We start from the raw sequence: 142621 nt of genomic DNA, 5'->3' as shown, positions 1-142621 counted from the left end.
CTGGGAATCACAATAAGTGTTTATGATTCATTCGCAGACTATCCTGGGAATCACAATGTTTATATATGTTCCCAGACCATCCTGGGAATCACAATGTTTACATTACACCTTTCCAGACCATCCTGGGAATAACAATGCTTACATTACACCTTCCCAGACCATCCTGGGAATAACAATGCTTACATTACACCTTCCCAGACCATCCTGGGAATAACAATGTTTTCATTACACCTTCTCAGACCATCTTGGGAATAACAATGTTTATACTACACCTTCCCAGACCATCCTGGGAATCACAATGTTTACATTACACCTTCCCAGACCATCCTGGGAATCGTGGGGGACGCGGCGGCAGCAAACGTTGCCAGCGGCGCCACAGATCTGGTGCGACCAGTCTCCAGCGGACAACAAAGCTTCGACCAGAACACTGACGTCTGGCCGCTGGCGCAGCCTGTGATGAAGCTTGAGGCTCCTATACAGTGTACCGGTGAGTGTATGACGGTGTATGAGGGTGTAGATGGAGTGTAAAGTCCCACAAACACGGGGAGTAATGGTGAATTAATCCACCAGGAGAGGCGGAGTTTGTGGAGTTCATGGCGCCGGTCGCTAAGGAGCATCATGGATACTTCGTCACCTCCACTATGGCTAGAGCTGCTATTGTGGCGGTGGATCCCTCCCCTGCCCTGGTGAGTGTGTGGATGTGGGGGGGTTGTGAGTGTATGGGGGAGTGAGTGTATGGGGGGGGGGGTGAGTGTGTGTGTGTGTGTGTGACCCCACTAACCCCCCACCTCCCCCCACACAGGCCATCCCTGGGGTCATAACCTTCGTGGGGTCAGAGGACATCCCTGGGGTCAACAACATCCACGTCTACTCCGACCCCAACGCCACCCAACCAGTGAGTACTATCCTCCAGTCCCTGACGAAACATTTACATCTTGGCTAGTGATGTTTCACAGCTCATAAACAAACAAAAGCGCTACGATTGGCAAAACATGTAAACATTTCATAAAAGATTGTGTTTACACACTTTCTGAATCCTCCTCTTGCTTGGCCTGTGGAAAAACTACATTGCCGCAGGTTCGATCCTACTGCATAGCCCCGCAATATTATTTTCTCCCTTCCGTGATTGTCTTAAGCGTTTAGGCTATATCTGATGGTTCGTCTATATTCCAGGTGTTCGCTGAGGGTCAGGTGTCGTACTATGGCCAGCCTATAGGCCTAGTGGTGGCCAGCACGCTGGAGGTGGCCAAGATGGCCGCCGGCAAGGTGGTGGTGACCTATGGCGCCGCCCAGACCCCTGTGCTCACTATTGACCAGGCGCTAGAGAACCCTTTGCCGCCCGGTCAATATGACCCCTTTGTGGAGGGCAGCGTGGAGGGTGAGTGGCCCCTTTGTGGAGGGCAGCGTGGAGGGTGAGTGGCCCCTTTGTGGAGGGTGAGTGGCCCCTTTGTGGAGGGTGAGTGGCCCCTTTGTGGAGGGTGAGTGGCCCCTTTGTGGAGGGTGAGTGGCCCCTTTGTGGAGGGTGAGTGGCCCCTTTGTGGAGGGTGAGTGGCCCCTTTCTGGAGGGTGAGTGGCCCCTTTGTGGAGGGTGAGTGACCCCTTTGTGGAGGATGAGTGGCCCCTTTCTGGAGGGTGTGTATGGAAGGCAGATGGTTGTACTGAGAAGGCCAATAACTAGTCAAAGGAGTTCCTAAAATAGTGGAAATAGGTAGGCCTCGGCCCCCAGGGAAGAATACTCCCAGCAATGAATACTTCTTTGGCTAGAATAAAAGTCTGCCGTCTAAGGTAGTCACCTACTCCACTCTAAACAGGATGGAAAGATACTCCTAGCTTTATCCTTATTTATTAAACCTTCTAATAACCCTCCATATACATAAATACAATAAATCACTTTACCACTCTACCTTACATTAAACACCTTGGTCCACATAAGCAGGATACAAGGTTTACACTTCCAACTAGGGTAAACGCTACTTTCCTGAAGAGACACTAGTATCATAGGTATCACAGACTTAAGCACATGCGGTCTCCCTAGTCCCTTGAGTACACTTAGGGATACGCAAAACACTAGCTTAAGTTACACAAGAACTAATTACACACCTAGCCAGTAACACGGCAATACACAGTCAGATACTTATCTTGTATAACAAACCCAGAATAAGGTAAGGGAAGAGAGAAGGAGGAGGAGAACAGAGCCCACAAGGAAGGTGTAGACGCCACAGCAGTCAGAGCCAGAAGATCTCTAGAACAGCCTCAGAGCTCTCTCAGAGGATGCTGCCGGGAAGATACCTAACTGATCGTACAGCCACAATCATTTCACGTCTTCACCGACATTCATTACTAGTTACTTTAACAATTCTAAGAATAGCTGATAACTAGTCCAATATTATATTTAATAATCAACAAGCACAGAGTCTGAATGCTCTGTGAGTAACAAGATTCATCTTACGTCTGGCAAGGGAGACTGAAACAAAGACGCATCAGAGGTATGAGAAGCCCTGAGTATAAATGTTATTGTTAAGTAACAATCCCTCTTACATAATCCAATCCTATGAATTAATGTATATAATTATTTAGAACTCAAATAATTGAGTTCTAAATAAGGGTGTGGAGGGTGAGGGGTGAGGAGAGTCCCAGGGGTAGGTGAGGGGTGAGGATAGAGCAGCTGAAGGCTCACACTCTGCTCTTCACCCCTACAGAAGGCTTCGCTGCGTCAACGCACATCCTGGAGGGGCGTCTGAGGCACGGTGGTCAATATCACTTCCACATGGAGAACCAGGTGAGTGGTCAACACTCTCTCTCTCTCTCTCTCTGTGTGGGGGAGAGAGACAGAGAGAGAGACAGAGGGAGATGGAGAGAGACAGAGACAGACGAGAACACAACTAGGTAACCACATCCCGTTCTCTTACAAATTATGTCTGAATTTAGCCGTTTACCCGTATGGCCGAAATTGGACGTAATTTTAAAATTATTAAAAAAAATAAAATAAATTTTGGATATTTGTTTCCAAAACAGTAAGTTAATGAACAAATCCGCAAGGGCCGTGACGAGGATTCGAACCTACGTCCGAGAGCATCCAAGACGTTGCCATAATCGACTGAACTACGACATGGTCAAAAGAATTGAAACCAGAAGTTCTACTGAACTTACTTGGATCCTGCAGCCTCTCCGAGACACAAACCAGGGTTTGAGTAATGTGTAATGAAGTAAGGGCGAAGAGGGAGAACGGCCTATTGACATAGCTCGGGTGCAGGGGGGAGTTGTGTAAAACTCTGGTTTGTGTCTCGGAGAGGCTGCAGGATCCAGTAAGTTCAGTAGAACTTCTGGTTTCAATTCTTTTGACCGTGTCGTAGCTCAGTCAATTAAGGCAGCGTCTGGGATGCTCTCGGACGTAATTTCGAATCCTCGTCCTGGCCCTTATGGATTTGTTCATTTGATGCATCAAGCTATTGTGATTTATGTGTGTAGTGTAGTAAGTTAATGGTCCTCTGGTAGGTTAGGATGACAGAAAATTCTCCTAAAGTTTCAAAACGTCATGAAAAACTTTAATTGAAAGTTTCCTCTCCTAACTGAGTAAACCGGAGTGTAACAGTCTGCTGTACAAGACCTAGCATCTCTCCCCCTCCCCCTCCTTCCCCCTCCTTCCCCTTCCCACTATTCCCATCCCTTATTTCCTTCCCCTTCCCTTTGTCGCGCCCGGCCTTCACCTGGTATAAACTGTGGAGTCAAGGGTCCTTAGGCAAGTGAGACAGTCTCAGGCCAAGCCTCCCCTTTCTTCCCCAAGCCTCCGCCTTCAGCCCTGTGTCCCCCCAACCATCCTTCACATTTTCCCCTCTCTCTCTCTCCTGTCTCCTCTATAGCCATTGACAAATTAGGGCCAATAAACTCAGCCGGTACATGCCCTGCTCCGGTGTCCTTTGATGTAAGCCAGTTAGAAATCTGCTGGAGAGAAACAGACCCCTTCAGGGCAGGCCTATAGCCTATCCTGGAGCTCGATAGCCAGGGAGGCCTAGTGGGCGGTTCTAGGACCTGTCACTGACTGGCTGGACCAAGGCCTAGAGCCGGACTTTTGACATCATTGGCTCTAGACTTGGAGAGTCGGGGTTTATTGGGCCGAGCAAAATAGTTGAGAGAGAAGCTATTCCTCACTGGTCAGCTTGTGAGGAACTCTTAGTTAGTGTGTACTGGGTCGCGGTTGGGACAGGTCCAAGGGACCTGGGGGCAGCCATTCAACATCTATGACCGGTAATTGTAGAGAGAAGGTAATGTGTTGCTCAGTTTGCACGTCTAGTTAATTTGCACTACTTTGCCTCATAGGATGTATTAAGAGTCACGATATCATTTATTTTGTGTCATTGATTGAATAAAGTTTCATTATTTCGAGTTTTTGGCTACTTCCCCCTCTCTATTTATTATTGTTCTTAGTTTTATCCTCATGCTATTTTGATGTTCCTTTTGTTCTCCTACATTTAATGGTAGTTATAGTTGCAGTTGAATAAAAAATAGTAAAGATTTTCCATAATTCCCAAGGCTCCTATGCCCTTCGAGTTCATAATTATTGATGTCTGTCCTTCCTGGGAGACAAGTAATGCAGACACACTCAGGCTTCAGGAAGTTGGTGTCAGGGTAAACTTTATTATTATTAATATTAGAATCTTAACCCTTTATTTCTAGCTTCCCCCATTTAATATTTCAGTTTATCATTTAGCTAAGAGTTCAGTGAGGGTCACAGTGAACTTTCAAGAAGAGTTATGTTGGGGTTTTAAGTGAGGAAAAGGAGTTACAATCAGTTGCTACAAGATGACCCACACAGAAAACGGGACAGTAGATTCATGGGCCGATTTCATTTCCAATTATGTCAATTTTTGGCCATAGCGCGTACGAGGGAGAAGCGACGGGTTAAGAGGACAGGTTGGAGCACTAACCTCTGTATACCATGTGCCCGCAGGTGGCCCTGGTGGTGCCCACGGACGATGGCTTGGAGGTCTACCCTTCCTCACAGTGGGCATCTGAGACCCAGAGGTCCATAGGCCAGGTCCTTGGTCTTCCTGACAACTGGTGAGTCTATACTGCCCTCACACTCTCCCTCACACTCTCCCTCACACTCTCCCTCACACTCTCCCTCACACTCTCCCTCACACCCTCCCTCACACTCTCCCTCACACTCTCCCTCACACCCTCCCTCACACTCTCCCTCACACCCTCCCTCACACCCTCCCTCACACTCTCCCTCACACTCTCCCTCACAGCATCAGCGTCACCGTGAAGCGGCTGGGAGGAGCTTTCGGGGCCAAGATCGAGCAGGGTAACCTGGTGGCTACCGCGGCAGCCGTCGCCGCCACCAAGGTTCGACTCCCAGTGCGGGTCTCCATGGACCTGGCCACCAACATGGCCATCTTCGGCGGCCGTGACCCGTTTATGTCCACTTATAAGGTGGGTTCCTCCCCCCCTCCTGGTGTGTGTCCCTCCCCCCTGGCGTGTGTCCCTCCCCCTGGTGTGTGTCCCTCCCCCTGGTGTGTGTCCCGCCCCTGGTGTGTGTCCCTCCCCCTGGTGTGTGTCCCTCCCCCCTGGTGTGTGTCCCTCCCCCCTGGTGTGTGTCCCTCCCTCTGGTGTGTGTCCCTCCCCCCTGGTGTGTGTCCCGCCCCTGGTGTGTGTCCCTCCCCCTGGTGTGTGTCCCTCCCCCTGGTGTGTGTCCCTCCCCCCTGGTGTGTGTCCCTCCCCCTGGTGTGTGTCCCGCCCCTGGTGTGTGTCCCTCCCCCTAGTGTGTGTCCCTCCCCCCTGGTGTGTGTCCCTCCCCCCTGGTGTGTGTCCCTCCCCCCTGGTGTGTGTCCCTCCCCCTGGTGTGTGTCCCGCCCCTGGTGTGTGTCCCTCCCCCTGGTGTGTGTCCCTCCCCCCTGGTGTGTGTCCCTCCCCCCTGGTGTGTGTCCCTCCCCCCTGGTGTGTGTCCCTCCCCCTGGTGTGTGTCCCTCCCCCCTGGTGTGTGTCCCTCCCCCTAGTGTGTCCCTCCTCCCTGGTGTGTGTCCCTCCCCCCTGGTGTGTGTCCCTCCCCCTGGTGTGTGTCCCTCCCCCTGGTGTGTGTCCCTCCCCCCTGGTGTGTGTCCCTTCCCCCTGGTGTGTGTCCCTCCCCCCTGGTGTGTGTCCCTCCCCCTGGTGTGTGTCCCTCCCCCCTGGTGTGTGTCCCTCCCCCCTGGTGTGTGTCCCTCCCCCCTGGTGTGTGTCCCTCCCCCCTGGTGTGTGCCCTCCCCCTGGTGTGTGTCCCTCCCCCCTGGTGTGTGTCCCTCTCCCCTGGTGTATGTCCCTCCCCCTGGTGTGTGTCCCTCCCCCCTGGTGTGTGTCCCTCCCCCCTGGTGTGTGTCCCTCCCCCCTGGTGTGTGTCCCTCCCCCCTGGTGTGTGTCCCTCCCCCCTGGTGTGTGTCCCTCCCCCCTGGTGTGTGTCCCTCCCCCCCTGGTGTGTGTCCCTCCCCCTAGTGTGTCCCTCCCCCCTGGTGTGTGTCCCTCCCCCCTGGTGTGTGTCCCTCCCCCCTGGTGTGTGTCCCTCCCCCTGGTGTGTGTCCCTCCCCCCTGGTGTGTGTCCCTCCCCCCCCTGGTGTGTGTCCCTCCCCCCCCTGGTGTGTGTCCCTCCCCCTAGTGTGTCCCTCCCCCCCTGGTGTGTGTCCCTCCCCCTAGTGTGTCCCTCCCCCCTGGTGTGTGTCCCTCCCCCTGGTGTGTGTCCCTCCCCCCCCTGGTGTGTGTCCCTCCCCCCCTGGTGTGTGTCCCTTCCCCCTAGTGTGTGTCCCTCCCCCCTGGTGTGTGTCCCTCCCCCCTAGTGTGTGTCCCTCCCCCCTGGTGTGTGTCCCTCCCCCCTGGTGTGTGTCCCTCCCCCCTGGTGTGTGTCCCTCCCCCCTAGTGTGTGTCCCTCCCCCCTGGTGTGTGTCCCTCCCCCCTAGTGTGTGTCCCTCCCCCCTGGTGTGTGTCCCTCCCCCCTGGTGTGTGTCCCTCCCCCCTGGTGTGTGACCCCCCCACCACTGACCCCACCACCTCCCCCCTAGTGTGTGTCCCTCCCCCCTGGTGTGTGTCCCTCCCCCCTGGTGTGTGACCCGGCACCACTGACCCCCACCACCTCCCCCCACAGGTCGGGGTGGACGAGGAGGGCCGCCTGCTGGCAGTACAAGCCACCATCACCAGCGACGCCGGCTACCTGCCCGTCGACCCCAATAGTTCACTGTCCGCCGAGTGTGTCCCCTCCTGCTACTCCTGCCCCAACTGGCTGGTCACACCCCAGTTTGTCCTCACCAACACCCCGTGTAACACCTGGTGTAGGACCCCTGGTGAGTGGCGGGAGGGAGGGAGGGAGGGAGGGAGGGAGAGAGAGAGAGAGACAGAGACAGAGAGACAGAGAGAGAGAGAGAGAGAGAGAGAGAGAGAGAGAGAGAGAGAGAGAGAGAGAGAGAGAGAGAGAGAGAGAGAGAGAGAATATTTGATCTAGATATTGTATGTGTCATCATATATAATTCTACATCCCGTGTTGTATATACTTGCATTGCATCACACTGTATCATACTGTATCCAGTGTATATATATTGTATCATACAGTAACAAGCCACACGTATCTTGAATAAATTTACCTGAATAACAATTTGAATTTTTTTAATTTTGAATTTTTTCAATTTTGAATGTTTTGAATTTTGAATTTTTTGAATTTTGAATTTTTTGAATTTTGAATTTTTTCAATTTTGAATTTTTTCAATTTTGAATGTTTTGAATTTTGAATTTTTTTGAAATTTGATTTTTTTTAATTTTGAATTTCCTCTAACTACCACTAACCCCCCCCCCTCCCCTACAGGCACACTAGAGGGGGTAACCCTCATGGAGGAGATACTGGAGCACGTGGCCCAGGAGCTAAACATCGACCCCGTGGAACTAAGGAAAAGGAACCTAATGCCGGACGGAGCCACCAGGAGGGTCAACCACAGGCTCCTAGCCCTCCGGTCCCGGATAGCAGGAAGAGGTGGGATGGTGTTGGGATAGAGGGGGCGGGGCCGGGATATTCGTGCCCGTGCCACCTCAAGGGTGGTCTGTAATCCCTTATCAATCAATTAAATCGAGCCAGGAGTAAGCAGGGATAGGTTCAAGGGGATTTAGGATAGTCTGAGGGGCCAGGGAATGATGAGTTATATGAATACGAAGCAAATGGGTAGGATGGTGAATATTCTGATTCTAACGGTTTTTAACGGTTTTAACGGTTTTTAACGGTTTTAACGGTTTTTAACGGTTTTAACGGTTTTTAACGGTTTTAACGGTTTTTAACGGTTTTAACGGTTTTTAACGGTTCTCAGTGGGTCCTAACGATTCTTTATGGTTATTGACGATCCTTAACAGTTTTTAACGGTTGCTAATGGGTGTTAACGATTCAAACTGTTTTGACTAGATGCTATTATTTTACGATTTTCAACGGTTGTTAACGATTCTCAACGATCGTTAAAGTGTCTTAACAATTGTTAACGATTATTAAACAGTTATTAACGATTCATAACTGTTGGCAATGATTTTTAAAAGTTATGAACAATTGCTAATGATTCCTAACGGTCTTTAACGGTTTTTAACGATTTTAACTGTTTTTAAAGTTTTTTAACGGTTTCAACGGTCTTTAACGGTTTTTAACGGTTTTAACGGTTATAACTGTTTTAAGGGTTTTTAACGGTTTTAACGGTTTTGACAGAGGTGACGCGGTGTCCTCGAGAGATGACGGTTCCCAAAAATCTTATTTCGGACATGATCGACGAGCTTATGGTGTCCGCAGAGGTGCAGCGGCGCACACAGGCTATAACGCAGTTCAACCAGGTGAGGTCAAGTCTTCAGGGAGGTCACATTTTCACTATGAGATCCTTGGTCTCGTATCCCAGCTCCTTGTCCTCATATCCCAGCTCCTTGTCCTCATATCCCAGCTCCTTGCCCTCATATCCCAGCTCCTTGTCCTCATATCCCAGCTCCTTGTCCTCATATCCCAGCTCCTTGGTCTCGTATCCCAGCTCCTTGTCCTCATATCCCAGCTCCTTGGTCTCGTATCCCAGCTCCTTGTTCTCGTATCCCAGCTCCTTGTCCTCATATCCCTGCTCCTTGTCCTCATATCCCAGCTCCTTGTCCTCATATCCCAGCTCCTTGTCCTCATATCCCAGCTCCTTGTTCTCGTATCCCAGCTCCTTGTCCTCATATCCCAGCTCCTTGTCCTCATATCCCAGCTCCTTGCCCTCATATCCCAGCTCCTTGTTCTCATATTCCAGCTCCTTGTTCTCATATCCCAGCTCCTTGTCCTCATATCCCAGCTCCTTGTCCTCATATCCCAGCTCCTTGTCCTCATATCCCAGCTCCTTGTCCTCATATCCCAGCTCCTTGTCCTCATATCCCAGCTCCTTGTCCTCGTATCCCAGCTCCTTGTCCTCATATCCCAGCTCCTACTGGCCCATAGGAGACAGCTCCTATTCATATCCACCCTTCCTCCTGTCTAACCTACGCTTGAAACAAACCATTCCTCCTATCTATCCCTTCTCCCTCCCACAGGAGAACCGCTGGAAGAAGAGAGGGCTGGGATTCATGAGCCTATCCTGGCCCTATTCCGTCCCTCTGGTCTATCCCTTCAGCGCCCTGGTGTCCATCAATGCCAGGGACGGGTCCGTCCTAGTGTCCCACGGTGGGACGGAAATGGGGCAGGGGATTAACACTAAGGTAGGAGACCACTCTTGTTCGGGGGGTAAGGAAGGGGGAGGGGCCATGGTTGTGGGGCGAGATATATACACACAGGCTCCCTGTCCCTGATATTACGTGCTACATGGACACTTCGTTCTGAGTAGCTAAATCTGAAACAACTTACATGTCCGTGATAATCAGCATTTAAAGAATTAGGTCAATAAAGCAGTGATTTTTTTCAAATATTTATGACCGTTGGTGACCTTTGACCTCTCAGGTGGCGCAGGTGGCGGCCTATCAGCTTAGGACTACGCTTGACGTCGTCAGTATCAGGCCTACCAACACCCACGCCAATGCTAACTCGTCATCCACCAGTGGTTCCCTCGGCTCCGACGTCGCTAGTTATGTGCGTAACTACCTGCCTCTAACGACCTATCTCTACCTGCCACTAACTACTTACCTCTAACTACCTACCTCTAACGACATACCACTAACTACTCACCTATAACTACCACTAACTACTTGCCACTAATTAACACTAACCGTGACTGTTAGGTTGTTAGGCCTCTTTATAATTTACCTTCAGCTATTTGATTATTAATTGTAAACCTGTTGAGACCTGATCCTGTTTAGAACATGTTTCTGGCGTGTCTTAAACCTGTTCTAACATGTCTTAAACCAGCTCTAACATGTCTTAAACCAGTTCTAACATGTCTTAAACCTGTTCTAACATGTCTTAAATCAGTTCTGACATGTCTTAAACCAGCTCTAACATGTCTTAAACCAGTTCTAACATGTCTTAAACCAGTTCTAACATGTCTTAAACCAGTTCTAACATGTCTTAAACCAGTTCTGACATGTCTTAAACCAGTTCTGACGTGTCTTAAACCAGTTCTGACATGTCTTAAACCTATTCTAACATGTCTTAAACCAGTCCTGACTTGTCTTAAACCAGTTCTGACATGTCTTAAACCTATTCTAACATGTCTTAAACCAGCCCTGATTTGTCTTAAACCAGTTCTGACATGTCTTAAACCTTCATGTATGCTTGCTAACATCGATGATATCTTCCAAACATCATCTAATTAAGCCTCAGCCCATGTATCTGCCTCTTAATGGCTTCTAACAGCCAATTAGTCTCTGATAATCCAGCACTAAACATCATTTGTGGAACCTGTACATCTTTTCAGAGTCGTGGCGGTTTTAGTGGGTGTCGGCTTACAAGCTCGTAAACTGGTTAAAAATTGTAAACAAAGCCGACATGATTGTTGAAAGATGTAAAGGTTTCGTGGGTGTTTGCGAACATGGTTCCTGGCCTCGTAACGCCACCCACTAACAGACACTGCCCTCCTGCAGAGCGTGAGCGAGGCGTGCAAGATACTCCGCGCGCGCCTTGATGTCGTGGAGCAGGAAATTGGCGGGAAGCCGACATGGGCGGAGCTCATACAGGCGGCGTTTGCCATGGGCGTCCCTCTCTCCCAGCAGTATGAGTAAGGTCTCCTCTCTGTAGTTACCTAAGTGTAGTTACTTAAGTGTACTTACAGGATGAGAGCCTCGCTCGTGGTGTCCCGTCTTCCCAGCACTCTTTGTCGTAACTTTGAAACTACTGACGGTTTTGGCCTCCACCAGCTTCTCACTAGTTCCAACCGTCTACCACTCTGCACAAGGGAACTTTCTAATATCTCCTTTGTTTATTTAGCTTGAATCTATGGCATCTTGTTTTTAAGTTCCTCCTTGTCTAGTGTGTCAATTCTAGTTACTATTTTGTATGTAGTGATCATGTCTCCTTTTTTTATCTTCTAGACTGGTATATGTAACGCCTCTATATTCTCGTAACTCTTATTGTTCCAGAAGCCAGTTAGTTGCATGTCTGTCCACCTTTTCCAATTGTTTATGTTTCTTGTGGACAAGGGTTCTGGTTCGATCCCCTGCGATGGCGGAAACAAATGGGCAGAGTTTTTTTCACCCTGATGTACCTGTTCACCTAGCAGTAAATAGGTACCTGGGAGTTAGACAGCTGCTATGGGCTGCTTCCTGGGGATGTGTATGTGGAAGAAAATTAGGAGTAAGGACCTGCCTGCAACGCTATGCGTGCTAGCGGCTGTACAAGAATGTAAGAACTCTTGAATATATATATAAAACCAAACTAGGCCGCCTGGCTGAGCCACGACTGATCTGGACACCTGTTCCTTCCTTCTCTCCCCAACCACCAGGAACGGACCGGATGAGGTCAAGAGCTACGCCGTGTTTGGTGTTGGGTGCACTGAGGTGGAGCTGGACGTCCTCACAGGCCAGTACCTGGTTAGTATGGCTGTAAACATATATTCAATTTATTTGTATATAAATATAATATTAGGGTAGTATGTAAACACTCGCTTGGGTCTTTAAATTTTAATTTTTCCTTAACTTTTCTCAATTGCGATTTTATTTATGCTATTTTTGTTATTATTATTATTATCATTATGAGAAAATCTTTTGAGAAGAGTGGTGGAATCGAACCAGAGTCCTGTGCAACATCTGCCCCCTTCCCCCCCCCCTTAATGGCCAACGAAATAGTACAAACAAGAGTCTGGACGGCCTTACTAAGAGTCTGGAGACACCGAACTGCCATACAGCCAGGTCCAAGTTTTAGATATAACCCGGACTGCCCCTCTGGTGTAGGAATAGACGCTTCCAGTAAATAAACAATATTATTGTAGTAACGTGATGAATCTACAAAGAACACTTGGATTTGGCTGCGAGCTTAGAGATGCCAGACTCTTCTAATTTGGTTCAGACAGATTTCAGGCACGCTGAAATGTGCCTGAAATCGTCGTCTGTGGGTATGAAGCGCGTGTATGGTGTTATCCAGGACGATGGTTCGATCCACCACTGTTTTGTTCCAATGATTACACCATAGATATATCACGTTGATGGGATTCCATTATGCATCATAATTCAGTTAAGGTTTCTCAACGTCAAGAAATTCTCGTACTAAACTGCCTTTATCCTAACCAGAGAACCCAAAACAGAAAACAGGACAGTATATGACAACGTTGACCAGACCACACACTAGAAGTTGAAGGGACGACGACGTTTCGGTCCGTCCTGGACCATTCTCATAGTCGATTCTATCACAATCGACTTGAGAATGGTCCAGGACGGACCGAAACGTCGTCGTCCCTTCAACTTCTAGTGTGTGGTCTGGTCAACATACTTCAGCCACGTTATTGTGACTCATCGCCTGCATATGAGTATATGACAATTTCACGAGCCGCTTTCATTTTCTAGCACGACGATTTTTGGCCTTAGGGAGAGTATACGTCAAAATACGACGTTCTATTAGGAGGACGGGTTGATTATGACTGAGACTTCATGGTTCACTGACAGGTGTTGCGGACGGACATCTTGGAGGACGCAGGAAGGAGCTTGAGTCCGCTGATAGATATTGGCCAGATAGAGGGCGGCTTTGTCATGGGTCAGGGGCTCTTTACCACTGAGAAACCCATCTTCGACCCCGTCACTGGACAGAAGCTCAGTGCTGGTACATGGGTGAGTGTACGTGGGGGGAATATGGAATCAACCGCATACCGTTTTCCTCTATTCAGCTTACAGCTGAACCCATTTTTTATATATCAAAATACATGGATAACTTTAACAAATTTTCAATTTTAACATAAAACATCTGCCAAATTCTTATTGTCTAATTATTGATACGTAAGTTGCTTAGTTCATTTTGAAAGGCTAGTGAAGTCTACTACATTATGTAAGCCTATTTGAAAGCCCTCACATAAAGCATATTTTATTTACGAAAATAGTCGGAAAGCCTAAATAAAATTTAGCTTCCATAATACCTGAGAAACTAGAACCCATTTGTTTTCACAATACAACATAACCATGCCCCGTTTTCTGTCACATTTGAAATTAATACAGCCTATTTTCTTTATCAGAGCCACCTAATGTAGACACCACGTTTTCCTTTACAACAATTTAGTAACTACAACTTGTCTGTATTTTGTCATTAATTAATTATTATACCTGTCGCGTTTTTCCAACAAGAATCTTTATTCCAACTATTAAATAACTTTTGGGACTATTTTCTCAATCATCAAAGTAACTTTATCCCGTTTTCTCTTTCTGAACCATCCCATTTTCTGGTAACTTCATCCCATTTTCTCTTTCACAACTGTCGAATAATGTTATTGCAATTTATTTATTTATTTTTTTGCAGCATTAAGTATAACAACACATAATTTTCTTTTCGCAATTGTCGAATATCTTTTCCATTTTCTTTCACAATGGTCGAATATCTTTTCCATTTTCTTTCACAATTGTCGAATATCTTCTCATTTTCTTTTCACAATCATCACGTAGCTGGAATCTGTTCATTATTTCAGTGTTAAATAAACCCCAAACTATTTTATATTGCAGAATTACTACATCCCAACATCCCATGACATTCCGGTGGACTTCCGGGTCAGTATGTTGTCCAACGCTCCCAACCCCATCGGCGTCCTCTCCTCCAAGAGTGAGTAGTGACCCCTGTGACCTCTTGTGACGTGTGGTTGATGTTGGGGCGTTGTTGTGACGTGTGGTTGATGTTTGGGGCGTTGTTGTGACGTGTGGTTGATGTTTGGGGCGTTGTTGTGACGTGTGGTTGATGTTCGGGGCGTTGTTGTGACGTGTGGTTGATGTTTGAGGCGTTGTTGTGACGTGTGGTTGATGTTTGGGGCGTTGTTGTGACGTGTGGTTGATGTTTGGGGCGTTGTTGTGACGTGTGGTTGATGTTTGGGGCGTTGTTGTGACGTGTGGTTGATGTTTGGGGCGTTGGTGTGACGTGTGGTTGATGTTTGGGGCGTTGTTGTGACGTGTGGTTGATGTTGTATCTGTATGTTTGTGTTTGGTATTTTGTGTGATCAGATGTGGAGGTGTTGTGGAGTGATCTGTGGTCTGGTGGAGCCTTCGGTGTCCAGTTAGGTTCTGGTGTAGGTTATAGAGTGTCCGGTTGTAACCTGATAAAGTTTAGTGTCCGATTGTGATCTGTATCCTGCTGTATCCGGCTGTGATGTGTACCCTGCTGTAATCAGCTGTGGTCTGTATCCTGCTGTATCCGGCTGTGGTCTGCTGTTTACAGATATAGCCAGCTGTGCCAGGTTGTGGCGTGAGGTTGCATTCAGTGTAATTTTCTTTAGTATCCCTAAAAAAGTTATTTTCAGTTTTCTTTTCGCCAGCCCTGAACTAATGTTCTCCGTCCACTACAGGTTTTTCAATTTAGATCCGCCATTATCACTGTCATCACTAACTCGCCACTATTCTCTCCCTCACAGTAACTGCAGAACCACCCGTCTGCTTGTCCTATACAGTGCCAATGGCACTTCGCCACGCGGTCAACAGCGCCAGGACTGATGCTGGTTCGCCAGGCTGGGTCCAGATGGGTGAGTCTAAAAGTCCCGTAAAGGTCAAGGAAAGTTTAAATTTACTTCAGTTTGTGATCAAAATAGGAATAAATAGGTTATGGGGCTTTAGAACCTTTTAGAACTTTTAGGTTGGTTCTATATTACTAGAGGTCGCTTTAATAAATAATTAAGCTGAGTTTTTAGGACAGGTTTGGTCCGATTCAATAATCTAGCTTTGTTTTATAGTGCTAAACATCTATTTGGGGTAATTCAGATTATTTTTTGCATTTTTTGGTGGGCTTAAATCTTCAGGTCTCGTTCAAAAATAAGGAAGATGTGATTACCACATAGAAAATACTCCAGACAAAGACAGACTATTTGGCTAGGGGTAGTAGACGATTAAGGTGACATAGATTGAAACTAAATACTAAACTAAACTTAAACTAAACTTAAACTAAACTAATACTAAATACTAACTCTTCTTGGACAGATGTAATAGAACACATTATCACCACACCAGAATAAATATCTCTTTGATATCCCCGGTCAAACTTAATCTGTGTAAATACTCTATGCAAATAAAGGGACCTAGTCTATGGAACTCACTCCCTAGTGAATTGAAAAGCTGTCCAACTTTTGCCTTGTTCAAAAATAAAACCAAAACGTACCTAAATTTGTCTCCATAGTTTCCTAACTAGTGCTTGAAACACACACTGTATCTAGTGCTACCCAATCCCCCAATATATGTACCTATGCCATACAACTTTACCATTGTAATCATTGCTGTTATCTTATATCAAGTTATACACATAGTTTGCTACATTATATCTTGCAATAATCCTCAAATTATGCTACAATGTACCTGTGGATAACCATTAAATTTACTTTAATGTCCCTACTTTTTTCTCTCAAATTTCTTATACAATGTATGTATTTTTTTAGTCTTTCTTACAATGTACCAGTAAACATTTTGTTAATTTTGCTGGAAATTACCTTCTTAAAATATGTTAGATTAAGGATCTGCCCGAAACGCTGTGCGTGCTAGTGGCTTTACAAGACTGTAAAACTTCAAGTCTCATAAACCCAATGTACCTTCTGGTATATAGATAAATAAATAAATAATAATACCCTAATGAACCACAGAGACATTAGAAATAATTTTGTTCAGGGTCAGAGTAGTTTACACAGAATTTCGCTCAGCTTTACACACAAGACTGGTATAGGGTGTCAGACTTGGGTTACACTTCCAGAAACCATTTTTTACAAGTTTATGGTAATCGTTAGGCTATTTAAAAGCAATTAAGGGTAATTTTGGACCACATACATGCTCTTGCATACTATTTTCTCCAGGTACTGTATATATCAAACCTTATTCCCGCAGATTCACCGTTCACCGTGGAGAACCTACAGTTACTGTGTCTTGTGTCGCCTGCCGCCCTCACCATCCACTAACGCATACTAAAAATTGTCCAAATGTACTCTTAACTCTTACTAGAGAATGTTCAGTCATTCTATCATGGGAAACTGCTGTTGTTAGTATGAATGGCAGCGACGTGACTGCCCTTCATACCAACAGCAACACGAATACCTTTTTTAATGATAGAAAATGACAACAGAAAAACAGTACATTTGATTATAACCGCTCTATGAAGGCTTCAGTACCATAGAAAACGATTATTTGCTCTGTTTACAATGTGGGACATTTCTATAAATTATAATTATTTAATAATGGTATAAACTCGAATATTGATTTACAATTGTTTGTGCTTCTGTACATGCTCACTTAATATAATATTATATATATTATTAGGAAATTAAGGAAATACTCCTAATTCTGGATAAAAGAAATTCTGAATATATTAGAATCCGTCAAAATTCACTTGAAAATCAAACATGTGCAAGAGTAGTAGCTCTGCACATGGCTATTATAATATATTGTCATTACACAGAGAAATACCATTATCGTCATATATCAATGAACAAAGCCACATGAGCCGTGACGAGGGTTCGAACCTATGCACTGCGTGTTCCCAATGCATAGCTTTGAACCCTCTTCACAGTTCCAGTAGATTTGTTTAATTTGGATATTGTTAATTCTTAGATTAATTTGATCTCAGGATTTATTACCAAACAAAATATAGAAAGTTTTGTCAATGTTAAGGGTGAGTTTGTTAGCAGTTAGCCAAGGATGAACTTTATTTAGTTCAGTATTCATTGTGTCATTCAGAATAAGAGGGCCAGGACTGGAGAAAATTATCATTGGTATAAAAATTATCATTATTATTATTATTGGTATTATAAGTAATGCAGGAAGGTGACTGACATATATTATAGTTTAACCAAAGTTGAGGAACCAAAGAAAACGGTGTTGACACAGGAACGCAAGCGACCGACACCATCACAATAACAACAACAGTTTCCGATCCCACGATCGTCGTCGCCCCTAAATCAACACAACAACAACAACAGTTATTACCGGCATCCGGTCCCACAATCGTCGTCGCCCCTAAATTAACAACAGCCATTACCAGCACCAAACATGGCAGACAACACTACTTAAGACTCCTGGTTCATGCTTGACGACAAGCGCACACATGCTTCCCCTGGGCAACACCTCACCACATTTTGACCATTGGGTCTCGATGCTGCCTTCAGCCATTCCTCTTCAATGGCCCAGTTTGATACCAGGCTCCCTTGAAGGTCACTGGAAGACGTGTTTGCCCAACTGGGCTTGAGTTTAGGAGGAGTCATCGTGCGTGATTGTGCCGTTAAGCGGCGACATTGTTCCACTACCAGAGTCACAGGACGCCTGACGCCTTATGGTCTGGGGGTCACTGGGGGTCCATAGTCTTCCAGCTGGTTCTCTGTGTGGGGTGTCCCTCGCCTCCCTCTCTGGGGTCACTGGGCGTCCATAGTCTCCCAACTGGTTCTCTGTGGGGGGGGGGTGTCCCTCGCCTCCCTCTCTGGGGGACGCCTCGGGTCGCCAAGCATCTGCCTCGCAGCCTCTTTATCTCCCGTAAGGCACAGTAGTCTTCCACCCACACGCCACCATTACCCGCAAGACTTCCTGTTATTCCCATCACGGGAACGCTTGGGCACATCCGGCACTAGTGCGCTCCTGGGCCCTAGATCAACAACAACTATGCCCGGCAACTCTGCTTAATTATCCTACCCAGCGGCAGTGTTGTGTCTCCAGGAAACGCCCCAAGTCACAAGACAACTCCAGCAGTCATCAGGAGGAGATAACCTTCATGCAAAATCTGTGAATCATAAATACAATGATGAAACCTCATGAATATCCAGAGTGTGGGAAAATATTCAGATGTCATGCAGAGGTAAAGCAGCACATGTTCGTGCATACGGAGGATAAGCCTTACGAGTGTACAGAGTGTGGAAAAAGATTCAGGCGTCAGAGAGGGGTGAATCGGCACAGGGTTGTACATACAGGAGATAAACCTCATGCGTGTCCAGAATGTGGGAAAAGTTTCAGACGTCATGCAGACGTGAAGCAGCACATATTCGTTCATACGGAAGATAAGCCTTACGAGTGTACAGTGTGTGGGAAAAGATTCAGGCGTCGTGGAGAGGTGAAGCGGCACATGGTTGTGCATACAGGAGATAAACCTCATGAGTGTCCAGAATGTGGGAAAAGATTCAGTCGTCAAGAAATGGTGAAACTGCACATGGTTGTGCATACAGGGCATAAACCTTATGAGTGTCCAGAGTGCGGAAAAAGTTTCAGTCAACATGCAGCTATGAAGACTCACAGGATGGTGCATACGAATCAGAAACCCTATGAATGTGCTGAGTGTGGGAGAAGATTCAGAGAACGTCACCATATAATTAGACACATGTTAGTGCATTCAGATGATAAGCCTCATGAGTGTCCAATATGTGAAAAAAGATTTAAGCTACGGACAAGTATGAAGCGTCACATCATATTATTGCATCAAGGCGATAAACCTGACGGCTTAGTGCCCTTTCTTGTGAAAAAAAAATGTCTTGGTAACTAAATTATTTTGGAAAGGCATGAGATGATGTGTGTATGTTGGATAAGTCTTGTGAGTGGCATTCATTTAAGCATTTCAGTATTATATCAGATACATATCAAGACGTTAACTTTCCACTTATCCAAAATATTGTACTGAGATTAATCTTAAAAGTACTGTGCTATCTCAGTTGGACGTTCTACAATGGTATTTTTGTTTTCATTATTTGTGTGAGAAATATTCTTGTCCAAGGAACTTTGACATTTTGTCTATAGGCCTTGATCTTGAGGTTATCTTGAGATGATTTCGGGGCTTTTTAGTGTCCCCGCGGCCCGGTCCTCGACCAGGCCTCCACCCCCAGGAAGCAGCCCGTGACAGCTGACTAACTCCCAGGTACCTATTTACTGCTAGGTAACAGGGGCATTCAGGGTGAAAGAAACTTTGCCCATTTGTTTCTGCCTCGTGCGGGAATCGAACCCGCGCCACAGAATTACGAGTCCTACGCGCTATCCACCAGGCTACGAGGCCCCCTACGAGGCCTGTTTGCCTGACTTAGATATTTATATTAACCTAACTTCAGAAGTTTATTAATCTAATGCATTTATATCAGTTCGAATCTGGGAATTATAATTGCCCAAGTCTGGCATTTCTTTCTGCCAGGCATTAGCTTTCACATAACCCAATTCCAAAATTTGTATTATCCCAGGTACATTATATTCATGGTGGTTAACTTAGGCTAGGCCTAATTGCCACTATTAATTATGTCAATATTTATAAATATAAAATACAAGGATATCTACTTTCTATTAAAAGTTATAATTATTTTAGAGTATAGGTATACCATAATTGTAAATGTTGCTAATGTACTAGGCTGATAATTATAGCCTATGGGCCAGATATAGAAGTAACGAATATTGATTTCATTGGTAGTCAAATTTGTTGGTGTTCTGATGTTTGTAATTAATGTGGCTATTGTTTATTATTAATTTATAATATTGACAATATTGTAATAGTTGGGCCTTACTTATTGTCCATTAATTATTATATAGAACTTTACAGTTCTCTTTATATACAAGGTCACTATAGTGTTCATTTGATTAATAAACAAATATGATTCATGTGATGTTTATTTATCTTTGAAGAATTATTCAGTATGTCATAATTCCAGTGACTGCTTTCATTTGTAAAGTGGCTCCCTCGCTTCTTGCTGGATCGACGTTCAATCCCCGATGATCCAAATGTTTTGGGACAATTCCTTCATCCCTTCCTCATATCCCAGTTTCTATCCTCATATCCCATCTCCTTTCCTCATATCCCAGCTCCTCTCATATCCCAGCTCCTATCATCATATTCCAGCTCTTCCTCATATCCCAGCTCATCTTAGATCCTCTCATATACCAGCTCCTATCATCATATCCCAGCTCTTCCTCATATCCCAGCTCTTCCTCATATCCCAGCTCCTCTCATATCCCAGCTCCTATCATCATATCCCAGCTCATCCTCATATCCCAGCTCCTCTCATATCCCAGCTCCTATCATCATATCCCAGCTCATCCTCATATCTCAGCTCCTCTCATATCCCAGCTCCTCATCTTAGCTCCTCTCATATCCCAGCTCCTCATCTTAGCTCCTCTCATATCCCAGCTCCTATCATCATATCCCAGCTCTTCCTCATATCCCAGCTCCTCATCTTAGCTCCTCTCATATCCCAGCTCCTATCATCATATCCCAGCTCTTCCTCATATCCCAGCTCCTCATCTTAGCTCCTCTCATATCCCAGCTCGTCTCCTCATATCCCAGCTTCTGTCCTCATATCCCAGCTCGTCTCCTCATATCCCTTTCAGAGCACACATGAGGCAACAGCATTTTCTAACAATTAGCTAACATGTGAAGGTATATGATCGCTGGGACCCAGCAAGCAGGGGAGAAGCTCGCCTCATGTGACCACAGTACACTAAGGTGAAGTATAAGTACACAAACCCATATATAAAGGCCCAGGACGATGGCTCTCTAGGGAGGGTGCAGCTGCACCTCCACAGATCTCCAGTATCAGCTCTTGATACTGGTAATGGCTCAAAAGGGCCACCACTTTCGGGCTATTCATGCCCGTGCCACCTTTTGGATGGCTTAATCTTCATCTTGGACACATTCATGGGAGACATCTCCCATCACGCAGGGTGCAGTTGCACCTCCACAGATCTCCAGTATCATCTATTGATACTGGTGATGGCTCAAAAGGGCCACCACTTACGGGCTATTCATGCCCGTGCCACCTTTTGGGTGGCTTAATCTTCATCATCATGGCTCTCTAGACTACCTTACCTGGTTGATGGGGTTCTGGGAGTTCTTCTACTCCTCAAGCCCGGCCCGAGGCCAGGCTTGACTTGTGAGAGTTTGGTCCACCAGGCTGTTTCTTGGAGCGGCCCGCAGGTTTACATATACCTGGGTGATGGGGTTCTGGAAGTTCTTCTACTCCCCAAGCCCGGCCCGAGGCCAGGCTCGACTTGTGAGAGTTTGGTCTACCAGGCTGTTGCTTGGAGCGGCCCGCAGGCCCATATACCCACCACAGCCCGGTTGGTCAGGAACTTCTCTTAGAAAAGTCCAGTTTTCTCTTGAAGATGTCCACGGTTGTTGAAGGAGGCTTATCATAGAACAATGTTAGTAAGCTTTGAACAAAACAGTACAGGCAAGTTGTGAATAAGAGAACAATGCAGGTAATCTACAGGCAAGATGTCAACAGAAGAACCATTTCTGGCGAGGGTTCCGAGAGTTCTCGTTGGTCCAGCACTAATTGCAAGATATGATCTAAATGTCATGCAAGCAAGTTGTAAACAAAAGAACATTGCAGGCAAGTTGTAAACAAAAGAACATTGCAGGCAAGTTGTAAACAAAAGAACATTGCAGGCAAGTTGTAAACAAAAGAACATTGCAGGCAAGTTGTAAACAAAAGAACATTGCAGGCAAGTTGTAAACAAAAGAACATTGCAGGCAAGTTGTAAACAAAAGAACATTGCAGGCAAGTTGTAAAATATGAAGCTCCAACAAGCAAGATTTTCCACCTTATTGAGTCTCATCCTCGCCCTTGCCCCCCCCCCCCCCTCTGCATCGAACCGTCTGTGGCCACTGTCGGGCGAGCAGCTCCCTTCCTCGGACACTCGTCCTCCACCAGATAATGTTATAGTTTATCATAGCTGGTGCCAATGGCCTCATTTTTCCTTGGACACGGCAAAGTTTTTATTTGGTATTGTGAGTAATGCAGGAAGGTGACACAATCGACTTGAGAATGGTCCAGGACGGACCGAATCGTCGTCGTCCCTTCACCTTCTAGTGTGTGGTCTGGTCAACAAGGTGACTGACATGTATTATAGTTTAGCCAACTTCCCCTGGCCCGCACTGTGGCATTGACCTCATTAGTTCCTTTGACAGGTTGGTGAATTCTAACTCTAGTACTCTTTCGGACCTGTCTGCCTTCAGTGGGGCCCTTATCCCCGTTCTTGACAGCTTGTTTTCTAAAAATCACCACCTTCCTCGTCGCTTCCAGCTTGCCCTTGCCTCCATAAAATCTAACAACTCTATTCTTATCTTTCCTTCCGACAAAGGCAATTCGGTTTCCACTGAGGAACCCAGGGTCGTAACATAAACACTCTATGCAAATAAAGGGACCCAGTCTATGGAACTCACTCCCTATTGAATTGAAAAGCTGTCCAACTTTTGCGTCATTCAAAAACATTTCATCTTCATAGTTTTTACCTTTTGCTTTAAAATTGTACTGTATTTATTGCTTCCCAATCTCCCAATCTTTATGTACCCAATCCGAACATCTTTACCATTGTGATCATTACTGTCTTCTTATATGTGCTGTCAATCTGCTGTATGTGTCTATTAATCTTGTTTAAATTACCAATCAATGTAATCAATCAGAGCTTTAATATACCAATGTGCTTTAATATACTTACTAATCTCTCTCATCTTATTTTTTCTTGCAATGAATTTGTTATCATTTTATTAATTCTGCTAGAATTTACCTACTTAAAATTATCTGTTAGATTAAGGACCTGCCCGAAACGCTGGGCGTACTAGTGGCTTTACAAGATTGTAAATACTATGCTATGTATTCTCTCTAACCCAATGTACCTTTTTGTATATAAATAAATAAATGAATAAATAAATAAATAAATAAATAAATAAATAAATAAATAAATAAATAAATAAATTGACTTGAGAATGGTCCAGGACGTACCGAAACGTCGTCGTCCCTTCACTTTCTAGTGTGTAGCTTGGGCAACATATTTCAGCCACGTTATTGTGACTCCTCAAGTTCAAGTTCAAGTATGTTTATTGAGACAAGAAAAAATACATCTCAAAGGGATAGAGTAGCTTAGGCTATTTCTACCCCCCATTGTGACTCCTCGTCTGCACAGTGTAGCGAGTAGATTATCCCAATAATATACTCGCTCCAAATATAGTGTTAATGTTCCTGTCAACCTTTGGAGATGAATGAGGTGAGGCGTTGCCCGGGCAACACGGTGAGATGCCCGAGCAATATAAGCAGCGGTGTAGCGAACATTAACTAGTCTACTTTCAAGTGTGGTCTAGAGCAGACACTTGCGAGATACTGTACCGACGCTCAGTGCGCTCAACTCACACCAAAGTATCACCTGTGTACTTCTGTATATTCGACCAAATATATATATAGTGTCTTAGTGTCTGTGTTTATTTGTCACCATACTTTACGTAACAATAGAACTGTTACATTGGTGACCCAGTGAGTGAAAAAGAACACCTAGTCACAAACTAGATCTTCGTCATGGATTTATCTACCAGGTTTCCAGCATACAACGCAGATGAGCCAGAATTTTGGTTCATGCAGATGGAGGCTATTTTCGACCTTCACGAAGTTTCGACGATACCCAGCCACGATGGACTACAACATGGACTCTCACTGGACCTCTACTGCTGCTGCTTGCTGTGGACCGCTGCCACCTGTCACGGAACGCTACCAACACGCGCGCCACAGCTATGATTTTCACCGCGATCGTCTCTGCCTTTTCATCTACTACGGCTTGCTGCTCCACGATCACTACTCACTCATCTGGCAGCTTCATCAGTAACTACATAATGTGGGATCTACAGCCTGTCCTGCCGACTCTCCGTCGCTGCCAGGGCACTGCTTGTTCTACAGGGGCGCCCACGAAAGCTGCTCTTTCGTCAGATTCATCTACACGATTCACTGCATTTTGATACTCGGCCGACTCAAGCCCTTTGCGCAGTACAGGACTTACAGCTTGCGTTTCCGACACTTCGGCGCCTTCAGGACAATTCAGCTCTAGATGTGATTACCTCGTTGTCCTAACTACGTGCCTACATTACCTCCTAATGTCCTGGTGCCCGAGCCCATCCGCCCCGGATCTAAATGCTCCACCAGCGACCCAAGGACGCAACAATTATGCACATTCTTCTCTCCTGCTACACCGAGCTTGTCCACACACTGCCTACATCTTTTGGTACCAGACTACAATTTCCACAGTCAACAATGTAGTACTCGGCGTGTACAGTCCTAATCAACCCAAGACGCTACAGCTTCGACACAGAGCAGACAGCAGACTACGACCGCATCGAGCCGCCACGCTCTCGCTCCCCGAGTTTAGACACTCACACTCCCCGAGTTTAGACACTCACAAATCTCAATCGAGCCGCCACGCTCTCCCACATAGAGCTCCACGACTCCGGCCTCACTCAGCTCTCTGCTCTGCTCCAGGCTTCGTCTCAACGTCTGCGACACTGCTAAATCCAGAGACACATCCGCCGACTACGCAGTTCACTTTTCGACCCCAGTTACCAGCCGCACCACAACCTGATCCTACGACAACGGACGATCCTGTACGACCTCCCATGTTACAACCCCAGTACCAGCTGCACCACAACCTGATCCTACGACGACGGACGATCCTGTGCGACCTCCCACCCTACGACCCCAGTTAGATGACATCAGCGAAGAGGAGGAAGTTAACTTTGATGGTTATGTAACGCGAGCAGGGCGTACAATTCGCCGACCAGCTAAGTTCCTTGATCAAGTATTTTTCCTTTCATCCCCTGGGAGGGGGAGTTCTGTAGCGAGTAGATTATCCCAATAATATACTCGCTCCAAATATAGTGTTAATGTTCCTGTCAACCTTTGGAGATGAATGAGGTGAGGCGTTGCCCGGGCAACACGGTGAGATGCCCGAGCAATATAAGCAGCGGTGTAGCGAACATTAACTAGTCTACTTTCAAGTGTGGTCTAGAGCAGACACTTGCGAGATACTGTACCGACGCTCAGTGCGCTCAACTCACACCAAAGTATCACCTGTGTACTTCTGTATATTCGACCAAATATATATATAGTGTCTTAGTGTCTGTGTTTATTTGTCACCATACTTTACGTAACAATAGAACTGTTACAACAGTTTAGCCAAAGTTGAAGAACCAAAGAAAACGATGTTGACACCGGACCCCAAGTGATCGACACCATAACAACAACAACATTATCAGCGACAAACATGGTGGACAACACTGCTTAGTGCAGTCATCGGGAGGACAAATCCTTCATGCAAACTGCACTTACTATCAAGAAAACTGCTTAATAATCCTACCCAGCGGCAGTGTTGTGTCTCCAGGAGACGCCCCAAGTCATAAGACAATCTAGGTCTCCGTGGCACAGTGGTAAAGCTTCGCGAGAGCTTTGTCCAGGGTTAGTATCCTGGCCGGGGCGGATTGACTGGGCACCAATCCTTAACTGTAGCCTCTGTTCACCCAGCGTAACCCAGGGTTGTATTACGGGGAAAAATTAGGATTAAGGACAAAATAAAAATGTCATCAGGAGGGGATAACCCTCAAACAGTTTTGACAAATCATAAGATGCCCAAGCAACATGAGTGTCCATTGTGTAGGAAAATATTCGGTCGTCGTTGCCACCTGAAGCAGCACTTGCTTGTGCATACGGAAGGTAAACCTCACGAGTGTCCACAGTGTGGGAAAAGATTCAGTCAACTTCAGCATTTGAAGAATCACATGGTTGTGCATACAGGGGTTAAACCTCATGAGTGTCCTGAGTGTGGGAAAAGATTCATTCGGCGTGCAGAGGTGAAACAGCACATGCTTGTGCATACAAGGGATAAACAACATGAGTGTCCAGTGTGTGGGAGAAGGTTCAGTCGTCCTGGAGATGCTAAGAAGCACATGGTTGTACATACAGGAGATAAACCTCACGAGTGTCCTGAGTGTGGAAAAAAATTCAGTCACCTTGGAAGTATGAAAATTCACATGTTTTTGCATACAGGGAATAAACCACTTGAGTGCAATGAGTGTGGGAAAAGATTCAGTCATCTTGGTGGTATTAAGCAGCACATGAAAGTGCATACAGGGAATAAATATCACGAGTGTCCTGAGTGCGAGAAAAAATTCTGTCGACTTGGAGCTTTTAAGAAGCACATGCTTCTCCATACAGGGGATAAACCCCACGAGTGTCCCGAATGTGGGAAAAGATTCAGAATGGTTCAATATGTGAAGAATCACATGGTTGTCCATATGGGGGATAAACCTCATGAGTGTCCCGAGTGTGGGAAAAGATTCATTCGTCGTGGGGAGGTGAAGCAGCACATGGCTGTCCATACAGGGGATAAACCTCACGAGTGTCCAGAATGTGGAAAAAGATTCAGCCTACTTCGATATGTAAAGCTACACATGGCTGTTCATACAGGGGATAAACCTCATGAATGTCCTGAGTGTGGGAAAAGATTTATTCGTGTTGGAGAGGTGAAGCAGCACATGGTTGTGCATACAGGAGAGAAACCTCATGAGTGTCCAGAGTGTGGGAAAAGATTCACACAAGTTCGATGTTTGAAAATACACATGAAGGTGCATACAGGCCAAAAACCTTTTGAATGTGCCGATTGTGGGAGAAGGTTCAAAGACCGTAGCAGTATAATTTCACATGTTTTGGTGCATACAGATAAGCCTCACAAGTGCCCAGATTGTGGAAAAAGGTTCAGCCTACTTCGATATGTAAAGCTACACATGGCTGTTCATACAGGGGATAAACCTCATGAATGTCCTGAGTGTGGGAAAAGATTTATTCATGTTGGAGAGGTGAAGCAGCACATGGTTGTGCATACAGGGGAGAAACCTCATGAGTGTCCAGAGTGTGGGAAAAGATTCACACAAGTTCGAAGTTTGAAAATACACATGAAGGTGCATACAGGCCAGAAACCTTTATATGTGCCGAATGTGGGAGAAGATTCAAAGACCGTGGCAGTATAATTTCACATGTTTTGGAGCCTCATGAGTGCCCAGATTGTGGAAAAAGATTTGCCTACCGCAGTAATATGAGAGAATACACGCTATTGCATCCAGGTGACAAAACTGATTTGACCTAGAGTCCTGTCTTGTGAACAAACAATCTTGGTTGAGCAATTTAGTTTTAAAAGAAGCCATATAGTGTGTTTAATTTGGATATTGAATAAATCAATCACATAAGTATTTCAGTACAGTATTGTATCCGAATAATCCAATATACTGTACTGTTTGGAAACTGTATCATCATAGAGTACCATATTACATCAGCTGGATATTCTACAAAGGTTGGTATTGTGTTCATTATTTGTGTTTGAAAAATATGCTTGACTACATAAGGTAAAGCTCAGCAACATTGGGTATTGAAGTAATATTTTAATCATCTGTTCTATAATAAAAATTAGATGTTCCTTAAAGACCATGCAGGCACCTTGGAAATGGTGGTAATAGAGACACATCTTTATGTGTTTTTCGAAGATAAAATAAAGTTTATAAGTTTATTTAAAACTTTGTATTTAGGTCCTTTTAGAAAATGTATTTGCAGTGTAATAAAGTCTTTCGCTGCTAAGATAAAAGCTATTTTATTTTTATTAATAACTAGCTGTACCCGGCCAAGGCTCTGTTGTTGCTCAGCAACCTTTCCCTGTCTCCCAGTCCTCCCCACCATTCCCACCCCCCTCCCCATCACCTCGTCCTCCTAACCATTTCCCACTCCCCCGTCCCCTCGTCCTCCCTAATCATTCCCTCCTCCACTGTCACCTCGTCCTCCCCACCATTCCTTCCTCCCCCATGACCTCATCCTCCCTCCCATTTCCTCCTCCACTGTCACCTCGTCCTCCCCACCATTCCCTCATCCTCCCTACCATTTCCCTGTCCCCTTGTCCTCCCCCACCATTCTCCATTCCCCTGCCCTCTCGTCCTCGCCATCCCCCAACTCCACCGTCTCCTCGTCCTCCCAACCATCCCCCAATCCCGTCCCATCGTCCTCCTCACCATTCCCCACTCCCTCGTCTGATGTATTCCCAAATGATCTGATGTTCCCATAAAAAAATATGCAAATGATCTGATGTTCCCATCACTGAAACATCAAATGATCTGATGTTCCCATCACTGAAATATAAGAAAAAGTTAAAAACGAAATGAAAAAATAAAAAAAAACTATACTCCCGAAATGAATGGTATGGTAAACAACACAATGCAATGTCACACAAAATAATTAAATCAAAATGAAAATAAATCGAAATCTATGAAAATTTAATTTGTCAGTGCAATCGGAAACACTGAAATGGAATCGTAACATATTTAGTATAGTATGTGTTGCTCTTACGTGCAACAGATGGCGCTGTTTCCTACAAAAATAATATTTTTACCTGACACAGGTGTGGCATCTATACTTATCCTTACAAAATGAAAGGTATGGTAAACAACACAGCTCAATTTCAATGTGATGTCACACAAAATAGTTAAAAATCAAAATGTAAATAAATCAAAATCTATGAAAATTAAATTTATCCATGCAATCGGAAACATTGAAATGGAATAGTAACATATTTAATACAGTGTGTGTTGTTATTACGTGCATCAGATGGCTCTTGTTTTTCAAAATAGGCATATTTTTGCCTGTCACAGGTGTGGTATCTATTAAGAAGGCATACAAAAACACGCACGTATTCAAATGGAATGTTGTGTCAAAATTTCAAAGCAATCGGTGAAGAATTTTCGTAGATTACGTGTGTTGTGCTTACGTCCAACAGATGGCGCTGTTAAAAAAAAAAAAAAAGCATGTTTTTTCCTGTCTCGGGTGAGGCATTTATATAGTAGGTATATAAAAACATGCGCTTATTTGAATGCAACATTGTGTCAAAATTTCAAAGCAATTGGTAAAGAGGTTTTGAAGATTTCCCTCACATGAAAAACACAGTTTTATAAAAAAGCATGTTTTTTCCATCACAGACGTGACATCTGTATAGCATGCATATAGATAACACGCGTGGATGCGAATGGAAGGTCGTGTGAAAGTTTCAAAGCAATCGGTGAAGAACTTTCGGAGATTAGCGATTTTAAAGAAACTAACATTTACATTTTTATTTATATAGATCTAGGGGAGAAGAAAAACAGTTTGAGATGTACTCAATATTGTACTTTTATTTTTATGTTCATTGTACATAAGGAATCATTCAGAACCTTATACACCACTTATGTCAGACCAATCCTTGAGTATGTAGCTCCAGCCTGGAGTCCATACCTATTTAAACAAGACAAAGTTAGAGAAGATCCAGAGGTATGCTACCAAACTAGTCCCAGAACTGAGAGGTATGAGTTACGAAGAAAGGCTACAGGAGTAAAGGGAAACATGATTACCACCTACAAAATTCTCAGAGGAGGACAAAGACAAATTATTTAACACGGGTGGAACACGAACAAGGGGGTGACACAGGTTGTTAACACGTAATTAGGGGGGCCTGATAGCCGAGTAATTACCTAAGTATAATTACCTAAGTGTAGTTACAGGATGAGAGCTGCACTCGTGGTGTCCTGTTTTCCCAGCACTCTTTATCATATAACTGCAAAGTGGACAGCACTATGGACTCGTAATTCTAGGGTCCGGGTTCGATCCCCAGTGATGGCAGAAACGAAATGGGCAGCGTTTCTTTCTCCCTGATGCACCTGTTACCTAGCAGTAAATAGGTACCTGGGATTTAGACAGCTGTTTCAAGTTGCTTCCTGTGTGTGTGTGTGTGTGTGTGTGTACTCACCTAGTTGTGTTTGCGGGGGTTGAGCTCTGGCTCTTTGGTCCCGCCTCTCAACCGTCAATCAACTGATGTACAGATTCCTGAGCCTACTGGGCTCTGTCATATCTACATTTGAAACTGTGTATGGAGTCAGCCTCCACCACATCACTTCCTAGTGCATTCCATTTACTAACTACTCTGACCCTGAAAAAGTTCTTTCTAATGTCTCTGTGGCTCATTTGGGTACTCAACTTCCACCTGTGTCCCCTTGTTCGCGTCCCTCCAGTGTTGAATAGTTCATCCTTGTTTACCCGGTCGATGAACTATTGACTGGGTAAACCGAGTAGTAGACCGGGTATTGTCGATGTGTGTGTGTACGCTCTTTCTCCTGCTCTCTCTCTTTCAAAATGCTATGCCTCCTGTGGCTCACAAAAGTGTGTTCCCTGGAGGAATTCGAACTGTGCTTGGGCTGTACGCTGTAAGCATGCAGCCTGGACATAGGAGCCAGCAGGCTCCTGGGGCTAGATTCACGAAGCAGTTACGTATGTTGGACCAGGCTGCGAGCAGCCGCGTCCAACAGCCTGGTTGATCAGTCCAGCAACCAGGAGGCCTGGTCGACGACCGGGCCGCGGGGATGCTAAGCCCCGGAAGCACCTCAAGGTAACCTCAAGGTAAGGCAAGGTACTTACGAACATTTTTCTTCTCGGCATCTTCCTAGCGGCTACGTCGTTATTCAGGTAGGCATTTAAGAAGGAAAATCTTCGTACGTCTGCTCCGTCGCGCTAAGGTTGCTCTCGAGCACTCGTAGCTTTACATAAACTGGATACTGTATAACTTAATTTTTCTCTACTACACAACACGGAGGATCGATTTTATTATAAACAAAACATTTTAGTTGGCGAGTTTCATCTAGACGGCGTCCTTCGTGTTAGCTATATATATGCATTCTCTGCTTGAAACTTGAAGTAAATATGTCTTTTATGATATTAGAATTAGTTTTATAATAGCAAGATATTATACCAGTAGTTATTAAGTAAATAAACACTGGTGAACATGAAATATGAGAGGTGATGATCCTTCTCAATATAAGAGAAGGTGGAATATGAGAGGTGATGGTGAGAGCATTTACTATCACCAAATGCCCCTGTTCACCTAGCAATAAGTATAGCTAGGGTCGTACCTTAGCTATACATACCCATTTTTAATTTATTTTGTTTGGTTTTATTTTTAAATTAAATCTGGGTAAGACATAAAAGAAAAATATCCTGCACAAATCTTGGGCAAGGGTAAAAACTTCAACAACTTTTGTCATTGAATACTTAGGCCTATAATTATGATTATATGGACTATTATGGCCTGTTAAAAAAGAGAGGGGGGAAGCAGGGGTCCAAGACCTCTCCCTGTTACACAATTTGGCTGTGTGTAACAATCAGTAAGTAATCAGTTATCAAAAGAAGGCACCAAGCTGGGAAGGTTATGTAGCACGATTGTGTGTAACAATCAGTAAGTAATCAGTTATCAAAAGAAGGCACCAAGCTGGGAAGGCTATGTAGCACGATTGTGTGTAACAATAAACCAAATTTTTAACAACTAATACACCTGTGAGTAAAACAAATCCTGTCAGCTGTAAAAATATTGATGCAGTTATTTAAATAAAAAATATAATAAAAGAAATATTACTGGTTTATTTTTATCCTATCTTTTTGTACTGTACAGTATATCTAAAGAAGTGAAAAATTGAGACATAATGCACAATTAATGAATAATTCAAAAGAAATATGACTTACATATCAACATGAGATCTTAATGATCCATGGTTAACATGATTTAATAAGGATAATACTGGTACTGTAATATTACAAACTATAATTTAAAATCTGTATTACTGATTTTTTGTTTAATTAAGAAGCTTAGGTATACATAGCAATGTGCTGTTACCCTATTCTATATGGAAGATTACACAGTGTAGATAAAAAACTAGCTATATAAGTTAATCATCTAATACTCCCATCTCACAGGATGGTTAGGCATGCATGGAATCAAGGGAGAAAATACCAGCCTCAGTACAAAAAAACAAATTAACTCTGACTAAACGACAACTTCATGATTTTCACTTGAGGTAAGCACTGAATCATGGGAACATTATATTATAATTACTCTTACCAGTTTCTACAAGACTCCTCTCAATGTATTTTTTTAACATGCTTAGGTATACACAGTAATGTGCTGCTTCCCTATTCTGTATGAAGGCCCACACAGTGTAGATAAAAAACCAGCTACAAGCTCATCCAACATCCCCACCTCACAGGACTGCCAGTCATACATGGAATCAAGAGAGAACAAAATATGTAAGACTGATCTATTAGCCTCCACTGGCAAAATTTGGGTTCAGCATAAGAATATCTTCCAATATTCCTGAGTGTATGAAGTAATTACAGAGCTCAAAGTACCTCATACCATTTGGTATGAAGTCACTGATAACAGGGCAATCACAGATATAGTGTTTGAGTATGAGTATGTTCTCTCAAGTAGGACTGAAAACTGGTGTTTTTTCACAAAGAAGGTTATAAACCCATGGAACCGCCTACCCGCTGAAGCCGTAAATGCCAAAATCCAGCTAAAAAATATCATTAAGACAATTGGCGGGCCCTTTAACAAGCCGTCGGCTTTCTGTCCTCGTCGAGGCCACTAGATAGATAATGGCCCTTGGGTAAATTCAGGTAAATATATACAATAATTGTCAGCACATCTTCCAAACGATAAGGGAAGCTACACAGTATTCTAAGTATGTCTTAGAATTACGTAGGTAAACAACAAATGTAACATATTTGTGTACTACAATGTCGGTGCTGGCTGTAAAAGTTATATATACTAATTTTATGAGAAAATTTGACGTAAATGGGTGGCAGGTGAGCTCCGATAAGCCAGCGTTGTGATTGCCTAAATCTTCAAGATGTAGAATGTTGCCTGCTCTGATTGGCCAAACAAAAAGCCCTAGTGACATCTAGCGACACTTCTTGAAAGTTGCTAATACTGTAACTTCATAAGTACGGCTTTCTGAATCGCATGTAGTCACGTTCTTAGCCAGTATTTACGAACCTTCGTGAATCTAGGTCCTGGTTTTTATTTTGTTTTGGGGGGCGAGTGCGGTGGCTTGTAGTGAGATCCATACTGCTAAACGGGAGAAATGGCGATGCTGTGTCTCCATCATTACGTTTGACACCCTTCTTCTGATCTGGAAGAAGATACATACGATTGCTGGTAAATTTGTTCCAGATATATTGCCTGTCCTTCATTTCCATGGTTCTGTCGTAGCGGATCTGGTGTTGGTCGCGAATGAATTGGGTTTGCATTTTTTCAGCCATTAGCCCTGGTACCCACTTTCCTTCTGCTTTCCTTTGTTGCAAGTCCCTTCTCGAGTCTCATACTTTGCCCATCAGTATTCCCCTCCAGCTTTTTTATAACAATCTTCTCTCTCCACCTCGTAACTCCAAGTCTGCCCTGCCCCTCTGTGGTTCAACTGCAGTGATCTGGGATGGCATTCATTATAAAATGCTTCACCATCTACCACAGTGTGCTTTTCAGCACTTGCTGGATATGTATAATCGAGTTTGGGAGACATCTGCCCAAGGACTGGCTTGCTGTGGTGGTTCTTCCTATTAAAAAACTGATATTCTTGGGATCTTTCCGTCGAGAACTTTCGTCCCACTGCCCTGATGAGCAAGCTTTTTGAATGTATGGTCAATGTCCATCTTATGGGGTTCTTTCAACACTTGTCATATCCTTTCTCCCTCTCAATTTGGCTTTCACAAGTGTCACAGCGAGACCAACATTTTAGTGAGCCTAAAGAAATATTCATTCTGCCTTTGCCACAAGGTACTCTATGAACGCTGGTCTTTTTTACTTGGAAAAGGGAAAAAAAGGCTTATGATAACACCTAGAGGTACAAATATTTTGTCTCAGCTTCCTCTCTCATCATTCCTTTAAAGGGCCTAGATAGTATTCCTGGGACTGTTAAGAATAACAACCACACAATGTACACTTGACTCAATGTCTAACTAGACAAGCCAATTGATTCTGGTCGAAACGTACCATTTTATCCATTTCCACACCAAAGTGTGTTGCTTACCCCCCTTTCCTAAGGAGGTAGGATGGGGAATCAGCTCCTAGGTAGGCTCAACAACCAGATGAAGGAACGATGGGGAATGCACAAACACATGGTGCATTTTACTAGTGCACCATCATAGGAGGCAGGCGATGCCTCCACCTATCCGCAGGCAGCATACAAGAGCCATCCTCACCACACAACCTATCCTTAGTCCAAGTCCATTCCATCCAGCAATTTACCTCAAAGATGCATTCATAATTTTAACATGCTGTTCACGCAATAGTAATTTTCTCCAATATAAATTAATATTATATACTGTATATATATATTTATTAACATAGTTAGACACTGGCAATAATTTGTATTTTTAGTATGCGAGTGTGGTTCATACTACAAAGTTTTTTTTTGTTTTTTATTATTATTATTTTCTACCACAGACGTGGCCACACATTTACAATGCTAAGCAGCATATATACATTTTCTTCTGTCCTCCATGGACAGGGTTAGAGATGTGTTAAACATACAGTTCAGGGGTTTATTAATCAATCAACCACAGAAGGTGATTCGGTGCTTTTAAAATGCTAAGCTAACCAACATACGTAAATACATAGATACACAGATTTACGTATGCCCTACATAAAGTGTTCGATATGTCTTTTACATAGTGTAATTAATGTGCATTTACAAAGGTGAAATGTAATTCTGATCAGCTTCCATATATACTTTACACACACACATACTGTATGTACACATACGTATGTACACATACTGTATGTACACATACGTATGTACACATACGTATGTACACATACGTATGTACACATACGTATGTACACATACGTATATACACACACACCACTTGTCCCGCAAGTGTTTGGACATCATCAGTTGTGAGTAGTGTGTAAAGCGTTGCATTCATAAACAGGAGGTCTGGTGGGTGCATGGAATGGGCTTTGGCTTTTGTTTATAAGTTTGGGCTGCACCACATCAGGGGACTACCCACTGAGTGGGTTGTTTCCAGAACCTCATGCAATAAAACTCAATTCTACAGCTATTATCTTTTTTTTTTTTAGGCCCTATTTTGATTATACAGTTCAAGTTTGGTTGCCATACTATAGAATGTACAAATTAACTCTGTTCAGCAAAGGAAGTTATTCCTGTTATTAGGAAACCTTTCATACAAGATTAGAAAAGGCTAAATTTACATTCTCTAGAAAGGCGAAACGTTAGGGGCGACGTGATTGAAGCACACAAGCCCAAAAAAGGGTACAACAAAGGAGATAGGGAAAAACATCCACTAGGGCTGTGAGGTAGCGCAATCCTACAACCTCGGCATTGCCAGTCGCGTACTCTACCACTGGACCACCACCGATTTGTAGCATTGTACAACTGGAATTCTACCGAAATCAAAAGTTAATCTGGACGCCTGTACTGAAGCCAGTCCAAGTTTTTACGTATGACACCCCAAACACCCAGAATAAATTCTGAAGTTATATTGGCAATTTCTGAAGTTAAGGCATAAGGTGTAGGACCACTCTGCCCTTCCACCCCCAGTACTTGTGGGTCATACGTAAAAGTTTGAACTGTCTTTAGAGGCCTCCAGACTTCCCGTGATTTCCGTAGAAATCCAGTTGTATGACTGATGGTCCAGTGGTATACAACTGGCAATACCAAGGTCGTAGGTTCGTGCCCCCTCTCAGACCCAGTGGTTCGTCATCGATATAGAGTACATCACGTTATATTGGCAGTAGGTTAAGGCTACACAAGTAAGTAATTATCAAAAGAAAGGCACCAAACCTAAGGCTACACAAATTGCCTTATGATTACCTCTTCCCAATTGCAACCGCAAGATTGTGTCAAGACTCGCACAAGAAGGGTACCAGAATTAACTACACTAAGGATCCCTTCTAGACAGGAGAAGGAAGTACTAAACGTATTCAACATTTTATTCTTATATATCTTCCACCGGGGGATAAGAATGTAAGGTAAACTATTCACAATTCTTATAGAGACATGGTAACCCATACAAATATATAATTTCTTATCCAATTACCATTAATTTCTTTCTATAATCATTAAAATATAGACCTAATTCTTCAACCAAAAATAAAGAATCCACATTAGCCAGAAGTACACGTGCAACACTGCATCATTTATTAAAAGTACAACAACACAGTTCTGAACTAAAATTGAAAAATTGTGAGAATACCAGGGACCTGCACGGCCCAGGTTTCAATAACCCGGATCCGCACGGCCCGGGTTCCTCAAATACACACAACCATTTGCAACACCTGTACATCTTTCCTCATGCTTCACATTTATTAAATACTTTATCAGCTCCAAAGCACTACACAACAACCTTGGGTTGTGAAGTGTCGAGGCTCGTAAACAATTTAATAAAAAAAAAAGCCCCTATAATTAAGAAAGCTGTACGAGTCTTGTAAATGGTTGGATAACTGTACGGTTAAATCCTGGTACAGGAAGACACTTTCCTCTTGCCTGTAATCACGACTTACTAGGACTTGAATAATAACGGGAGGTTACAATTAACAATACTCTTGGTACAGTGATGCAGATTTGAGTCAATACTAGGAAATATGAACTTAGTATGTATCTGCTAAAGAAGGTGTGGGTGCACAGGTTGTACATGTGCACACACCCGAGCATCTGTACACGTGCGTGCACACCCGAGCATAGGCGTCTGTACACGTGCGGGCACACCCGAGCATAGGCGTCTGTACACGTGCGTGCACACCCGAGCATAGGCGTCTGTACACGTGTGTACACACCCGAGCATAGGCATCTGTACACGTGCGGGCACACCCGAGCATAAGTGTCTGTACACGTGCGTGCACACCCGAGCATAGGCATCTGTACACACGCGTGCACACCCAAGCATAGGCATCTGTACACATGCGTGCACACCTGAGCATCGACATGTGTACATGGGCGCACACATACCTGAGCATAGGCATCTGAACATGTTTTTACATGTACATGTATGTAAATTGATTTAAACATGTGTACACTGAGTATGTGCATGCAAGCACATTGTGCATGTACAAATGGGGGTCTTGAACATTTGTGGACATGCACCCATCTCCCCCCCCACACACACACACACTGTATGGTAACTGTGTGTGTGAGAGTACACACACAAGTGAAGTATACATGTGTAATTGATACCTGAAGTGCAGGAAGAGGGGTGGGGGCAGGGCTTCCCGACACTCAACAAGCAACAGTCTCACAGCCAATATCACAAGCACATCACAGTACCATGCTCTACTATATACAACCTTCATGCATTACTCATCAGAACTCATGATTACCAACTTATTCACTGTAAAAATTCATGCATTTCTTGAATTGTGAAGGAAAATTGCACTTTCATGCCCATCTACCTTTTAATCAAGGCCTGCACTGGAGACCTTAGTCGCTGATGAGTGCCCATTCATCGTAGTGTACAACCTACATGGTGCTGTGACAATGATGCATTATCAATGCATGTATACTGTGTATGTTCACATGGTAGACTATTACACTGTAAACTTGCTCAAACAGAACCTGGCCAAACAGGCAATTGGATGCACTGGAAGGATTACGATTCAATTAGTGTTATGCGCACCAAAGTAGCTAATTAATATTTACAGTGATGATAAAGTAAGAATTATAAAAAGCAGGCATTAAGCCTCAAAGCGGGGAAAGGAACGCAGCAAGAATGTGCCCCATCACACTGCCTGAGCAGGTCCTGCGACATCATATGGACGTTCACTACCAATCATTTATGAATGACATCACCGTACACAGCAACTGGATCGGCACTGATTAATGTGGTATCGGTGTTTTATTCCATCATGCCAAACGACTTTTTAAACTCATTAGGCCGACAGACTAGATATGCACCAAGATTCCTACAAGCCACTATTACCAACTATACACTGGCCTGGATAAACAGCTGTTTGAGAGTATAATGGCTGAATAGTCTTCCCATATAACGCTTTAAACAAAGTATAAACTACATGCGCTTACATTAGCATATATAGTTCATACAATGCTTATTGAGTATTATAACTTCGAGGAATGTTGCATCAATTGCAATGGGCAAAGTATCCTACTTCAGTCCACAAAGATCTGCGATAAGCATTCCAATTTTGGTACAGCGTTATAAAAAAAAAACTAATACAGTTTTACTCCATCAAATACACATTTTAATGCACATTACAGTTATTTGGTCTCATCGTTTCAGTATCTTCTTGATTTGTACATTCTGGGAGCCAATGGTTGTGTCTGCCTTCTCAACCTTCCCATGTATGCGATCAAGCATGCTGTTCTGATCCACAATTTCCGCCCCAAGACCCTCTGCCAAGCCCTTGAGGCGCGACAATCCCATACTCATCTCGTCTGAAACAAAAGGCAACAGGCTTATAGTTTTGCAAAACCCACATGTTAGGCTCGGTCACTATCTGACAATCAGGAAATCATTCTACAGCAGCAAGAAAAATGCAGGCAAGGGGTTTGTCAACCTATCAATGCAATTCATTTGACAACTATTTACAAGGCACTGGCCCACCTTTCATTGTATTTCCCATTGCCATACACACATAGGAGTACTGTATTAACAGGCAACGGAAAGTTGATCGATTCATCTTAAATTAATGAACACCACGAGTGCTGAATTTGTTCTACATACTGGAACTGAAGCTTATTAAATAAGCAGAATAATTACTACTGGAGAAGATAGGTGATAATAGTGAAGCTTCTCAACACGTCCCTACTGGATAAGGGTCCAAGATAGACCAAAATGTCGTCGATTACACTTCCTTTTCACACGTATGGGTCGAGTTATTTCTTTCAGCAATATTATTGCAACTTGTTCTCTACGTAAATATTACCTCATCGGCTTTAAATCTTTAAATCCTTAAAATTACAAGCCTTCTGGCTGAGCATGTGGCTGACCAGGAGTATATAATACAAGTTTAATCAGGATTTGGTATTATTATAATCTTCAATCTAGTTCACAAAATTTATCAAATAATATGGTAATGTTTCTTTGCTATAATGATTACATGTATCATCATTGTTGTACCCTTCACATGATAGATATCTCACACCTTACTCTTCATTATTGTCCCCCATGTTGGGGTTTCTCATTTCTCATGTTGCTTAATTTTTTTACTTGACCCTTTCCCAGCTGCAATGTTGTTGTTCTCTTAACAGCTGGTGTGTAACAAATGTGCAAGTTACTCTCAAATACTGGCAACAAATTCAATGTAACGCAAAGAACACATACAGTGCTCCAAGATATAACCAATGGGTAATCCACACAACAATCGTCAATGCTAGCAGCGACCACTCCAGACAGGCAACCAGAGCGCAACTTCATAGTCTCCCGAGACTGATGGATGCCTGCTCATAGCAGATGCGATCATAGCACTGGCATAACATTTTACGTACAGTTGTGTGACTGTGGCAAATCTTGACCTATTTGTATTGCGGACAAGTTCGGCCATACAGAGGATGGACGTACAGTACTGTATCACACGTTTGTACGTACAAATTCTGCAGCCCTAACCTTGGAGACCCTCAATACTTTGGCTCATCTTGGAAAAATAATGGCCAACACATTCTAAATATTAAAGGAGAAAATATGAACATTTTGGTTTGTCAGACAAGATGAGGTGAGGTTGCCAGGCATCAACCCAGAAAGTACCACGTGAAAAACCTATGTCAATATGCAGACGACGAGCCACAATAAAGTGGCTGAAGATATAAGCAAACCTAACATCAGGAAATGAAGAAACGATGTTTCAGTCCATCCTGAACCATCAAGTCATGTGACCATTCTCAAGTGACTTCATAATGATCCAGGACAGTCTGGAACATTTCTACATTCTGATGTGCAGTTTAGTCTTCAGGTACGTCAATAACTTAACAGTAAGAAATGCGTGCTACAATACAACAAGACTACATTAATCAATTTATTATACATTTTCTTTATATTTACTCAAAATTCGACACCCAACTCACATGTTTGAAAATAAAGCAATGGCATTTTGGTCCATCCTGGACTATTATCAAGTCGTGTGATGGACTGAACCGTCCTCACTTCCATTATTTTCAGACGTGTGGGTTAGGTGTAATTTTTAGCCAAGTTACCGTGACTTACTGACGGCATTCCAAACTAACGATTTATCATAATTACCCGTCAACCCATCAAGTTCTTTTCTGTAATTTTCACCTGTTACTTCAAGAGATGTTCTAGTCTCAACCAGGCTTGAAGTCAGCCTTTCCTACGATTGCCTAGTCCGAGGCCGGCTGTCTTCATAGGACGAAGGCCCACAGAGCCACCACAGCCAGGCTGATCCAATAACCCCCAGCAGAAATTTGTCCCATTCTCTTTCGAAAGCTTCCAATGTTCCTTAATTTTTTAAGTCATGTTACAGCCACTTACACTGAGCTTCAGTTTAAGAAGGAATGCCTGATGCTTTACCCTAATTTGCTTCACAACAGTTACTTAATACTATGAAAGTCTTATACTAAGACTGCAAATCATTCATTCAGAACATCAAACAAGTTTTCTTACCTAAATCGGAATCAAGCTGAGCATTGACCTTCTTTGCATTTTCCCGGAAGTTGCTGAAGTCTGGATCTTCATCGTCATCTTCCTCTAGGCCTTTGAGACGCAGACCTGCCAAACACCAACTTTCGTTTAAATCCTAGAAAATCCCTTCATCAACCTAAATCAAACTCTCCAAGAACACACAGGACGGTGGGGGGCAGGGAAAGAGACGCGCAGGACGGACAGTGGGGGGCAGGGAAAAAGACGCGCAGGACGGACGGTGGGGGGCAGGGAAAGACGCGCAGGACGGATGGTGGGGGGCAGGGAAAGACGCGCGCAGGACGGACGGTGGGGGGCAGGGGAAGAGACGCGCAGGACGGACGGTGGGGGGCAGGGGAAGAGACGCGCAGGACGGACGGTGGGGGGCAGGGGAAGAGACGCGGCTGACGGACAGTGGGGGGCAGGGGGAAGAAACACGCAGGACGGACGGTGGGGGGCAGGGGGAAGAGACGCGCAGGACGGACGGTGGGGGGCAGGGAAAGAGACGCGCAGGACGGACGGTGGGGGGCAGGGGAAGAGACGCGCAGGACGGACGGTGGGGGGCAGGGGAAGAAAAACGCAGGACGGACGGTGGGGGGCAGGGGAAGAAACACGCAGGACGGACGGTGGGGGGCAGGGGGAAGAAACACGCAGGACGGACAGTGGGGGGCAGGGGGAAGAAACACGCAGGACGGACGGTGGGGGGCAGGGGGAAGAAACACGCAGGACGGATGGTGGGGGGCAGGGGGGAAGAAACACGCAGGACGGACGGTGGGGGGCAGGGGGAGGAAACACGCAGGACGGACGGTGGGGGGCAGGGGGAAGAGACGCGCAGGACGGACGGTGGGGGGCAGGGGAAGAAACACGCAGGACGGACGGTGGGGGGGCAGGGGGAAGAAACACGCAGGACGGACGGTGGGGGGGCAGGGGAACACACACACACAGGATGGATGGTGGGGGGCAGGGGGAAGAAACACGCAGGACGGACGGTGGGGGGCAGGGGGAAGAAACACGCAGGACGGATGGTGGGGGGCAGGGGGAAGAAACACGCAGGATGGAAGGTGGGGGGCAGGGGAAGAAACACGCAGGACGGACGGTGGGGGGCAGGGGGAAGAGACACGCAGGACGGACGGTGGGGGGCAGGGGGAAGAAACACGCAGGACGGACGGTGGGGGGCAGGGGGAAGAAACACGCAGGACGGACGGTGGGGGGCAGGGGGAAGAAACACGCAGGACGGACGGTGGGGGGGCACGGGAACACACACACAGGATGGATGGTGGGGGGCAGGGGGAAGAAACACGCAGGACGGACGGTGGGGGGCAGGGGGAAGAAACACGCAGGACGGATGGTGGGGGGCAGGGGAAGAAACACGCAGGACGGAAGGTGGGGGGCAGGGGGAAGAAACACGCAGGACGGACGGTGGGGGGCAGGGGAAGAAACACGCAGGACGGAAGGTGGGGGGCAGGGGGAAGAAACACGCAGGACGGAAGGTGGGGGGCAGGGGGAAGAAACACGCAGGATGGATGGTGGGGGGCAGGGGGAAGAAACACGCAGGATGGATGGTGGGGGGCAGGGGGAAGAAACACGCAGGACGGACGGTGGGGGGCAGGGGGAAGAAACACGCAGGACGGATGGTGGGGGGCAGGGGAAGAAACACGCAGGACGGAAGGTGGGGGGCAGGGGGAAGAAACACGCAGGACGGACGGTGGGGGGCAGGGGAAGAAACACGCAGGACGGAAGGTGGGGGGCAGGGGGAAGAAACACGCAGGACGGACGGTGGGGGGCAGGGGAAGAAACACGCAGGACGGAAGGTGGGGGGCAGGGGGAAGAAACACGCAGGACGGAAGGTGGGGGGCAGGGGGAAGAAACACGCAGGACGGACGGTGGGGGGGCACGGGAACACACACACAGGATGGATGGTGGGGGGGCAGGGGGAAGAAACACACAGGACGGACAGTGGGGGGCAGGGGGAAGAAACACGCAGGACGGACGGTGGGGGGCAGGGGAAGAAACACGCAGGACGGACAGTGGGGGGCAGGGGAAGAAACACGCAGGACGGACAGTGGGGGGGGGGGGGGGTAGGCTTGCCTCCTGCTTCTTTGATCGCAGGTTTTAAACTGTTTTTATGTAAAGAATTTCAGTGTCACCTTTGTGTGTGTGTGTGTATATATATTTTATATATTGATTATTTCTCATGTGTGCTAGCTAATTATGTCAATTCAGAGGAGTGTTATAAATTTTTCATACATTTGTTTATTTACTTTAATATCAAAATGGTAATTTTTCACTTAAGTATTCCTTCAGTCCTGTGCAATTCTGATACTGCAAGGGCCAATGCTTTTTTTTTTTTTTTTAATGCCAAGTGCTTGCCACATTCCATCTGCCCAGTACAGTATAGTTGCACTACCGAGTCATGTCTCGCTACCAATAATCCAGCACTGTTCATTTGGATGCCTCTGTTACAAGTGGGTTACCTATGAAGAAAACGTCTCTCAACATGGCAACACACTCGAGCTGTGCATTGTTGCACTAAACACTTTACTCTGTGGATAACCGTGGACTGTCGGCCATATTGTCAACAGTAAGGATTAATTGATCAAAGTTTGGGGGATGCCTGGTGGGGCCGCTGATCACTGGAACCTCCACAAGGTAGGTAGTGCAAAGGTACAAAGAGAAATGAGCAACAGCTACAAAGATACAAAAAATAAACAGTCAGCTGAAAGAAGAGACCCAAACCTGGATGAGTAGTGGCCATTTGAGCACTGACCAACGTCTGGCTTCTCTCGTACGCAGGTCCCAGGTGTGGGTTACTCGTCACACTTGGTGCACCAGACTCAACAGGAGATGTTGCAGAGTCCTCCTTTGTGTCCTTACCCACCGGCTGCTTGGGAGTTGTCCACCACGTCTTCAAACTGCTGAAAACACTCTGGTACAAAACAAATTTACGATTACCATAGAGGATTTCAGAAATTCCATACATATCATTCACAATAACTTTACAACACTGGAAAAAAATCAATTAATAATTCACTGTGTTATGGGGATAGGAAGCCAGAGTATTCATACACATTTGGCTTTTATTCAAGTACCCCCCCCCCCACCCTTCCAGGCTGAATTACAGACCCCGCCCAGGATGCAACCCCCACACCAAGCTGACTACCTTCTGAGTACCTACACACTGTTAGGTGAAAGGAAATGTGCCCAACCATTTTTGTCTCGCCCGGGATTTGAACTCAGAATTCTTGATTGTGCATCGACAACGAACTCGACTGTATTACCGGGACCCTACACAATTGTTTAATTATTGGTATACTTTGATCACAGAATCAAAAGAGGTATCCCAGGGTTTGCACATGTATCCTGGGACCTTGAAGATTGCACAAGGGAAGATACACTACAGAGTAATTAATGCTTATTGATCAGCAACAGGAGGTAGTGAGGGTGTGGCTGGGTAATGAGGCAGGACCCCTCATTATCCAGCCACACCCTGCCTCTTCATTATTTCCACAATCAGCCTATCCACACCATTTTATAAAAGAAATTAAGTTTTCTAATGCCTATCTTGAGTATCTTCAGATAATTTCGGGGCTTGGCGTCCCCGCAGCCCGGTCCTCGACCAAGCCTTTTTTGATACACCCCCCCCCCCACCCCCAGGAAGCAACCCATTGCAGCTGTCTTAACTCCCAGGTACCTATTTACTGATAGGTGAACAGTGGCATCAGGGTGAAAGAATCTCTGCCCATTTGTTTCTCTGGGCAGAGTTTGGGACGGACAGGCAGAAACTCTGCCCATCCGTCAGTCCCCATATTGCCTAGACTCCCTTGAGTAATAAATAACAGCAAATTTCCTCCATGCTTATTAAGGCAGTTCCTTTTGGTGTAGTGGTGACCCGCACCTCGCGAGCAATTTGGACTGGATACAAATTCTTACCAGGGAGGATTATCTGGGCACCTGGGTGCTGACAGATTAGCGAGTCGTGTTCCAGGGTAAACTTGTGGATAAGGTTTACCACGAGCTTCGAGAAGGGAAAAGTTTTCAGCCTAATAAGAGGAATCAGAAGTCTTCTCCTGTACCCAAACCGGGCTGAGGTGAGTATGTGGGCCTGCGGGCCGCTCCAAGCAACAGCCTGGTGGACCAAACTCTCACAAGTCAAGTCTGGCCTCGGGCCGGGCTTGGGAAGTAGAAGAACTCCCAGAACCCCATCAACCAGGTATCAACCAGGTAACCCCCCTTTGAAAAGAAATAATTGAGGGAGTGTCAGGCATGGGGGGGGGGCCAACAATATCAAGTTATTGATTTGAGACAGTACACATTAATACAAAACTCAACTAAAACCAAAATGCTTTACATATTAGTGGCTTTATTTTTGTTCCTACCAATTAACCAATGTAACATGTTTTATGAGTATTTTATAAATAAGATTATGATGATTTATGACCTTACAAGTTAAGCAGTGTTAGCAAGGCAGCCTGAAGCTGCCTCGGGGCCAGCCTGACCTGGCCTCCAGGACGGCACACCATCTCACCTTCAGTTATCCCGACACCCGCAGGTATCACCCGGCCGAGATAAAAGCGTCAACACTACCCTATCCATGTCAAAGGTGCTTGTGTGTTAAACAAGTTTGAGCCAGTAAAGATGGGGATTATTATTGCATACTCAGCACTGTGCACATTAACTAATGTGGCCAAAGCAAATATTCCAAAAACTGGCGGATGGTTGGAATATTTGCCCCCCCCCCCTCCCGTATGAGTAGAAAATGAATGCATCAGCATTTTGGTTTGGCCTGGACCCTCATTTACTGTAATTATACTCGTGATCCCTATTCATCTACGGAGTCAACAGAGTTACATGGGACCAGCCTATGTGCCAGGGAACAGGAAACCCAAAAAAATCTCACCTTTATTCCATTAATATTTTTCTGTGTGTCCTTCAAGTTGTCATTGATGGTGTCCAAACGCTGTTCTGTGTTACTTAACTGCTCCCGCTGCTTCACCAATTCCTGAATAAAAGTTATATATATAATTGCTTGGGGCTCGGGTTTGAGTAAAAGTTTTATTACCCTATTTCTATACCCACTGCAGATCATACTAAATAGCACTTTATTAAATTTATAAAAATTTAATACACAATTCCATGTATTGTAACCTGCAATTCCTACAATATATATATATACAGTACATTTAAACCTCTGACCCATTCAGAAACCTACCAAAGTAATATGCTGGACTTTTCCCACAACAAAATGAAATCCTTCGGAAAGAAAAACAAATCTGGATGCAACCGAAGCTCAGGATTTAGGTAGAACAAGAAACTGGTCGGTGTCTGTGCCACAAGTACTCTTAACCCTTCCACTGCTCCAAACCTCTCGTGCGTAACCACCACTTGTGTATACTCACCTCTGCAGTTTCAATGCCAACTCTCTCGGTCTCGTACAAGAGCCCCTTGCTTCTCTTGGCAGAGTCTAACGTCCTCTTCTCAACCTGCAACAAAATCATTACAAGCATTTAATGAAGCAATCTGGCCAAGAAATTTTCAACTGTAAATGTAAATACTGTAGTGAAGTGATGGATTCAGAAAATCAATTTAAATAATATACCAGTACCTGAACTGCACAATTTAGAGACATTTATGCGACCGAAGTTCAGAATATTGCAGTCCGGGGAAAGACAGTGCCAAAAAAAGGAATGGATGTGGTCAAAGAACTGCATGAAGGGGGGGGGGGGGGTTGTGTTTTTTTGGGCGAGTACGCACGCACTTTTTTGGGGGGAGGTGGGGGGGCACTGTATGCACGAGTAGTAGTACTGTAGTAGGTATCCATTGGTCTCGGGAGACTATGGAGTTGCTCTCTGGTTGTCGGTCTGGAGTGGCCTCTCCAGGTTATCTTCAGATGATTTCGGGGCTTGGTGTCCCCGCGGCCCGGTCCTCGACCAGGCATCCACCCCCAGCAAGCAGCCTGTGACAGCTGACTCCCAGGTACCTATTTACTGCTAGGTAACAGGACAACAGGGTGAAAGAAACTCTGCCCATTGTCTCTCACCGGCGCCTGGGATCGAACCCGGGACCACAGGATCACGCATACAGTATTCTGTCCGCTCAGCCACCGGCTCCCAGGCCGCAAAGCCAGGATGGGTTGATATGGGGTAGGTCTAGTATGACTTATAACTTTAAAATAATTAAAACGAGTTCTACGACATTCTGAGAATCACGCATGATACTGTACAAGTATCGTACTACTGTGTATTTCGTCATGAACACACAGTAGAGTGACGAAATGTGGAGTGAAGACAATATGCCAGATTGAAGAACGCACACCGAGATGATTTAGACATTTTGAGCGAACAGATGGCAGTAGACTGGCGAAGAGTTAATTCAAGTGAATGTGATGGTAGGAGGAAAGGAAGACCAAGAACAAAGTGGACATACATGGTAAGCATGCCAGCAAGCTGGGAGTGAGTAAATAACATGCAAAATACGGCAAGGTATAGACAAGTCTAGGAAGAAGCAGTTTATATGGAAGATATTACAGTAAATTAAAATTATGGACCGAGGGGAACCAACCCTCCAAACTCTATAAACTGATATAGTTAAGTTATTGGCCAACACTTGACAGAATGACAATGGACACTTCTAACCTGTGCCTATTCCTAACTATATACTTCATGGTTGTGTTAGGGGATGATATTGTGGCTTCTTGCAGCTTATTAGTACCCGAGTTTCTGAGTTCATTAACAAAATTGCTGTGGGTTAGTTCATCTTAACTATGTCTTAATGGTAATCTGACAACCACGACTGTTGTGCCAATGTACACCAAACACGGCACCCCCAACAACGCGGTACAAGGCACACGTAAAAGCTCGAGTTCCATCACAAGTCGGATGCCACCGAGTATACGAGATGACTCCTGACCTGCCTCATCTGATGTAGAAGCTGTTGCCGGCGCATCTCTGCTTCCTGTGCTGCTTGCTGCTCCGGACCTGGCGGCAGTCTATCAGCTGCTAGGAACGTCGCACTCGAGCTGTTCATGAACTCTGTCCCACAAGTAAAAAGAGTTAAGGAGTTGCATCAAATGAACATCCTAGCAGTATTTTGCAATATTTAATATACTAAGCAAACTAGATCTCTGTAAGGCAACTAAGGCAACAGTACATTTAACGCCCAATACATTTGACATTCATAGCAATTATGAGGCCGAATAATTCAATCCATTCTCCAAACAATATCGTACAGTGCAACCTCATTTTGACAAATCACTAGTTCCAACACATTTTCCAGCCATTTACTAACCCGCTTCACCAAGCATGTGTTTGGAGGTTGACAAAGCGGGGGAATATTTCAATGTGCTTAGGAAACTGCCAGAGTTCAGACCTGTGGGAAACCTGTCTATCGTTTGATATCAAAATTAAAACTTTATATTCTGTGAAATTAGATAATAGAGCCATGAAATATTAGGGCATGAATGGTATCACTTAATATGGTTCCAATCAAGTATGTAATGACTCATAAATGGATGCAACATTAGAAGAGTTGGGGGCCTTGGGAAAGCCACTGAGCATATTTCAAACCAATTCATATGGTTCATTTTCATTTTGGGTTGCCATGGTTTCCATTCATTTAAATATGGGCACTTCCTTGAAAAATGCGGTTCGAGACTGGGGTGTGAGAAATGTTAAATGTTGTGAAATCTCTCTATAATCATTCATCATACGATAAACTGAAATTAAAATTTTGCTCAAATTAACCCATAGAGTGGAAAATCTTATGGTATGAATGGTAACAGTTAATATGGTTCCAATCATGTTTTGAATGGTTTTTGTAGATGGACGCAACATTAGAAAACAGATGAAACTATGTACTAGTATTTTCCATTTCAAAACAAATGCATCACTGGTGGTAACAAATTCCAACCCCAACAAATTGCAGTTGATCCCATATAGCTTCTTGCATCCAGGTTGTACTGTACAGTACTTATAGTAAGTATCGTAGAATGTACAAAAGAATACCACTTTACCCCCAATAGGTTCATGTTTTGTACTACTGGAATACTCCAAAGGGCATGCCAATACATGGAAAAGTTATTATAATCTGTCTTAGGCCTAAATAAGTAATCCAGGGCCTAACGTATGCCATCTTGGAGCTAATTTAGGAAGAATGTTCACTATACTAGGCCTAGGAAGGCTTACATTTTATTTTTTTCCTTTCTCTTGCCCTCTACAACAGGGGTAAAAAGCATAGTTTAATTTATGCGCAACAGTCCATACTTGTACATTCCATCAATAGTTACTACAGGTCCTAGAATTTTTTCATGACAATTTTTGAATAAAGTAGAACGAATTATATACTGTACAGTATAGTACTTTGTTAATGACTACAAGCTAACAGTAACACTAATATATAAATAACTATGAACAAAATTCTCACATCTTGATAACGTGGCTTCTATGAACATTACTGGAAGTATTTATAGCCAATTGAAATACACTTAACTTTGCCAAAGGGCAAGCACCAGCAGGGGTTATCCAGTGATATTTAGTGTCTCCGGAAGAGCCCCAACCCAACCCACACAGGAAGCCAGCGGTGATACAACGTACCAACAACATCCTGATGCAACACTGAATCAAGCTGGTAAGATAAGATAATGCTGCAGCATGTGCAGTACTGTATGCACATTTGCACAACTTATTTTCCCATTCAAGGTGATTAACTGATTTGTGGTTTCAACATGACTAGAGAACATACACAACCTTATCATTCTTTACACAGGGGATGAACGTTACCTTATCTCAAGTAGAGGACATACATGACCTTATTCTTGCACACGCACGCACACACACACACGGTTGAGAGGCGGGACCAAAGAGCCAGAGCTCAACCCCCGCAAACACAACTAGGTGAGTACACACACACACACACACACACACGGAGACCGTACACCACCTCATCCCACACACAAGAGACGAGTTCAGTATATATAGACGAGTATAACAAATGCTGAGTTAAATATGGTTTCTTAAACAAAAAAAAAACAAAAAAAAAAACACATACATTCTGGCTTCTACTCCCCTCGTGTGAACTTTGTCATCCTGCATATGTACACAGGAACAAACATATGACAAAGAACTTATGACAGGAAAAGCAACCCAGTTTTCTCAACTGTTTCATAACTGTCTGACCCTTACCCTTTCAAAAGGTCAACCACATAGAAGGACAGCATCAGAAAATTCAACTGTTAATTCACGGCTTTAATTGTTTATCAGACGGATAATAGAGTAAGACAGCCAGTCTCCAAACATAACCAGTCTGTCCAGAATACTGTACTCAGCATATTAGTGGCTTTGTAAGAATGTAAGAACATCAATGTTATTGTGCTCTCACAACCCAATGTACCTTTTATGTAAATAAATAAATAGAATAGACAACTGAAAAAGAAAATTGCATTGACACCAATGTCTAAACCTAAAAAATACTCATGATTTCATACAGTCCTAATGAAAATCTTTTACTTTAGTGATAATTTGAACTCGTTAAATTTAGATTTTGTTCTCATGTAAATGAACAAGCAATCAGGGTTGACACCTAGAGGTATATTAAGGTTAATAAAAGGTTTACAGAGACCAATGCCATAATATAGTTACACCTTATGTCCAGACTGGGGAAAAAAAAAAAAAGTACATGTATTGTTCCTGCAAATTAACCGAGAAAGGTCACAAACACAGGCCAAACACATCATGCTACCTTGCATATTAATATCCTACCTTAATGCTCAATGGGTGCCAAGAAATGGGTCAAGCCTGGCCTCAGGCCGGGCTTGGGGAGTAGAACAACTCTCAGAACCCTCTCCAGGTAAGTGAACCACTAAACATTGGGATACTTGACGAGTGTGCCCGACACTCATAGTACCGAACATCCAGGACGCAGGTACAGTGGGGCCTCAATTTATGATGGTAATCCGTTCCCAGAGACTAATCGCAAATCGAAACTATTCTTCTCACAAGAAATAAAGGGAAATGAATTAATCCGTTCCAGACTTCCAAAAAATTTAACTTCAAAAGTCATTTTTATACCTAATTCACCCAAATCTTCAATACAAAAGTATGTACAAGTTATTACTTACCTTTACTGATGACTCCTGTTGTATATATCCTGTTGGCGTATGGAAGATGGTGAGGAGGGGGGGAGAAGGAGAGGTGTTAGTGTTTGGAAGGGGAGTCCCCTTCCACTATAACATCAGGCAGTGATGATTTCTCTGGGGTACACACACTCCTACATTTTGCCTGCATACCACTAGGACCCGATTGTGGTTCACCGCTAGTTTCTCACTAAAAATTTGTCTAGCGGCACTTGTTTTTCCCTTCGTTTTAACATTTGTCTGTAGTGATGCATCACAGTGTCAGTGAAAAGGTTAAGGCAACGTCCTACTACAGCTTTATTTGGGCGAGACATTTCAGCAAAAGTTTACAGTTCCTCCCATGCTGCACACTTTCTTAATTTTTGAGGCAGGGATATTCTGTACTGCCTCTATGGGCATCCTCACGTGTTTTCATATGTTGAACCTTACCACTGACTTTCTTGGGACCCATGGCATGACATAATTCATGTTCAAAAAGCAAGATAAAAAAAAAAAAAAAAAAAATTCTTATAAGCATGATCGTCACTAAGCGGGCGGCTCTAGTAAACCAAGGCAGGTCGGCCCGCGCGACCGGGAACCATGCACTCTGTCGACCCAAACTTGTATCAACAAATATCATTAGTTGATAACACTATCGTAAGTCGAGTCGCATTTTCCGATCAATTTTATATCATAACTCGACATTATCGTAAGTCGGGGCAACCGTAAATTGAGGTGCCACTGTACTGACTAAGCTCACTTATCCAAACTATATGTGAAGCCCCCTTCCCACCCCCCATCACTGGATAAGCCAGACACCCATATGAGCAAAAATTTTTTACCGGGCAAGTCCAAAAATTAACATTCATAATTTCTTGTACCACAACCAACATTATTCGGACTTCCACACACACCCACCAATCGAGAAGCAATGGCGAAGTGAGTAATCATTAGTAAAATTTCCACTGTGGTTCAGTTAACTTCAGTACAGACACTTCAGAGTTACCACACACTTTAAGAACAAGAAGACATTGATATAAACTAGCTAAACACAGATGCCGAAGAAATATAAGAAAATTCACTTTCGCAAACAGAGTGGTAGACGGTTGGAACAAGTTAGGGGGAAGGTGGTGGAGGCCAAGACCGTCAGTAGTTTCAAAGCGTTATATGACAAAGAGTGCTGGGAAGACGGGACACCACGAGCATAGCTCTCATCCTGTAACTACACTTAGGTAATTACACTTAGGTAATTACACACCTTCAATGCATGGCACATTCAGAGCGCCACGCCCTATGACTCTCACCCCCGTATCCGAGCTCCTCTACCCCCGGCCTCAATCATCTCTGCTCCAGGCATCGTCTTAACTTCTACGACACTACCAACAACCGACTGCTATAATCAAGACTACTAAATATCAAAACGCCTAAACTCTGTATCTAATCAACCAAACAACATAATCATATGCTACACTCTCCTCTTACACGTGCACTAGAGACCACACCCGACCAATCCTCTTCTCGTCTTATAAATTTAAAAGTCTAAAGACAAGAATACACTTGAACCCCTTCCACTTTTATATATATAATTCAACATTAGGCAACGATAAACTAAAAATTAAAACTGGGCAACAACTCCCTGCAACACCACTGCCCAATTATGTCATGCGACAAGTCTTCACTTTAACAAGCATTTTCTTGCTGCCTTACAAGATTATACCAATAGTCACAAACCAATTTATACAGTAGCTCATGACCAGTTCCACTTGTACGCGGCAAAACACTAAATCTGATGCAGTTTGTGTGTCTGGTATAAATTGTCGGCAAGTGCAAGAATTATACTCCCAAGGGCCACCAGTCCTCGAGGCTTCAACAGGGAAAATCTTAAGAACACCTAAGGACCCCCCCCCAGCAAGAGTGGAAACCCAAACTGGGAACCCTCATCCAATAACTCCCAAGCCACCAAGAACCCCAAGGCACCAAGAGCCACCAAGGACCCCAAGGCACCAAGAGCCACCAAGGACCCCATGGCACCAAGGACCCCATGGCACCAAGAGCCACCAAGGACCCCATGGCACCAAGAGCCACCAAGGATCCCATGGCACCAAGAGCCACCAAGGACCCCCAAGCCACCAAGGACCTCAAGCCACCAAGAGCCACCAAGGACCCCAAGCCACCAAGGACCCCAAGCCACCAAGGACCTCAAACCACCAAGAGCCACCAAGGACCCCAAGCCACCAAGGACCTCAAACCACCAAGAGCCACCAAGGACCCCAAGCCACCAAGAGCCACCAAGGACCCCAAGCCACCAAGGACCTCAAACCACCAAGAGCCACCAAGGATCCCAAGCCACCAAGAACCCCAAGCCACCAAGGACCTCAAACCACCAAGAGCCACCAAGGACCCCAAACCACCAAGAGCCACCAAGGACCCCAAGCCACCAAGAGCCACCAAGGACCCCAAGCCACCAAGGCCAAGAGGACTGCTCACCTGAGGTCATATCATCGTCGTCCAGCATGGAGAAGGCGGGTTTCTTGGGGTCAAGGGCGTAGCCGCCTCCTCGGTGAGCCATCACCTCGCCAGTGAGCGCCAACTGGCCGCCAACTGTGTCGCCAAATGCGGAAACTCGCCAACCAGACCAACCAGACGGCCACCAACCAGTTCCTCCCAGTATCAGCTGTTGTCTGACGTCATGTCAATACTCAGCTCGGAGAGTGACGTCATGCCAGAGCCAAGACGGGACAGTGACGTCACGCAATGTTTTGGTCGCAAATGCTGCCATCTTTTGTTTAAAAGCTAAACTAAATATATCAGAGAAAATTGAAATTGATATGGGTAACAATTTTTTTTCATTTTTTACTTAATTAATTAACTCTTGAAATTTCTTGATATTTATAATTAATGATTAATTTTTGAATACCAATTCGTTAAGGGTTACTACCTCTGGATGGAAGAAAGGGACCCATAGCCTCGGAAAAAGCACACACAACGCATTAGAGGAGATTTTTGGCTCCCCTTCAATGCAGTTCCATGTTTTTTGTCCTACCACCCCTCTTCTCTTTTTGTTTTGTTTTGCTTTATTATGTATTTTAAGGTTACAAGTTTTATATTGATAAATACAGTGGAATGTTAAAAGTTGTGGATCTCTTGGCACTCCACTGCTTCCGGACAGGAACCGAGGACGCAGCAGGCGTTTCCTCTCTGGAATGCCACACTGAGGCGCTCAAACAGAAAGCTGGCAGCTCTTGGGTCTCTTATGGTGTCAACGAGTCTAGTGTCAACGAGCCTGGTGCCAACGAGCCTGGTGTTAACGAACATGAGTCTCCGTGGTGTAGTGGTAAGACACTCGCCTGGTGTTCCGCGAGCGCTTGGTCGTTCGTATCCTGGCCGGGGAGGATTTACTGGGCGCAAATCCTTAACTGTAGCCTCTGTTTAATGCAACAGTAAAATGTGTACTTGGATGAAAAAACGATTCTTCGCGGCGGGGATCGTATTCCAGGGACCTGCCCGAAACGCCTTGCGTACTAGTGGCTGTACAAGAATGCAACAACTCTTGTATATATCTCAAAAAACTCTTGTATATATTTAAAAAAAACTGGTATCAACGAATTATTGTTAAATAATTCGTTGGGTTCCAGGCTTGTTGGAACCCCCAGAGACCCAAGAGCTGCCAGTTCCCAGTTTCAGTGCCTCAGTGTGGGGGATCCAGAGGGAAATGTCAGCTGTGTCCTCAGTTGGTGTCACACTTAAGACACTCCTACCCCAGGGGCTATGTGTCTCAGAGGCTATTGGAACAAAGGTGTATTGACCATCCAGTCGCCCTGTACTTGACTGATTTTGCCGTTTCCCTGTGGTTGGCCGAGACCACTAAGGTATATATCAGTGTCAGCGAGGGTAGATACACATGTGTAGTTCCCACCAGCTGTTTGACCCTCTTCCAGGGATAAATTGCGATGCGATGATGCGAGGTTCTCTGCTGGGTACTGAGCTGAAGCAAGACTTCTCTTGCTGATGTCATTAACGTCGTTGTGTCATGCATGTCAGCCCTTGGTCTGGCATGCATAACATGATTGGCCTGCTACCATCCTGTTGCAAATACACTTGTATTTGGTGTGAACTGGGTCACGAAGGCGGAGGAGCACTGTTGCAGACATGGCTACTGTCAGAAGAAAGTCCCCTGTATGGCGGGCACCCACTGCTCTGCTCCCCTTATAGATTACATTTTTTCCCTCCCCAAGATGAAATCCACAACTTGGACATAATGTGAAATAAAGCGTTGCCCAAACGTCTCTCTCCTAACTCGGAAATCCTGATAATTTAGTAATCAATGAGAGGGAGTTGTCATAGAAAACTAGCACAAGAAACTCGTCATAGAAAATGAAACTTTAGTTGGCGTAACTTGTATAAATATTGTTTTCTGACCAGGGGGAAAAAGACACAGGCCGATTGGGGCTTAAATTTTATTAGTAAATTAAATTCTGCAGAACATGTAAATAATATAAGTAGGAATTAACAAATGTAACATGTCCATGTCTGAGGACTAAATTAACTTAAAATGTACCCCCGTAGTAGTAAGCAAAGCCTAGTTACATGGCAAACCCGTTCTGCAGAAACCTAATGGCAGAAGAAATGTAATTAGAACTAGGTATAACAGTCAGAACACAAAGGGGAAATAAAGTGTATAGACACAACACTTAACGGAGCCCGACCAAGACATAATGGGAAATCCGCGAAAAGTTTCGAGTACTGCGACGGTCGGGTGGAGAGAGAGGGAGCCCCTCTCTACCTCGGAATTTATATGGCCCCGGGCTTCCCGCGCATCTGCGCGGGGCGCACTGCGCAACTGTTTCTTTGTCCCCCTCTTCAGAAACATCTCCGATTTGTATTTCAAATCAGAGGCCATTACGCGGCAAATTCTGTATACCTGAATTTACTTGAGGGCCACTAACACTCTAGTGACCTCAGGAAGGACCGAAAGCTAGCGGCTTGTCGAAGGTCCCCCCGAAAGAAAGAAAGGTCCCCCCCTTCGAAAGTCCTGATAACGTTTTTCAACTAGATTTTAAAATTACAAATTTAAAATCACACCCACCCACTGGGTAGCTCAGAGAGGGCGTGGCCGCCTGGGGTGGGTGTGGCCGCTCAGAAAGGGTGTGGTCCACCATAATATAAAACTGTTTTACGAGAAATTCATCAGTACACGTATATACCTCACCCGGGAAGGACGTACAAGATTTTTTTGTTTCAAGTGTTTTGTTGGAGAATTTTACCTGAGGGCGACCATCTCTCTCTAGTGGCCTCGACGAGGACAAGATATCTTTTATAAACGTTAAATTGAAGACTCTACATCTTTATAAACGTTTAGTGTTGTAGAGAAGGTATAATGGGTAATAAGATTGACGCATTCTCAGAGGAGCAGCTCGAGGAGTACCAGGTGAGAGAGAGAGAGAGAGAGAGAGAGAGAGAGAGAGAGAGAGAGAGAGAGAGAGAGAGAGAGAGAGAGAGAGAGAGAGAGAGAGAGAGAGAGAGAGAGAGAGAGAGAGAGAGAGAGAGAGAGAGAGAGAGAGAGAGAGAGAGAGAGAGAGACAGATAGACAGACAGACAGACAGACAGACAGACAGACAGACAGACAGACAGACAGACAGACAGACAGACAGACAGACAGACAGACAGACAGACAGACAGACAGAGACAGACAGACAGACGCAATTATTGCTATATAGAGATAATAATATTGTATCTTATGCTGTAATACATGCAAATACTGAAGCTGAAATATAAAAAATCTGTAAATATAATATAACAGAAAATACATATGTATATATATCCATACAATACTTCCTTAGGCCTGTACCTTCCTCACCAGGAAAAATATTCTCAGGTTGGTAGTTCAATATGGCGGATATTATTCCCTTTGAAATATCATTTACATAATTCACGATTCACTAGTATATCCACATAGTGTGTCTGTGTCTTTGTGTACACATATTTATACCTTTCCGTAAATCCTATTCCCCCAATCCCACTGGGAAATCCTTCCCCGCAAATCCCCACTCCGGCAGCCTAAATCTCCACTTGTAGTTCCCGCCAAAAATAAACAAGTGAGCTTATGTTTTCAGAGCTGAGAGAATATTCCGTCAGCTTGGCGGGGGCAAGTTGCCGGAGGTGGTTGACAGGCAGTGTGCGGCTCGGTTCACCGTCCCCTACACTGCTCTTGATGCCCTGACAGAACTCAAGGTGAGACAGACTATGTAAGGGGGGTTACATGATTAAAAACAAAAGTTGTTGTCAACAGCATTAGACTTATGATCCCTGTGGCGTGAATTATTTTGTCTATAGTGCATACTTTTCTGCTTAGCTTATTATGTTTGGAATGTGCTGGGTTGTTATATGTAACTACCACCATCACCACAACCACCCCCTTCCCCATGAACCACCACCAGGAGAACCCATTCCGTCGACGGGTCTGTGAAGTCTTCAGCGGAGAAAGGTCAGCATCACTGACCTTCGATGAGTTCCTGGAGATGTTTTCAGTCTTCAGCGAGGCTGCCCCTAGGGACATTAAGGCCACCTACGCCTTCAAGGTCTACGGTAAGCTTAGTCTTAGTGCTCGGAACACTCTCAGGTCTCATAGGGTCGTCTGGCGCTGTCTCCGCTAAGGTCCACCACATTGTTTGTGCAGGGAAGGTGCACGTCCTGGTTATAAAAAGTCCTTAGAAAGAATTTTTGCGGTTTCTACATTTTTCGGGTTATCATCATGTTCAATTTTTGTTTTATTTTCCCTATTTTATATATATGGAGGGACCCATGTACTTGTATTGTTAGTCTGTAAAAGAAGTTTTATTGGTGTCCAAAGAATCTTGTGTGTGTGTGTGTATTTGAGTGATTAGGTTATGTCAGGTCAGTATTCTCACAAACATAGGCGAATAACACAGATAAATTACAATAACTATGAACAATGAGGGTTCGAACCTACACACTGGGTGTTCCCAGACGCGCTCTAGTCCACTGTACCACCACATGGTTTAATAATTGCAACTTGGAGTGTTACTGCCCCTCATGAGGTTCGAATCCTCATCAAGGCCCTTGTGGATTTGTTCAAGGAGAACAATGTTCTGTGATTCGTGGTCTGTTCTTCATGCACTTGGAAAATCTTACTAATGGAATCGAGTAGGACCCTCTTAACCTCAGTCGTTAATATAGGCCTTACAATCCCTTTGTATAGATACTATATCTCACACTAATGTAGGCTTCTACTTTGTATAGATACTATCTCTCACACTAATGTAGGCTGCTACTTTGTATAGATACTATCTCTCACACTAATGTAGGCTGCTACTTTGTATGGATACTATCTCTCACACTAATGTAGGCTTCTACTTTGTATGGATACTCTCTCTCTCACTAATGTAGGCATCTACTTTGTATGGATACTCTCTCTCTCACTAATGTAGGCTTCTACTTTGTATGGATACTCTCTCTCACACTAATGTAGGCTTCTACTTTGTATGGATACTCTCTCTCACACTAATGTAGGCTTCTACTTTGTATGGATACTCTCTCTCACACTAATGTAGGCTTCTACTTTGTATGGATACTATCTCTCACACTAATGTAGGCTTCTACTTTGTATAGATACTCTCTCTCACACTAATGTAGGCTTCTACTTTGTATGGATACTATCTCTCACACTAATGTAGGCTTCTACTTTGTATAGATACTCTCTCTCAGACTAATGTAGGCTGCTACTTTGAAACCCTCCACGGTAATAAAAAAGACATCTTTGCTGTTCCAAATTTTGCATATAAAAATATTTTGTTCAAGTCTTACTAAGAAGCCCTTTAGATTTCTAAAAATCAAATTTTTTTGTCCATACGATCCACTATCCACCTAAAATCTCTAAAATTCAGGATATTGCTTGAGAAAATTTGGCGCCAAAGAACACATTTCCCGCCAAAATGTTTGTTTACAAACATTGGCGTAACTTTTGTCAGACTTCGACGGGGACGGCTTCCTGGGGGAGGAGGACCTTCAGCAGTGTGTCCGGCACCTTACTCACGACCTCCTCACACCTGATGAGTACTCCACTATTGTCGCTAAGGTAAGGCACCGCTGGCACCTGCTGGGCGCTGCTTGACACCGCTGGGGGGCCGCTTATAGCACCGCTGGGGGCCGTTCATAGCACCGCTGGGGGGCCGCTTATAGCACCGCTGGGGGCCGTTCATAGCACCGCTGGGGGTCCGCTTATAGCACCGCTGGGGGCCGTTCATAGCACCGCTGGGCGCCGCTTATAGCGCCGCTTATAGCGCCGCTTGGCACCGCTAGGGGGCTGCTTATAGCACCGCTGCGCGCTGCTTGGCACCGCTGGGGGGGAGGCCGCTTATAGCACCCCTGGGCGCTGCTTGGCACCGCTGGGCGCTGCTTGACACCGCTGGGGGTCCGCTTGGCACTGCTGGAGGGCCGCTTATAGCGCCGCTTGGCACCGCTGGGCACCGTTGGGGGTCGCTTATAGCACCGCTGGGGGCCGCTTATAGCACCGCTGGGTGGCCCGCTTATAGCACCGTTGGGGACCGCTTATAGCACCGCTGGGGGCCGCTCGACACTGACATAGTATACACATGAGCACATTCTTACACAGAACACTTTTTGACAACGATGCTTCCAAGAATACTGCAATGTGCTTCGGAGCCTCACCCAGAGCTTCAGTCATGATGGAGCCTGAACCACCAGTCTTGGAAGTCAAGTGCCAGCCCGTCCTCATAAACAAAGGCCATAGTTCATTCCATGCACCCGCCAAATCTGCTGTTTATGAAGGAAGGTTTACACACGACTCTTCAACTGATGACGTTCGAACACTTCCGAAACACTGACGACTTTTGTTCGAACCACAATGTGGGTGAAGCTGCAAATGCTTCACCCACATACTACAAATACAAATAATCGCCAACAGAACCTAAACACCTAACCTAACCAATGCCTAAATATACACAATATGCTGATATATATCAATATTAATTTATATTTGAGAAAATTCCTATTATTTTAATTCATAAACAAAAGTGGTTATATTCGGTGTGCAGGTGCTGGAGGAGGCGGACGTGGACTGCGACGGTCGGCTCTCACAGTCAGAGTTCACACACGTCATCCTTAAGAGTCCGGAGTTCGTCTCTAACTTCCACATCCGCATCTGAACGCCCCCGGCGGCCGGCGGGCGGGCCAACTGGCGCGATGGTTCTTGATGCGTCTTACGCCTTATTGGCTTTTTGTTTACAATCATTATTAATATTATTATCAGTTATTATATTATTATAACACATTTTATTATGAATTATTATTGTTATTATTAGTTAAATATAATAATAACATTATTATATGTTATTATTATTATATTTCATTTGTAATTATTATTTGTTAATATTCTAATCATTGTATTGTTATAATTATTAATTATAAATGTTAATATATCAGACATTGTTTGTCCTGTCATCATTGATTATTGCTGGCAGCCGCTGGCCGCCACACATGGGTAGGATCCCCGGCATGTGCTCATTTTCAACCTCCATGTGTGTCGGTCTGCTGGCGGCACTCTACCATTACCTGATTGAATTACCAGCGTGAGGTCATGCGAGCCTTACCACCCCCAAATATAGTCAACCCTCAGAAATAATAAACTGCCTGTTGAGGGTTAGATGAAAGTGTTTCGTAAGTAGTACTTCGGCTATGTCTAATCTTTTACAATACAATACAATACAATACAATTTTATTTAGGTAAGGTACATACATACAATAAATATTTACAAGGATTGTTTGACTTATAGGTATAGCTAGTACATACACTGCCTAAAGCCACTATTACGCAAAGCGTTTCGGGCATGATAAACTTAAATGACAAGCTTAATACTAATTGAGCATAATGAGTAGAATGAAAACAAGAAATGAAAACATAGATGAAAAAGCAGCACAAATACAATTATGTCGACAAACAGCGCTCTTTAAAGAAAAAAACAGACATTGGTTGACAATAGAAGGGTAAGGTAGGTTACAGGGAATTTATTAGGTATAGCTTCGCTTTTAACTTAAACTGGTTGAGAGAGGTACAGTCTTTAACATGGTTGGGAAGGTCATTCCACATTCTGGGCCCCTTGATTTGTAGAGCATTTCTAGTTTGATTAAGTCGTACTCTAGGAATATCAAAACTGTATTTATTTCTGGTGTGATGCTCATGGGTTCTGATACAACCTTCTATGAAGCTTTTGAGATCAGGATTTTATTGACGTTAGCTGTTGGTTACAATATCTCTGGTGATGGTCGTATGTAGGAACGATGTGATTATAGAGCCTTGTTTGTGTAGAGCCAGACACCTTGAGTAAGTTGTTGTCTTGCCTATATATTGACCTCGTTGGGACTGACAAGTCACCAAGTGAGCATGTGAAGGCATAGACCACATTCGTACACATGAACAAATCCAACTGGACCCTTGATGAGGTTCGAACTTATGTGCTATGGGTGTCCCCAGGCGTGCTCTAGTCGACTGCACCACGATAACACATCCAGCACACAGGTTCGAACCCTCTTCACGGCCCCTGTTGGATTTGTTCATTGATATATCACGATAATGTGATTTATCTGTGCATTCATACACATATCAGATTACTAGACATAACTACATGTACAAATGTACATATTACTACATATACAAGTGTACAAAGCAGTTCACATATGTGTACTAGTACAAATATTCAATAGTCAAATTAATGCAGCATGGTAGGGTGATTTATTGACCAGGATTTACAGGTCGAGCTGTGGTTGACTTACTGGATTAGTTGAAAGATTTCTGGACAAAATATGTGAGTCTTTAAGAGTCCAGGACGTAGTTGTTTATGGGTCAAGGTGAAGGGGGATTAATAGGCCAATATGTAGGAGGATTTTACAGCATAATGCACTAGAAATTTATAGTTCAGATGTGGGGATGTCCCTGATGTGGAGGGATTAAGTTGTGTTGTGGATTTACAGCAACTGTATGAGGGGGATACAGGTCAGAGTATGGAGGTTAGTAAATCTAGGTGCAGCGGATTTACAGCGATAGAGAGAGGAGGGGGGGGGGATTTACAAGTCAGGACGTGAGAGGGATTTGTCGACATTGATGTAGTTGATAAAATACTTAACTCTTTGATATCAGAATCGAAGGATTTTCAGAAATCCTTCATGGAGATTTGCCAGCTATCTGATGTGCGTGGGCGGATCTCTCAGCTCTCAGGTGTGGGCGGATCTCTCAGCTGTCAGGTGGGGTGGATCGCTCAGGTGTCAGGTGTGGGCTTGTGCTTGCGGTGTGGGCGTGGGAGAAGCCCCAAGTCACCCGCCCGGTACTTGACCTGACGAGGACCGCCCACGGGTGCCGCCCCCACGCCCACGGGTGGTGCCGCCGCCCCCACGGGTGCCGCCCCCTCCCCAGCAGGGGCCTCACCGACCACCCCACGCCCATGGTGGGCGGCCTCAGCTGATGACAGTAGGCTGACCAGCTGCTGGAGTATGCCCGCCATGTTGTCCTCTCCCGTCTCGCCGCCCTCCTGCGGGGCATAAACTGGTGAGAGAGAGCTGCTCACCATGAAGGCAGCACGGTGCAGGAGAGAGAGAGAGAGAGAGCTACTCACCATGAAGGCAGCACGGTGCAGGAGAGAGAGAGAGAGAGAGAGAGAGAGAGAGAGAGAGAGAGAGAGAGAGAGAGAGAGAGAGAGAGAGAGAGAGAGAGAGAGAGAGAGAGAGAGAGAGAGAGAGCTACTCACCATGAAGGCAGCACGGTGCAGGAGAGAGAGAGAGAGAGCTACTCACCATGAAGGCAGCACGGTGCAGGAGAGAGAGAGAGAGAGAGAGAGAGAGAGAGAGAGAGAGAGAGAGAGAGAGAGAGAGAGAGAGAGAGAGAGAGAGAGAGAGAGAGAGAGAGAGAGAGAGAGAGAGCTACTCACCATGAAGGCAGCACGGTGCAGGAGAGAGAGAGAGAGAGAGAGAGAGAGAGAGAGAGAGAGAGAGAGAGAGAGAGAGAGAGAGAGAGAGAGAGAGAGAGAGAGAGAGAGCTACTCACCATGAAGGCAGCACGGTGCAGGAGAGAGAGAGAGAGCTACTCACCATGAAGGCAGCACGGTGCAGGAGAGAGAGAGAGCTATACTCACCATGAAGGCAGCACGGTGCAGGAGAGAGAGAGAGCTACTCACCATGAAGGCAGCACGGTGCAGGAGAGAGAGAGAGCTACTCACCATGAAGGCAGCACGGTGCAGGAGAGAGAGAGAGCTACTCACCATGAAGGCAGCACGGTGCAGGAGAGAGAGCGCCCCAGACAGGGCCTCCTGGAGGGCCCTCCTCACACCGTCCTCCTGGTGCAGGTGTGTCGTCGTCAGCTCCAGGGCCGTGTCTTTCTCCGCCGCCTTCTCCCTCAGGTCACAGGTGGCCTGGGTCATGGCGTCCACCTGCCCCTGCATCACCTGTAAGGTCACACACACTGTTACTGCCCGCTCCTGTGCCAGGTAAGTCCACTACGGGCTCACCATAGCCCGTGCTACTTGCCCCGCTCCTGTGCCAGGTAAGTCCACTACGGGCTCACCATAGCCCGTGCTACTTGCCCCGCTCCTGTGTCAGGTAAGTCCACTACGGGCTCACCATAGCCCGTGCTACTTGCCCCGCTCCTGTGCCAGGTAAGTCCACTACGGGCTCACCATAGCCCGTGCTACTTGCCCCGCTCCTGTGCCAGGTAAGTACACTACGGGCTCACCATAGCCCGTGCTACTTGCCCCGCTCCTGTGCCAGGTAAGTCCACTACGGGCTCACCATAGCCCGTGCTACTTGCCCCGCTCCTGTGCCAGGTAAGTACACTACGGGCTCACTATAGCCCGTGCTACTTGCAACTTTTGACTCCCAGGAGCTGAATCTTAAACAACAACTTTCTCACTACCATGGCAGGTTCTGAATGCTAAAATATGCCAAAACGAAAATGGAAAATGGAGAGAGGCAATCGTAATGAAGTTATACCATGTGGGAATGGCAACATATGGGAACCTGGCAGACACTAGAAATCAAAACCAGGCTCTTTCATGGCAATCTACAAAGCCTCTGCTACACTAATATTGGAATACGCAGCACCGGCCTGGAATCCGCTTCGTGTGAAGCATAAATAAAGACTTCCAACAAGACTAGAGGCGCGTATAGGAGGTCTGAGCTATGAAGATAGGTTAAGATGGGGACATGATGACAACATACATGATAAGGAAGTTATGGTCTCACCCACCTGCAAGTCCCGCCGCAGACTCTGGTTCTCCCTGGCCAGGCGGTCGTAGTCCTTCCATACATGGGTGTGGTTCTCTGCTCGTTCCGTCAGCGCCTCCAGCAGACGGGCTCTCCTCTCCCCCCTGGCGGTCACCCGGGACACCGTGTCCTGCAGCAGACCCTCCCGCACCTGCAGACATATACCAGGGGTCTACAGTGTGTACATGGCCACCAGCAGACATACACCAGGGGTCTACAGTAAACATCTGCCACGTACACACTATATATCGCCTCTGACTGACCTGTGAATCACATTGGCTCTCTCTCAGGTCCTAAATACTCCGCCCTGTGACTGACCTGTGAGTCAGACAGGGCCTCCCTCAGGTCCTGGTTCTCGGACCTGAGGGCCCCGAGCTTCTCCCTGAAGACCTCCAGTTGCTTGGTCAGGGCCTCGTTCTCGTGGAGTGCGCGTCGGGTGGTGGAATGGACCTCCGTCTGCGCAGCCCTGCGCAGGTCCTCAGTAATTCTAGACACCCTGGCCTCCAGTTCGGCCCTGAGGGCTGCGGCCTCCACCAAGGCCGCCTTCTCCAGGAAGCTGACCTGCAAAAGGGCGGGTGAGTAGGTGAAACGGACTCGAACCCAGGAAGATTATGCATGTGAAACTGAGACCTCTATAGCCATAGCCACCCACCTTCTCCTGGTGCTTCTCCTTGCAGTCCTCCAGCTGGTGCTCGAGGGCAAGCAGCTTGGCCTCGAGCTCCTCCTTGTGCTGGCGGAACTCTTCCAGACTCTCCAGCTTCCTGGTGAGGGCGATGATCTTGTCGTTGAGGTCGAGGCGGGTGTTCTCCGCCTCCTTCCCCAGCCTGGAGAGGCGCGCCTGTTGGCGGCGACACAATCAGAGGTCGCCCTAATGCCTCGTGTGTTTATGGAATAGAACGAGTCGTTAAAAAGACGACGCATGATGACTAGTTAAAGTAATGTTGTCGTTTTCGACACATTGGCATCGGGAGGTTAGAAGGAACGGCTTCTATTCGTATGTTTCTGGGAAAAACAATTGCATTTTTACGGTTTTGGTTAGGCAAAACGGTTGTATATTTTACGGAGTAGATTATATGGAAATTGAGGTGTCTGTCGATGCCATTTCCATCCTTAATACATCCTCACTACTGTGAGGATGTATTAAAGATGTATGATTAGATACATAGGATGTATCTACTCTCCCTGGTCCCCGGGGTCGCCCCAGAACCAATAATGCGTTGGTTAAGAGGGCTTCCTGAGGTCCTCAGTAGTCCCCCCTAGAAACTGTATTACGTAAACCATTTTCTTACATGGTTTACAAGAAAATCTTCTAATGACAGAAGATTGTGATTTGTCACGGAAGACTATTACAAAATATCCTTGCATAGCTATAGTTAAATTATGGATACCCTTGGCTGCCCATACCCTTGGTAGCCGTGATGAGGGTTCGAACCTATGCAGCTGGGTAGTACCACGCACACGCTCTACCGACTAGACTACGACATGGTAATAAGGATTGCAACCTGGAGTTTTACTGAACACAAGGGTTTTTTGCGGCTTCTACTGGAGCCTGACCAGGATTTTCACACAATCACCCCCCCCTCTACCACCACCATAATTACCACCACAATCATTATTACCTCGTACTCCTGTTGCTCGGCTAGTTTGGACTTCACTAGCCCGGATAGTCGGTTCCGCAGCTCTTCAACCTCGTCACTTTTGGAGGACAGTCTGTGAATTGGGGAATAGTTAGCGATCTGGATGGCATAAAAGTTAAATATATTCCATATATTGAAAGTATAGCATCTACCTTTTTGTCACTATCCCCTATCCCTCTTATTACTCTCTCCTGGGCCGCTGCTGTCCATCCCTATCCTACCTGTCCTTGAGGAAGGCGATGATATCGGTCTTGTCGGAGTGTAACTTGTCGTACTGCGCGCGCGCGTGCTTCTCCGCGTCGTCCAGTTGGTCACCTCGCGTCGTAGACCTCTTTAGTTTGACCTCCAGCGCCTGTCCAGGTGGATAGGGGATTGTATGTTCAGCTGAGTTAACCCGAGGCTCGTCATCTCTAGGGGGGCTTCGAGGGGGGATAGGTAGCCCTGGGGGTCGTCATCTCTAGGGGAGCTTCGAGGGGGGATAGGTAGCCCTGGGGGTCGTCATCCCTAGGGGAGCTTCGAGGGGGGATAGGTAGCCCTGGGGGTCGTCATCTCTAGGGGAGCTTCGAGGGGGGATAGGTAGCCCTGGGGGTCGCCATCCCTAGGGGAGCTTCGAGGGGGGATAGGTAGCCCTGGGGGTCGTCATCCCTAGGGGAGCTTCGAGGGGGGATAGGTAGCCCTGGGGGTCATCATCCCTAGGGGAGCTTCGAGGGGGGATAGGTAACCCTGGGGGTCGTCGTCCCTAGGGGCCACGGTAGGGACAGGAAGCCATAATCTCAGACTATCGACCTTGCCAAAGGTTCTGGATGAGGGGATAGGTGTTGCAATATGGCATCCCTTTATGGGATAGTAATGAATTAACAACGCCGTCCGCAAGATCATTCGAGGTTACACCAATAGATGTGTAGGCAATATTATATAGAGATAAATATGTATGAATAAGAATAAATTAATATGAATATGTTTGAGGTGGAGTGTGTAGATATAGGGATCGATGAGCAGGTGGATAGACAGGAGTTAGTAGCCTAAGAGATGGATATCTTAGTAGCCTAAGAGATGGATATCTTAGTAGCCTAAGAGATGGATATCTTAGTAGCCTAAGAGATGGATATCTTAGTGGCCTAAGAGATGGATATCTTAGTAGACCTTAGTACCCACAGTGACTCAGCAACGGACTCACCTGGATCTGGTTGAGGTAGTAGTGCTTGTCCAGCTCCGATATCGCCTCCTTGGGCTTGCCAGCATCGTCCTCCTCCTTCTTGTCCTTCTTTTTCCCGCCTTTTTTCTTACCCTTTTTCTTGGGCGCCATGTTTGTTTACGTTTGTCAGCTGATGGGGCAATAAGCACGTGGTGGCTGGAGGTTAGTGTTTGTTTACGTTTGTCAGCTGATGGGGCAATAAGCACGTGGTGGCTGGAGGTCAGTGTTTGGGCGCCATGTTTGTTTACGTTTGTCAGCTGATGGGGCAATAAGCACGTGGTCAATATATAGGGAATAGTGAGAGAGAGCGAGATAGGAGTAGAGAACTGAAATAGGGAGAAGGGAGAGGTAAACAAATGGAGATAAGAGGGAGTTTTTATTTAAATAAATCAAACTTTTTTAATCCAAATATATTAGGAAACATATTTGATTAATGTTTGGTTTAATAAATATATTTTTTCATGTGTTTATTTTATCAAAGAATTATTGGTCGGCAACCCTTTTTATTAATATCACATTTTTGGTGGAAAATTTCAATTCTTTGAACAAAAATGTTGGATATCACCAATTGATTTGTAGTGTTAAGTTGGCGCATTCTAATACTATATTTACTTACGTGAATATTGTAGTTTCGAGCGCCATTGTTTAGAAAAATGTCAGCCAATCTGTAAGACCAGAACATAAACGCGAATCACTTTGACCACATATCAGTACAGCATAGGCAACTATAACACATAGAAATCACAATAGCGTGATGAATCAAATGAACAAATCCACAAGGACCGTGACGAGGATTCGAACCTACGTCCGAGAGCATCCCAGACGCTGCCTTAATCGACTGAGCTCGTGACGGCCCTTGTGGATTTGTTCATTTGATTCATCACGCTATTGTGATTTCTGTGTGTAATGATGTAAGGGGCGAAGAGGGAGAACGGCCTACTGACATAGCTCGAGTGCAGGGGGGAGTTGTGTAAAACCCTGGTTTGTGTCTCGGAGAGGCTGCAGGATCCAGTAAGTTCAGTAGAACTTCGGTTTCAACTCTTTTGACCATGTAGCGGCTCAGTCGATTAAGGCAGCGTCTGGGATGCTCTCGGACGCAGGTTCGAATCCTCATCACGTCCCTTGTGGATTTGTTCACAGGCAACTATATTTTAAAAAATGTGATAAGATTTCTCAAGTTGATCCAACCTTGTGTCGTCAAAGTAGTTACAAACTACCAGGTCACAGTAGTTGCAGCTCGGCACAGTAGTCTTGACTACTGTTCACCGTCAACACTACCTAGCAACACGGGCTGCACGAAGTATATTACGGGAGCAACACCGGGGGGGGGGGGGTTATCTCCCCCGGTGTAAGGGGGAAATATATCAACACAATGAAACACTAAAACACAGTAGATATAAGATTGAGTAAGTTTAGAGTCAAGAAAGACCTGGGTAAATACTGGTTTAGTAACAGAGTTGTCGATTTGTGGGACAGAATATCGGTTAATATAATAGACGTGGGACCACTTGACTGTTTCAAGCGTAGGTCAGACATACGTGAACGACGAGTTTGAGTGTATATATAAATAGGAGCCGTCTCGTGTATGGCCCAAGAGGACTTCACGGCTAATCCTAGTCACAAAAAAAGACTAGAATTATTCTTCAAGTGGTCCCGGGGCGCCATAAGAATTAACCAAATGTATTAACCAATAAGTATTGTCCGCCGGTAACACCATGAGCGGGTAATACTGTCACGACGGGATAATACGATATATCTCCTCTCACCTGGGGCCACGGCCGCCATTGTTGTAAACAAACACGTTGCCATGACAACCACCACCTGCTTCATACGAACATACACACATTTATTTATTTAATTATATATTTATTTATTTATATATTTATTTATTTATTTATTTATTTATTTATTTATTTATATACCAGAAGGTACAATGGGTTTATGAGAGTACAGAGATTTGAAGTTTTACAGTCTTGTAAAGCCACTAGCACGCACAGCGTTTCGGGCAGATCCTTAATCTAACATAACTTTAAGAAGGCAATTTCTAGCAAAATTAAAAGAAAAATACAGGTACATTGTAAGAAGTATAAAAACGCATTTTAAGTATAAAAAAATACATTGTTTAAGAAATTTGACAAAAAAGTAGGTACAGTCAACTTAAGGATTATACACAGTACATTGTAGCATAATTTGAGGATTATTGAAAGATATAATGTAGCAAGCTATATGTATAACATGATATAAGATAACAGGAATGATTACAATGGTAAAGTTGTTTGACATACGTACATATATTGGGGGATTGGGTAGCACTAGATACAGTGCGTGTTTCAAGCACTAGTTAGGAAACACATATAGAATATGTATGTACATTTATTCATGTCAACAATTGATTTGCATCACTTATAGCAACAATCGCATTGTTTACTAATTAGGCCATCTTTAAGTGCAGGTTGTCCGCATATTATTTCGGTATATATTAATAGTGGCTGATGTTTACCTGGATTAACAGCCTAGTGGCTTTAATGAGGACAGTAAGCCGGCGGCTTGTTAAAGGTTTCCCTATTTGTCTCAACGATTTTTTCCAGCTGACTTTCAGTTTAGAAATTTTGTCATTTAAGTAATTATCAAAAGCAGGCACCAAGCCGGGAAGGCTGTGTAGCACCATGAAATGTGCGGGAGAATCAGAGGGTGCTAAATATCACCAAGGAGCTGGTCGGCCGAGCGGACAGCACACTGGACTTGTGATCCTGTGGTCCCGGGTTCGATCCCGGGCGCCGGCGAGAAACAATGGGCAGTTTCTTTCACCCTATGCCCCTGTTACCTAGCAGTAAATAGGTACCTGGGTGTTAGTCAGCTGTCACGGGCTGCTTCCTGGGGGTGGAGGCCTGGTCGAGGACCGGGCCGCGGGGACACTAAAGCCCCGAAATCATCTCAAGATAACCTCAAGAAGATAAGGATGCCAATACTGTATAAGAACAGAAACGCATAAGGCGAACGATATCAAAAGTATCCGAGTCACCAAGAATTCTATCGAGGGACAAGTGACCGCGAGGGGCGGTCGGAAACCAAGACACACGCTCGTCCTGGAAGTCAGGACATTGAACAAGGACATGCACGACCGTAAGAGGGACAATGCAATTTGGACAATAAGGAGCAGGGCGGCGCTCTATTAAGTGACCTTGAGTTAAGCGAGTATGACCAATATGCAACCTTGCCAGAGGAGTTTCCCACCGCCGGTTACGGTGGTAGGAGGAAGGCCACAGAGACACACTACCCTTAAGAGTACGCAGTGTGTTACCAGTAACAGAAGACCAACAACTCTGCCCCCGGGCAAGGATGGAGGCATGAATAACTGGGTAAAAGTCGGAATAAGGAATACTTTTACGGGAGATGGGACAAGTGTGGATAGCGTCCTTAGCGGCAGCATCCGCACGCTCATAAGAGACACCAACATGACTGGGAACCCAACAAAACTCTACCGACTTAAATTTACTGGGGATAAGAAACAGCCAATGTTGAATCTCTATGACCACCGGGTGGACCGGATTAAAGGACCCGAGAGCCATGAGGGCACTACGAGAGTCAACTAGCACCACAAAGGAGGATTGACACCGGGAAAACAGGAGACGAAGAGCATAGAGAATAGCATAAAGTTCTGCTGTGAAGATGCTAGCCTCCGGAGGAAGGTGACACATATAAGTGTGGTCAGGAAAAACAACAGAGTAGCCCACACCGTCAGCAGATTTAGACCCATCGGTGAAGATGGGAACGGAGCGGGAGTGTGAAGAAAAGTGCTCAAGGAAGAGGCGTTTCAGAACTGTAGGAGGGGTAAAAGCTTTAGTGATGCGGGTCAGGGAAGTACAAAATTTGGGAAGGGGGGACCCTCCACGGGGGCAAGGATGGAACAATACGAGGAGAAACACGAACCGAAAGAGAATCTTGTAAGCGAGACAAACGGACAGAAAGAGGAAGGTGGTGAAGAGGAACAGGAACCACAGGAGGGGTAAAAGTCAAAGCACGACAGAGGCGAAAGTGATGATGCTGTAAGGACCGCGCAAGATAGCGAAGACAGTAGCGATCACGGAGGTCCTGGAGAGACAGGAAGCCAGTGTCAACATACAAGCTGAGGATGGGAGTGGAACGAAAGGCACCGGAGCTGAGGTGCAACCCAGTATGGTGCAAAGCATCGAGACGACGAAGAGTAGGAGAAGCAGAAGAGTATGCAGGGCAACCATAATCGAGTTTAGACAAGATGATAGAGGAGTGCAAATAGAGGCGCGTGCGCCTATCCACTCCTCAAGTATGGGACAATACCTTATATACATACATCATACATGACCCCCTCCTCAATGCCACAAGGCCAAACACTAAAGGGATTCACAGGCAACACCCAGACTGGGGCGCAAGGCGGGTTGGATAATGTTTTAAAAGATCGAGCTACTGGGAACAAAGTGCCAAATAGCACGGGCTACGGTGGCCCCGTGGTGGATTAACCTGGCACATGTGACGGTGCCCTCTCCAGTTTCTCCCATATGCCAGCTGTAAGTCATATCAGCTTACCTGCAGGCTCTCTGAGGTGCAGGGAATCTTTTGAGGTATGAGGCTTCCAGGATGGTTGCTTATTTGGGGAGAAAGTTGCATTTGTAAATTTGCAGGGAAGTGGAAAAGTTGCGCCCTGGGTACAACAAAATGGCGCCGCCTGGCTTGCAAATTCGCCATTTTGTGTACGACGCCTGCCGGTCGGTGATTGGCTGGCTGAGGTCACATGACTTCATTGACCAATCAGAGCCCGCCCCTGGGCCTGTGACGTCACCGAGAGACCTGGCCCGCCGCCTGCAGAGCGCCAGGCGCTCAGTGATACTTGGCGCTCCGTTGAGAGCGGACGTGTGCCCATTGGGTTCTCGAGTTCCAAGGTCTAGGAGCCTCCTTAAGTGGAGATACACAGCCTGACGAGTATATAGTGACTACCAAGGACTGCAGTACTTCAGGGAAGTGTGAGGAAGCCTAATCCAGCGGTGTAAGGGCGCCGAGGACCGTGAGCTGGTTAGTCTTGGAGACTAATCAGAGAGTTACGACGGCTGGAGGAGTGAGTGACGCCGTCAGTGTAACTCCAAAACATTCAGAGCTGCGGTGATGGATCACGCCCACTAGGACCTCAGGAGGTCCATCCTGATCCATGAGTGTGGTCTCGGTGAAGGAGTGCTGGAGGGGACGACGTGTACAGTGACGACTGGACGAGCCAGCGCCCAGGAACGTCACTCAGGGAATGTGCACAGAGATGACCAGGACCTTCACCACGCCTGTGGTCTGGTGACGCTCCTGGAACACTGAGGAACAACGCCAGGAACGGAGCACCCAGCGACTGGACCCCAGGCGTCTGAGGACAGGATAGGTTAAGGTACATCATAATTACCTCCCATATTTGCCTTGGTTGTTAGGCAAGATAGGCCTATTATTATGCTTAGGCATTTATTAGAGTGCACACAAGTCATAGGAGTAGATTAGGGTTTGGGCCAGCACGGACACATTATTCTACTGTGTGGTGATGACAGCGTGTGGCCGGCCCCTGGAGGAGTGAGGGACGACGTTGACGGAGCCGCCCCCAGTGAAGGCGCCATGAAGTGATCACTTTAACTCATCACCTGATGCCACCAGAGGACCGCTCCTCTCACCATTATTACTATTTCCATAAATCCTTACATGTATCTTGTGATGTAGTTTACTTTGAGTAAACTTTTTATTTTACCACTGCTTGTGGTGTAACCATCTCATCTCATTAATAACATGATTATACTGTACTGTTACTGGCATGACAGTGACCCTGAGATGGCAACACGACTGTACATTTGAATTCTAGTATTGGCAGCACATATAGTATGATCCTGGGCTGCTGTAAATATATTATATTCGAACTAACAGCGTTGCTGGGACGCAGAGAGAATTAATCAGCTGGCGACCAGAAGGTAAGAGGTGGAAGTGAGGCTACGGCCGGAAGTCCGGCAAATTCTCTGCACGCATAGGTGGGCAGGCCCGGTGGGGATCACATACTGCAGGATTGAGCTTAGTAGTGTGAGCTGGGCCTTCTCCTCTCCCCCTTGGGTCCAAAGTCAAGTGGTGACCGGTCTTGAGGCATGACTAGGAGTGATGTGATACCTTAGTGGAGGGAGCGAAGACCCACGGCGTGAGGCAACCCGTTCTCGCACTTTCGTATAGTCAATATTGACTTATTAAATACATGCATGTGACGTGTGTTTATTGTGAAAATTTTAAGTTTACCTTGAAAAGCTTCATAGAAAACACCGACCTTACCTAACCTTCTTAGTATGTTAAGATAAGCATCTTATTGCTTCGTAATTACAATTATTACTTAACCTATTATAGGTATAGGTTAAGTAATAACCTATAACAATTATTACTTAACCTATTATAGGTATAGGTTAAGTAATAATTGTAATTACGAAGCAATAAGAGGCTTATCTTAACATACTAAGAAGGTTAGGTAAGGTCGGTGTTTTCTATGAAGCTTTTCAAAGTAAACAAATATTCACAATAAATTAGTATGTCAGTCAATATTGACTTTTTTAATAAGTGCAAGAACGGGTTGCGTGAGGTTATAGTATCAGCAGCACGATCCCCGCTGTATAACTGTAACCTCATGTAACAAGGCCATGGTGAGCGGCGCGTGACACAGCAGCAGCTCTGTAACTTGGGGTTGAGGATCTTTGGTCGGTGGAGGCCACCTAGAGTCGTACAGAAGTCTCTGTCAATAGGTCACACTTGAGGGGGGATAACCACTTGAGGGCAACGCCCACTGAGGGGGAGTAGGGGGCTTGTGTCTTGCCAGTAAGGTAAGGTAATTATCAAAAGAAGGCACCAAGCCGGGATGGCTATTTAGCACCATGTGTCAATATTCATAATTTCCCAGAAATTATTCTCGGCAGTTCCGTTTCTGCACAATGATACACAATACAATCAAGATAATCAAACAATATGAATAAACTTTAAATATTTTATTTTGCAATGCTTTTTAATACTTACCTAATATATATATTTATATAAAAAAAAAGGTTGGGTGGTCCTCCTCCTCAAAGAGCCAGTATAACCAAGACAAAAGATAAGTGAACAGGTAAACACTACTGAAGAGGAGCAATGAGCTGAACCAAGAAGCATCCCTGACTGCAGGCGCACAGACACTGTGAATAACAGTCCCATATAAATTATCATCCACACTTCCGTGGGGAATAAACATTTCACTCACCTGGGCTATACGAGTCTCGAACCACCGACCCCAATAGCCCAGTCGATAGAGCTTCGGCCTCTCTCGCGTGGTGTCCACGGCTCGAGCCTCCTAGTGCCCAGGTGCATGAAATAGTTCCATACTTACAATAGCCATCTTGAGACAAATATTAAGGTCATACGATGGGATCGAACCATCGCTCCACTGGATTTCCCATCGTATCACCTCGGTATTTTTATCATAGGAACATCACGGTCTTGAGATTTCCTCCTTCGTGGCTAAGTCAACCAAACTCCATCAGGTTCTTGTTTTGCTGTGCATGCATAATGTTATTCATGATGGTCCTATGATACTCCCACACCACGCGCCTGCTTCCATCCTGGGACACACACACACACCCCGATACAAATACTGCACTTGGCTACGCTCTCAAAAAGCAAGTCACAAACTTTGTATGTGTGAATTTACCAAGTAATTATCAAAATATATAAAACTTGACTCAAATGCTGCTAAAAAAAAAATTATTCGTTTTTCAAATCATTTACCTTTACAATACAATTTTACATGGTACATACATAACCTGAACTCTTGCTCAAACCAATAAACATAAATCTAATAAAGTAATTACTTTCAATAACAAGTCGTCTGAAATTAAAATGTCAAGGAGAATTTAAGAGGGCGCTGGCCAATTCAAAAGCTTCCATGAAGCTATCCATCAGAAAATGCCAACTCAATGTCAATTTTGTTATAACCAAGTATAAAAATAATATAAAACATACAAATCTGAATTTACCCTCTTTGGTTCCAGTACAGAATTCCCAACACAATCCTATACACTCATCAGTCATATGGAAGCAACACCAGTGTCCAAATACTCCACTACACTGGTCTCCCATACACGTCTATGTACCTGTGGTTCAACAATTATACACTGAAAAACCAGAGATGAATACGATGAGAAAAATTGATTAATGTATTAAAAAATGGAGGAAATACTGTACATTAGAAACACAAAGTAGGCAGAGGAGGGCCGAGTGTTGACATTGTCGACCCAAGCAGCAAGAACAATGCTATATAAACATGCCACTACTTCATAAATGCATTTACCTGGTGCATCCAACCAACCATCAGAGAAACTTCCACTACTTCCTCCACACCCCCACACAGTCTCCCAATTCATACGACTTGCTCCGGAAAACCCTGACCAGTTGTCCAAGTTTATTAGACAACCACCTCAACAAGTACAAACCACTTTTCGTCCATCCAACCACATATTGCAAGATCCCATATAACTTTAGTATCAAAATACCTTGCAGCTTACTGAGCCAATCTCAAATCTGGTGCATGTGCTTTTGGGTAGTCCAGAGATGTGGGTCTGATCCCATCCCTGAACACATTCACCTCACACAAACTGAATAAAAACACAGTAAACGTCAAAATTGATTACCAATCTAAGATGCCAGTCACTTGCCAACAGGATTCAAAAGGACGTTCTACAGATTACACGAGCCATATGCAACGTCTTAATTTGTCACTACTACCAAACACAAGATCATCCCAACAAGGAAAGTAAGTACCTGAAAGTCACGACCAAACAAGAGCACATCGACGTTGTTCTGTAAAATAAACAATTCATTAAGCCCAAAATCCTCCCCTATCCCCCATATTATTCATATATATTCTATATTTATATATACATATATATATATATATACATATATAAGTATAAATATATACAATCGTCCAGGCTTCTATTTTCTAATACCCTTAGTGTGGCTAGATATGACTCTTTACCTTAAGCTTTTGTATATTGTGCATCCAATTCAATTTTGCAGGCATATATTTCATGTAACCCAATTTGCCAAGTTTGTATTTGCTAAAGTGTCCATTGCTCCTGTACACCAACCTCTGCTCCGTGAGCTTTGGCTACACCAACCTAATACACCAATACTGACCTAGTCAAAGTAATCTTACAAAATTAGATAAACTACCATAAAAATAGATCCCTAAAATGGTGTGCATAATTGCTAGTGCCAGATATTAATGTACTACACAAGCGCACAAACAAAGCTCTGGTTAATGGATAAAAACCTAAGGGACTTCAATGGACAGCTGTAAAATGAAAAAACAAATAAAAAGTGGGAGGGGCAAGATCAGGGGGGGTCTAACTGACCAAGCTACAGCAGAGTAAGTCTGCAGTGTTGGAATACTGTGGGAGCCTGCACGTAGCCATACATCTGCTGCCCGCCCCACTCCACCCACCCGCCCGTCCTCCCTCCCACCCTCCACCCTCAGCGTTGCAAGGGTCGCCACAGCTGCAGCAAGTCACCGTTGTCTGGTGACCGCACGCAGCTGCCAGTCGCCTCCTTAGCATCACAGGGCACCACAGTGTACACGAGTCACCAGGAAAAAAGGATAATATTAGTTACTACACGCCTTGCCAACTTGTCCAATAATCTTATAACCAAAAATTATCATCATCAAAGGTGGCTTTAAAAGGACAGCCCTAATTTGTTTAACTGGATTGTGAGTGTTTTTTGTTAATACTCCCCGTGGAGATATAGGCCAAGGTGAAGAGGACGTTAGCAATGGGACCAAGGCAACACGGAATTGGAATACTGTAAGGTAATGGTGCATGTGACCGAGGCAAGAGGAAGCTGAGGATGGGACGGTGGCAAGCGGTGGGAAATGGAGCACAAGGGTGGCGAGATGTGTGTTGGGATAAGTAGGAGAATAGGGGAAGGAGGAGAAGGAATAGGAGGAGGAGTGGTCTGGTGCCCTGCGAGCCAGTACTGCGCCTTGCGGCCCCCCCCGTCGGCTGCATGCCTGACTGGCTCTCTGCCTCGGCTCCCGCCATAACACCGCACTACAGCAACCCGCCATACTCCACAGCAACACAACAGCAACAACTGCCACGCCCTGTGCGCGTAGAAATACACATCAGCACATGGCTACCACAAGGATAAATATACACAATACCCCCATACTCTTACCAGCCTTTGGCATGTGGAATAGGAAAGTCCTGTCTGTGACCTTCATGTCAAGTTTATTTCCTAAGCATACAAAGTTAATGCACATGGCTAAGTGTAATCTGACAAATCATTTCAGAAGAGCTTCAAGAGACATTCCTGGTGAACGTATGAGGCTATTCATACAAAGTGTCAACATATTAAAACATTCTTATGCTTAACCTAAACTTCATTTGAACAAAACTGCATCTTAACTCGGCTCATGGTGGAACCACACACAATGTAACAATAAACGCAAGGTTCTAACTATTACCATAGCATCTGCAATTGTGTAAGTATTTCAGAAACCTTAAAAATATTTATAGCAATAATCAAATATAAAAAAAAACTACCACTCATGAATATTGAACTACAATTTGGGTGATCTTAAAACATTAGCAAAATGTTACACAACTAATGAGCAAGACCCCAAGCAGGTGACCACCTGTCAACTGGAGAGAAGATAAACATTCCATAACGTAAGCCCGTAGGACGTGCGCAAATGAAAACTAAACCCTTAAAGTTGGTCTTAACCTTAGGCAAGTGAATAGTGAGACTAAGAAATAATAACTATATAACTTGACATTAACCATCAGCCTTGACAAATAAACTAATTAGATGACAGAGTTCCAGTACACAGTAAGCACGGAAATGAACAAGTACCTGCCCAGCATGCCAGTACTGCAAAAATCTGGACAGGAATTGACAGGAATCATCGTTTCCAGTGAGCAGCTAGACCACCCTGGCCACAGCTTTGCCCAACAGGTCCTCATTCCATGGACCTGAAAATAGATAATTATATAAACAAACAGTCTCATTAAAATCTGCAGTTACCAGGGGCCAGATTCACAAAGCAGTTACGCAAGCACTTACAAACCTTGTACATCTTTTTTCAATCTTTGGCAGCTTTGTTTACAATTATTAAACAGTTAATGAGCTCCGAAGCACAAGGAGGCTGTTACAGTTGACAACAGTTGATTGGGAAGTTTTCATGCTTGTAAACTGTTTAATAAACGTAACCGAAGCCACCAAAGATTGAGGAAAGATGTACACGTTCGTAAGTACTTCCGTAACTTTGTGAATCTGGCCCCAGGGGTTCAGTTACCCCTTGTAACACACTATTACACAAGATCTTAAAAGTTTCCTGGATTTTTTGCACCAAAATTACATATGGTGTACGTGTGTTAACTGGGTTTAATGCCACCGTTGAAGGAGGCCTGGTCGAAGATCGGGCCACAGGGATGCTAAGCCCCGAAATCATCTCAAGAAGGACTTATCCCTCTAAAGTAACAGTCCCAACTATCCCCTCCAGCTTTTCAAAACTACATTATCCACTGCCAACGACATTCTGTAAAACTAATTTACTTTCAAACTCCCAGAAGCCACCAATACATAACATTTAAATCACTAAGGAAAGGTAATAAACAGGTGAAAGCTTCGAGCAGGCATGATTATTGTGTAGCACTTTTTTTTTAATGCGGATACTTCTGGGAGATAAGAGCACAAGGAGCTGGACTACGTAATGACATTTTGGTTAATCTGGGTGATCCAAGGTAACAAGTTTCTTTATAGAAATGTAAACTTTCATAAATATTTACAATTATCAAAATTGTACACGGCCAATATTAGTTAATAAAATAATCATTCTTATGGCCAAACCACACATCAGAAGATGGGGAAACAAACTTTGGAACATGTGGCGTTATTATGCAAAATATTTATTTGAACTATTAAAAAGTAAACCATTACATTAAACAGCAGATGCCCTAAACCCTTTAACATAAGGAAGGAAAAAGAACTTTCAAGGCCCATTAAATTTTCAACAAACGTTGCCAGAGAATCTTTCTATAAACTCAAATATTTCGATACTGAATCATAAATGCACTTTCCTGGAACATGGCATTATCAAGTGATCTTGGAAAAAGATTGAACTCGTGATCCAAGGCCACGTTGACTTGAAAGGTGTTGAGGCTGCACCAAATTGGTTCTGAAAATTGGCGTCCATATGCAGCATGGCGTGTGACCACACTCCTAAATGCCACCTTTTTATCCCAAGATCACCCTCGGGCCCCTTCAGTGTGTTGGCCATAACCACTATACTACAGGAAACTATGAGGATGCTTATTGCTACACCATAGACAGCTATGCCTTTTGAACAGTTTCCATTAAATGATAGTGTACAGTACTCGATTACAATTTAAACTGGAAAATTTCTTCCTCTGCTCCTTAGAACGTGTTAAGATTTTTAGAGCCTTCCTCTAAACTTCTGCATTAGTTGTGTAAAATTGCAAAATTATAATGTTCGTTACCTTGAGCGTGACCTGGACCTGGACTTGCTGCGCGACTTCGACCTGGATCTCGACTTTGACCTTGAACGAGATCGTGAGCGGGACTTTGAACGCGAGTGAGAGCGGTCCATTTGCTGTTCCTCTTCAATTGCCGCTGCCTCATCCATTCCGTTTTCCTTGTCCTGCTTCTCCGGAGATTTTGATTGACGTTCGTCGGGTGTGCGGGAGCGACTCTTGCTTCCAGAGCGTGACCTTGAATGTGATCGTGAGCGGGACCGACTTCCAGACCTGGGTAAATATAATCACTCGTGAGTCAAAACACAAACTAGATGTGGTGAATTTACAGCATATACCAAGCACGTCACATAGTACAGCAAATAGGTGGTGGTATGTAGAAAAGATGATAGGGAAGAATGTGGTGATAGCTGATGACACAGTAGGGACGGTGAAGCGGTAGTCACAATAAGTAGTGGCGTGTAATGTTGTGATGGCAGCATATTGCCAAGATGTGTTGTAGCTGCACATATTACATTACTTGTGTATAAACTGTCTTGTACGCATATTACCAAAGCTGACACTACTTAGCCATACAATATAAATTAATGATTAACACTACAACATTAGGAAAACAAAAACAATTTAGGAACAAATCTATGATGGATTTGGAGACTTCCGCAACCAACATTAAAATTATTTAAATACAATAATGGAGAAAAAAGATTGACAGGAGGGAACAGAGTTGACATTGACTTGTTAGCATATGCTTATATCATTCCCTTCTCACAGTTCTGCTTATATCATTCCCTTCTCACAGTTCAACTTGAGCCTTCCACAATTACCTTTCCCTGGAACATACATTGCCTGGTTTACAACCAGGTCCACCAATACGGCTGAGTGAATAGTTAAGGATCAGCATCCCTATATTTTGCCCTGCCCAGGAATTTAAACTGGCCAAAAATGTGCAAGGCATTTGGGACTTTATAAAAGTTATGAAAATATACATACTTTATATTCTAAAGCAGTAGGAGGGCCTTACTAAACACAACTTTCGATAAAAAGTCAGCCTTGTGCAATCTTGATACCAATATAAGTAAAACAGAGCAGTTTTGCGTCTATACCCACCTGTTGTCTAGACGGCGCCAGTCTTTAACCAGGCCTCCTGGGTGCTTTTCTTGGCAACGTAACTGTTAAGACACCACTGCTCGCAATCTGACGTGTGAACACAGCCTAGTTTGCTCTAGGCCAGACCAAAGAGCTAAAGCTCAATCTCCGCAAGCACAACTAGGTGAAATGGGTGATCAGGAATCCTTTGGAGGGGTTTATCAAGTTCTCCTTAAGAACACAGAGGTTCGCTAGTTATGCCTCTAATGTTTAGTATTGAAAAATCTTGGGCCCTTTATGTTTATAGAATTGTCCATTAACTTGACTAATGAACCTCTGCTTTTCAAAAGGGGCTATTTTGCATTTCCTGCCATAACTCCTGGTCTCACGAGTTACTTTCTTGTACAGATTTGGAACCAATCCCAGTAATATTTTCCAAGTTTAAATCATTTACCAGTCTTCCAGGTGCTTTTTAGAAAACAGGTTCAGAAATTTTAAAACTATCAATAATTCAGATATTTCATTGAATGAATTTGGACAGAAAAAGATCTCCGAGCAGTCTTCAGCACTGAATAGGGCTGCGTGCAATAATATTCTACCAGAGCACTTTGTCTTAAAAAGCACCCTCTCTTGTTTGAAAATTTCTTGTTTTCCAACGCGTTATTGCTCTTGGAGTTATGACAGCGACTGTTCTTTAAACGTATTACCTGATGTGATTACTCCTAAATCTGTTGTATTGTTTTTTCTATCACACGTGTGATTTGACTGCATTTTGTTTTCCACTGATAGTTTGTTTTTCTATAACATAGGAGGTGGAACTTGTCTCCATTAAACAATTGTTTTTGTGTGGGCCCACTGGAAGACCAACACAAGTGTTACTCTGCACCACACCGAAATAATGTGCCCACACCTCACTATACGCTTATTTTAGGAACTGTTTGGATTACATTCACGAGTTACGGCAACTCTGATTCTGCACTTTCTGCAGAACACGTCATTATATCTTTCTGCACGTCATGATGAATATCCCTGTACCATGATGTACTTTTAGCTGTAAAGTGGCCCCAAGTTAGAAAAAATAATATTCATGTTATAGAGAAAAATTAAGATTGTCGAAGGTGTTGGAAACTATATTCGTCCAAAATAAGGAAAGTTTGCTGTGTGTAATGATCTTCAAGAACACGTGCCTCACACCATTTAGTTAACATTATGGGTCTGAACTGAGTATCTTTAACCAGTCTTGTGACAAAGACTATATTACAAAAAGTTCTTTAGGGCAGAGACTGCAAATGTGGCATCTGGATCCATTTGATCTTTGGGCATCAAGGAATGCATACTGTACTTTTCAGTTTGTACGGCGTATACACGATATATAAATATATGAACGAGTTTGGGTGGATTAACTAGGAGCTGTCGCATATGGGCCAAATGTCTTTTGGTGGCTTTTCCTTAGGACAACTAAGATAGTCCAGTTGGGGTCTACACTCATTGGGTTCAGTTATTAATCCATGCCGGGCCGCTGGGTCGAGGACTGGGCCATGGGGACGCTGAGCCCTGAAATCATCGCAAGGTAACCTGCCCTCCCTCCATTTGGTTCAGTTATTAGTCCATGCCCTCCCTTTTCTACCTCAAGGGAGGTAGAAAATAATACATAAACTAGTTACAAAAAAAAAAAAAAAAAAAAAAAAATGCAAGACTATATATGCAGTCCAATACCCAAACAATAAGGACCTCTCCCACACCACCCTACCCAAGACTTTATAATTTCAGGCCTGTAGGCACACGAATTCTCTAAATAAGAGCCACTTCACCCCCAAACATATCAAATATTCCATATTGTGGGTATATTGATGCACACCACCACCAACCCTACTTCTACAGAGCAGCAAAATATTCGTGGAACTAAAAACTTCAAACAACTGATGCCAACCCCCTCACCTTGACCTAGAGTGGCGCCTACGGGAACGAGAGCGAGATCTGGACCTGGACCGCGATGACCTCCTCCTCCTGCGAGATCGCGACCGAGAACGAGACCTGGACCGCGACCTGGAATTGTCCCTGAATGTAGGAATTTCAGGGTAAAAATTAAGTCTTAGTAAAAGGCCATGACTAATGTGAGCAAAAACACACATACTAATACAAAAAGCTACTGTTACTAAACACACACACACGCTATATAACCATAAACAATAAGGTTACTGACAGCAGGGTGACAACTCAAATGGCAAACACCCTCAAACTAAACTAGTTTTGGTTACTGGAACCCACAAACTTGCCACTATCAATATCACAAACTTGCGTGTACTCTTTCATCCCCCAAAGGAAACACAAGTCGCTTTAGCACCCGAGCAATCACAAAAACTGATATTCTTAATCCATTCACAACCTGACTTTGTTTTACAATTGGCATATGCTATCAAAGCATAAATGCATGATTAGATTTAAGCCTAATCACAATTCTTGGAGAAGAATTAACTTTATTAACATTACGCATGTGTGTTTGAATTGATTATTAAATACATAAACCAGCTAGTTACTATCTCTAAATGAAAAACTAAGTTACCAATCAAGGTTTACATTGTCTTGCTCCACGCTACCTGACTACAAACCCCCACAACCACGTCCATGTGGTTTGGCATTTCCTAGAGTTTTGACAAGTGTTGCATGAAACATTGTAAGACATCGAGGTTCAAGTCAAGTATTTACAAATCAAACCTAAAACTAATCAAACTGTGCAAGGAGGAAAAAGTCAAGTGACAAGATGAAACCACAGCAAGAAGAGACAATATGGAATAGAAGGAAGAGAAATACATGAAAGATGATTAAATAAAAAGGGAAAGCAGCATAAAAAAAATGAGCAAGAAAATATCTTCCACAGAGTACTGTTGTCACTATTCAGCTGTGCCTCGTTGCAATTATGGGGGAATTTTTTTTTTTTTTTTTTTTTTTTTTTTTTTTGAGATATATACAAGAGTTGTTACATTCTTGTACAGCCACTAGTACGCGTAGCGTTTCGGGCAAGTCCTTAATCCTATGGTCCCTGGAATACGATCCCCGCCGCGAAGAATCGTTTTTTCATCCAAGTACACATTTTACTGTTGCGTTAAACAGAGGCTACAGTTAAGGAATTGCGCCCAGTAAATCCTCCCCGGCCAGGATACGAACCCATGACATAGCGCTCGCGGAACGCCAGGCGAGTGTCTTACCACTACACCACGGAGACTGTAAATAACTACTTATTGATCTCTAAAAGTAAGTAAGTATTAGAAGAAAGTTCCAAGCTATGCAGTGCTATCCAGCACCACCAAATATGCTTATTCAAAAGGAGCTAAATATCACCAAGGATGCCAAAATGAGAACAAAAGCACATAGGAAGATATCAAATGTAGCCGATTCACCAACGATTCTATCGAGGGACAAATGACCTCGAGGGACGGTCGGGAAGCAAGACACGCCTGTCCTGGAAGTCAGGACATTCAACAAGGATATGCATAACCGTAAGACACACAATGTAGTTTGGACAATAAGGAGCAGGGTGGCGCTCCATTAACTGCCCTTGAGTTAAACATGTACAGCCAATGTTTAACCTCGCTAGAGCAATTTCCCACCGCCGGTTATGTTGGTAGGAGGAAGACCACGGGGACACGCTACCCTTAAGAGCGCAGTTTGTTGCCAGTAACAGTAGACCAAGGGCAAGGATTGAGGAATGAATAACTGGGTAGAAGTCAAAATAAGTAACACCTTAACAAAAGATGGGACAAGTGCGTATAGTCTCCATAGTGGCAGCAACCGCACACTCATTTATGGACACCAAGATGACTGGGAACCCAGCATAACTCCAGTCTTAAACCTGCTGGAGATAAACAGCCAATGTTGAATTTCAACTACCACAAGATGGGCTGGATTAGAGGACTTCAGGGCCATGATTGCACTGCGAGTCAACTATAACAACAAAGGAAGACTGACAGCGAGAAAGCAATTGACGAAGAGCATACAAAATAGCATAAAGTTCTGATGTGAAGATGCTAGTCGCTGGAAGCAGACAACACGGGTGTGGTCAGGAAAAACAACAGAATAGCCTACGCTGTCAGCAGACTTGAACCCCATCTGAAGACAGAAATGAAGGGAGTGAAAAATTGTGCAAGGAAAAGGTGTTTCAAAACTGTAGAAAGGGTAAAAGCTTTAGTCATGTGGATCAAGGTTAGACAAAACTTAGGAAAGTAATACAAACCGAAAGAACCGTACAAAAAAGAGGTATGTGGTGAAAAGGAACAGGGACCACAGGAGGGGTAAAGGTCAAAGAACGACATAAGTGAGAGTGAGGGTGTTATAGGGACCACACAAGATGGCGAAGACAGTAGTGATCACGGCACTCCTATAGAGATGCCAGTTTCAACATATAAGCTTAAGGCAGGAGTCAGGAAAGAGGGGGATCCAAGTTTGAGCCTCACTTTTTAATACTTTGGTGCTCCAACCTCTGCCCATTCGCAACTGTAAATGTTCTGGGGTCTGTGACCACTCTTACAGGCCATTCAGCAATGTTACCAATTTTTAAACATTGTTTTACCATCATTCGTTTTCAAGTTATTTGATGGGTAATACCTATAAATCTGGTGTCAAAATGTACACAGATCAATTCTCTAGAGAACAGAAGCAAAAAAACAAGTGTAATCACAATAGATTATGCACGACAGTGATGAATATATGTGAATGAATAGCAATGGGCCCCAGGATGGCAAATGTACTAAATTAGGGTTAAAATGACATATTAACCCTAAGGGTTGCTAATGTACACCTACGACAGGTTCGATTAGGCTGTAAAGTTACTGTTCCATTTGCTGACATGCCAACTGCAGTGTTCCAATAGTAAACAAAACATTTTAGGGGATACATGGGGTCCAGTTTGTTATGTTTGGCCAATAGGCGACAATCATTTTAGGATGAATTTCAGTTTTTCTAATCAATTTCTCTAGCTTACCAGCATCTCCAACTTCCACTTACTGTTGTCGTTACTCACCTGGAAGATATACTTTCTACTTTTGTCTATTCTCCTCAGTATCTTGTATGTTACAATCATGTAACCTTGTTTTACTTTAACATTATTGGACATCGATCACTAAACCCGTCACGTGTGTATTTCTGGTACTTGGCTCGTGGCCTACCTTAAAGACTGCCTCAGTGGTGTGTTTTACGAGGAGCCCCGACTTCTTGACATCTAGAACACAGCCAAAGCACTTGGGCAAAGTTTCCCTTCGTCTGATGTGTTTCTTGACCTAACAGTAAGTATGTACCCCTCAGAGTTGAGCAACTGTTGTGGGGTGTATATCCTAATGAAGTAGTTGGCAGAGTTGTCACCTTAATACACTCGACAGGCTTCCCGTCACCTGATTATAGAGTTTCACAAACCCACGTTTTATTGTATTCTTACCTTCAATAGATTATACTGGTTGACAGCATAAACCAACAACGTAAATCATACCAAACAAATTTACAAGATCAAAATAGATCCTTTATTAGAACTAAATGCAGCTCCAGACTCATAATACACACTAAGGGTGAAAAAACTCAGTGCATAAAAGCCCACAAGACAGACCCCTGATAAATATTTGGCAGGCCAGGAATGCAAGATGTGCAAGTGAAAAATGAGCCCCCCCCCCTCTATTGCTGTTATCAATTTCCATTAACCACAAGATGATACAATCCCCAAACAAAAAAGCCAACCCTTTAAATTTGGTCAACCTTTAAATAAAGGGAATTTTAGGGAGGAAACATATCAATAAGGAAATTACCAATAGAAAAACATAAGACTTACCATACATACTACATGCATTGCAATATTCACTCAACTACCTACCAACCCCATTAGTCATATTCAGAATAGCTGCAATACACAACTCTGGCACTCAAGTTTGACTCTCACTCATATCCAATACAAGACCTGTCCACTTAAACCACTTGAGCTGGACAGTAGAGCGAAGACTCGCTTCATGCAGGTCAGTGTTCAATCACCAACCATCCTAGAGTGCTTTCCCCTCAATTCCCTTCCCTCATTCACACAAATAAATTATTTTAGTACCGTCGGCGACGTCTTCGGTGTGGCGGGGTCTCTGGCCGTCCATACCGAGCCATCTGTACTCTCAGCTCTCGTCCATCTAGCCGCCGGCCATCCATGGCTTCCATGGCATCTTCAGCATCTCGCCGATCATAGTACCTGCAAATAGGACACGTCTTTCTCAAGTAAATCGTCAAGGAATTTTTTCTTCTTTGAAGAAACAATGCATGCGTAATTAAAATAAATATGAGAACTATAGTGCTTCAGCCCGCCCCAGAAGACTTCAGCTCAACGGACTTCAGCGGCCTGGGAAGTTTTACCTGGATCTGGTCCAGCGGTGGCGGTAAGGTCGGTAGTTAATAAGGTACCAAAGGAATCCCACAGCGACCTACCCGCTCATATGGTGAGCATGCTACAGGACATAGAAGAAACACTGACAGCAGAACATGCGAGACAATTGACCCACCTGTTATTGACTTATGAAGACGTCTTTGCTGCGAGTGAATTTGATCCGAGATCTTTTAATGAAATATCTTAATCACATCAACACAGGCAATGCCAGGCCTGTGAAACAGAAAATACGGCAGACACCCGCATGTTTTGCACAGGAAGAAAAAGGACACCTTCAACGCATGCCTGATGCAGGTATTATCCAACTGTCAGTCTGAGTGGGCATCGGCACCAGTTTTAGCTAGGAAAAGGGATACCTCGGTTCGGTGGTGTGTAGATTGCAGAGAACTGAACTTCAGTACCATAAAGGATGTGTACCCACTTCCCCTAGTTGATGAATGTCCGGACACATTAGCAGGATAGAAAAGTAGTAAATTAGATGCCGATTCTGCATATTAACTGATCAATATAGCAGATAAAGACCGGAAAAAGACAGCATTTATCACCAAGTATGGGTTGTTTGAATTAAAAAAAATGGCTTTTGGTCTTTGTAATGCCCCAGCTACCTATGCCAGTCATGAATCTGGTATTATGAGAGCTAAATTGGGAAACAGTGCTAGCTTTCTTGGGTGACATTCTAGTGCTAGGCGAGTCATTCCAGTCACCTCTCTTGTTACGTACCTCTATAAGATATGTAATTAAATAAATTAATATGTACCTTTATAATTGTGTGTAAATTACAAGTATGTATATTGATATACTTATATGTTATATTGATATACTTATATGTTCTATGTAAAATAATTTCATGTTACATTGTTGGCGTTAGGCCCAACGTATCGTGGGAATGATTGTTTTATTTCTTTGTGTATTCAGTTTCCCATGGGAACTAATGATTTATATGTGATCATATGTGGGTAACATAGGTGAATAAAAATTGTGTGAACTGTATCTGGCAAATTGTCGTGGGATAGTTCATTGCTGGATGAGCATGCCATCATTCCCCCTTTGTATGTGTATTTTAATTACTATGTAAAGCAAATATTACCTTAATTTTGTATACCAATATGTATTGACCATTCATTACGTTAGTTTAAGATTACTCGTCACAATGTATTGCTCCATTGTATCTTGAGGTTATCTTGAGATGATTTCGGGGCTTTTTAGTGTCCCCGCGGCCCGGTCCTCGACCAGGCCTCCACCCCCAGGAAGCAGCCCGTGACAGCTGACTAACACCCAGGTACAGTACCTATTTACTGCTAATTCTACTGTAGAATTAATAAATATTGTAACTTTGGCAAATTCTTCGCGGGGCAAGACAATGATTTAGACTCCCGCGTATATGTAAGTCAGTAGCTGATCCAGAACCAGAGAGTTAACATCTTGTGGAGTTAAGTTTTTACATTATTGTTCTGTCATAACCGTACATATAATAATAATATATTAATTTCCAGGAGACAGTAATATGTTAATTTGATATATTTGTGATAAATTAATCATCTGTTTGCTATTGAGATTCATGTAATATATTTATATATATAAGTTTTATATGTATTCTTTCAGTCCTAAAGGAAAGTTTTAACAAAGTGCTCATTACTTATTAAGGGTTATACTGGTGACCCGCTCTTGTGAACAGCAGTTTTAGTAACCCTAGACCTGTTTTAAAGTTGGCTGTTGTAGGGTCACGAGCCGTAACGTACGATAGGTAACACGCATCACCCGCGCGCATGCCTGGAGGCGAGAAGGAGGGCAGACGAGAACCGCACCTGACCGAGAACGGACCTGTAAGCACCGCCCCCTGGACTGTGGTTATCCAGTACCCCATATTGGCCAGCTATCCTTGGACCTCGCCCATCCTCGCCCCTAGAAGCCGTCGTATTGCTTCAGCAACCCTGGGAGAAGACTTCAGCCCATGGTGAGCCGCTGTTTCCCCCATTTTCTACACATTCTGTTGTATGTCGATTACCACGTGGTTGGTCAGCCATAGCCCCTAGGCGACCGCCTCCACAATACTGTCCCCTGGGGCCCCTCCACAATACTGTCCCCTGGGGCCCCCCCACAGTAGTCCCCTGGCCCCCCCACAGTACTGTCCCCTGGGGCCCCTCAGTACTGGAGTTACGTCCGGTAAGAGTTTGATACTGGAACTCTCAAATGCTAAGATTTTAGCTATCACTGACCCTAATGTCTACTTACACGGCTATATTTTGGTGAAGACCTTACAGACTAGGATGCATCTAGAGGTACTGCAGGATAATATGAATAGTTGGAGTTAGTACTGTCCAATGGGGGCCACACCACCGCCCCTGGGGCCCCACAACACCGCCCCTGGGGGCCACAACACCGCCCCTGGGGGCGACAACACCGCCCCTGGGGCCCCACAACACCGCCCCTGGGGCCCACAACACTGCCCCTGGGGCCCACAACACCGCCCTTGGGGGCCACAACACCGCCCCTGGGGCCCACACCACCACCCCTGGGGCCCACAACACCACCCCTGGGGCCCCACAACACCGCCCCTGGGGGCCACAACACCGCCCCTGGGGGCCACAACACTGCCCCTGGGGCCCACAACACCGCCCCTGGGGGCCACAACACCGCCCCTGGGGCCCCACAACACCGCCCCTGGGGGCCACAACACCGCCCCTGGGGGCCACAACACCGCCCCTGGGGGCCACAACACCGCCCCTGGGGGCCACAACACTGCCCCTGGGGCCCACAACACCACCCCTGGGGCCCCACAACACCGCCCCTGGGGGCCACAACACCGCCCCTGGGGGCCACAACACCGCCCCTGGGGGCCACAACACCGCCCCTGGGGCCCCACAACACCGCCCCTGGGGGCCACAACACCGCCCCTGGGGGCCACAACACCGCCCCTGGGGGCCCACAACACCGCCCCTGGGGCCCACAACACCGCCCCTGGGGCCCACAACACCGCCCCTGGGGCCCACAACACCGCCCCTGGGGCCCACAACACCGCCCCTGGGGCCCACAACACCGCCCCTGGGGCCCACAACACCGCCCCTGGGGCCCACAACACCGCCCCTGGGGCCCACAACACCGCCCCTGGGGCCCACAACACCGCCCCTGGGGCCACAACACCGCCCCTGGGGCCCACAACACCGCCCCTGGGGCCCACAACACCGCCCCTGGGGCCCACAACACCGCCCCTGGGGGCCACAACACCGCCCCTGGGGCCCACAACACCGCCCCTGGGGCCCACAACACCGCCCCTGGGGCCCACAACACCGCCCCTGGGGGCCAGGCCGCCATTACCCGCCCGGGACCCAGCCATAACCCTCCTCTCCCCCCTATAGTGGCCCCGACGACCTACCTGACGAAGGCGAAGCCGCGGCTCTCACGGGAGAACCTGTCCCTGGGGATGTAGACGTCGCCGATCTCGCCATACTTCTCGAAGGAGCGACGCAGGTCCTCCGGCGTGGTCCTGTAGGTCAGATTGTCCACCTTCAGGGACGTCATCCCCTTGATGTCTGGGGGTCCCCGGCCGTAACTCATGTTCGGCGGTGGCGCGCGGCCCTCCTCAAACAGCCTTGTAAGTAGGGTGGCTCCTGGGGGGAAAATTAGGGTGGCGTGGCGGGTGGTGAGCGCGTCGGTAATCTCTCTCACTGCCCGGTGTCGCCGCCTCTCCCCACTATGGACTATAAGCTCCTCAACACGCGCCGCGGCGTTACGTAGCCAACAATAAGTGACAGTCGCTAGTACTCAATATCTAATCTGATCCTTTATAGCAATAAGATCTGACACTATATAAGCGTGTGTAACCCGCTTGAGTGCTCCGCGCGCCCTCTATGGTAAACAGTTGTGGGCGGGGGGGCGGGTGTTTGGGTCGCTTATAAGCGGCAAGAGGGACCGCATGCCACTGGGTTTTGGCGGGAAGCGTTGAGCGCATGCGCGGCCTCGGCCATTATTATGACAACGTAGTTCCTCACTTTCTCTCCCGTATATTTTTACAGTATTTATAAATATGCTTCTCCCTAAACTTTTTATTTACGTTTCTACTCCTAAAATTCTACTTTTTTCCTCTGATACCAATGGATCAGTCTATAACAACCCATCAACCCCTTGTTTACTTAGTAAGTTTTTCTAACACTGTGCTCCGTGGTAAATGTATTAATGTAATGGACAATTAGGTAATAGATTTTGGTAATCTTTTTTTTTGACAATCAAATTAATAATTTCGGATGGAGCGAAACGTCGTCGTCTCATCATCTTCTGGTGTGTGGGTGATTTTGGGACTATATTCACTTTATAGTCCGGAAAACCCAACTTATATATTCATAGGCCTAGAATAGCATTTATATGTTGTGACGATAATCTCTTTCAAGAGAGATTGAGCCTGTTCTTCCCTACATCATTACGTCAAAGTACAAGATACTATATAGAAGATACGTCCACCAGTATCGCCAAACGTTTTGCCCAGAGAGCAAATCGTACCCTGCACACCCCAACACCTGGCCACAGCCCGTAACCAGCAAACTGCTCATCCTCTGCCTGCCTGTTGCTGATTGGCTGGTGTCTCGTCGCACCTGCACTCCGCCACCACCACAAGTCGACGTCTAGGCTGCAGCGCGCCAGTCTCGTCAGAATATCTTTGTGCTCCATGCAGTTGACATCTCTCGCTAGTAGACTAAGCCTTGGCTTTCCTGTACTAAGGGAGGTGGCAGCTTGGAGCCAGTATTCCAGCACCCATATTATTTTATTTTGCTATCACTGTAACTTACTTGTCTTAGCGTTACTTTTCATTTGCCAGTGATTATTCATGTTATTTTGTTTATTGATTTGTCCTGCATTTTTATGAGATTGTCTTTATTCATGTCTTGTTTTCTAGAGTAATTAAAATTTCATTGTTTATATACTTGTGTTTTGTGTGTCTTCCCATTACCTTACCACAGACGAAAGGACAAACATTTTTTTTTTTTTTTTTTTTGTGATGTGACGAGGCCCTGCCCCCAGCTTTTGAAACAGCCGAACACCAACGCTTTACCGTCACTAATATATATATATATATATATATATATATATATATATATATATGTGTGTGTACTGTATTAGGCCTCAGATGGCCTATATTAGGCATAGGAAGGTTAGGTTAGGATAAGTTTTCTTTTGCAGCCTCAGTAAAAATAACTTTTTCTGTTTGTCCAAATTCAAGAGTACCGATTTCTACTTTATAATTGCCTTTTACGTCAATATATGCACAATGGTTGTCTATATGTATACATACATAGTTTAAGATAAAAACGAAGCTATACCTAATAAATTCCCTGCAACCTACCTTACCCCTCTATTCTCAACCAATGTCTGTTTTTTTTTTTCTTTAAAGAGCGCTGTTTGTCGACATAATTGTATTTGTGCTGCATTTTCATCTATGTTTTCATTTCTTGTTTTCATTCTACTCTTTATGCTCAATTAGTACTAAGCTTGTCATTTAAGTTTTTCATGCCCGAAACGCTTTGCGTAATAGTGGCTTTAGGCATTGTATGTACTAGCTCTATCTATAAGTCCACCAATCTTTGTAAAAAAATCTCTTGTATGTATGTACCATACCTAAATAAACATTTATTTATTTATTTTTTATACATAGAATATGTATAGCAAGCTTTAAACCTGTATTTCGAACAATCAACGTTAATCATTTCAGTCTCCGTGGTGTTGTGGTAAGACACTCGCCTGGCGTTCCGCGAGCGCTATGTCATGGGTTCGTATCCTGGCCGGGGAGGATTTACCGGGCGCAATTCCTTAACTGTAGCCTCTGTTTAACTCAACAGTAAAATGTGTACTTGGTTGTAACAACGATTCTTCGCGGCGGGGATCGTATTCCAGGGACCATAGGATTAAGGACCTGCCCGAAACGCTACGCGTACTAGTGGCTGTACAAGAATGTAACAACTCTTGTATATGTCTCAAAAAAAAAAAAAAAAAAAAAAAAAAAAAAAAAAAAAAAATGAAGGATCTACAATTTTCAAACGGTGGATAAGCTGGCATTATAATGATAGGATAAATTATGTTATATATAATTGTTTGAACTAACAAGTTTAAGTGCAAAACAAAATAGTGTTGCTCTTGCCTCAATAAGAACATAATATAAGACTACGGGAAAATGCAGGCCTATATAATTTGGTCAATGCGAGGCAGTTATATTTATATTTATACTTAAACTAATTCATATATTTATACTTAAACTAATTCATATATATGTCTAACCTACGCTTGAAACAATCCATCAATACCCGGTAACTTGTTCCACAAATCAACGGCCCTGTTTCCAAACCTAGCCAAGTTATTTCCCTTAAAATATTCATTTATTTACCCGAATTTACCTGAGGGACACGCACTCACTTCGACGGGGACAGGAACCCGACGACTTGTCAAACGTCACCTATTGTTTTCCAACTGGATTTTGAACTGCAAAAGTTAATGTCTTGGCATTTAAGGCTTGGGCGGGTAGGCGGTTCTCAGTAATACATTGTGGCTTGTTGAGCTTGTCACTGTTGTTCCTTGTTTGTGTTACATTGTGGCTTGTTGAGCTTGTCACTGTTGTTCCTTGTTTGTGTTACATTGTGGCTTGTTGAGCTTGTCACTGTTGTTCCTTGTTTGTGTTACATTGTTGCTTGTTGAGCTTGTCACTGTTGTTCCTTGTTTGTGTTACATTGTGGCTTGTTGAGCTTGTCACTGTTGTTCCTTGTTTGTGTTACATTGTGGCTTGTTGAGCTTGTCACTGTTGTTCCTTGTTTGTGTTACATTGTGGCTTGTTGAGCTTGTCACTGTTGTTCCTTGTTTGTGTTACATTGTGGCTTGTTGAGCTTGTCACTGTTGTTACTTGTTTGTGTTACATTTGACCTTCTGAAGAAGTTGTCCGGATCAACATCGTCCAAACTGTTCAGTATTTTCAAGTAAGCGGTAAAACTCATAATTGTGTTGTACATCATCCCCCGCGAAGAATTGCTAACGATCTCGTAGATCAATGAGCGGAAACTGCCAAAGTTAACTCATTGTCCGTTATAACGAGAGCGTCATTAGACTCTTGGAAACATCTAAGAAAGTACTGTGATATGTGAGAAAGGAGAGAATCTGAAGAGTATTGGGGGATAGAATTTCAGATATAAATGTAACCTCTGCCGTTAGATTAATGAGAGGTGGGGGAGCTAATGAATTAATCCTCTCAGTGAACAATGTGGATTGCTGAATTCAAAATTCAAATTTTGCAGTTGAAATTCAAAATTCAAATTTTGTAGTTGAAATTCAAAATTCAAATTTTGCAGTTGAAATTCAAAATTCAAATTTTGCAGTTGAAATTCAAAATTCAAATGAGGCAGTTGATGATGATTGATAAAGATGCAGACGATGAGTCACAATAACGTTGCTGAAGTATGTGGACCAGACCACACACTAGAAGGTGAAGGGACGACGACTTTTTGGTCCGCCACACATCAAAACACTTTTCAAGTGTTTTGATGTGTGATAATAGTATGATAGAGAGAATACTTAGAAGTTACAAGCACTTTCTCCCAAGAGTGTAACATATGCTGTGCTTACTATAATAACGGGGTACTACCTGGCCAGATTCACCAAGCAGTTACGCTAGCACTTACGAACGTGTACATCTTTCCTCAATCTTTGACGCCGTTGGTTACATTTATTAAACAGTTTATAAGCATGAAAACTTGCCAATCAACTGTTGTTACTATTATAAACAGCCTCCTGGTGCTTCGGAGCTCATTAACTGTGTAATAATTGTAAACAAAGCCGCCAAAGATTAAGAAAAGATGTTCGTAAGTGCTTGCGTAACTGCTTAGTGTATCTGGCCTACCTTGAGGTTACCTAAATCTGGCCTAGCCAGATTTATTGTCTCAATAACTGTACTTGAACTACAATAACAATGATGTTTGTACATTACCAGCCGCGTGATGTTGATATTGATAAGTCTGATTGCGCAACAAGATAATTAAAGTATATCGTATTAATAATAATACATTAAAAGATAATATATTATTAAAGTATTCAAGTAGTAAAATACAATATAAAATTTACAATTACAAAAAAATATATACAGTATATATAATATAAAATATATCCTAGTGTTAGTGGCCTCAGGTAAATATATAAATATTCTTGAATAATGAAATATAATTATATTCTTAAAAGATAACATATAATTATTATACTCTTGAATGATCAAATATAATTATTATAGTCTTGAATGATCAAATATAATTATTATAGTCTTGAATGATCAAATATATTATACATTCGTTTCCCCCAACCCCCCAAAAGTAAACAAAAGTAAAATAAGATAAACCCCCATTTACCAACTCGCCCCAATGTCACCTGACACAAAAGAGGTTCAAAAAGCCCACACAAATGTCAATAATGAGGTAGAGAGCGAGACAAGGCCGTAATAATGGCCGGAACAGGAGTCGACGTGGCAACCCGTCCCGAGGCTAATGACCGTTGGCGGTAGATTGACTTTCCTCCTCAAATCCTTCAATAACTCGTAAGTTGGTGGCGTTGCTGTGTTTCCCCGGGTGGTTTATGGGGCGACTGACTGCTAATGGGGCTGTTGGGGAGGCTATTGTGGCGGTAGATAGGGAGTGGGGGGAGTGAAGGGGGAGGAGACTTGGGGGTAGATGACTCCCCTAGAGGTAGATTTTGGGTCCCCGCTTTGTAAGTAGATTATTATCTCAGTAGATTGCTGGTGTTACGGTGATAACAGAGGTAGACTCGGCTCTGTACTTAGGGTCCTTAACGCCACTATGTTAAGTACCTACGTAAACACATGCGGGGAAGGGGTTTAAGGAACTTTTGACAAGCCGCTAGCTTCCTGTCCTCATATAGGCCCCACCAGTATTAGTGACCCTTCAGGTACAGTATAATACTAGTAACAATCCATTGTGTCGAGGGACAGGAAGCCAGGGTGTAGTCATACCCCCACAGTATGCAACCCTACAACAACTCTTGGGTACCTACTTACTGCTAGGTAAACAGGCGCATGAGGTAAAAGGAAAGGCATCCCACCAGAATGGTGCCCAACCACTTGCATGGTTGGGGATTGAACGCTGACTTGCAGGATACATCGCTCCACCGTCCAGCCGAAGGGGTTAAGCAGGCTAAGGTAAGATAGGGTAAGACAGGCTAAGCTAGGGTAAGACAGGCTAAGCTAGGGTAAGACAGGCTAGGCTAATCTAGGGTAAGACAGGCTAGGCTAATCTAGGGTAAGCTAGGGTAAGACAGGCTAGGCTAACCTAGGGTAAGCTAGGGTAAGACAGGGTAAGACAGGCTAGGGTAGGGCAGGCTAAGCTAGGGTAAGACAGGCTAGGCTAAGCTTGAGTAAGACAGGCTAGGCTAAGCTAGGGTAAGCTAGGGTAGGGCAGGCTAGGCTAAGCTAGGGTAAGACAGGCTAGGGGTGGGATAGGCTAAGCTAGGGTAGGATAGACTAAGCTAGGATAGGATAGGCTAGACTAAGCTAGGGTAGGGTAGGCTAGGGTAGGTTATGGTAGGCTAGGGGTAGGTTAGGATAGGGTTGGCTAGGCTAGGCTATGCTAAGCTAAGGTAGGTTAGGCTGGGTACCTGGGGCTAGATTCACAAAGAAGTTACGCAAACACTTACCAACCTGTACATCTTTTCTCAATCTTTGGCGGCTTTGTTTACAATTATTAAACAGTTAATGAGCTCCGAAGCACCAGGAGGCTGTTTATAACAATAACAACAGTTGATTGGGAAGTTTTCATGCTTGTAAACTGTTTAATAAATGTAACCAAAGCCGTCAAAGATTGAGGAAAGATGTACACGTTTGTAAGTACTTGCGTAACTGCTTCGTAAATCTGGCCCCTGGGCTAGGCTACCTAACTAATCTTATTCAACCTAAACCCAAGCCATTGTAACACAGATTAACACAGCCTAACCCAGCATTTGTCAACCGGGGTTCCACGGAACCCCCAAAGTAACTAAGAGTTCCATGGAACCCCCGAGGTAACTAAAGAGTTCCACGGAACCCCCGAGGTAACTAAAGAATTCCACGGAACCCCCGAGGTAACTAAGAGTTCCACGGAACCCCCGGGGTAACTAAGAGTTCCACGGAACCCCCGAGGTAACTAAGAGTTCCACGGAACCCCCGAGGTAACTAAGAGTTCCACGGAACCCCCGAGGTAACTAAGAGTTCCACGGAACCCCCGAGGTAACTAAGAGTTCCACGGAACCCCCGAGGTAACTAAGAGTTCCACGGAACCCCCGAGGTAACTAAGAGTTCCACGGAACCCCCGAGGTAACTAAGAGTTCCACGGAACCCCCGAGGTAACTAAGAGTTCCACGGAACCCCCGAGGTAACTAAGAGTTCCACGGAACCCCCGAGGTAACTAAGAGTTCCACGGAACCCCCGAGGTAACTAAGAGTTCCACGGAACCCCCGAGGTAACTAAGAGTTCCACGGAACCCCCGAGGTAACTAAGAGTTCCACGGAACCCCCGAGGTAACTAAGAGTTCCACGGAACCCCCGAGGTAACTAAGAGTTCCACGGAACCCCCGAGGTAACTAAGAGTTCCACGGAACCCCCGAGGTAACTAAGAGTTCCACGGAACCCCCGAGGTAACTAAGAGTTCCACGGAACCCCCGAGGTAACTAAGAGTTCCACGGAACCCCCGAGGTAACTAAGAGTTCCACGGAACCCCCGAGGTAACTAAGAGTTCCACGGAACCCCCGAGGTAACTAAGAGTTCCACGGAACCCCCGAGGTAACTAAGAGTTCCACGGAACCCCCGAGGTAACTAAGAGTTCCACGGAACCCCCGAGGTAACTAACAGTTCCACGGAACCCCCGAGGTAACTAAAGAGTTCCACGGAACCCCCGGGGTAACTAGGAGTTCCACGTAACCCCCGAGGTAACTAAGAGTTCCACGTAACCCCCGAGGTAACTAAGAGTTCCACGTAACCCCCGAGGTAACTAAGAGTTCCACGGAACCCCCGAGGTAACTAAGAGTTTCACAAGAGCTAGTGATAAATAGCCTAATACTAATAATACACAGAAATTCATGTGTTTCAAAAGTACGATCTGAAATTATTTAAATTACCTGTACGTATTATAAATTTATTGACATTACTTAAGAGGGTCCCAATAGTACAGTCGAGTTTGTTCTTGACTCGCAATCGAGAATTCTGGGTTTGAATCTCGGGCAGGACAGAAAAGGTTGGGTGCATTTTCTATCACCTGCTGCCTCTGTTCACTTAGCAGTAAATAGGTACTCGGGAGTTAGTCAGCTTGTTGTGGGGTTGCCTCCTGGGCGGGGTCAGTAATTCCTCCCTGATGAGGGGGGGCTCGGTATAAGCCTAACATATACAGTGTGCATATACAGGCTGCCGGTTCCCCTGACACAGTTAATTAATTATGAATTATTTTAAGGGTACAAAGATTGAGAAACACTGCTGTAACCTAAGCTAATACAACCCAATCATGTGTACAGGTTTGACAATTAGAAAATGAGCCTTGTCAAAATGCCTGTGTACGACGACTGTACCTCACTGTAAATGACCAAGAATTTACAGTGCATCAGTTTTGAGCACCATATACCCTTAACGGAACCTTACTGTAGGGCCTAGGCTCCGAATAGTTCATCTCGCCCTCTTGCTTCCGTATATGATCAATCTAATATTTCCATTGAATAATTTTTATTGACTTTTTTTTTATTTTTTTACAGATTTGTGTATCGAAGATTAGCAAAGATGGGTTTTACACAGGTACCTGTTGATGCTGGCACAAATAAGGCTCGTGGAGCCCTCGTTGTATTGGAGGGGTGTGACCGCTCGGGCAAAACCACACAGGCTCACATGCTCGTCAAGGCACTGGTGGACGCAGGAAAACCGACAGTCTTTATGTGTTTTCCAGGTATGACATTTCCTAGAGACCCAATAATACATCGTTGTATACAGCTATGGCTATGAAGGAGAGGACACGAGATTGGTGTAGCACAGTGGTCTACATTCTCCACGCAACACCAGCGGGGACCCTAGGCTCAATCCCTAAGTACAGGAATTAAATGTCTTCAGCATAACAGTGTATGGCAATTTTTCCTGATGAAATTCAAGGGCACATAAATGGATTTATTTTGAGTTTCCACTGTCCCTGTGGCCTGTTTTTTGATAAGTTAAAAAAAGTTTTTACTTTTTATTTTATTTTATTCTGTGTCATTTTAGTTTGAAATATATACAGCTGATCCATTGGTAGGATATATAAACAATAGTATAAGAACACTCCAAGCAGATGGCTTGGGCTTTATCGGTGAGATTGGGGCTTATAAAAAGGTTTGAGGTTTATAAATAAGGAAGCCATTATTATTTATAAATGGCTTCTATACTGTATTATTTACTGGATGACTGTATTTCAGACCGGACGACTCACATAGGTGGCATTATCAACAGCTACCTCAAGTGCGACCAGGAGTTGGACGACCACGCTATTCATCTCCTCTTCTCCGCCAACAGGTAACGGGAGGGAAGGGAAGGGGGGCCTAGTAGTGGGAGAGGAAAGGAGCAAAGAAAGTTTTGATATAGAATACAAAGCAGACATTCTAACAGTATCTCAAGGGAATTAGTTATTATAAATTGATTATCATGATGATGTAATTCAAACATGATGTTACTGTTTAATGTGATTGAGTGAGGAATTTAATGGATTGCTGTTTGGTATTAATTATAATATTTTAACATCACATTCGTCCTTCCTTTATATTGTACAGTATGCTAATAACACGTGAATGCAGCAGATAACTTGAATAGCTCATTCACATCAACATGTTAATTATTACAGTATCTTAATCTCAGCCATAGTGATCAGGAGGCCTAGGTACTCTGGCAGACCTACAGTACATTATCTTAATCCCAGCCATAACTATCAGGAGGCCTAGGTACTCTGGCAGACCTACAGTACATTATCTTAATCCCAGTCATAGCGATCAGGAGGTCTATATCTTAATCCTAGCCATAGTGATCAGGAGGTCTAGGTACTCTGGCACTCTCTTTGGGTTTTCCTAGAGAAGGTGGAGCATTGTCACTGGGTATCCCACATAGCAATTCACAATCTTGAATACTTGGCATATTTGGGAAATTCATCGTTCTCGTCCTAATGCGCCGAACTGGAGAGGGCTAATACTTAAGATCTGGCCCCAACACCATGTGGCTTGATTTGAGTTATTAGACTCGTTGGGCATACTGGAGCCAAATTATGGATAGATACAGTAGATTGTTGTCTTGTCTGGATGCCATATGCTTGCACGAGTTGGATTTACATCAGTGAGCTCAACCTTGCCAACTAGAGCATCATTCTTACTAGAACAACAAAGCATGGAAGGTGCACTCTGCTAGGGGATATAAGCCACAAAAGTAAGAGATAGGGCCAGAAGTACGTCACAACAGAGATCCTTTAATACCCCCATGGCTGGTAGATGGGCAAGTTAGGAAACTGTCCAAGTTAAATGAACTCTGCCTTAAACTCTGCCTCTGAACTAAGCCTTAAATTTTTGTCTATTTACTGTGACTTCAGTGGCTGCTTGTGAGCTCTGAGGGAATGGTTGTAATAGAGAGAAGAGTAGAATAGTACAATGTAGCAGTTGTATTTTCAAATGTTTTTATTGAAGAGATGTTGGCAAAATGTTGCATCAGGTGTTGGGCACTTCTTTTTCACATGAAACGCACCACCACCACCAGATGTAACATTTCTTCTTGGCAGTAATGAGTAGCTAGTGCATGATACTCATGGACTGGTTCCTATTTTACCTGGGATTGCACAGGTACAACTAGTGCAGCTGCATGTGCACTTTGTAGTGAGCAAAGCCTTGGCATTACTCTGGGCCAGGTCAAGTGAGTATGCACTCTTTTTCTCCAAATGTTGACGAATGAGTGGCAAGGAAATAATGCTAATGAGAAATCATTGTGGATCAGTTCTTTACAATTCTGTTCTGTAGTTACCAGTTTCAAGTTAGTCTTGGCCAAGTTTAAGTAGTTCTGAGAAATGGTCATTGGTCTTGCTAGGCTGCTGTTGTGTAGGTAAGGGGAGTCTAGCAAAGATCTCATTGGGAGTTTTTACATAAACACACCGTAGCATAGATGGCATTTTCAAACGTCATATGCTCAATAAATTCAGGGTATCTGATACACTGTTCATTCTGAGTTTGTCGAGAGCATCTTCTTCACACACTCGACAATGACGTTTACAGACTTGCGATGTGAGGAACACCTTCTCCACACTTGACAATGATGTTTACAAACGTGCGATGCTAGGAGCATCTTCTCCAGACTCGACAATGACGTTTACAAACTTGCGATGCTAGGAGCATCTTCTCCACACTCGACAATGACGTTTACAAACTTGCGATGCTAGGAGCATCTTCTCCAGACTCGACAATGACGTTTACAAACTTGCGATGCTAGGAGCATCTTCTCCAGACTCGACAATGACGTTTACAAACTTGCGATGCCAGGAGCATCTTCTCCACCCGCGTCAATGACATTTACAAACTTGCGATGCCAGGAGCATCTTCTCCACACTCAACAATGACGTTTACAAACTTGCGTTGCCTGTGCTTCCACTCCTTGGCTGCTGTAGGTGAGTTAGGATCAATATCCAGACATGTGGGTCTTAGTAGCTGGTTCATGGTAAGCTTGAAATTGAGTTGATACACAAACGTTACAATCCAGATTTTAATAACCCGGTTGCTCACTCAGTTCTGTGGCTCTCACACCCGGGAATGTGGACCACGATTTTTTTTTTAGGATGGCGTCTGTTTACAAGAGCCCTGAGGAAGTTGATGTGAACCCCATGTAGCTGCGGGAGTTTTGAATGGAACGTGAAAAATACAAATACCTGGAGGCACGTAGCGCACCCCAGACGTGGGCCTGCAGGCACATTGTGCAGTTAAAGGGTTAAGTAGTAGTCAGGAAAAGTTGAAAATTCCAGCTGGGCAGGTCTGTGTGACTGCAAAATTCATGTTTTGTAATTGGTCCTTTCATTCCAGATGGGAATTGTTACCCAAAATATTGTCAACTCTACAAGAGGGCACCAACATCATCATTGATCGTTATGCCTACTCAGGGGTCGCTTTCTCCGCTGCCAAGAAGGTGAGCAACTCATAAACATTTTCTTATTTTGACTGTTAATCTATCAGAAAATACTGTATTGAGATCGTCCAATAGGATTAAACTTGCATCCAAGGACTCCCAGTCATATGTACAGTATACTGAACCATGATGAGCTTAAAAGTATCTCTCGTGGTTCAGTCGGTAATACCTGTACCTGGGGAGTCCAGGAGCATGCTTTTCATCGCGTTGTGCTATTTCAATACTTTAATGAACATATCCACACGGGCAATGATAAGAGTTCGAACCTACGCACGGGATGTTCCCAGATGCGCCTTAGTCAACTGTACCACAACATGCCGGAACAACTGTTGACATCTTCAAGAGGAAACTAGATTTATTCCTCCAAGGAGTGGAGGTGATGGGGTGATGTGGGGAGGCTGGCGCTGTTCGCTCATGCCTGGTCTCGTGATTTGTGGGAGTTTCAGGTCGTTTCCTTCGGCCTGCAGTGGCGTTGGGTGGCCCCTCCTCCTTCGGGGGGTTCGAGGCTGGCGGGGCAGGCCTATTTCCCCTGTGCTCGGTCAGGTTGTTTTGGAGTGGGTGCGCTTGGGCGTGGTCGAAACGACGACATCCCTAAGATGGGTTTCCCGTCTCTTTCCAGCCCCGAAACGGGTCTGTGCGGACCTGCGGTTCATTCTGGACTTGTCCCGTCTAAAACACTTGGGTTCATTGCCCCTCCTTTCGGATGACTACGCTGTCCCAGGTTTGGCTCCTGTTGGAGCTGGGCTCTTGGATGGTGTCCCTGGACCTTCGGGACGCTTGTTGGCACGTCTCGATTCATCCGGGGTTCAGGGACTGGCTCGGTTTTGTTGTGGGGATTCAGGGTTACTGCTTCGTTGTCTCCCGTTCGGGTTGAACCTGGCACCTCGCGTGTTCACGTGCCTTACTCGAGTCATGGTGGCCCGTATGCCTCTCTTCGGTGTTCGGGTGTTGTCCTACCTCGATGACTGGCTAGTTTGGGCTCCCAGGCGGTCCTCTTGTCTGCTAGCCAGGGATTTGGTTCTTTCCCAGCTCGCCGGGTTCGGATTCTTAGTGAATTGGAAGAAGTCCCATTTGGTTCCCTTCCAGGTTTGGACCTGGCTGGGTCTTGTGTGGGACTCTCAGACCGCTTCCTTGTCTCTTCCTCCGGGGTCTCTCCTGCGGCTGCGGTCCCGCTTGCACCTGTTTTTTAGGGGGGGCTCTCGGGTCACCCGACGGTTGCTCGAGGATCTGTGCGGGAGCTTGAACTTCGCGATGATGGTCTTCCCGCCGGATTGGGCTTGGCTTTGTCGGCTGGTCTGGTTTCTTCGGGGACATCCCTTCCACCTCTCTCACGATCGCTGGGTTCCGGACCCTCGGCTGCTGCGTCACCAACTTCTTCTTCGGGTTTTTCGGGGTTCAGTGCCTTGCCGCCTGCCTGTGCCCTCGCTCAATGTGTTCACGGACGTGTTGTCTCTCAGCTGGGGCTTTGTGACCAGTGCTCACCAGGCCGGCCAGGGGTTCAGGTCGCCTGCTGATCGACGATCCAGCTCCATTTGGACTGCTCCCCGGTGGTTCATTGCCTGAACCGTGGGGGGGGGGGGGGGTTCGATGTGGTCCTTTGCTCTTTGGCGCTGGTCGCTTCAGGTGACTATAGGCCATTGCTCCCCATGCCTCTTCGAGGGGGCCAGGTTGTGGCTCATGGTCCCCAGTAGGCCCACAGAACTCCATACACATGACTGATGCCAAAGTCTGACATTAGCATATCAGCCTAGTAAGCTCCGGGGAGCCTCCGGGTCACACCCAGAAAATGGCGTTTCATTACATTCAACGCTGGTTTTTTGTGATTCCATTGTGTAGAGTTCCTTTTACCCTAACATTTATTACTACTGTACCTCTATAGTCTAAATTTAGGGAAGAATTGGTTACAGGAGAGGAGACACATTAGGGATAGTGGGAGACAGCAGGAGAGGAGACACATTAGGGATAGAGGGAGACAGCAGGAGAGGAGACACATTAGGGATAGTGGGAGACAGCAGGAGAGGAGACACATTAGGGATAGTGGGAGACAGCAGGAGAGGAGACACATTAGGGATAGTGGGAGACAGCAGGAGAGGAGACACATTAGGGATAGTGGGAGACAGCAGGAGAGGAGACACATTAGGGATAGGGAGAGACATCAAAAGGAAAACCCCTTAGGGATAAGCAGACAAACAACAATTGTATAATGAAGATTAAGGCACCCAAGAGGTGGCATGGGCATGAATAGCCCGTAAGTGGTAGAATTTTTGTTCAGTAAATGTATACAGTGTTGAGGTCGCATTTAATTGTCAGGCTGCTATCGCAGGGAAGGATACTGCTTGACAGTATTTATGAAGGTGTCCAGCTGCTGGACACCTTTTCTGACCAGGAGAGTGGCTGTGTTGATGGCTTCAGGGTGGTTACTGCAAGATTCAGGGACTCTTAAAGCTCTTCTAAGGTTGTTGATTGCTTCACATTCCGGGAGATAGTGAAGTAGTGGCTTTTCTGTGATTGTTTGGCAGAAGATGCACTCTCTCTGTCGGGGTTCACCAATCTCCCAGTTGCATCTGTAATCTAGACGTAGTCTATATAACCGAACTGCTATTTCCCTGAGGATTCCTTTAGGGATATTTAACCTGTCTAACTTGGTGGCCTGAAGATACCATATTGCAGAGAGCGAACCTTCTGCTATTCTCTGGTGTACATGGGCTTTGTTGAGGTGTGAGAGTTTTTTGGTGATGATGTTTATGTTCTCTAGGCTGGGTTGGATTATTTTATGTATTACTGGATGCAAGTTGCCAATTTAGCAATTCCATCAACTTTCTCATTTAATGGGATTCCAACATGGGATGGGATCCAGTTTAGGGTGATATTGTGTCATTTGCCTTTAGTGACTGCTCCAAGATACAAAATGGTGGTAATAATTTCTACTTTGTCTTTCCACTGCTTTTTTCCTAATATTTGAAGTGCAGCTTTTGAGTCTGTGTGTATGATTGCATTTTGAATGTCTTGTGCAATCACATATGCAAATGCCTGTTGAACAAGTCCACAAGGGCCGTGATGAGGATTCGAACCTACGTCCGAGAGGATCCCAGATGCACCCTAATCGACTGTGCCACGACGTGGTAAACCCTCATCACGGCCCGTGTGGATTTGTTGATTTGATGCATCACGCTATTGTGATTTCTGTATATAATGAAGTAGGGGCAAGGAGGTAGAACAGGTTGTTGACAGAGTCCAGGAGTATGGGGGAATTGTGTAAACCCCTGGTTTGTGTCTCAGAGAGACTGCAGGATCTGTGTGAGGTCAGTAGAACTCCCGGAAGCAATTCTTTTACCATGTCGTGGCACAGTCGATTAAGGCTCGTCTGAGGTCCTCTCAGACATAGGTTCAAACCCTCATCATGGCCTTTGTGGACTTGTTCATTTGATGCATCACGCTATTGTGATTTGTGTGCGCACGCGAATGCCTGTTGTATGGCAAACAGCTCAGTTTGGGTTGATGATACTGGTCCTCCCAGTCTCCAATGTGCCTGTTCACTGTCTGTGCAAAGAGCAGTGCCAGCACTCTCATATTCTGTGTCAACCGATCCGTCTGTGAAGATGAACAACAGGAGAGGGAGTTTTGAAGAGTCCTTGTATATGACCTATAACCAAGTTTATCTGACACCCGCCTAAATACAAAATTTCTTCTTCTCGGAATACCTATTGATTATTCTTGAATTTAATAACACGGTTGTTTCGAGTTGGTTTGCCTCTTTTTTGTTTTGTTTTTGCAGTCTGGTACTCGAGTGGCTGCCCTCGACTCGACTGTTTTTGGATTTTGAGACTGGATTATGTGTTTTTACTGGTGCTTAATTATCAGTGACTACGGGGAAGCGAGATCTTGCTTTTATGCCTCGCTTCCTAGCCGTTTATACCTGGTGTACTAACTACCCCTCACAATATTAACGTTTTCATCATATTTCTTATTAAAGTTGTGGAATGGATCTGGCCTCAACAATCTCTTCCTACAATGCATTCCAATTGCTGATGTTTGTAGAAGGAACTAGAACTTCCATACATCTCTTATGACTCGGTTGTGTGTCCAGCCTCTACTGATATCCCCCGTCTTGCCTAATTTTAATTTAAATAGGCTTCCTTTATCCACTTTGTCAGTTCTCCCCATGATCTTGTATCTGTATAGTGATTATATCTCCTTTGTTTCTTGTCTAAGATTATGAGGGAGAGTTCCCTCAACCTGTCCTCATAGCCGAACCATTTTAACCGCCTTCACCTGAATCGGAGCTGTACAATCCTCAACTCTACCTGCTCCTCTTGCTGCTACTGCATTCCCTGATGCCCGTGGTAACTCCTGCTACTCTCTCGACCTGCTTCAGGACATGAGCTTGGAGTGGTGCAAGCAGAGTGACGCTGGACTTCCCCAGCCAGATCTGGTGCTCTTTCTTGATGTGTGCGAGAAGGAAGCCCAGACGCGGGGTCAGTTTGGTGAGGAACGCTACGAGAAGAGGGAGTTCCAGAAGCGCGTCCGGGATAATTATCTGCGCCTCAAGGACGACTCGTGGAAGGTAATTTTGATCTTTTTGTATCGACCTATTACAATGTTCTTAAGTGAAATACAGTATCCAAGACAGATGCCTAAGGTGCCAGTGACCCAGCTGTAGGTCACAGTGATCCCTATGATGTCAGTAAATAGCAGTTCATTGTCACAAGGTATAGTCGTTTGCATGTTTATTAATCAGTATATGTACTGTATTTTGGTTCGTACAGATTAGTGTGTTACAGTTCGCCTGGAGTGCATAGGCCTACAGCCATAAACAAAACTTACAGCTTACAATTAGAATGAGAAGAATACAGTTTGAAGGGTAACTAACATAAACTAATTTACCCATGAAGTTCTGGAAGAGGTTATCCTTACTGATTATCTCCTCCATTCTTCCTATTTTATTCATCCTCTTAATACCTCAGCATCATCTATATTCTCTCCTCTCTCACTCTCATCTCCTTTCTCCTAATCGCCTATCCTTTACCAGCAAAGTAGTGGTCACAGTATCCAAGAGCGACATTAATTCAACGTTAATGATTCAATGTCAGTGGTTTAACATCAGTGAGTCAACATCGCTGATGATTCAGTCAAGGAGTCAACGTTGCTCTTGGATTTTATACCCACTAGGAATTGTTCTCACAATTGATATTAAATATTTTCAGGTAATTGACGCGAATGAGAGTATCGAAAAACTTCAAGAAACCCTTAAGGAGGAAGTTCTTAATGCCATAAAGAAGGAGAAGAATGAGAGCATACAGAAGCTATGGGTCTAGCATTCCTGGCTTGGGGGAAAATGACTGACTGAATTACTGTGTATATTGTGAGGAACCACAAATTATGTTGTATGCTCTCTTATGAGCTCGAGCGTCCCCACAATAGAGATTGCGTTGATTTTGACACGTCATATGATGATGATAGTTGCCAAGTATGTGTTCATTTTAATGAAATATTAATAAACCTCTAGCTCTGCATGATTACAGAACTAACCTTCACACACAGCCACTAAGTGGCTCCCAGAACTGAAGGACAAGAGCTGTGGAGAAGTTAGAGGCATTAAATATGCCAAACTAGAAGATAGAAGAAAAAGAGGCGATATAATCACTACATACAAGATAGAAACAGGAATCGATAAAATTGATAGCGAAGACTTCCTGAGACCCGGAACTTTGAGAACAATAGGTCATAGATTTAAACTAACTAAACAAAGATGCCGAAGAAATATAAGAAAATTCACTTTTGTAAACCGAGTGGTAGACAGTTGGAACAAGTTAGGTGAGAAGGTGGTGGAGGCCAAAACCGTCAGTACTTTCAAAGTGTTATAAGACAAAGAGTGCTGGGAAGACGGGACATCACGAATTTAGCTCTCATCCTCTAACTACACTTAGGTAATTACACTTAGGTAATTACACACAGCAGCCTGAACTCGTGACCGTCCCCGTCGTCGGAAAACTGTTTTCTAGTACAATACTGTACTGTATACAGTACGTCAAATTGCGATGTGCTATCAGGAGGACGGGTTGCACACGCGCACACATACAGGTTCAGGGACACTGTAAGGAGTATTGACTGTATAAAAGTTGTACCATCTTTACTCTTTTTTTAAGAAGACATTGCAGTATACAGTAGTTTACTTGGGGTGATTATCTTAAAGCTGGTGTTGTACCACAAATGTAGATGACTATAATGATGTGGATATGCTGTAGCAGCCAGTACAGCATCCATTTGTATATGCACGTAATTTTTTTTTAATTTCTCTAATTGCTGTGTCACCTAGTACTGTATAGTCATTATCATTGTACTTTATGGTGTCATTTTAATTGTACTGTACTATATGGTGTCATTTTAATTGCACTATATAGTGTCATCATTGTACTATATGGTATCATTATCATTGTACTATGTAGTGTCATTATTGCACTCGATACAGTGCAGTATCAATCTGGTGCTGTATTCAGAATGTCGTCAAATAATAAAACTATTGTGATGAAACTTTCAAAGAAAAACACCTTTAAAATTCCATTTGTCCTCAAATCATACTTTTATCAACCAAAATTAAAATTATATCTCATTATACATTTTTTATTTCTAACTTTATAATAGACAATAGTTCTCCTGTGCACACTAAATAAGTACAGGCGAGTTGAGTAATTTTTTAGTATATAATTTATTTTGTTGGGGAACAGGCAGCCTGTGTATATATACTTTAAGCTTGTATTAAGGTTCGTCCAAGATCAAACTATTGACACTTACCCAGGGTGGAACCCCACAAGAGTTGCCTAGCTCTGGGGGTACCTGTTTCCTGCCTAGGTGAACCAATTTATTTGGTACAAGGAAACATGCCCATCTATTTCTGTCCCTGGGAATGGAGAGTGGGATCCCCAATTGAGAGTTGAGAACGAAGAAAGCTTCTGAGCCTCCATTTCAAGCATTATGAGAGGAAGCAGCAGTATCATTTTTTTTTACATATTAGCAGGAGGCCAACACCTAACTGTGAGGGGTTTCCAGCCTGTAGATGTAATTTTTTGGTGTTGACGAGTTTGCGTCTTGCTGCTGCCTGATGGGAAGTGAAGTGCACCAACGAGCAACCCCCCCCCCCCCCCGTCCTCCGCTACTCCATCAGGTGCTTTGATGCATGACTCTACTGAGTGTGTTAATGTCTTAATATGGATTTGTTGCTCTTCATAGGGTCGACATTTTCCTAACCTGCTGCCTTTCTCTGAGCTGCGAAGTCAATTACACATTTTTGCAGGATTAAAATTCCGTTCAGATGTGTTCCCTATTAGCTGTATTAGGAGACTGGAAAGTATTTCTGGTTAGGAATATAAATTGGCTTGGATATGCTTAGAGGATCATGTTTGTATGTCGTCAGTGGTAGGATGTTGATTTTCATTTGCAAGACATTTTTGTTTTGGGCATTTCGTTTCACCCGCAGATTATACAATTCATAGAAATATATAGTTACAGCCGTTTTGTATCATATCCTTTGTAATAGGTAAGCCAGAGAAAGTGAGTGGAAAATATATTTTGACGTCTTGCAGTTCCTAATTATGTGGTTGAGTTGTTTGTCATTCTGGTGATTATGAAGTGTATTATAAGTATGTGAGCCAAGAGTTACTCGAGTGTCTTTGATTACATGTAGGTTATTATCAGGTGTGTGAATCTCTCGTGGAGTGTGTTATGGGTAAGGGGTTACTGTCTAGGTTAGAAGTCTCAAAACTGATGATTGTGTATGTCGGTAACTTTTAAACCTTATCTTATACCACTGGTGATTCTGATTAACAGCTTAAACCGGTTTGTATGTATGAGCAACTCTCCACAGGGTGCGTTACACAGTTGATGGTTTAACCTCCGCTATGTATATATCGCAGCTTTATCCAGACAATGTGTCGAGTACAAGTCATCGGTGTGTGTACTAAAACAGGATCCATCACGCATTATATGGCTGTGACTTAACGATAACAAGTTAAGTGAGAAGGTGGTGGAGGCCAAGACCGTCAGTAGTTTCAAAGCGTTATATGACAAAGAGTGCTGGGAAGACGGGACACCACGAGCGTAGCTCTCATCCTGTAACTACACTTAGGTAATTACACTTAGGTAATTACACCTCAGCAAGTGGCTCCTTGATGAAGTGTTTCTTGTGCACCACCAGTGGGAAGGTAATTACCTAAGTGTAGTTACATTATGAGAGATACTCTCATGGTGTCCCGTCTTCCCAACACACTTGTCATATAACGCTGTGAAATTACTGACGGTTTTGGCTTCCACCACATTCTCATCTAACTTGTTCCAACCGTCTACCTCTCTGTTTGTGGGGATTCTTTTGCACCACCGGTGGGTAGGTTGGGGGAGGGTGGATCCTGCTCCTATCCTGAGCTTGCTGTGACGATGCACAAGAAAATCGCTCTCCTGTGTACTGGCCATGCATGGTGACTCGTACATTCCAACCCCCACCATCCTGTGTTCCCTCATCTGGTAGTTGAGCCCACCCAGCTACTGTGGCCCCTGGGGAAGCAACATGCTGCTGTAGTGAAGAGACGAGGTTAAAATGAGGTTCAGTGTGGCCCACCTGAATCAAGTGGCTCGTCTAATTTGCCTGCCTAATCGGGTCAAGTGGGCATTGCGGGGTTTGTTCCCCTCTTTCCATCCCTGAGATATACCATTAAGACTCCAATGGTGGCCCCATGTATATTGCTGCAGTTACCCTTGCTTATGCATCTCCTTGTTGGGTTCTGCAGTGGGTGGGAGTGAACAACAGTGAAGTTTAATTTCACATTTTTTCTGTTTAATGCTGACTGCATTTCTCCTCAGACTCATGGTGTAGTAGGTCCTAACCACACTTTATTTTGGTTGCCCCCATTGGGTCCTCTCCCTTTCCCAGCCCCTTCCTCGACAAGGTCGACCTCCGAGTTCCCCAATGTTGGGGGAGGTTAGAGTCACATCAACTAAAGTGACTCCAACTTTGATGGTTAGTAGAGGGCCTTTAGTTCACAGTCTTCCAGGAGGTCCAAGGCGAAATCCTCGCTGTCTCGTGTAACAGCTGTTACATTTCAGGACTTGTTTGGCCCACTATGTCGTCCAAATATTGTATGTTGATGTCTCCCATGATGACAATTCCTGCTCTGATAATTTGTACACACACACACACACCTTTATTGACTATGGATGTTCATGTGCAGCTTACTTCCAGCCAGGCTGGCCACCGCACTGTAGAGGTCCCACTAAGGAGGCGGCTGCTCGCCTGGCTGCCCTATCTTGGCGAGGGCATTGGTTCAGGTCTCAGTCTTAATGAATACTGGCATCGGCTCATTCCTCCTTCCACCCCATGTTGAGACAGGGGACAGAAACTGTCATGAGGATATTAAGTTATGTCCTTGAGGCCCAGAATTATCTTGTCCTCCAGATGAACGCGTTCGCTCGGAACCTTACAATCGTCGTTATCGTCCCCTTAACATGGTCAAGGTAAATAAAATCCGACATCTATATCTTCTAAATAAGTAAATAAAATCTTCTCCGGTAAATAAAAGTCCGATTTCTGAGTCGGATGTTTCTGTCTTCAGTAATTCTTGGTGGTGCCAGATGCTCTGTTCAGGAATACATTATCTCAATAGGTGCTGGAAATTCGGGCATTGGCCTCGAAATCTGGTTGTGAGGTTTAGTTTGCCCCCATGTGTGGATCCTCGGACCACTGTAGGACAATGTTTTTCCCCCATACTTATAACATTCCTTAGCATCCTTGAGGGGTATTGATTTAGTGATCATTAACTGGCAATATTTAGCAGTGCAAAAACCATTGATGTTTGGCAATGTTTATTATTGTAATAATTATTTCCAAAATGCTATGGATGTTGGTGGCTTTGCAAGAATGTACCATATAATCACCAACACATACTGTACTTTCACAGTCCATTATAAACTCTTGTTTCTATATATATAGATAACAAATTAATAAAAGATTATTGTAATTACTTTCCCATGTTTTAATTTCCTTCGTTGCTTCCCCAGTTTCCCTAATAACTAGGAAAGAAATTATTGGTTGAAAGCACTTAGCAAAATGACTTGGCACTTTGAAGGGGTATGAAGATGAGGCTCTGGTTATGACCACAACGCAGAAGATGGAGTAAACGTGACATTTCCGTCTGTCCTGAGAGGCATTGTATAGGAAGAAATGATGAAGGAACGATTTAAAATCCCTTGGATCGTCGACGTGGCAAGAAGCGTGGACATAGCTCTAATGTCGAGATTGCAATTATGACCTAAAAGATTCTGGGTGACTGACAAATTCTCAAGAGGATAAATAATGTTACATGAACATTCATTCATTTATTAATTACAGGAACATTTATAGCTACAGTAGGTGTACAGTCAACTTTTATGTTGAGAGAATTGTCAAGTAAATTCTATAACCGGGGGGGGGGGGGGGGGGGGAAATAGCTGAATTCAGACAGAACCGTTAATTGTGTTCAAGAAATGTGCAAGCACTTCATGATGTACTACCAGAAATCTTGGCCATGTATCCAGAGTTTATAATAATTCATGCTGTGGGGACAGGAAGCCTTTGTGTATTAATACACGTTGGGCTTATATCCAGGTTCCTTCCCCCCAGGGTGGAATTACTGACCCCGCTCACTGTCTCGCCCGAGATTTGAACCTGGAATTCTCGATTGTGCATCGAGAACGAACCCAACTGTATTCCTGGGACCCTATTATTGTTGTTAATGCATGTGTGTATGACTGAGCTGCCGCCTAGTAACTTTGTAACTTGACTCATTGCAGACGTAAATTGCCTTGTATGAAGACTGTTCTGGGGTGCCTCTTTAACCACTTGTGAGATCCGAGAGAAAAGGCATTGATATAGGGAAGCTGTAGGTGGGTGTTAAAGTCTTATGGGATGAGATTCCATAAAGGAGTTTATGAGTAAGGAAAGGAGGAGGAAGACGAGTACTGGAGCTAACTGTTGAAAAGTGGGAAGCCAGTTCTTTCATGACCAACGCTGGATCTGCCATGACAATCATGGACGTGAAGGGCAGGCAACATGTCTGGAAGAAATTTACCTATTCACCTAGTTGTGCTTGCGGGGGTTGAGCTCTGCACTTTTGGCCCACCTCTCAACTGTCAATCAACTGTTACTAACTACTACTAACTTTTTTACACACATACACATCCCCAGTTAGCAGGGAGCCAGTGGCTGAGTGGACAGAACACTGGACGCGTGGCCCTGTGGTCCCGGGTTTGATCCCAGGTGCTGGCGAGAAACAATGGGCAGAGTTTCTTTCACCCCGATGCCCCTGTTACCTAGCATGAAATAGGTACCTGGGTGTTAGTCAGCTGTCACGGACTGCTTCCTTGGGGTGGAGGATTGGTCGAGGACCGGGCCACGGGGACACTTGAGCCCCAAAATCATCTCAAGATAACCATCCCGAAGCCCATAACAACTGTCTAACTTCCAGGTGCCTATTTACTGGTAGGTAACAGGGGCATCAGGGTGAAAGAAACTGCCCATTTTTGTTTCCGCTGGCTCCAGGAATTGAACCCTGGATGACAGAACTACATATCCAGCGTGCTGTCCACTCAGCCACCAGTGCCCTAAACGTGCAATCTTACGGATTTTCTTCCAGATCTGAGGGAAAGGGATGTTAACTGAAATGATGGAATTGAATTGAAATTGAACTAGAAATAAGCATATTGTCGAACATTCTGAGTGATAAACATATACATTTTGTCCTTTACACATGCAGTATGTTACCAGACGTACACACAAATACTTGTATGACTAGGTATACAGACCGTTTGCAATAGACATTCAGACAATTCAACAAAGTTAAAAAAATTTTGCACCAAGAATAAAGCTCTCCAGAATATCATCAATCTTTCTGTTGTGACACATCCAGGCTATTTGTTCAGGAACAGTCTTTATCCCAGTGTGTGTGTGTGTGTGTGTGTGTGTGTGTGTGTGTATATATATATATATGTATGTATGTATGTATGTATATATATATACGTATATATATATATATATGTATGTATATATATATATATATATATATATATATATATATATATATATATATATATATATATATATATATATATATATATATATATATATATATATATATATTATTAAATATGACCGAAAAAGTAAGATTAATAATTCTAACACGAATTTTCTCAATCTTTCGTACATTTCTTTTCACTGTTGGAGGTAAATCAAAAATCAATTCTCCAAAATTCATTTTTATTTCTAGTCTGACGCGACACGAGCGCGTTTCGTAAAACTTATTACATTTTCAAAGACTTTAGTTTACAAATACACAACTGAATACAACTTACGCATCTCCGATTTTATATCTACATTTGAGTGAGGTGGAAGGGGTGATGTGGCATTAATCAACACAAGACATGCCACCTCTTGTTCTGTCTTGTGTTGATAGCCCCTCTGAAAAAAGTGGGCTCATCTTGAGTTATAAAAATAGCTTCATGATAGAGCTCCAGCCTCACATTTGTGGCGTCTGCAGTTCAAGTCTCCGAGAGCCCAACCCAAGTGAATGAAATCAAGCCTAGCCTCAGGCTGGGCTTGGGTAGTAGAACAACTCCCAGAATCCCATCAGGCAGGTATCATCTTGAGTACATTTTAAACTGATATCAAACACCTCTAAATCAAATGTACCCAAATATATTTAATTAAAAATAAAAATAAAATGTCCAGGTAAAAAAGTAACACAATTAGTTACCAAGACTTTTCCAAATGACAGGACACTATGCCCAGTCAGGTTTATAACCTGGATGCAATAATATGTGATTTCTTACACTAGTAAGGTGCCTAAATCTTTTCCCACACTCTGGACATTCATGAGGTTTATCACCTGAATGCACTAACATGTGTGTAATTATACTGCTACGTTGTCTGAATTTTCTCCCACACTCGGCACATTCAAAAGGTTTCCGGCCCGTATGTACAACCATGTGAGTCTTCATACTTGATAGCTGAGTGAATCTTTTCCCACACTCAGGACACTCATGAGGTTTATCTCCTGTATGTATAACCATGTGAATCTTCATACTTCCACGATAACCAAATCTTTTTCCACACTCTGGACACTCATGTGGTTTATCTCCTGTATGAACGACCATGTGCTTTTTAACATCTCCAAGACGGACAAATCTTTTCCCGCACTCTGGACACTTGTGACGTCTATCCCGTGTATGCACAACCATGTGCGCCTTCATTTGCCAAGGATGACTGAATCTTTTCTCACACTCTGGGCACTCATTAAGTTTATACCCTGTATGCACAACCATGTGTATTTTCACATATCGAAGTTGACTGAATCTTTTCCCACACTCTGGACACTCATGAGGTTTCTCGCCAGTATGTTGAATCATGTGAGTCTTCATACTTCCACGCTGACTAAATCTTTTACCACATTCTGGACACACATGAGGTTTATCTCTTGTATGCACAACCATATGTCTCTTCACATGGTCATCCTGATGACTGCTGAAGTTGTCTTGTGACTTGGGGGGGGGGGGGGTCTCCTGGAGACAACACTGCCGCTGGGTAGGATAATTAAGCAGAGTTGCCGGGCATGGTTGTTGTTAATCTTGGGGCCAGGAGGGAACTAGTGTCGGTGTGCCCAAGCGTTCCCGTGATGGGAACAACAGGAAGTCTTGCGGGTAATGGTGGCGTGTGGGTGGAAGGCTACTGTGCCTTAAGGGAGATAAAGAGGCTGCGAGGCAGATGCTTGGCGACCCGAGGCGTCCCCCAGAGAGGGAGGCAAGGGACACCCCCCCCCCCACAGAGAACCAGCTGGAAGACTATGGACCCCCAGACCGTAAGGCGTCAGGTATCCTGTAACTCTGGTAGTGGAACAATGATGCCCCTTAACGGCACAATCACGAACGATGGCTCCTCCTAAACTCAAGCCCAGTTGGGCAAACACGTCTTCCAGTGACCTTCAAGGAAGCATGGTATCGAACTGGGCCATTGAAGAGGAGCCAATGGTCAAAATGTGGTGACGTGTTACCCAGGGGGAGCAAGTGAGAGCTCGTCGTCAAGGATGTACCAGGAGTCTTAAGTAGTGTTGTCTGCTGTTTGAAACTGTTGTTGCGTTGATTTAGGGGCGACGACGATCGTAGGATGCTGAATGACTGTTGTGGTGATGGTATCGGTCGCTTGCGTTCCTGTGTCACCATCGTTTTCTTTGGTTCCTCGACTTTTCAATTACTATTGACAGTGAAGAAAAACGTAAGAAATATTGAGAAGATACGCGTTAAGAATTATTATTCTTACCCTTTCGGTCATATTCAACATTAATCAATGTGGTCCTAACTCATACACAACACAAGCATTACAAAGAAGCTGAATCTCACATCCCTGGAAAACAGAAGAGTAAGGGAAGACATGATAACCATCTACAAAATTCTCAGGGGAATTGACAGGGTGGACAGACAAACTCTTCAGCACGGGTGGGGCACGAACAAGGGGACACAGGTGGAAACTTAGTACCCAGATGAGCCACAGAGACGTTAGAAAGAATTTGTTCAGTGTCAGAGTAGTTAATGTATGGAATGCACTAGGCAGTGATGTGGTGGAGGCTGACTCCGTACACAATTTCAAATGTAGATATGATAGAGCCCAATAGGCTCAGGAATTTGTACACCTGTTGATTGACGGTTGAGAGGCGGGACCAAAGAGCCAAAGCTCAACCCCCGCAAGCACAATTAGGTGAGTACATATAACGTGAAAAACACACTAACGGGAAACATTAATAAATGTCAGACAGATTCGTTCATTGTTGCAAGTCAAACACTACTTTGAATTCCTCCGAAGTTGAACTCTTGCCCAAGAGTCCAATTCACACTCAGGAGTAAAATTTCCGACATTTCAGATATTTTGAAAACTGCAGGGGGTTTGGGCAAAATATGACCCATCGCCGTTTTCAGTAATTGGCATATTTTCGGTATAAAAAGTCGTAATTTGAAAATGAAAACAGGTGCAGAGAATCAGAATTCGGCTCAAAAATCACACACATATACTATGTGTATGTGTCAACAAAAAGGCCTACACACTATATAATAATAACAGAAAAATGTGAAAGACAAAATAAATGCTCGTTAGACTATTAGTCTAACGAGCATTTATTTTATAATGTAAAAAGCTAGTTATTTATATTGGACAGTAATGAAGAAAGATAACACAAAAGACACAAATATTTTTAATTTATACTGTTTAAGTAAAATTTAAATATAACAAAAATTTAAATGAAATAAAATATGAAGAATTTTAATAAATTATAATAAAAAAATGGGCAAATCTCAACATACCTGCTTATAAAACACTATTTTATTCCTATTGATAAAATAGGCTCATATTTGGTATATCTCAAACTTTTCTACTCCCAACCCAAATGTTTATAAATAGTTTATTAATAATATTATGTCCTTACCTTTGCAATCAGTTGATTATATTTTAAATAAATTTCTTAGCAGGACCTAAATGAGGGCATCTATCTCATACATTAAGATGATCATAATATAACTTAAATACACCACATTGAAGAACTTTGCCTTCCATAACAGTCTACACATCTCCTGCAAGGCTATGTAAACAAAAATACACTTGTGGGACTTCCAACTGATATAGAATGGTTTCCTAATAGTACACACAGAAATCACAATAGCGTGATGCATCAAATGAACAAATCCACAAGGGCTGTGACGAGGGTTTGAACCTACGTCTGAGAGCATACTAGACACTGCTTTAATCGACTGAGCTACGGCATGGTAAAAAGAGTTGAAACCAGAAGTTCTACTGAACTTACTTGGATCCTACAGCCTCTCCGAGACACAAACCAGGGTTTTACACAACTCTCACATGCACTCAAGCTATGTCAATAGGTCGTTTTACCTCTTCTGTGTGTAATGAAGTAAGGGTGAAGAGGGAGAACGGCCTATTGACATAGCTCGAGTGCATGGGGAGCTGTGTAAAACCCTGGTTTGTGTCTCGGAGAGGCTGCAGGATCCAAGTAAGTTCAGTAGAACTTCTGGTTTCAACTCCTTTACCATGTCGTAGCTCAGTCGATTAAGGCAGTGTCTGGGATGTTCTCAGACGTAGGTTCGAATCCTCATCACGGCCCTTGTGGATTTGTTCCTAATAGTATATTGGATTAGTAGGAAGTTAATGTCTGGATAACCATCTAATACAATACAAAATTGCATTAGACAAGATTTATCCAACATACACACCATCATGTGCTGTTTAAAAATAATTTTATTACAAAGACTTATTTCACAAGACAGGACACTAAGTCATATCTAATTTAACACTTGGATGCAATAATATGTGACGCTTCATACTACTACGGTAGCCAAATCTTTTTCCACACTCTGAACACTCATGAGGTTTATCCCTTGTGTGCACTAACATGTGTCTAATTATACCTCTACGGTCTCTGAATCTTCTTCCACATTCGGCACATTCAAAAGGTTTCTGGCCCGTATGCATCATCATGTGGACTTTCATACTTCCAAGTTGACTGAATCTTTTCCCACACTCTGGACACTCATGAGGTTTATCCCCGGTATGCACAACCATGTGCCTCTTCATATCTCCAAGCTGAATGAATCTTTTCCCACACTCAGCACATTTATAAGTTTTCTGGCCTGTATGCACAATGATGTGGAACTTCATACTTTGAAGATGAGTGAATCTTTTCCCACACTCAGCACATTTGAAAGGTTTCTGGTCCGTATGCACCATCATGTGAGATTTCATATTTCCATGCTGATTGAATCTTTTCATACACACAGGACATTCATGAAATTTATTCCCGGTATGCACAACCATGTGCTTTTTCATATCTCCAACTTGACTGAATCTTTTTCCACACTCTGGACACTCGAGAGGTATATTCCCTGTATGCACACGCATGTGCTTCTTTACATGTCCAAGTTGACGAAATCTTTTTCCACATACTGGACATTCGTGAGGTTTATTCCCTGTATGTACAAGAATATGCTCCTTCAAATGGCCAAGTTGACCAAATTTTTTCCCACATTCTGGACACTCATGAGATTTCATCATCTTTATGATTCATAGAGTTTGCATGAGGGTTATCCCTTGATGACTGCTGGAGTTGTCTTGTGACTTGGGGGGGGGGGGCGTCTCCTGGAGACACAACACTGCCGCTGGGTAGGATAATTAAGCAGAGTTGCCGGGCATAGTTGTTGTTGATCTTGGGGCCAGGAGGGCACTAGTGTCGGATGTGCCCAAGCGTTCCCGTGATGGGAACAACAGGAAGTCTTGCGGGTAATGGTGGCGTGTGTGTGGAAGACTACTGTGTCTTACGGGAGATAAAGAGGCTGCGAGGCAGATGCTTGGCGACCCGAGGCGTCCCCCAGAGAGGGAGGCGAGGGACACCCCCCCCCCCCACAGAGAACCAGTTGGGAGACTATGGACACCCAGTGACCCCAGAGAGGGAGGCGAGGGACACCCCACACAGAGAGCCAGCTGGAAGACTATGGACCCCCAGTGACCCCAGACCATAAGGCGTCAGGCGTCCTGTAACTCTGGTAGTGGAACAATGATGCCCCTTAACGGCACAATCACGCACGATGGCTCCTCCTAAACTCAAGCCCAGTTGGGCAAACACGTCTTCCTGTGACCTTCAAGGGAGCCTGGTATCGAACTGGGCCGTTGAAGAGGAATGGCTGACGGCAGCATCGAGATCCAATGGTCAAAATGTGGTGATGTGTTGCTCAGGGGGAGAAGGCGTGCGCTCGTTGTGAAGCATGAACCAGGAGTCTTTAGTAGTGTTGTCTGCCATGTTTGGTGCTGGTAATTGTTGTTGTTGTTGTGATGGTGTCGGTCGCTTGCGTTCCTGTGTCACCATCGTTTTCTTTGGTTCCTCGACTTTGGCTAAATTATAATTTACCTGAATTTACCTGAGCCACTAACACTATTGACCTCGACGAGAACAAGAACCTGGCGGCTTGTCGACGCTTCTTATATTTGCCTTGAAATATATCAGTCACCTTCCTACATTACTCACAATATCAATAGTGTTGGCACAACACCAGAAACAAATACTCATTTGATATTCCAAGAGTACGACTTAATTTAACTATAAATACTCTACAAATCAAGGGATCCAGAATGTGGAATGACCTTCCCAATCGTGTTAAAAACTGTACCTCTCTCAACCAGTTTAAGATAAAAGCTAATTACTACCTAATAAACTCCCTGTAACCTACCTTACTTCTAAATGTCAACCCACGTCTGCTATTTTAAACAATGCTGTTTGTTGACCAACTTGTATAATTACAATTTTCTGCGATGTTCCCCCTCTTTTTGTTATTCCGTTTTTTCAATTCAATTTATACTCTAATCACAATTACTATTAAGTTTTAATCGCAAGTATTTTTTCCCCACACCTTGCCCGAAACGCTATGCGTATTAATGCCTTTAGGTATTGTATGTACTAGCTCTATCTTTTATGTACTAGCTTATGTACTAGCAGTTAGTATACGAATTGTTTGAGTGATTTTTGAGGATGAATGAATTTTGAGGGTTAATGGGTTCCAAGTCACTAATACAGCTATTATGTACCACTGGGACCCATGAGTGACAAGGTCTTCACATCGAGGAGGAAGAATACAGTACCGTTTGTATGTCGTGCCGGGTCGGGTGGTATTTCCGATGCAAACAGTAGTTAATTTAGAAAATTGAAGTAGCAATAAATATGTTGCAATGTGACTTTTACCAAATGTGAAGAGACTGAAACCCATTTAGAGGTCTAGATTGCCTCCATAAACATGTGGGGTTTAAAAGTTTCCCACAATATGTACACAATCAGGATTATTTAGTAGTGATATTAGTTGATTTCTTTTCCAATTATTGAAGCGAGAGAGATAATTATCAGTTTCCTTATGCTTAGCATTGTTAGTCACTAACGATGATCGTTCAGTGATCACTGCATGCTCATAATATTGAAATCAAGTCTTGCCTGAAATGCTATGCGTGCTAGTGGTTTTACAAGAATGTACTGTAAAATCAACTTCATTTCTATGTTCTCTCTTAACCCCCAATGTACCTTCTTCAATATAAATAAATAAATAAATTCTTTAACATTATAATAATTACTTTCTCATCAATTTTGTTATTCCCTTCGTTGTGTCCTCAGATCAGCAAGTAACTGAGAAGAAAATTATGGGGAAGACGCACTAAGTCAATGTGACTATATATAGCACTTATAAGGGATATGAGGATAAGGAGCTGGGATATGAGGAAAGTATAAAGGAACGGTGCCAGATCACCTGGACCCCCAGACATGGAACAAGTTTTGGGTTATATACTAAAAAATTCTCAGAGGACAAATAAAAAATGTTACTTGAAGCAAATTTGTATACTAATTAAAAGAACACTCATACTTAAAGAGACCTTTTAAGTAGAGAGAACTGTCAAGTTCTAAATTAGAATGAAAGGGCCATAAAGACGGCCCTGCTGCATTGTCTATAATAAAAAGCAATAATAACAACTTTACATTATTCACATTCATTAAAAAACAAAAACGTTAACTACCAGTTAAATGCAGGCAGCAAGTCACAATAATGTGGATGAAAATTTAACAGCCAATCCACACATCTGAAAATAAAGGGAGAAACAGCATTTTAGTCCATCCTGGACTAAATATATATATTTACTGGACTGATATATAATCTTCATAATGGTCCAGGACGAACTGAAATATTATCACTGCCTTTTTCTTATGTATGGGTTGGATGACCAATTATATCAATATTGGCTACTTCCATATCTTTCAATATATAAGCCTTAATAATAGTCAACATATATGCTTAGACCTATACTTAAAAATGAATATCATTTAATATAAATTATATATCCTTGTAAATAAATATGTAAATGAATATACGAATAATAACAGCAATTAGGCATATCCAAGGCGAGCCACCATGTTCACAATTTACCGAGGATAATATAAATTCTGGAGGTGGTTAATGCTAAAACCTGGCAGAAAGAAATGCCAGACTCGGATAAATATAATACCTCGATTGTGACTTTTAAACACCCAAGTACGACTAATGTAACTGCTAAAGTTAGGTTAATACATATTATATATAAATATAAATATATAATATAAATATATATGCCTACAGACAATATAACCATAAAAATGTGAAAGTAACAAAAAAAAAAAAAAAAAAAAAAATGCTAGTTTGACTAAAAAAAGAAAGTTGTTTATATTGGACAGTAATAAAGATAGATAACACAGAAGACAAGTATTTTGTAAACAAATCCACAAAGGCCATGATGAGGGTTCGAGCTTATGTCCTGGATGATCCCAGATGTTGCCTTAGTTGACTAGGAAACTATATATTTTGTATTTATACTCTAGACAAAATTAAATAATTTTTTTTTTAAATACGTACTCTAAAACAAAATTTGAAAATTTTTAATAAATTAAAATAGAAAAGAAAATGGATGAGTCTCAACATACCTGGTTATAAAACATTATTTTATTCCTATTTAATTTATTTTTAGGGAGTAATACTTGGTATATCTCAAACTTTTTCTACTCTCAACCCAAATGTTTATAAATAGTTTATTAAATATATCATGTCCTTACCTTTGTCTATTATATTTTAAATAAATTTCTTAGCAGGACCTAAATGAGGGCATCTATCTCTTACATTAAGATGATCATAATATAACTTATATACACTACATTGAAGAGCTTTGCCTTCTATGGCAGTGTACACATCTCCTGCAAGGCTATGTAAACAAAAATACACTTGTGGGACTTCCAACTGATATAGAATGGTTTCCTAAGAGTATATTGGATTAGTAGGAAATTAATGTCTTGATAAGCATCTAATATCATACTAAATTGCATAAATAATTGGACACAAGGTTTATCTAACATACACACCATTATGTTCCCTTTAAAATTATTTTTGGTTTAAAAGACGTGTTTCAAAAGACAGGACACTAAGTTACAGTAGATTTAACACCTGGATGCAATAACATGTGACGTTTCATACTATTACGGTAACGAAATCTCTTTTCACACTCTGAACACCCGTGAGGCTTATCATCTGTGTGCACTAACATGTGTCTAATTATACCTCTACGGTCGCTGAATCTTCTCCCACATTCGGCACATTCAAAAGGTTTCTGGCCCGTATGCATCATCATGTGGACTTTCATACTACCAAGTTGAGTGAATATTTTCCCACACTCTGGACACTCATGAGGTTTATCTCCAGTATGCACAACCATGTGCTTCTTCATATCTCCAAGTTGACTGAATCTTTTCCCACATTCTGCACATTCACAAGGTTTCTGGCCAGTATGCACAGTCATGTGAGACTTCATACTTTGAAGATGAGTGAATCTTTTCCCACATTCGGAACATTCGAAAGGTTTGTGACCTGAATGTACCATCATGTGGGATTTCATACTTGCATGTTGACTGAATCTTTTCACACACACAGGACACTCGTGAAGTTTATTCCGGGTATGCACAACCATATGCTTCTTCACACCTCCAAGTTGACTGAATCTCTTTCCACACTCTGGACACTCGTGAGGTTTATCCCCCGAATGCACTAGCATGTGCTCCTTCACATGTCCAAGTTGACGAAATCTTTTCCCACATTCTGTACATTCATGAGGTTTATCCCCTGTATGCAAAAGAATGTGCTCCTTCACATGTCCAAGTTGACGAAACCTTTTCCCACATTCTGGACACTCGTGAGTTTTTGTCATCTTTATAATTCATAGAGATTGCATAAGGGTTATCTCCTGATGACTGCTGGAGTTGTCTTGTGACTTGGGGCATCTCCTGGAGACACAACACTGCCGCTGGGTAGGATAATTAAGCAGAGTTGCCGGGCATAATTGTTGTTGATCTAGGGGCCAGGGGGGCACTAGTGTCAGAGATGCCCAAGTGTTCCCGTGAAGAGAACAACAGGAAGTCTTGCGGGTAATGGTGGCGTGTGGGTGGAAGACTACTGTGTCTTACGGGAGATAAAGAGGCTGCGAGGAGATGCTTGGCGACCCGAGGCGTCCCCCAGAGAGGGAGGCGAGGGACACCCCACACAGAGAACCAGCTGGAAGACTATGGACCCCCAGTAACCCCCAGACCATAAGGCGTCAGGCGTCCTGTAACTCTGGTAGTGGAACAATGTCGCCGCTTAACGGCACAATCACGCACGATGGCTCCTAAACTCAAGCCCAGTTGGGCAAACACGTCTTCCAGTGACCTTCAAGGGAGCCTGGTATCGAACTGGGCCATTGAAGAGGAATGGCTGACGGCAGCATCGATAGCTAATGGTCAAAATGTAGGGAGGTGTTGCCCAGGGGGAGCAGGTGTGCGCTCGTCGTCAAGGAGTAACCAGGAGCCTTAAGTTTTCCACTATGTTTGATGCTGGTAATGGCTGTTGTTGTGATGGTGTCGGTCGCTTGCGTTCCTGTGTTACCATCGTTTTCTTTGGTTCTTCAACTTTGGCTAAACTATAATATATGTCAGTCACCTTCCTATATTACTCACGAAACCAATATTGTGTCAACATAGTTTTCTTGTGTTCCTCGATATTAACTAAACTATAATATATATCAGTCACATTCCTGCATTACACACAATTCCAATATTGTATTGTGTCATCATCGTTTTCTTTATTGCCTAAATTTTGGGTAAACTATAATATATGTCAGACGCCTTGCATCACACAATACCAATATTGTGTCAACATTTCTTTAGTTCCTCATCTTCGGCTATACTATAATCTATGTCAGTCATCTTCCTTCAAATGTGTTTTCACCTGTATGCAGCGTCATGTATTTTTATCATAGATGCACGACTAAATCTTTTCCCACAATATGGATATTCGTGGGGTTTATCTCCTGTATGAACCATCATATGCCTTTTCATTCGTATTTTGTTGATTTAAGGGTGGCGATGCTCTTTGAATCAGATGAACCCTCTCGATGTTAATGATCTCTAGGATGACTGTTGTTGTGATTTCCAGGTGTTTTAGAGTTGTGAACAACTCTATGTGTCTCTTGTATATGTAGTTATCTCTTCTATGTAGTTATGTATCTCTTACTTAAACTGCTCGAAATGCTATGCGTGTTAGTGGTCTTGCAAGAATGTGCAAATACCAATCTTATGTAATCTCACCAACCCATTGTACCTTCTTGTGAATCAGTTATTATTATTATTATTATTATTATTATTATTATTACTATTATTATTATAAGGCAGCCCCTGAAGGGAACATGGTATCAAGAATTATAGATAGGTAGGGTATAGGAAACAATATTCTTAACAGCACTTGCTTTATTTTGAGCCAAGAACTTTGACACAATAATTGACACGTCTATTATATTTATATCACACACACACACACACACACGCACACACACACACACACACACACACACACACACACACACACACACACACACACACACACACACACACACACAAACACACACACACCCACACCCACACCCACACTCACACAATAACAACACAAGAAGCCTCTGAGGTTTGTCTCCAACTCAAAACTTTGCTCCTTGCCCGACACACAGAATAAGTAACCTCTTTAGAAAATGGGAGCCTGGCCTAAAATCTTAAGACATAATTCAAAGTGTTTCCATAACTGTGCGACATCTTGATAGTAAAGAGCTAAGTCAAATTAGCTTGCAAATGGTTTTGATAAACATTTGAAAATAAAAATAGTATTTTGTCTAAATAAAATAGTCAAGATTACGCCTTATCTCAACATATAGTCTTGCTAGAACACCGACACAGATATTTCACAAGACTGACTCCTTATATAAACGCTGATTTAAATATTGTCATTAGCTATCCCGTGCGTCAACAGTCACCTGTAATAATAATTCAATACTGTACGGTACAGTTCAGTATTGTAATAATACTTAATAGTACGGTACAATATGTAGTTTACATTCTGATAATTTAAGTAAACAACAACCAAAATTATGTAGACTGTTCCGTGCAATATGCCAATAGCGACCATATGAATAAGGGTTAAGGGAAGTAAATCCTTCTTAAAATATCTAAAAAAAAATTAATAATAAAGAACAATGTTATAACACCTACCATGACACTATAGTGGAATCTATATGTACAGAATATTTATTTATGTATATCCTTGCCTTATGTTTTCATGTATAATCATGTATTTATTTAATGTATATATGAATTTATGAATTATCTGTTTTTTAAAAGAAAGAACATAAATAAGTTATTTAGGCAAGTAGTAACTCGGTAAACAAAGAATACTATTTAGGTATGTAGTTACTTGCTAAACAAACACCCTTGTGTTTTTGGCACTTTTGAAAACTCCCACGATCGTCGTCGCCCCTAAATCAACACAACAACTTTTGAAAACTTATCATTCTCAACATAAATGCGTCTCCCAACATCTGTCCCGGTGCAGTCACCGGGAGGATAAACCCTTCATGTAAACTGCACCTACTATCAAGAAGAAGAGAAGTGTGTTGTCACTTGCTAAACGGACGTCTGGACACCACCTCCGCCTGGGAGCCCCCAGATGACGTTCTGTTTCGAGATTTTGGATTTTGATACTACCGTTTGGCATTCTTATTCAACGGTCCAGATTATTACGACGCCTGGCGCACATATCTGGTAAAAAATAAATTTGGTGATCGATGAGCTACGAAAGGTTGGCGACCGCTGTCTAGCTGACTCTCCCGGCGGAGTGATGGTGTTCAGGGGCCGGCTTGGCCAAGAGGTACTGGAAGCTGGTGGGTCTTGGTAGGCTCCTGGTGTGCCCTCAGCCGTGGTGGGCTCCTGGTGTGCCCTCGGGGCGTGGTGGGCTCCTGGTGTGCCCTCAGGGCGTGGTGGGCTCCTGGTGTGCCCTCAGCCGTGGTGGGCTCCTGGTGTGCCGTCAGCCATGGTGGGCTCCTGGTGTGCCGTCAGCCGTGGTGGGCTCCTGGTGTGCCCTCAGCCGTGGTGGGCTCCTGGTGTGCCCTCAGCTGTGTTTGGCTCCTGGTGTGCCCTCGGGGCGTGGTGGGCTCCTGGTGTGCCCTCAGCTGTGGTGGGCTCTTGGTGGGCCCTCAGCCGTGGTGGGCTCCTGGTGTGCCCTCAGCCATGCTGGGCTCCTGGTGTGCCCTCAGCCATGCTGGGACCCTGGTTTGCCCTTAGCTGTGGTGGGCTTTTGTTGGGCCCTCAGCCGTGGTGGGCTCTTGTTGGGCCCTCAGCCGTGGTGGGCTCTTGTTGGGCCCTCAGCCGTGGTGGGCTCTTGTTGGGCCCTCAGCCGTGGTGGGCTCTTGTTGGGCCCTCAGTCGTGCTGGGCTCCTGGTGTGCCCTCGTTGGGCCCTCAGTCGTGCTGGGCTCCTGGTGTGCCCTCAGCCATGGTGGGCTCTTGTTGGGCCCTCAGCCGTGGTGGGCTCCTGGTGTGTCCTCAGCCATGGTGGGCTCTTGTTGGGCCCTCAGCCGTGGTGGGCTCTTGTTGGGCCCTCAGCCGTGGTGGGCTCCTGGTGTGTCCTCAGCCGTGGTGGGCTCTTGTTGGGCCCTCAGTCGTGCTGGGCTCCTGGTGTGCCCTCAGCCATGGTGGGCTCTTGTTGGGCCCTCAGCCGTGGTGGGCTCCTGGTGTGCCCTCAGCCATGGTGGGCTCTTGTTGGGCCCTCAGTCGTGGTGGGCTCCTGTTGTGTCCTCAGCCGTGGTGGGCTCTTGTTGGGCCCTCAGCCGTGGTGGGCTCCTGGTGTGTCCTCAGCCGTGGTGGGCTCTTGTTGGGCCCTCAGTCGTGGTGGGCTCCTGGTGTGCCCTCAGCTGTGGTGGGCTCTTGGTGGGCCCTCAGTCGTGGTGGGCTCCTGGTGTGCCCTCAGCCGTGGTGCAGAGCACCGGTTTCTGCTCTGCTGGAGGGCATTGGATGACTCTTTGCATTTTAGTTGGGGGGGGGGCTGCATTTTTGGTTTTGCATCCCAGTGTTCTCTGTGTGGGCCGGGGCCGGTGCTTGCCTTCCTGAGGGACTCCTGGGGCTCCCCAAGCATCTCCCCATCTGTGTGTTTATTGGCCACGAGGCACATTAGTTTCCGCTGATGAGCAACATTCATTTCGCCATTTGGCTTTGTGATTAACCCTCCATGGGTATGCCGAGGTGCATCCGGTCCCGCAGTCGTCATCACTCCTAAATCAACAACAACAACAACACTTGCTAAACAGCTATGTTTAGATACATAATTACTTGCTAAACAACCTTGTTTACGTGAATAGTTACTTGACAAACAACCTTGTTTAGGTACATAGTTACTTGACAAACAACCTTGTTTAGGTACATAGTTACTTGACAAACAACCTTGTTTAGGTACATAGTTACTTGACAAACAACCTTGTTTAGGTACATAGTTACTTCACTAGTCAAAACAGTCTTGTTTAGGTACACAGTCACTAACTAAACAAACTGACCATAATTAGTTATTTATTGACTAAATGTAATTATTGACTAAACAAATCTCCCAAAAGATTTTAATGAAGATCATGACAAAATCTTTAGAATCTAATTATCAACCCTGAATATTGCAAATTGAAAATAGGCAGCTTTTGTAAAGTGAAAGGAGCACTTATGAGATAATTACCCTATGTGTCTTGAACATATTTAATTTTTTTCCATTGTTGGCAACAGGAAACCTGTACTTAGGCATGTATTGACGTCCCCCCCACTAGATCATACTAAAAAAAAAAAAGTATATAGTATAGGGAAGGGAGTACTACCTCTGACTGGAAGAAGGGAACTCTTTGCCTTGAAGGAAACTACACAAAACACATTAGAGGGGAATGTAAACAATATATATAGTATATATATAATGATGAGGAATGCAATTACAGGGGTTGGGATCAGTGACCAGAATACTCGTAGCCTGCTTAACCTGCTGCACCATGATACGCTTTAAGTCATTTATAATAATAATAATAATAATAATAATAATTCATTGAGTTGGGGGAGAGGAAGTCAGGGTGTATTCATACACATTTGGCTTATATCAAAGCATCCCCCCCCCCCTCCAGGGTGGAATTACTGACCACACCCAGGAGGCAACCCCACAACAAGCTGATTAACTCCTGAGTACCTACTTACTGCTAGGTGAACAGCAGCATTAGGTGAAAGGAAATATGCCCAACCATTTTTGACCCGCCCGAGATTTAACGTGGGATTCCACTAGGGGTCTTGAGGTGCTGAGCTGATACCAGATCGAGTGTTTACAAATTACCTGGATATATTTTGGTGTGGGTATAGGAGTTTTTGCAGCACGTGCGGCCATCAATGCTGGAAATACCCCACATTGCTCCAATTGATTTCTTCATTGATATATCACATTAATGTGATTTTCTTGTGATTAATAATAATATTGTATTCATAAAATATTCATACATAAGATTATAATACAGAGACAAGTTTAATGGTACAAGGGTTGCATAATTAATAATGCCACTAATACAAAGAATTTTGGGAACAATTTAAAATAATTACAGTAAGTAAAAAAATAAGATTTATAACTCTAGGTATAATGAATTAAACATTGATCTTCCCCAGTATGCAACCTTACAACATTTGCTGAACTTGCAGGTACCTATTGAACTGTCAGGTGGACAGAAGCATCAGGTAAAAGGAAATGTGACCAACCGTTTCTGTCCTGCCTGGGGAATGAACCCCAGGCAGGTGTTTCAGGTGTAAGCCGAAAACACAGACCAACTCGACCAACTCAACCCAACTACACAGACCACTTTGCTACTCGATGCAACAGGACTTATGACAATATTTCTTAGTACTGTACAAAAATTTGCCAAGTTATTCTAAGTACAGTATAAGGTTACTTATGCTGTTAATGTTCAGTAATAATATAAATAAAGTATATATATTTAGTCATCACAAATTTAGAATTCAACCAACATTCACATGTAAAAATAATAATAATAATAATAATAATAATAATAATAATAATATTTTATTTATGTAAACAAATATCATAGAGGGTTTGAGATACAATTTTTACATAGCGATAATTTTTTTTATACAACACAACAAACCAGACATGACAAGGCTGATCCTATTGAGGCCTTTAAAATCGAAAGTAAATGAAAAGCTATTAATCCCAACTACTTCCTTGAAAGCTCCAATGTAATGCATACTAAAGACGACCAATTCAAGCTCAATAAGCTACACTTGGGACAGAAAGGGAGATTAGGGAGATGAAAGAAAGAAAGAAAGAAAGAAAGAAAGAAAGAAAGGGAGCACTAGGGAGATGCTTTTGAACCTATAAGGTAGTAAACCCATGGAACTGACAACTTGCTGAAGCTGTAAATGCTAAGACATTACTTCTCATCATCTTGAAAAAATCATCAGGAATAATAGCTGCCTCTGGTGAGTTGCCGGCTTCATGTCTCCATTCAATTTTGTTCTGTATATGTAAAAGTGCATTTAAGTAATGTATAGTGCTACATTGTAATGCAATTACATTCTGGATTCACTGGGCACCAATCCTTAACTGTAGCCTCTGTTTACCCAACAGTAAAATGGGCACTTGGTTATTAAACGATTTGGCGGGTCGTATTCCAGGGAATATTAGGATTAAGGACTTGCCCGAAATGCTATGTGTGCTAGTGGCTGTACAAGAATGTAACAACTCTTGTATATATAAATAAAAAAAAAATCTATGCAGTACAGTACTACATAGAACTGAACTTTGCACTATACTACTTACAAGTACATCTAAATACTGTACTGTACTACACAGAAGCACAAGTACTATTCTATAGAGTACTATGCTAAAGCACAACTATACCACATTTGATGCAAATGTGGTATAGGTAGGCATCTAAATTTACCTGAGGGCCTCTTATCTCTCTAGTGGCCTTGACAAGGACAGGCAGCCGGTGGCTTGTAGAAGGTTCCTCCATGTGCCCTGATGATTTTATCGAGTTGGATTTTGAAATTCAGCGGTGTTTTGGTATATATGGTTTCAGCGAGTAGGTGGTTCCATGGGTTTATAACCCTGTGGGCGGAAAAGGATCTCTATTTCTTTTTTCCATCCTACATTATGGCTTGTTGAGCTTGACACTGTTGCTCCTCATTTGTGTTACATCTGACCTTTTGAAGAAGTGGTTTGAATCAATGTCCTCCAAATTGTTTAGTATTTTAAAAGTTTTGATGAGATCAGCCCTGTCATGTCTGCACGGTCAATGTATGTCTGATGGTCTTGGTACCAGAGTTGATTTAGTTCTGGAATGATTTAAGTTGCCCGATGTTGAACTTTCTTCGAGCAGCTATGTCTTTTTGAAGATGAGGTCTCCATGCTTGGATACAAAAATCCAATTAGGGGTGCATCAGAGATTTATACAGTAGTATAACTACCTTATTTTCCTTTATGTTAAAATTGAATTTGACTAGTCCTAAGATTTGGTTAGCTCTTTTAACTGCAGCTCCCACTTGTTGTGGAAGTTTCAGTGATTGGAGGATTCCAACTCCAGGGTCATTTTCTTTCTCAATCTGCTACAATCTAATTTTTTTAACAGACAATTTTCATGCATAATAACAAAAATTTCTGATTCGTAGTAACATTAGAAATAATATCCTGATTGGTTAATACGTTCAAAGATAATCCAACCCGTCCTCCTGTTTAGATAGTACTTTTTATAACTATGTGCACCATAGTACATATATTAACGTACTAAGCAATTAGTAGAATTTTGTACTATTAGCTTTATAGAATCCAAAAAATGAAGCTAAAAAACAAACTTAAATATTCCTAGCCCTAGTATTGCACACATATGTACTATATTAGGCTTCAGATCCACCAGTCTCCATGATGTAGTGGTAAGACACTCGCCTGACGTTCCGCGAGGGCTTTGCCATGGGTTCGTATCCTGGCCGGGGAGGATTTACTGGGCCCAAATCCTTAACTGTAGCCTCTGTTTAACTCAACAGTAAAATGGGTACTTGGTTGTAACAACGATTCTTCGCGGCGGGGATCGTATTCCAGGGACCATAGGATTAAGGACCTGCCCGAAACGCTACGTGTACTAGTGGCTGTACAAGAATGTAACAACTCTTGTATATATCTCAAAAAAAGATAGCATGTATTAGGCCCAGAAAGGTTAGGGTAGGTTAATTTAGTTTGTCTTTGCAACATAAGTAGAAAATCGTTTTCCAGTTTGTTCAAATTCAATAGTACTGGTTTCTACTTTCAACTTGCATTGTATGTCGGTATATATGTACTAAGGTGCTTATCCCTCCTATTAGTACAGTACTATCAAATCAGGAGGCTGGGCTGGGTAATCAGGTTGTGTGAAAACGGTCGGCTATTACTACAATGACATATATTCTTCAACCAGTATACAATGGGAAGCATATATGCGACTTTCTAATCAATATTTACATTTGAGATACTTAAAAATAAATACAAATTTTAAGTTGCTTACCAATTGAAGAAAGAAATCCAATTTGACCAATCTAAAAGTTGGTAGGTTGTTTATGCTACATTAACCCTCACATCATATTCAGGCCTATGGATAACACATTTATTACACCTAAAAGTTACATGTAGTACTGTACTGTATATCTAAATAAGTATAATTAAGGTATCATTTAATTTTCACTTCAGTAACATACAGACAATTGAAACATGTGTGTTAAATCCTTTTTATAATATTTTACAAAATATTGTTCAGCAGAAACAACAAACTGGATTAAACGTTAGGCAGTTAGAAAAATAAATTATTGATATTATAGCCATAAACAAAATTTTTACTGGTATGACAAATTATTTTACAAATAATTCCTGTTGTCAAAACAGGAAACTGTCTGTACTTAGACTTATTAAGGTCTCCTCCCCCCCCCAGGTCAACTGCTGACCTTTCCAAGGATGCAACCCACAACAGTTGCCTAACTCCTGGGGCACATATATTTACTGCTAAGTGAACAAAGTATCTGGTGAAGGGAAAAGTGCCCAACCATTTCTATCCGCCCGGGAATCGAACCCAGAAGCCTTGATAGCAAGTCAAGAATGTAGATCACTGAACTATTACAAGACTCTTAAGTTAAGGTTTCAATAGAAATTATAATATTTGGTACCAAAAATATCATCTTAACATAATCACGTTTTGTTGAGAATTATGATAAATTCAGCAAGAATGATAAATCTGAGTTTTGTGATAGAAGTGCCCTATTAAAGATCAAATTTAAAATATCTTTGATCTGTATTTTGACATCTTTGTTAAGCTGTATGACCAGTCTGTCCTCTTGAGTTGTCACAACGTCATAAAAATGATAGGTTAAATTACCCGAACCTAACCTAACTGAGGATCCATGCATAGAAAATGGGACAGTTGCACTTCATGTAGTAGTGGCATCATTTTTATGTGTGTAGCCCCTTTACTTGCAATCATCCCCTCATCTCATGTTCTTTGTACACACATTCTTATGAACACAATTATTATTATTACTGTATTTTAATTTTGCAAGCCACAAAGATTTGTCAAACATCATATTTTAGCCATTGGGAATTTATACATTAAAATGTGATGTAGTACTATTCGAGAGGACAGGTTAGTATGACACCAATAAATTGTTGCGAGTGACTTGCCACACAAATTCATAGAAATATATATTGTTTACAATGCACAACCTTATATAACAAAATTGGGCTGTACTCTATGGTGATTACAGGTATAGAGGAAATATATATACTGTACTGTATTGTATATGATTTACAATAAGATATATTAATATGTAAATACAGACTTAATACAGTATTAGGCATCACATCTCTATTGATTTATTGGGAAGGGATTAAAATGATTATGTACTAAAAGAATCTAGGGTCAACATTTTATATATATATATATATATATATATATATATATATATATATATATATATATATATATATATATATATATATATATATATATATATATATATATATATATATGACAGTGTCAGACCACGGAGGAAGAATTGAAACAGAAATTTCCTTAAAAAGTACTTTCGTATATTAATACATCATCATTCCTTCTGAAGATGTATTAATATACGAAAGTACTTAAGGAAATTTCTGTTTAAATTCTTCCTCCGTGGTCTGACACTGTCACATTTTTTCATCATGTGTTAAATTTCGTGAATTTATATACACACACACACATTCATACATACATATATATACGGTGGAACCTCGGCTTACGAATGCCCCTATTTACAATGTTTCGGTTTACGAGCTTTACCTTGAGTTGTGGGTTTGTTGATACACATATGGGTCGACCGAGCGTGTGGTTCCTGGTGGAACGGGTGACTGCACCTCAGTTTAACAGTGCCTCCCCTGTAGTGATGATCGCACTTGAATTCTTTGTAAAGAATTTCATTGCTTTTCAGCTTTTTTGGTTTCTAAACATAAAAGTAATTATCATATACCATGCCATGAGTCCCAAGAAAGTCAGTGGTAAGGTTCAACCTATGAAAACACATGTGAGGATGACCATATAGAAGAAAAACCAGTCTCTATGCAAAGATTCTTAGTGAGACAAACAAGCAGTGAGCTGCAACCAGGTTCTAGTGGTATGTAGGCAAAACGTAGGAGAGAGAGAGCACTCCAGAGTACTGCCTGATGTTATAATGGAAGGGGGGACTCTCCTTCTAAACACTAACATCTCTCCTCCTCCGCCCCATCCTAATCATCTTCCATACACAAACAAGTCATTAATAAAGGTAAGCTATAACGTGTACATACTATAGTATGTACACGTTACAGGCTACGAGGGGCCTCGTAGCCTGGTGGCAGGGGCCTCGTAGCCTGGTGGATAGCGCGCAGGACTCGTAATTCTGTGGCGCGGGTTCGATTCCCGCACGAGGCAGAAACAAATGGGCAAAGTTTCTTTCACCCTGAATGCCCCTGTTACCTAGCAGTAAATAGGTACCTGGGAGTTAGTCAGCTGTCACGGGCTGCTTCCTGGGGGTGGAGGCCTGGTCGAGGACCGGGCCGCAGGGACACTAAAGCCCCGAAATCATCTCAAGATAACCCTCAAGATAGTACAAAATATTTGTGTTTATTATGTATGAAATGTATTTTGAAGTTAATATTTTTGGGAGTGTGGAATAGATTAATTCACTTTACAGTATTTCTTAAGGGAAAGGGAAAATTCGTTTCGGGTTACAAATTTTTAGGGTTACAAGCTGTCTCTGGGAACGGATTAAAATCGTAAACGAAGGTACCACTGTGTATGTATATGTGTAATATGTACATATGTGTATGTATGTACATATATATATATATATATATATATATATATATATATATATATATATATATATATATATATATATATATATATATATATATATATATATATATGTCGTACCTAGTAGCCAGAACTCACTTCTCAGCCTACTATGCATGGCCCGATTTGCCTAATAAGCCAAGTTTTCATGAATTAATATATTTTCTCTAAATTTTTTCTTTTGAAATGATAAAGCTACCCATTTCATTATGTATGAGGTCAATTTTTTTTAATTGGAGCTAAAATTAACGTAGATATATGACCGAACCTAACCAACCCTACCTAACCTAACCTACCCTATCTCTATAGGTTAGGTTGGGTTATGTAGCCGAAAAACTTAGGTTAGGTTAGGTAGGTTAGGTAGTCGAAAAACAATTAATTCATGAAAACTTGGCTTATTAGGCAAATTGGGCCTTGTATAGTAGGCTGAGAAGTGAGTTCTGGCTACTAGGTACGACATATATATATATATATATATATATATATATATATATATATATATATATATATATATATATATATATATATATATATATATATATATATATATATATATATATATATATGGGGACCATTCAGGCTTGTTCGCATATATATATATATATATATATATATATATATATATATATATATATATATATATATATATATATATATATATATATATATATATATATACTGTACACAGTGGTACCTCTACTTACGATTGCCCCTACTTATGATAATTTTGAGTTACGATGTAAATTTCATTGAAAAATGTGACTCGACATCCGATGGTGTCGTCGACTTCCGATATTTGTTGGTACATGTTCGGGTCAACCGAGCGCGTGGTTTCTGGTCACGCGGTCCGACCTGCCTCAGTTTACTACAGCTACTCGCTTAGTGATGATCGCGCTTATAAGAAATTCCGCGTTTGTGTTTTTTTTTTGCATTTTGAACATTAAAGAAATTATTATATATCACGTAATGAGTCCCTGGAAAGTCAGTGGTTAGGCTCAACATATGGAAACCCATGTAAGGATGACCATAGAGCAGAAACAAGAGTGCAGAATGTCTCTTCCTCAACAATTAAGAAAATGTGTGCAGCATGGGAAGAATTGCAAACCTTTGCTGAAACGACTCGCCCAAATCAAGCTGCAGTAGGTCGTTGCCTTAACCTATTCAATGACACTGTGATGCATCATTACAGACAAATGTTAAAACGAAGGGAAAAACAAATGTCTCTTGACAAATTTGTAGTGAGACAAACAAGGACTGAACCACAACCAGGTCCTAGTGGTATTCAGGCAAAACGTAGGAGAGAGAGTACCCCAGAGAAAACATCACTGCCTGATGTGATAATGGAAGGGGACTCCCCTTCCAAACAGTAACAACTCTCCTCCTCCCCCCTCATCACAATCTTCCATACGCCATCAAGAGCCCTCCATAAAGGTAAGATCAACTTAGGTACTGTATTGTAGTTAGAAAAAATAACATTGTATTCAGTATAAAATGTATTTGTATGTTAATATTTTGGAGGGTGGGGAACGGATTAATTCAATTCCCTTTATTTCTTATGGGAAAAATCGCCTCGACTTACGATATTTCGACTTACGATCCGTCTCTGGGAACGGATTAGCATCATAAGTCGAGGCCCCATTTTATATATATAGTATATCACTCTACAGTATTTTGGCGTATAGAAAGTTAGACATACAGACAGGTGCACTAAGAAGTACTAGACTGTACACACAAGCACCACAAGACCCATATGTTATGGGATACATTGTATTGCAGAGAGGTGCAGTCACACATACACACCGGGGATGGCTAATACAAGTCTGAGTACATTTCGTGGGGAAATACGTATAGAATGGAACTAGTATATAAGAACATGTTCCCAATGTCTGTCTTTGCTTTATGCTAAATGCTTTTCTGTGGAGTTTCCATTGTCCTGAAACTACATTAATTTTTTTATGGTTAGATCTGAAACTGCTGACGAAATCAATATTGACTGGAAAGTTGGTGCCTTGGCTTCAGAATTAATAACTGAACTATCTTTTAGACTGTGCACTGCTGACTGACTGTTGGCATATCAGGAACTGGGTACTGTTTACTAAAAGTGGTTGTTTGGTCATGTACAGTAATGGTATGTGACTGATCTTAACTAGAGGACTGGTATGTTCGGTGTAGAGAAAGCAGCAAACAGTGTAGAGGTGTTTAGTTGCAACATGAAATTTGGAAAATAACTCCCTCCTGCTAATGGTATATCTGGGGCAAATGACATTTGTGTATTTATGAATCAAAGTTGAAAATGCTGATTTAATGATAATTAAACATTGATTCAAGAATCACTAAACCATAATAAGGTGCAATGTTCATCAAACAGTGATTACACCTTGATACTGTGCAATGTTTGTCATATAATGATTCATTGATCCAACATTGATTAAATGTTACTCCTGCATGTGTTGCCTACGGGGTTAATTCCTGACAGTTAAATGACATTGGAGTGAGGTTGTACCAGCATTGGTAACATTGTACCAGGATTGGATCAGTGTTAGTGACATCAGTCTAATGTTAATCCTTCACGTGCCATCTGCCATTTATTTGTAGATAACATTTAGCTCAGAGAATAGTTTCCACTACCTTGTGCTGGATTTTGGTGTCTATTTTTGCTTTAACCCTTACACTGCTCCTATTCCTATTTGTGGTTGCATCCTGTGTGCAAATTGCCAAATGCAATTTTTCCCATTTGATTTGTAACTACAATATTTTGCTTGTCAGGCACACCATGATATACGGTACTTTTAAATGCCTGAAACACTTTACATACTGTTGATTTCATTACTTTTTTTTGTGTACAGTAATAACTTTTCAGTCATTGTACCATGTTCTAGTGAATATTTTGTAAACATAAATTATTATTATTATTATTATTATTATTATTATTATTGAGTAAATCCACAGGGGCCATGATAAGGGTTTGAACCTATGCACTGAGTGTTCCCAGACATGCTCTAGTCAACTGTACCACAACATGTACCCAGACTAGAGCACGTCTGGGAACTCTCAGTGCATTGGTTCGAACCCTCATCAAGGCTCTTGAGGATTTATTCTTTGATATATAATGTTAATGTGACTTCTCTGGGTATTATTATTATTATTATATTTATTATTATTAATATATATAGCTGAACAGTCCAAGGATGAAATCCTGAAAAATATTATTGCAAATAAAAAGTATTTTTCATATTTTCTCTGTTACCTTGAGGTCCTGACAGCAAAATGTTAACTATAGTTTCACAAAACTTTTAACTGACATTAGTAACTGATCCAGCATTCCAGGACTTTAAATTTAGTCTTTAGGCTTTAATTTGAAAAGCCTTTTAACAAAACAATGGTGACAGACATTAGGGAAAACTGTTAACCATACAATTAATAATATTTAATAATTTGTGACCATTTAGGTGTAGTAGAGAGTGGAGATTAAACTACAGACTGCCACGACTAACACAGTTAAATTGAAAGAAGTGACTGATTGATTGAAGTGATTTATACGAATCTCCATCAGACTACTTAGGGCAGAAGCAGCTTTGTAATAGTACAGGTGATGATGTTCTTGTTAAATGTGCTCTAAACGTTTCCACCAAGGCTTCTATTTCATTAGGAGTGACTAACGGATATATAAATGCATAAAAATATATCAATATTTTAACCTTTCTGCCTTGAACCCAAATGTTAAAAAATGTATAGAACATTTTTAGGTCAAATTATTTGCATTTAATAGTAACAAAACTATACTGTACTACAATAGCAATGATGTGATAAAAATAACTGCTCACTTGTTTATCATTAAAAACAACTCTGCTCACTTGTTTATCATTAAAAACAACTCTGCTCACTTGTTTATCATTAAAAACAACTCTGCTCACTTGTTTATCATTAAAAACAACTCTGCTCACTTGTTTATCATTAAAAACAACTCTGCTCACTTGTTTATCACTAAAAACAACTCTGCTCACTTGTTTATCATTAAAAACAACTCTGCTCACTTGTTTATCATTAAAAACAACTCTGCTCACTTGTTTATCATTAAAAACAACTCTGCTCACTTGTTTATTATTCAGCTGTAAACAAATGAGCAAATGACTACCAAACACAATTCGTTTAGGGCCCCAAGGTTCCTCCTACTCAAGGAAAAAGTAATTGATGAGAATGCAATAAAAATCTAAACTCCTTTTTCAATTAAGTCCTCGTATTCGATGATATAACAACTGTCTATAATGTAATACAAAAATTACTGACACTTTTAGCCTAAAATGTCTTTTATCCAGCATTAATCACATGACTAGATTATCAAAACCTGCATTGATCACATGACTAGATTATCAAAACCTGCATTGATCACATGACTAGATTATCAAAACCAGCATTGATCACATGACTAGATTATCAAAACCAGCATTAATCACATGACTAGATTATCAAAACCAGCATTAATCACATGACTAGATTATCAAAACACCCCTGTTTGATGCCTCTACCTTGAAGTACTCGCAGACAAAAGAGGTGAGTTGTGAATCTACATCTGAAACATTGTGGGATCAGAGAGCATTTTGGGAGGGTTATTTCAGCAGGAACAAAGGAAAACTGGATACACTTGCAAAGAGGATTCGATTCTTGCCTGTAACTGGAATCGTGGATCGGATATCACTCGGATGGATTGATGAACGCTGAAGAGTTGTTGAGGTAGGTCAGGTCCTGCAACGTTGACTCTTGTTAGTAGTAGAGACTGGATTGTGGTGGTAAGATGTACAGTATTGCTAGTGGTAGTGAAGATGTGAGTTGTGGTGAGGCACTGATGATATTAGTGGTTGATAAGGACAGTTTTTTGTTTTGTTATAATACTGATGAAATACTGCATATACAGTACAGTACAGATAATAAGGTATATGAGAGATAATCTTTGGAGCATGGCATTGGAATTGAATCAGTGTTCTGGGTCACCCTCAGTGGAGCGGGGTAGTGACTCAGCCGTACTGACCTGTGTTACCCCTCGGAGAGCGGAGGTGTGACCCAGCCATATTTCTCGTGAGTCTTGACCAGGGACCTGAAGGCTGACTCGGCTGATCTCTTATTAAATTCCTTTGGGGCTCTGTGTTTCCGTGATATCCGTCCCTACGGAAATGTAAATGTTTGTTACAGTAGGGGAAACTGATGAATTTTTATGAAGAATAATGGTTGGAGGCAGATACTGCATTGTAAACAGTATTTGGAAGGTAATTCAAAGAGCCATTTCGTGAATACAAATGGAAAGTTCTACTCTGTAAGGATTGCCACCACATGTGATGCTCAGAAAGTAGTAGTCATGGAAGCCACCTCCAGCCAAGGTGACATCCTTCACTGAGGTATTATCATGGACAGGACGTATGTCCTGTGTGCTTTTTGGAGAAAGTTGTACTGCATATTGGGGCTGTTCTTGAGTATTAAGTCAGCAGCCCTTTTTGTTTGGTAGTAAATTATGAAGTCCCATTTTTGGTTTGGGGCTGTCAGTTTCACTACATTTGAAATTGAATTTTTTATTATTCTTTCTTCTGGTTTTATACTGTGAACTCACAGTGGATTTGTAAAATAGTTTTTTGGGAGGCATTGCTTGCTGTTGCCGTTGGTGTTCTCTATAAACACCAAGAGAACAACAACAACCACCACTATTGGAGTGGTGGTTTCAAGCAACCACCACTATTGGAGTGGTGGTTTCAAGCAACCACCACTATTGGAGTGGTGGTTTCAAGCAACCACCACTATTGGAGTGGTGGTTTCAAGCAACCACCACTATTGGAGTGGTGGTTTCAAGCAACCACCACTATTGGAGTGGTGGTTTCAAGCAACAACCACTATTGGAGTGGTGGTTTCAAGCAACCACCACTATTGGAGTGGTGGTTTCAAGCAACCACCACTATTGGAGTGGTGGTTTCAAGCAACCACCACTCCAATAAAACTCTATTACAAATCCACTTTTAGATCATATTATAAAAAAACAGGAGAAAGAATATTAAAAATGCAATTTCAAATGGAGTGAAACTGACAGCTCCAGATAAAAAATTGGATTTCACTATTTACTTCCAAACAAAAGGGACTGCTGCTGACTCAAGAACAGCCATAATAAACAATACAACTCTCTCAATTGGTAGTATACCAATTTACATGCCCCCAATGAAAGATGTCACCTTCAAACTACTTATGTTGCTATGACCACCACAAAACTTTCGAAGAGACTGTCCTGCCATCTACAAGTTAATGCCCCTAGAAACCTTATGTAAAGTGAATACAACACAATACTCACTAGGAACATACTAGTAGATAATACAATAATTATAGAATTTACCACTGACCAAAGAAGATTGCGAGATCCTAGAAGTTATACTCATAAGAAAAACACACCCACCTTATATACACAAAATAATGACTTGGCTTCCTTGCCAACACTTAAGACCCAGACCTCACCAAGCACCTCCGGACAATGATGTCTCTACCATGATTATCCGGAGGCATCGAGGTCTCTTTGTGACTAAACACATAAGAAAAATAGAGAAGATTCATGCTATAATCATTGATATCACCCTTTCTATCACCTTCAAGAAATATACTAATGCTAAGTATATTCACAGCTATACAGTACTGTATATTGTGATATATAAGTGTGAATATACTCAAATGCGATATTGAACGTTTATATAAAAGTATGTTTACTACTGTCCAACTTATGATTTTAAGGAAATCTACTACAGTATTGTACTTCAATACATTATTACAGTTGCCCCCCCCCCCCCCCCAAAAAAAAAAAAAAATTTGAGCCTGTCAGGCCAAGTGATAGGCTCAGAGTGCAGTCTTTGATGTTTTTAGGAGGTACTATTTGCGAAATTCTACATGGGTACCATCGAACAAAAGGTCTTAGTCGACATGAACTTGAAACCAGCCATATACTGCAGGTATGTGGACGACATTTTTACACAGGTACCTGATGTCAGACATCTGCA

The 142621-nt window shown here is 43.5% G+C and overlaps 13 protein-coding genes across 16 annotated transcripts in view; 6 read left to right on the top strand and 7 right to left on the bottom strand.

Annotated features, from left to right (window-relative positions):
- The window catches only part of LOC123764597 (uncharacterized), a 24363-nt gene extending 6608 nt beyond the window's left edge, over window positions 1-17755 (top strand). Inside the window, exons 14-31 of the mRNA XM_069337814.1 lie at window positions 322-487; window positions 571-686; window positions 803-895; window positions 1174-1378; window positions 2700-2779; window positions 4949-5058; window positions 5250-5433; window positions 7112-7307; window positions 7823-7987; window positions 8699-8820; window positions 9538-9702; window positions 9941-10069; window positions 11020-11153; window positions 11877-11964; window positions 13033-13194; window positions 14074-14170; window positions 14970-15077; window positions 16420-17755. Coding sequence (XP_069193915.1) covers window positions 322-487; window positions 571-686; window positions 803-895; window positions 1174-1378; window positions 2700-2779; window positions 4949-5058; window positions 5250-5433; window positions 7112-7307; window positions 7823-7987; window positions 8699-8820; window positions 9538-9702; window positions 9941-10069; window positions 11020-11153; window positions 11877-11964; window positions 13033-13194; window positions 14074-14170; window positions 14970-15077; window positions 16420-16490 — 2391 coding nt within the window. The 3' untranslated portion in view covers window positions 16491-17755. The remainder of the gene's footprint in view (window positions 1-321; window positions 488-570; window positions 687-802; window positions 896-1173; window positions 1379-2699; window positions 2780-4948; window positions 5059-5249; window positions 5434-7111; window positions 7308-7822; window positions 7988-8698; window positions 8821-9537; window positions 9703-9940; window positions 10070-11019; window positions 11154-11876; window positions 11965-13032; window positions 13195-14073; window positions 14171-14969; window positions 15078-16419) is intronic.
- The window catches only part of LOC138372420 (kynurenine 3-monooxygenase-like), a 270834-nt gene extending 247103 nt beyond the window's left edge, over window positions 1-23731 (top strand). Inside the window, exon 12 of the transcript XR_011230863.1 lies at window positions 23680-23731. The gene's annotated coding sequence lies outside the window, so the exon portion shown is untranslated. The remainder of the gene's footprint in view (window positions 1-23679) is intronic.
- On the top strand, window positions 18320-19051 carry LOC138352637 (zinc finger protein 383-like). Its single transcript, XM_069305162.1, has one exon. The coding sequence runs from the start codon at window positions 18320-18322 to the stop codon at window positions 19049-19051; it is 732 nt and encodes a 243-aa protein (XP_069161263.1).
- A 2145-nt stretch (window positions 23732-25876) lies between the features above and the next one.
- Window positions 25877-27325, top strand: LOC123766768 (zinc finger protein 658B-like). Its single transcript, XM_069305156.1, has one exon. It carries the CDS (start codon window positions 25877-25879, stop codon window positions 27323-27325), a length of 1449 nt encoding a protein of 482 aa, XP_069161257.1.
- Window positions 27326-36130: 8805 nt separating this feature from the next.
- On the bottom strand, window positions 36131-53596 carry Snap29 (Synaptosomal-associated protein 29kDa). The gene is made up of 7 exons (XM_045752599.2): window positions 53389-53596; window positions 47703-47824; window positions 46193-46276; window positions 45694-45795; window positions 43533-43722; window positions 40782-40886; window positions 36131-38599 (listed from the first exon to the last, which is right to left on the bottom strand). Exons 1-7 carry the CDS (start codon window positions 53468-53470, stop codon window positions 38433-38435), a joined length of 852 nt encoding a protein of 283 aa, XP_045608555.1. The 5' UTR covers window positions 53471-53596; the 3' UTR covers window positions 36131-38432.
- A 1666-nt stretch (window positions 53597-55262) lies between these two features.
- On the top strand, window positions 55263-60362 carry Cib2 (Calcium and integrin binding family member 2). The gene is made up of 6 exons (XM_045747989.2): window positions 55263-56329; window positions 56742-56776; window positions 57015-57132; window positions 57339-57486; window positions 58890-58996; window positions 59976-60362. Exons 1-6 carry the CDS (start codon window positions 56279-56281, stop codon window positions 60084-60086), a joined length of 570 nt encoding a protein of 189 aa, XP_045603945.1. The 5' UTR covers window positions 55263-56278; the 3' UTR covers window positions 60087-60362.
- Window positions 60363-60574: 212 nt separating this feature from the next.
- On the bottom strand, window positions 60575-67717 carry LOC123766773 (cilia- and flagella-associated protein 157-like). Of its 2 annotated transcripts, none has more exons than XM_069337807.1 (9): window positions 67637-67717; window positions 67003-67277; window positions 66047-66177; window positions 65808-65898; window positions 64841-65026; window positions 64507-64749; window positions 64172-64339; window positions 63189-63371; window positions 60575-62462 (listed from the first exon to the last, which is right to left on the bottom strand). In XM_069337807.1, exons 2-9 carry the CDS (start codon window positions 67129-67131, stop codon window positions 62193-62195), a joined length of 1401 nt encoding a protein of 466 aa, XP_069193908.1. In that variant the 5' UTR covers window positions 67132-67277; window positions 67637-67717; the 3' UTR covers window positions 60575-62192. The 2 variants fall into 2 exon arrangements, with proteins under 2 accessions (XP_069193908.1, XP_045612093.1); XM_045756137.2 differs by having other exon boundaries at window positions 67003-67346; window positions 67637-67692.
- Window positions 67718-77039: 9322 nt separating this feature from the next.
- SC35 (SR family splicing factor SC35) lies at window positions 77040-90766 on the bottom strand. Of its 3 annotated transcripts, XR_006773602.2 has the most exons (6): window positions 90434-90759; window positions 86734-86868; window positions 82596-82715; window positions 79578-79844; window positions 77932-78050; window positions 77040-77179 (listed from the first exon to the last, which is right to left on the bottom strand). XR_006773602.2 is itself a non-coding variant. In XM_045752607.2 (5 exons), exons 1-5 carry the CDS (start codon window positions 90613-90615, stop codon window positions 78038-78040), a joined length of 717 nt encoding a protein of 238 aa, XP_045608563.1. In that variant the 5' UTR covers window positions 90616-90766; the 3' UTR covers window positions 77288-78037. The 3 variants fall into 3 exon arrangements, 2 of the variants coding, with proteins under 2 accessions (XP_045608563.1, XP_045608572.1); XM_045752607.2 differs by lacking the exon at window positions 77040-77179 and having other exon boundaries at window positions 77288-78050; window positions 90434-90766; XM_045752616.2 differs by lacking the exons at window positions 77040-77179; window positions 82596-82715 and having other exon boundaries at window positions 77288-78050.
- Window positions 90767-95428: 4662 nt separating this feature from the next.
- Window positions 95429-108832, top strand: LOC123764650 (thymidylate kinase). Its single transcript, XM_045752628.2, has 6 exons — window positions 95429-95614; window positions 98805-98992; window positions 99492-99588; window positions 102117-102219; window positions 106595-106783; window positions 107424-108832. The coding sequence occupies exons 1-6, from the start codon at window positions 95565-95567 to the stop codon at window positions 107532-107534; spliced, it is 738 nt and encodes a 245-aa protein (XP_045608584.1). The 5' UTR covers window positions 95429-95564; the 3' UTR covers window positions 107535-108832.
- A 6185-nt stretch (window positions 108833-115017) lies between these two features.
- Window positions 115018-115728, bottom strand: LOC123764661 (gastrula zinc finger protein XlCGF57.1). Its single transcript, XM_069305151.1, has one exon. The coding sequence runs from the start codon at window positions 115726-115728 to the stop codon at window positions 115018-115020; it is 711 nt and encodes a 236-aa protein (XP_069161252.1).
- Window positions 115729-118564: 2836 nt separating this feature from the next.
- Window positions 118565-119344, bottom strand: LOC123764672 (gastrula zinc finger protein XlCGF57.1-like). Its single transcript, XM_045752650.2, has one exon. It carries the CDS (start codon window positions 119342-119344, stop codon window positions 118565-118567), a length of 780 nt encoding a protein of 259 aa, XP_045608606.1.
- Window positions 119345-123268: 3924 nt separating this feature from the next.
- On the bottom strand, window positions 123269-124048 carry LOC123766780 (gastrula zinc finger protein XlCGF57.1-like). The gene has a single exon (XM_045756151.2). The coding sequence runs from the start codon at window positions 124046-124048 to the stop codon at window positions 123269-123271; it is 780 nt and encodes a 259-aa protein (XP_045612107.2).
- A 13645-nt stretch (window positions 124049-137693) lies between these two features.
- Window positions 137694-142621, bottom strand: part of LOC123766785 (ubiquitin-conjugating enzyme E2Q-like protein CG4502) — a 24432-nt gene continuing 19504 nt past the window's right edge. The window contains exons 4-5 of the mRNA XM_069337786.1: window positions 140629-140762; window positions 137694-140345 (exon numbers count right to left, since the gene is read on the bottom strand). Of these exons, the coding sequence (XP_069193887.1) occupies window positions 140634-140762 (129 nt within the window). The 3' untranslated portion in view covers window positions 137694-140345; window positions 140629-140633. The remainder of the gene's footprint in view (window positions 140346-140628; window positions 140763-142621) is intronic.

The sequence above is a fragment of the Procambarus clarkii genome, chromosome 5 (genome assembly GCF_040958095.1).
Source record: "Procambarus clarkii isolate CNS0578487 chromosome 5, FALCON_Pclarkii_2.0, whole genome shotgun sequence".
NCBI classification, from domain to species: domain Eukaryota; kingdom Metazoa; phylum Arthropoda; class Malacostraca; order Decapoda; family Cambaridae; genus Procambarus; species Procambarus clarkii.
This window is presented reverse-complemented; position numbering and strand designations above follow the sequence as displayed.

What these genes read in the sequence shown, in the direction of transcription:
- SC35 (XM_045752607.2), bottom strand. Translation starts at nt 90,615, where the DNA reads ATGAGTTACGGCCGGGGACCCCCAGACATCAAGGGGATGACGTCCCTG. An exon ending in CGCGGCTTCGCCTTCGTCAG is followed by an intron (nt 86,869 to 90,433) that starts GTAGGTCGTCGG and finishes TCCTATTTGCAG; the next exon opens with GTACTATGATCGGCGAGATG. An exon ending in AGGCGCCACTCTAGGTCAAG is followed by an intron (nt 79,845 to 82,595) that starts GTGAGGGGGTTG and finishes ATATTTACCCAG; the next exon opens with GTCTGGAAGTCGGTCCCGCT.
- LOC123764672 (XM_045752650.2), bottom strand. Translation starts at nt 119,344, where the DNA reads ATGATGAAATCTCATGAGTGTCCAGAATGTGGGAAAAAATTTGGTCAA.
- LOC123764661 (XM_069305151.1), bottom strand. Translation starts at nt 115,728, where the DNA reads ATGGTTGTGCATACAAGAGATAAACCTCATGTGTGTCCAGAATGTGGT.
- LOC123764650 (XM_045752628.2), top strand. Translation starts at nt 95,565, where the DNA reads ATGACCGTTGGCGGTAGATTGACTTTCCTCCTCAAATCCTTCAATAAC. An exon ending in CTCCTCTTCTCCGCCAACAG is followed by an intron (nt 99,589 to 102,116) that starts GTAACGGGAGGG and finishes CTTTCATTCCAG; the next exon opens with ATGGGAATTGTTACCCAAAA. An exon ending in CTTTCTCCGCTGCCAAGAAG is followed by an intron (nt 102,220 to 106,594) that starts GTGAGCAACTCA and finishes GACCTGCTTCAG; the next exon opens with GACATGAGCTTGGAGTGGTG.
- Snap29 (XM_045752599.2), bottom strand. Translation starts at nt 53,470, where the DNA reads ATGGCTCACCGAGGAGGCGGCTACGCCCTTGACCCCAAGAAACCCGCC. An exon ending in CGACGATGATATGACCTCAG is followed by an intron (nt 47,825 to 53,388) that starts GTGAGCAGTCCT and finishes CTTGTGGGACAG; the next exon opens with AGTTCATGAACAGCTCGAGT. An exon ending in AAAATATTAATGGAATAAAG is followed by an intron (nt 43,723 to 45,693) that starts GTGAGATTTTTT and finishes GTTTTGTACCAG; the next exon opens with AGTGTTTTCAGCAGTTTGAA.
- LOC123766780 (XM_045756151.2), bottom strand. Translation starts at nt 124,048, where the DNA reads ATGACAAAAACTCACGAGTGTCCAGAATGTGGGAAAAGGTTTCGTCAA.
- LOC123766768 (XM_069305156.1), top strand. Translation starts at nt 25,877, where the DNA reads ATGTCATCAGGAGGGGATAACCCTCAAACAGTTTTGACAAATCATAAG.
- Cib2 (XM_045747989.2), top strand. Translation starts at nt 56,279, where the DNA reads ATGGGTAATAAGATTGACGCATTCTCAGAGGAGCAGCTCGAGGAGTAC. An exon ending in AGCAGCTCGAGGAGTACCAG is followed by an intron (nt 56,330 to 56,741) that starts GTGAGAGAGAGA and finishes ATACTTCCTTAG; the next exon opens with GCCTGTACCTTCCTCACCAG. An exon ending in ACTCCACTATTGTCGCTAAG is followed by an intron (nt 58,997 to 59,975) that starts GTAAGGCACCGC and finishes TTCGGTGTGCAG; the next exon opens with GTGCTGGAGGAGGCGGACGT.
- LOC138352637 (XM_069305162.1), top strand. Translation starts at nt 18,320, where the DNA reads ATGAAACCTCATGAATATCCAGAGTGTGGGAAAATATTCAGATGTCAT.
- LOC123766773 (XM_069337807.1), bottom strand. Translation starts at nt 67,131, where the DNA reads ATGGCGCCCAAGAAAAAGGGTAAGAAAAAAGGCGGGAAAAAGAAGGAC. An exon ending in ATCGCCTTCCTCAAGGACAG is followed by an intron (nt 65,899 to 66,046) that starts GTAGGATAGGGA and finishes CCCAATTCACAG; the next exon opens with ACTGTCCTCCAAAAGTGACG. An exon ending in AGGAGAAGCACCAGGAGAAG is followed by an intron (nt 64,750 to 64,840) that starts GTGGGTGGCTAT and finishes GCCCTTTTGCAG; the next exon opens with GTCAGCTTCCTGGAGAAGGC.